At 38.9% G+C, this 144,179-nt stretch overlaps 1 protein-coding gene across 14 annotated transcripts; it reads right to left on the bottom strand.

Moving 5' to 3' along the window:
• Window positions 1–17,803: 17,803 nt before the first annotated feature.
• On the bottom strand, window positions 17,804–76,939 carry FMR1 (fragile X messenger ribonucleoprotein 1). Of its 14 annotated transcripts, none has more exons than XM_020974772.1 (17): window positions 76,479–76,939; window positions 55,352–55,404; window positions 50,304–50,397; window positions 46,876–46,947; window positions 46,427–46,575; window positions 43,561–43,654; window positions 43,358–43,474; window positions 41,395–41,565; window positions 41,222–41,300; window positions 36,982–37,091; window positions 36,202–36,336; window positions 35,540–35,602; window positions 28,089–28,175; window positions 25,189–25,384; window positions 22,840–22,944; window positions 21,624–21,706; window positions 17,804–19,716 (listed from the first exon to the last, which is right to left on the bottom strand). In XM_020974772.1, the coding sequence occupies exons 1-17, from the start codon at window positions 76,527–76,529 to the stop codon at window positions 19,606–19,608; spliced, it is 1,770 nt and encodes a 589-aa protein (XP_020830431.1). In that variant the 5' UTR covers window positions 76,530–76,939; the 3' UTR covers window positions 17,804–19,605. The 14 variants fall into 14 exon arrangements, with proteins under 14 accessions (XP_020830431.1, XP_020830428.1, XP_020830430.1 ...); XM_020974769.1 differs by having other exon boundaries at window positions 17,804–19,767; XM_020974771.1 differs by having other exon boundaries at window positions 22,840–22,983.
• Between the last annotated feature and the right edge of the window lie 67,240 nt (window positions 76,940–144,179).

The raw sequence follows: 144,179 nt of genomic DNA on the forward strand, positions 1-144,179 counted from the left end.
TCTTGTGTTTGAATGTCAAATTTTCTATTCAGCTCTGATCTGATAAAGGAATGTTTTATGAAATGTCTATTTTTTCCCCTGAAGGATTTTTGTTTGGTTGGATATGTAATCTAGCTCAGGGGTGGGGAACCTGGGGCCTGGAGGCCACATGTGGCCCTCTAGGTCCTCAAGTGCCACCCTTTGACTGAATTCAAACTTCACAGAACAAATCCCCTCAATAAAAGGATTTGTTCCATAAAACTTGGACTCAGTCAAAAAGCTGCACCCGAGGACCTAGAAGCCACATGTGGCCTGAGGTTGCAGGTTCCCCACCCCTGTCCTAGCTCCTTTGAATTCAGGAATTTCATATTCTAAGTTCTCTGCTTCTTTGCAGTAGCAGCTGCTAAACCTTGTGTGATCCTGACTATGGCACCATGATACCTGAATTCTTTCTGATTATTTACAGTACTTTCTCCGTGACCTGGGAGCTCTGAATTTTGGCTATAATATTTGTTAGAGTTTTCATCTGGGTATTCCTTTCAGAAGGTGACCAGTGAATCCTTTCAATTTCTACTTTGCCTTCTGGTTCCAAGATATTTAGGCAGTTTTCCTTCATAATTGCTTGAAATACGGTGTCTAAGGTTTTTTTTTTTAAATTCATAGCTTTCAAGTACTCCAATGCTTCAAAAAATTCTCTCTCCTTAGTCTATTTTCTAGGTCAATTGTTTTTCCTATTAGACATTTCACATTCTTCTGGTTTTTGTCCCAGTCTTTTGACTTTGGTTTGATTGTTTCTTGATGTTTCACGGAGTCATTAGCTTCCCCTTAGTCAATTTTAATTTTTAGGGAGTTATTTTCCTCAGTGAGGTTTTATACTTCTTTTATTATTTGGCTAATCTGATTTTTAAGGAATTATTTTTTTCAGTATTTTTGTACCTCCTTTACCAAGCTGTTAATTTTCTTTTCATAATTTCCTCACATAGTTCTTGTTTCTTTTCCCAACTTTCCTCTATCATTTGATTTTTAAAATATTTTTGGGCTTTTCTTTAACTCTTCTAGGAATTCTTGTTGGTCTTATATTTAATGTGCATTTTTCTTTGAGGCTTTGCTTATAGATGTTTTCAAGTCATTGTCTTCTTCTGTATTTGTGACTTGAGTTTCCCAGTTATCATAGTAGCTTTTTATGGTCAGGTTCTTATTCCTTGCTCCTTATATAGGTAAGGCCCCTGACTCTTGTGACCATGATTGCTTCTCTCTGCCCTGAAATTGTGAGCTGGAATTGAGCAATGGATGACAGAGCTGCCAGATGGCAACCATTCCTACTCTCAGTGATAGTACAGAAGTCTCCTGGAATCTTTTTCTAACTAGGTATTCAATCCCCTTACCATCTTTGGGCACTGGGTTGCTGCCTGTGACTGGTGCCACCACCACCATAACTCACTATAATTTCCACCTGTTGTGGCACCACTGTTGTATTGCGCTCCTGGCCAGTCTCCATCTCAGTCTCCATCTCAGTCCACAGACCTTTCTTTCTGTCTTCTTAAGCTGCCCTGGGCTAGAAAAATGACTGGACTGTGACTTTTTCTTGGTTTTCCTAATCAAAATTCAGTCTGGCACTCCTTCTAGATGACCATAAGGGAGGATATAAAGTAGCTAAGGTAAAAACTGCTAGCTCTCCCCCCTCCCCCACCTTGGTTCCACCTCAAGGATAGACTAGAATGAGGAAAGATTTATGGTAGGCAGACTAACAACAAACAAGCAGGTTATTCCAACAGTCAGGTGTGTGGTGAGAAAGGCCTGCACCATGGTGGTGGCAGTATCAGAGAGGAGAAGGGAGAATTGTTTCAAAGGTACAATTAATAGGCCCTGACAGCAGATTAGCTATGAGAGGTGAAAGAGAAGAATTGAGGATGATACCTAGGTTGCAAGCATACTTATTTGAAAAACTTCAGGCTCCAGAGGGGGGATATGTTGTGGAGAGGGTCTGGGTAACTATATACAAATTCTTTTTATTACACAAATAAGTATAATTCCAAGTATGTAGTGATAGAGAGGCAAAGAAAATATACAGACAAAAAATACAGGTAACTTGTTATGAATGTGCAGAGGAAAGGAAGGAAGTAATTATTAAGTGCCTACTATGTCAGGCATTTTACAAATGTTATTTTATTTGATCCTCACAGCAACCCTGGGAGGTAGGTACTATTTTCATCCCTATTTTACAATTGAAGAAACTGAAAGCAGACAGAGGTTAAATGACTTTGCTCATGGTCTGATGATGAATTTTAACTCAGGTATTCTTGACTTGAGCAGTTTGGTAAATATCTCAACAGGATGGTTTGGTGAGAACACACTATGTATGAAGGGGAGCAATGTGAAATATATAGAAAAGTAGACTGGAAACAGATTGTGACGGACCTTAAATGCTAGACTAAGAAGTTCATATTTTATCCTAAAAGCAACAGGGAACCACAGAAGGTTTTTGAGCAGGAGAGTGACATATATGGTCAGTCCTGTACCTTGGAAAGATTCTTTGCACAGCAATGTGAAAGGTAGCCTGGAGGCAAGGAAGCCAATTCAGAAGCTGATCACAACTGGCCTTGGTAAGAGGTAATGAAGGCTTCAACTAGAGTGGTGGGCCAATAAAGGAAAAGGGTTTGTGGTACAATCATAAATGACTGGATAATGAAAGTAAAGGTAAAGGAAAGAATCAAAGAAAATAGCAAGGTTTCAAACCTGGGTGAATGGTAGAACGGTGATGCCCTCAAAAAAAAAATCACAGAAAGAGGTCTGAGAGGGCATCTAGTCTAATCCCCTTATTCTGTAGCTAAGGAAACTAAAGGCTAACTTTCACGACTTATTTGAACCCTGGTCCTACACCTCCAAGGCCAATGCATTGGATTTGCATTGGATTCCTATGCAATTATACTGCTCTTTAGAGAAGTCTGGAGGAAAGACAGGTTTTGGAGAAAAGATAAAGGGCTCAGTTCTGGATATTTTATATTTGAGATGTTGATAAGACATCCAGGAGATGTCTAGCAGAGAGCCGGAAACATGAGACTGGAGTTAGAAAGAGGAAAATATAGGTCTGATATCAGGAAAAAAAACCCTAGCAATTAGTACTGTCATTGTAATGGGGTGCTTGGAAGAGCTTCCCCCTTCTGGGTGGTCTTAAAACATAAGCTAGTAAGTATGTTATATGAGGAGTTACTTTCAGATATGGTCTGGACTAAATGGCCTCTGGGATCCTTTCTGACAATGGAATTTGGTGATTCTGAATTCAAGAAAATAAATGGAGCTGAAAATGGAGATTTGGGAGTCAATTATCTGCAGAGGGATGATAATCAAACCCATGGGAATTGATGAGATCACCAAGTGACAAAGGGTAAAGAGCAAGGACAAGAAGGACTAAGCCAGAACCCTGGGGAACACCCTTGCTCAAGAGAGAAGAGACAGATGATCTTCCAGAAAAAGAATGTGTAGTTTGGAAGGTATCACCTCATTTTCTTTTTCTTTCATATTAGCCAATCTGATAGGTGTGAGGTGGTACCTGAGAGTTGTTTTATTTTGCATCTCTCTAATCAATAGTGATTGAGAGCATTTTTTCATATGACTATAGATGGCTTTAATTTCTTCATCTGACAACTGCCTGCTCATATCCTTTGACCATTTATCAATTGGGGAATGACTTGTACTGTCTCTCTCTCTCTCTCTCTCTTTTTTTTTTTTTGGCTAGGCAATGGGGTTAAGTGACTTGCCCAGGGTCACACAGCTAATGTTATGTGTCTGATATGATCAAATACTTCCTGGTTCTCCTCCCAGTTTTCCCAGCAGTTTTTGTCAAATAGGTTTTGTCCCAAAAACTTGGATCTTTCATTACTGTGTATCATGTACCTAATCCATTCCACGGATCCACTATTCTATTTCTTAGACAGCACCAGATTTGGCCCTGGATTCAGGAGGACCCGAGCTCAAGTTGTGTTCATATAGTTCTTGGGTTTGTCTTGGCAGGTAGACTTCCAAGTGTTTCATATTGTCTACCCTTGTTTTAAATGGAATTTCTCTTTCTGTCTCTTAGGTACACGATACACAGTAATAAATGACCATAATAACCTAGTGTTCAATAAACCCAAAGATCCAAGCTTTTGGGACAAAACCTATTCGACAAAAACTGCTGGGAAAACTGGGAAACAGTTTGGCAGAAACTAAGTATAAGACCAACAAAATAAGGTCAAAATAGGTTCATGATTTAGACATAAAGGATGACACCCTGAGCAAAATTAGTAGAGTATAAGAATTTATGACCAAACAAGAGACAGAAAGCAATACAAGATGTGAAATGGCTAATTTTCATCATCTTAAAGTAAAAAATTTTTGCCCAAACAAAATTAATGTAGCCAAGATTAGAAGGACTACAGAAAGCTCGGGGAAAATGTTACAGCAAGTGTCTTTGATAAAGGCCTCATTTCTCAAATATGAGAACTGAGTCAAATTTATAAGACTACAAGTCATTCCCCAATTGATTAATGGTCAAAGGATATGAACAGGCAGTTTTCAGATGAAGAAATCAAAGCTATCTATAGTCATATGAAAAAATGCTCTCAATCACTATTGATTAGAGAAATGCAAACTAAAACAACTCTCAGGTACCACCTCACACCTATCAGATTGGCTAATATGAAAGAAAAAGAAAACGATAAATGTTGGAGAGGATGTGGGAAAATTGAGACATTAATGCACCATTGGTGGAGTAGTGAACTGATTCAACCATTCTAAATCACTAGTGATTCAAGAAATGCAAATTAAAACACTTCTCAGGTATCACCTCATACTTATCAGATTGGCTAATATGACAGAAAAGGAAAATGATAAATATTGGAGGGCATGTAGGAAAACTGAAACATTAATGCATTATTGGTGGAGTTGTAAACTGATCTAACCATTCTGGAGAGCAATTTGGAACTATGCCCAAAGGGCTATAAAACTATGCATACCCTTTGATCTAGTAACACAGCTATTAAGTCTATATCCCAAAGAGATTTTTTAAGAGGAAGGGAATGAACCTATTTTTACAAAAAAATATTTATAACAGGTCCTTTTGTGGTGGCTAAGAATTGGAAATTGAAGGGATGTCCATCAATTGAGGAATTAATGAACAAGTTATGGAATATGATTGTAATGGAATATGATTGTGCCATGACAATGACACAGATTTCAGAAAAAAATTTACATAAATTGATGCTGAATGAAATGAGCAGAACCAGGAGAATATTGTACATAGCAACAGCAATATTATATAATAATTAACTATGAATGACTCAGCTATTCTCAGGAATACAATAACCCAAGATAATTCCAAAGGACTCATGATGAAAAATGCTGTCTACCCCCAGAGAAAGGACTGATTGAGTCTGAATGTATATCATAGCATACTATTTTTCATTTTTTTGTGTGTGTTTTTTCACAACATGACTAATATGGAAATATGTTTTGCATGATTGTACATATATAACCTATATCAACTTGCTTACCATCTCAGGAGGGGAAAAGAGAGGAGAGAGAGAAAGAGAATGTGGAACTCAAAATTTTTAAAAATGAATGCTAAAAAATGTTTTTAACATGCAACTGGGAAAAATAAAATTTAAAAATGCTTTAAAAGCATTGGTATAAACATCAAAATATTAATATGAGCACTTTTCTGAGGTAGCAAAGAAGTGAAAATAAAGTAGCTGCCTACTGACTGGGAAATGGCTATACAAACTATGGTACATGAATATAATGAAATATTACTGCACTGTAAGAAATAATGCATATGAAGAAGTCAGAGAGCATGGGAAGACATGAACTGATGCAGAATGACTTAAGCAGAATCAGAAAAATATCGACTATAACAATGTAAATGGGAAGAACAAAAAAAAGAGGAAACTGAATGCTGTGTAATAATTGACCAAGCTTAGTTCTAGTGATGAAAGCATGTACCTCTTTCTCTTCTTGGAAGAGGTCAGGGATTAAGGGCATGAAATGTTGCTTATACTGTCAGATTCAGTTGATATGTGGGTTAATTTTGCTGAATTCCTTTTTTTTCCTCTTGTTCATTTTTTATTTGTTCCAAGGGATGGCTTGCTAGGTAAGAAAGGGAGGAAGGATATGTTAAGAAATGAAGGTGACACAAAACCAAAATATAATAATAAATTTTATTTTATTTTAAGAGAATATTGGCAACCTTAGAGAGACAACTTTCGGTAGAGTGTCAGGTTCAGAATCCAAATTAGAAAGGGTTGAAAAGTGGGAGTAGGGAAGTGAAAAGGAGATAACTTTTTCTAAGAGTTTAACCACGAGAGAGAGAAGAAATAAAGGATGACAGCTAGACAGCTAGAGAAGATAGCAGGACTATTTTTGATGGGATAGAGAGACCTGGACATTTTGCAAGCAGTGGAAAAAGAGCCTGCAGACAGGAAGAGTATGAAGATGCCAAAAAGGGAATGATCAAAGTGGCATACTTATGGAGGGAGTGGGGGAAGGGATCATAAGATCATAGATCCAGAGCTGCAAGTGACCTCAGAAATCATCTAGCCACAAACATTTATAAATGAGGAAACCCAGACTCAGAAAGATTAAGTGACAGACACAGCCAGGATTCTAACTCAAGTCCCATGACTCCAAGGTCAGTGCTTCAAATTCAGCACTATTGCATCTCAAAGGGAAGGCGAGCCAGTGAGATCATTCAAGGTGCTAGCCTTGACAAGCAGGAGGGCTACCTGTTCTTCAGAGACTGGAACAAAAGGAGAGAATGTGAAACTGTGTTAGAGAGGTTTTAGGGTATGCAAATAGGAGAGAAGCGGGAGCACATGGTGCATTAATTTCAATTCTCTCACTAGAATAAGATCCAAGGCCCTCTGCAGAAGAAGGGTGGATGGTGGAGGAGCATTAGGCCACAGGAGGTTTGGAACATCCACTATGGGGAATGTAACAGTCAATCAGGGAACAATAAAAAAAACTGTCACGCAGCAATAAGGGTCTAGTTAAGATTAAATGACTTGTATTTCTAGCAGACTTGGGCAGCACAATTCTTCGACTTCCGCTCAGTCAAGAAGCATTTATTAAGTGACTATTCCATGCCAAGCACTATGCTAAGTAAGGGCTTCCACCACTGGCATTAAGCAGCAGAAGGAGTACTGGGGAAGACAGAGAGATGGCAGGCCAGGTTTAAGAGCTGGTAATGTGGGAATGATGATAGGATAAGTAGACAAGAAATTCAACAGTAGAGGGCAGTGTATCCTCATTGAGTCCATCAATCATAGGACCTGCACTATGAAAGGAAGAAAGGGAGGCCAAAGCAAGAATCGATGGACTGAGAGAAAAGGGAGGAGTTGAGGGCCTGGAGTTAATGGTGAAGATCAAGACTAGGCTTAGGACAGGGCTCTTAACCTTTTTTTGTACCACAGACCCCTGTGCCTGTCTGGACCCCTTTTCAAGGATTATGTTTTTAAATGCACAAGATAAAATACGTATGTTTATGTATATATATTAATAACAAGTTCATGGACCCCACGTTAAGAATCTCTGGTTTAGAAAGAATGAGACAGAGGAAGAAATGGAAGGCTAAAAGATTTTGATCAGAAAGGAATTTCAGAATTCAGGATCATAGAGGCAGTACGGTTATGAGTAATAAATGATATCAGTGGTATCAAACTCAAATAGAATATCCAGGCCGGATACTGACTTAGAAAACCACAAATTAACATTATCAATGTTGCACTGTATTTTTATTTATTTTGTTAAATATTTCCCGATGGCATTTTAATCTGGTTCAGCCTCACCTTTCAGTTTTCATCTCTGATCTGAAGTATGGACTTTTCTGCAAGTCGCTGAAGTGAAAGGAAGCACCAATAAGATAGCTCGGGTGAGAGAGACTGATAAAGCAAACCTCAAATGAAGAGAGGTTGCTAAGAGATGGTGACAGAGGAGTACAAGAACATTGTACTCTTCCTCCTGGACCAGTCCATATGCAAGCAGCAAGGGTGCTAATAGAGAAGAATGAGAAAAGCCTTGGGCAAGCATTCAAGTGTGGCAAAGAATAACAATTGATCAAATTTATAAAGCACTTTAAGGTTTTCAAAGAGCTTTACATACATTTCCTCATTTGATTTTCACACTCTTGTGAGATGGTGGCAAAGTAGATAGAGTCAGGAAGACCTCAATGCAAGTCTTACTTCAGACACTTCCTAGTTATGTGATCCTATGCAAATCACATAAACCGCTCTTAGCCTCTTTCCTCTTCTGAAAAAATGGAGCTAATAATTGCATCTACTTTACAGTGTTGTTTTGAGGGTCAAATGAGATTCTGTATGAAAAGTGCAAACCCTAAAAGTGCTATATAAATGTTAGCTATTATGATTCTTCCCATTTCATAGAGAACTAAGGCTCAGGATAAGTCACAACTATCCAAAGCAGAATTCAAACTCAGATCTTCCTGACTCCAAGTCTAGTATTCTATGTGCCTGGCACATATTAAATGCTTAATAAGTGATCTACCCATTTTACCACAGAGCCTCTGAGATGTGCTCAGAAGAAAGTCAAGTTTCCCAGAGTTCACCATTTTCATCAGAAGAACAACAGAATATGGCGATGACCACAACAGCATAACGAAAAAACAAACACTAGGAAGACAGGAACTCTAATCAAGGCAATGAGCAATGTTTATTCCAGAGGATGGACAAGGAAACATAAACAGTGGACCACAGGTGCAAAATGAGACATATATTGTCAGGCATCACCAGTGTGTTGGCTTGTTTTGTTTAACTGTTATTTTGTTACAAGGGAGGCTTCTATTGGAAGAGTAGTATTGGAAGAAAAAAGCATTAGGGTGGAAAAACAACAATAAAATAGTTTTTTAAAAGTATGAGATGAAGAGGTCTTGGATAAAGGGACATTCGTTAAGAAAAGAACAAGGGGATTTCCAGAGGGCACAGTAGAAGGGCAGGGTAGAGGCTAAAGTCTGGAGTGGGCAGAGGAGGCTGGGAAAAGAATGCCTAACTAGATAGCGATGAAAATTTAGGGAGGGCCTAGGAGAAAGGAATTTTCTCAGCAGTGACTGAATGAATTCAATTCAGTAAAATATTTATTAAGTTGCCTATTTTTTGTGAGAAATAGTTAGACACTAGGGAAACCAAGGCAAAAAATTATGAGTTAGGGGAGCTGGAGGTAGGATTTTGCTAACTACCAGACAGGTACTCTTTGATTAGATCAGAGGAAGGTCCATGGCCATGGAGACTAGAAAGGTCCCATGGTGAAGTAAGGTAACATCAGGGATTTGAGGCTTGGGCAGCCATTTTACTCTTCCATCCTTCTTTCTCATAAGAATCCTTTTGGTGCGGGGGCCCAAAGGGTTGATGGTCATGGTCCCTTGAGGGGCCTATGAAGCAGGCCTCTAGTCCCTGGGAGCAACCTCTTTAATCTTCCATCCCTCATGAGGACTGCGCCAAGCCAAAGTGGTGATGACAGAAGTGTCATAGGAGAGAAAATACTTCCTCTCTCCTGGACATTTGCCTGGGTCCATATGATGACAGAGGGCAGAAAAGGAGCCATTATGCTGTCATAAGAAGGCCTTTCATTTCTATGAATGACATTGCATGTTTCAGTAAGCCCTTCAAATACTCAGAAGCAAGCTATTTTAGGATCTTAGAATACAGAATTGTGGATTGGTCCAATCCCTTCATTTGATAAACAAGGCAACAGGGGCCCAGAAGGGTTAAGTGTCTTGCCTGGGGTCACACCCAAGTCCTCCGGATAGCAACTTCAGTGCTCTTTCCACAGCACCACTCTGCTTTCATAGTCACTCCCTAAGGCTTCTCTTCTCCACACTAATGGACTTCCTGTTTCCTATCCAGACAGGGATGAAATTCTTAATCTAGAGAGATGGCTAGACTGGAAGTTATGAAGATTACCTCAGACACTTCCTAGCTGTGTGACCCTGGACAAGTCACTTTACCTTTCTCAGCCTCACTTTCCTCATCTGTAACATGGGGATCATAATAGCACCTACCTCCCAGGGTTGTTCTGAGGATAAGATGGGATGATAATATGTAAAGTGCTTTCCAAATCTAAAAGTACTCTATAAATGTTAGCTATTACTAGCTATCCTTATGCAAATGGAGGGCCTCTTTTTCCTTGATTGAAATAAATGTTCTGCAGACATCTTGACAATCATTTCCCAAGTACCAATTGTGTTGCCTTTAGCATGCCTCCCTCTATATGTATTCTATCAGGTCCAGCGGCTTTTCCCAGAATCACTGTGAATACAGACCACTTAAGACAAAGTGCCATTTTTCACTTTCACATATAACCCATTGAATAAGGAGCCCAAATTTGGTGGTTTCACTGTCATCTAGACGAGTGGTGTTAAAATCAAATAGAAATGGAGGCATGAGGATCTCTCCAGAGGGCACATTGATTTAAAAACCACATATTAACATTATCTATGTCCTATTGCACTTTTGTTCATTCTTTCCCAATTACAACTTAATTTGGCCCACAACAGCCACATGTATGACATCTTGGATCCAGATCCTCTTAGAAAGGGGAAGTTCTGTTCTGTCTCATTTCTATTTGTTGTCATCCTAGCTTCATCTATGAAAAAAAAATGCTCTTGAATTAAATTAAATTTAATTAAATCTGGCTGAGCCCAAGCTTTCTATAGGATTATTTTCTCTTCCATCGCTGTTTGTCGATCTTGTGAAATGATAAAGTTTATAATATTCCAATATCCTCCTACATAACCTCTGAAAATGAACTTGTACTCTAAACTAACTGTTCGGTGCCTTGGCTGACAAGATTTTTTTCTGACTGAGGAATGCCTAATTTTCACTGATATCTCATCATGGTGACCACTTGAAGGCTATGCCAGCAAAAGACAGGCTTTAGCAGGTCCTCCCAAGAAGGAATGACTTTAAATAACAATAGCCAGCTCTTCCATAGTGCTTTAAGGGATTATATATGTGTGTATATATACATAAACTCATTTGATCCAATCAAATAAAATCTCAGAAACAAATTGAGTCTACTTTCCAAAGACCAGCCTAAGAATTGAGAGGCCCATGGCCAGCAGACTAGCTTCTAGGTTATGAATTATTCTACCATGACAACATAATAAATACAGACGATGCTCTTTTTTTTCTTCAAAGTTTTTAATATCTACACTACACCTAAACCCAAGCCTAAATGCAATAATGCCCACCCTCAAAGGCCTTGGGGGCAGCAGAAACAAGGAGATTTGCTGCTCTGAGAAACTGGGGGTTTCAGTTTTGTAAATGGTCATAGTTTTACCCCTCACCCCCCACCCCCACTGACTTGTTTCTGGCCAAGCTCAGCTTGAATTGGTTTGGGGTATGGAGCCAGACTAAGTGGACCCTTGGGGAGAGAGAAATTCTGATATTCACTTGTACCAGGAAGACTGCTAGGAGAAGGGAAAGCAAAATAATGAAGGTCTTGGAGTCTATGGTTGTCCTCTTTAATTATGCAGAGGGTTGAGGGAAGCACTTCCTTTTGGCCAGGGGCCTATCGGTGTTGCTCGTGTGCACCCGCACTCCCAAGAAGGCTGGCTACGTTCTCTGTTTACTTTGCTACCATTTTTAACCATTTACCCTTCTCAGACCTCAGTTTTCCTCCTCTCTTAAATAAGGGTACAGGACTAGATAATTTCTCAAGCCTTCCGGCTCTGAAGCGCTACAGGATTCTAAAAGCCGACCGTGGTAATCAGAATCAGAGAAATTACATACTACCGGCTGACATACATAATACAGACTGCTCCAAGGCCTTAAAGCTTTCTTCCCGGGGAAACCTTCGTAAGCTTGAGGGCGAATGGAAGGAGGATGATCGGTACAAAGGTGACACCGTGGGCCCTAGGGCCAAAAGCCTGACCCCCGTCTATCTGTTTCGGCATCACCCACGGGCGATTTACGAGCAGGGCAGGAGAGGGGTGCCCTCAAGCCACGGGAAGCCGGCCATCGAGGCAAACCCTCTGCTTTTGTCTGGACCCAGGGCACTCACCTAGAATAAAGCCGGAGCAGACCATCCATATGGCACAACTGCCTATGGCAATGATGAGGAGACGCCTCTGGAAGGACACATGGCAGCACCTGCCCACGCAGCACAACATCCCCGAGCAGACACGCACCAGCCTTTCGCCCTCACGAAGCCCGCCACGAAAAGCAGTGCGACAGTTACGCCACTCCATGCACGAGCCGACCCGATCTCGGTCCGCACTGACAAACCCGGTTGCTTGGAAGCCGTAAAGCTCCACAGCCGTCATGGTTCCACCTCTTTATGACACCTTCGAGTGAATTTCCTCTCCTTCTACTCCCCATCCCCCTCCTTCAGCAGCAAAACCGTTAATGTGCATAGACCTTCCGGGGGACGGGACGGCATTACGCGTTTACGCCTTAAACGCCGACTCTGATCCATGCTCTAAAAACAAAAACTTGATTCCTCCGCAGCGGAGGCTTAGGACAGTTAGTTATGAGTGTGCCAGTTCCTTTAGGGGAGATACATGTGGTTACTTAAGGATCCAATGGTTGACGTGTAAGAAAAAAGTTCCACCAAGAGATAGATATTGCCCAGTCCTCTGAATTCCCATTTTGGATGGATTAAAGGTTTTGATCTCGAATCCACAAATTTTCCAATGTGTGTATACACACACACACACACACACACACGTATGAATACACATGTGAATGAAATCTATTACATATTTTTACACATTTAAAAATGTGATTCTGAGAAGGGGTCCATAGGCATCACCAGACTGCCTAATGGGTCCAGAACCCAACAAAGGTTAAGAACCTCTGGCCTGTAAATAGAGTACTGGGTTCAAATTTTGCCCCTGCCACTTAGTAGCTCTATGATGCCATGGTCTATTTTCTTCCTTTTTAACAATAGTTATAATGGGGTGGTGGCTTGAAGGACTAAATGAGATAATGCATGTCAAGCAAGCACACTTGTTTGAATGTAAGCTTCCTGAGACTATACCCTTTGTACCTGTATACTCAGTACCTGGCAATGCCTGGCATATGGCTGGCACTGGCTGTTACCATGGGAACTGACATTAGCCCAAGCCAAACAACATCATAAAGACAGATCTGTTCTGCATATGTAAGAAATGCACATGAAAATGCACACTGTGGTCAGCTGGAATGTGTTTGGTAGAAAAGAGCATTGGCTTTGGAGTCCAAAGTACTGACTTTGAACCCAACTCTGCTGTGGAGTTTCTTTTCTCCAAGATCTCTTTCATCATTAAGTCCTATGAATTCAAGCACAAAACAAATAAACCTACCTTTTAAAAAACTATCTAGAATTCAGTTGCCTGTCTCTAAGATAAAGGAGTTTGGGGAAACATTTGCAGGAGCTAGGGGAATGATCTCAAAATCCAAACTCTTAGGGAGTTAAGGAACAACTTTTTGTTACCCAAGTTTTACTAACTGGAGAGTAATTAACATGGAGGTTCTTTCAGAGAAATGGAGAAGGTTGCTAATAGTAAGGAATATTTCTCCTGGTCCTAGCTGCCACTGGGCAGAAAACATCTCTGATGGTCCAACTTGAAACTTAGAAAACTGGGGTTTAAGAGTAGTGGGTTTAATCCCAACCCCACCTTTCACTACCTTTGTAATATCAACTAAGTCCCTACCTCTTGGCCTGTTTCCCTCTACTGTAAATGAGAGGGCTGAATTAGATCAATCATTAGTGCCTCAAATCAAGTAATGACTACATAAGAAAAAATGAGGAATACAAGGGAGAGGGATGAGGAGAGGAGGAAAACATTTCAGTATCCCATAGATGATCAAAGTGGGCCACAAATCAAAGGCAGATTCTATTCTAAAGGACAGCACAAAGTGTTACAGCTCTGCTCAGATGAAATCAATTTTATGATTGGTTTGCAACAGGGACGTTTAGTTGATATGCAAATAAGCATTCTGTGGAAATCAAAATATTTGTGGTGCACAGCAATAGACTGGAAAGAAATTACCATTACTAAACCATGTTTGCATGTATTCTAAGGGGAAAAATACATAGATCTGCCCCATCTAAGATCAGTACACTAACAGCCATACAGGATACAATGGAAAAGAAAACCATTACATCAGCACATTAATGGAAAGTTTACATAAAATGGATTCATAAATGAATCACAACCAGACCTAGTCCATTTTTAATTTCAAGGATGTATATGGTCTTATTCATACGTTCGTCTCTCCCTACACCTCGGGCACACAGAATTATGGAGTTGGCTAAACTCTCCAGAGAAGAAACTGAGCCAAGAAAGGTTAAATGACATGTAAAGTCACACCAGGCACTAGAGGGAAGATCTGATTAAATTCTGGGGCTTCAGAAGACTTTTGCACTGTACTACATTTGGTGCTCAAGAAAAGCAAATCGATTTTCACATTAAGCTAAGAAAATAAAGTAGGAAGGTAAATTTATCATAACAAAATTGCAACTTTAAAACCAAATGTAAAGGGTTTTTGGATAATCATGTTTTAGATTATCCACACATTTGTTTCACTCCATTATTATGGATTACTGGAAAATTGACTCAACTGTTTTATCAATAACATCAATGTTGATTATTTTCATCAGCTTACAATCACTCAGAAAGCTTCATGCATGAAAAATTAACTTGGAATATCACTAAAAATACAAATGAAAGACCAGGAGCAGTGTTTTAACGCACTTTTCATTAATTCACGGGGAACAAAAAAAAATATAACTAAACATAACTTAAAAAAATAAGTCAATACCACTCTTCAACAAGTCCTACTCTGAGATGCTTCAAGGTCTCAAGGTGACAGTTCTCAATGGTTTTATTAGAAGAATGCAAGCTCTGGGAGGGCCTAGGCCAAAAGGGCTTTGAGCTTGGCTTGACAGAAGGCTACATATCTGTCACCTGCCGCTTACCATGGTAAAGTGGATGAGAAGCATTTACTGCACATAAAAATATGCAGTAAGCAACCACTTATTCAGAAGGTTTAGGAATGAATTTAATTGAATACTGCTAAAACTTAATACATACACAATAAAAGGATTACTAATCCACTCGAGTCTTCTAACCATGCTGAAAATAATTTAACTTTGTTGATCTTACAACTGCCATACGGGAAAGACTATTTTTCTTGGACTCATAACCATACCGCGTGGTACAGTGCCCAACACACAAAAGGTGTGTTGAAAATATTTGTCTTGATTTGATCTTTTTGGCTGTTTTAACTTAGTGAAAAAATAGGACTCTTCCCTTTGTACAATTATAAACAGAGCTAGAGGGAACTTTAGAATCCAACCTCCTTATTTCACAGATGAAGAAACAAAGAGCAAAATGGGTGAAATGGCTTGCATGAGGTCACACAGTGACAGAGCCAAGCTCTTGTAGCTGCCAGAGCAATGGTTTTTCCAAGTCATCAGGACGCCTGTTTGGAGAATATTTTAAATCCCATACAGATTGTGAACTCCTTAAGTGCTAGGCTATTTCTTAATTGTCAAAATGCAATATACTGTCCCCAGGAGGCCCTCAGTATTAACAGCTAAGTCGTGGAAATTTGATTGTTTTTCGAATACATGGAAGCTATGAAATAAAACTTCCTCAGTTCATCAATCAAAAGGAAAATTATAAAATTGGGAATGATAGTCCTGTAATAAAGAATAGTGGGATTTAAGACTGACTCTAATCTAATGGAAAAATCAGCAACATGCCAGTTTTTATAACATGATTTTCAACCCTTAGATTAGAATTCCTGTTTTCCAGCACAAGTATATTCTTTTAAATATTAAAAAGTTATATTTATATAAATATATATAAGATGTACATAGATATATGTTCTAATATGCATATTGGAGATATTGCTTGGGGTTTCTCCCAGTTTTTTTGGACACTTACTTTCTTCCCTCCTTCTATACTAAGAGTAAAAAGTTGAAATCCTTAATAAAACTATACAGTATGCTATTTGGCAGCTTCCAGTTATCAAAGCTTAATAGTTTTAATCACCCAAGTAACAAAAATAGAATTTTAATACTACTCTCTTAACACTAAGATCCTAAAACTTTTTTCCTACCAAACATATCTCCCTTAGAATTTTTCACAGAAGTTGTACTGGAGATGTGCCTATAGGGCACCTAAAAAAAATTAGAGATACTTAGATCATACAAAGATATACATAACCATATTTAGACTTTTTCCTCCAGTTAAGTTGTGGTAGGTATTTTCATGACCTCCACTCTTTCACTAAAGATCCATGGTCTCCAATGACATAGTTCTCGAGAGATGACTGTTGGAGTAGGAGATGTGTAGGCTATGACCATGAGACTGAAATCAGACTAAGGTTGAAAGCTAATATATACTATTATACCATACTCTATTGAACTGACCCAGACACATCATTAAATAAGAGAAAAAAGAAGTTTTGCAGTGAGCGAAGTATGTTTGTATTGGTTACATTTTAATGGCAAATAATCCTAACTGCAGTAAACAAGGTGGAGGAAGACTATTTGCCTGTTTAGTGAAAATGCTGCTTATCAGTTACTTGGGATAACACCCAGCTAAGTAATTTTAAATGGATGGGAATCAGGCCAAACTGTGATAGTACCAAACCATCTTTTTTGACTACTGAGCATGCCTTACTCCCCTCCGAAGCATTTTAATCAGATATCTGAGGAGGTAGGTAGATTCTATGGTGTATAACCTAAACAAGTTCCAAACAAGTAAACACCAGAAAGCAAAACATACAAAGGACTGGTGTTTCTTGGTCCAACATCTATGCAAACTGGATTTCTACTAAATTTTTCGTTCCTTTTAGGTTCAAATAACGAGCTGCAGGACCAGATGCTGTGCCCATCTTCTTTGCACAAAGACTTCACTTTTCAGGACTGAGATGTATAGGACAGAACTGATCTGAAATTCTTGCCAACAGACCAAGACAGCAACTGGTCTCATTACAAAGCCACTAATGGCAACGTCAACAAAATTCTTATTTTCTTTTTGCCTTGTAAACAAGTATCATGATAGACCAGTTGCTCTTGATGTAGACATGTCCACAGTGATGCTTACAGTCATAACACCTCGACAACATACTGAAACTTTTTCATTGCAAGAATTAGTGTAAAAAAATGAAATCACTTTTGCCCTTTAAGGACATGCAAAGACACTATCCCACACACAAATAATTTTCTAATAATTCTCCCACCAAAATTGAGAATTTGAACATATGCTCAAAATTAAGATTTAAAACCAAGAATCAAGCATCTGTCAGACTTATTTTTGCTTTGTTCTAAACAAGATTTTTTTAATAAAATTTTTAAGATTTACAATTCCCATATTTTTAAAATTATTAAATAAGCCTTAAAAAAGTCAGGATTTTGAACCAAAAGACAAACATTTAACTTTTGCACACAAGTACTGTGAAAATTAGTCTTGGCCCCAACTCCATCTGAAAACAATGATATGGGATAAACCAAATCACATTTTAGTAATCAGTCCTTTACATTTAAGCTAGTTAGTCCCTTGCTAAACTATTGGCCTCTGAATATAAAAAGTATACACGTAGTGCATGTTTTAACACCACAATGTGTCTTGCACCATTTTGTCAGTGATTTCTCATGTTCCTGAACACAATGCCAAATTCCTAAAATTGGTAGATTAAGGTGATGGCTTCCTATGACCTGTGAAATAAGCAATGGTTAAGAGGTTAAGTGTTGTGACAGAATATACTTTTTAATAGGTTTCTTTTCCTTTTAGTTGAACTTGTTTCAAAGCAATCATTTGTAAGGATTGCATCAACATCAGTTAGCAGAGGAAGACCAAACTTTATTGAAACTGCTTGCATACAAAATATATTGCACTATAACCAAACAAATGTTAACATAAAATCCAATCTGTTGCAGCTATTATGTACAGAGAATATTGCCCAAGAGCAGTTACATCACAAGGTCAGTCTACCTTGGTTAATTATCTACAGTATTTTAACCAAACAGCTTACAGATGATGTGTGCAAGGTACCAGTTTTTTTTTTTCTCAAATGCTATACATTCCCAAAATAAATAACTAAAAATCAACAATAATGTTTGGCAAGATTTTAAAGACATTTTAATATTTGTTAAACCATGTGCAGTTTCTTGCGATTTTTATATGCTTACTTGTATGCAAGGAAAAGTAACAGTGAAAAGAAAAGCAAAGATAAATGAAACTCACAAAATACATCAGAGGCAGGTTTGGTTTGTACAGTTCTGTACGTAATCAGTGGCACCCCTACTGGAGGAATTTTTTAAGAAAAATAGAAAATTTTTAAATGAAGTTCCTTAACACAGTTTTTCCCAGTAAACTTCATTCATGATCCCACAGGGGAAAAAAAAAAGCAAAAATTCACCTGCCCACCCCCCACCCCATTTCCTAATTGTCTATTACTTGTTATCAAATTCTAGAATGCCTTCTGATTCTTCTTTCAAACCAGGCCTTGAACTTTGAATTTAACAATTTAACCTGCCTCCAATGTTACAAAGTTGGATACCTGTGCTTCACATATCAATCACAAAGGACATCACCTTCCTACCTCCCCTGAGATAAGCTTGAAATTAAAATTATGAAAAACAATTCTATAATTTGTGGGAAGATGAAATTATGACTATTTACTCAATACAGTTATCTGGCCAAATGGGCATGTTCTGGTAGTTTGTAACCAGGAAGATTTGTTCCCAAGGAAATTTTTCTCTTTCAAAATGGAAAGAAAAATTACACTTCTCTCAACACTATGTTAATCTTCAGTGCAAAAAACAAAAATAAAATAAAAACAAAACAAAAACCCCTATTCTTTATACTGCCTAACCTGATGCTTAAGTAAGGAAAAAAAGTATGGAAAGCATGCATTCTTCTATAAAGTACTAAATGTCTGGACAGGGTTTGCTACATATATTTTACATTTAGTGTTTCCAACTTCTCTTCCCTGATTTCTGCTTCCAAATAAAATATTCCTACCTGCCAAGATATAAAAAAGGCACAGATCATACAACTTTTTTTTTTTTGCTAATGAAAATGACAATTGTTACATCACACATTTCAAGGTCCACTAAGATACTGAAAAAGTGGACCAAAACGTGAACTGACACAGGACATGAAACGACAGAGCATTTATAAGGACTTTGAAGTTTGATTGAAAACAGAAGCCTAATTTGATTATCACAAACACTATTTATTCAGAAAAAAGAATAAATTTAGCAGTGATTGACCCAATGCAATAAAAGTCCAAACGAACAGAAAGTATACTAGTGCACAGCTCAATATTTTTAGAACAAAACAAAAAAAAACTTTTTGAAGTACACAGTATGTACTTGAAAGCATATTTTAGAAGTCCAAGATATTCTTAAGTAAATGTTTGTATAACTTCTTATCCTGAAAACAGTTGCTTACAGCCAATATTAAAAAAAAAAAACCAACCAACCAACCAACCAAAAAAGGCTAACAGAACTTTTGTCTTCATTTCACGCCCTGCGCCATCTTGCCTACTATTTTGTCTTTGGCCTAACAAAGTTTCTCTAATGTGGAATAAGAATTACTGAAACAGTATAGGAAATATGACTCGAGAACTATGCAGTTTAGGGTACTCCATTCACCAGCGGTTGCTGCCCATCCACGCTGTCTGATTTTTCTTTCTTCTGATTACGCTCTTTACCCGTGCGCAGCCGACTACCTTCGCTTGACGTATTCTGTAATGTTTTAGTGTGGACACTTCTTTCATTATTGTAGTCAATTCTGATCTAAAACGAGTCACATTTGTTATGTAATGCATATCCCAACATAATTCCCAATTTGCCTGCCAAGGAGTCTAAGCCTGAAACGTAAATAAAGGAAAGTGATAATGGAAACAAAAGAAATAAATTATAATTGGGACTCTGGTTCCTAAAATGCAGTCACTTTAGACTTTGAGTAGCACTAAACCCCAAGGGTTTGTTTGACCAATCTTGGGTAGATATTTTCATTTGTAAGCTTAAGGACCAGATTCTGGTGACCCCACTACGGCACTCTACCCCCTAACCATGAGATCCAAATGAAACATCCATCTGCTTTTACTCTCATATTACAAAACAAATTCTACTAGATTTTCAACACTCAAACTTTTCATATCATTTACTTGTGGAGGTTTAAGTTGTTAACCAAAATCCCTCTTCCAGCTATTTTCTTTTCATATGAGAACAGTAGCCAGTGCCCAAGTGAAACACGCTGGTAGAACTAATTCTGACAAGGTTGAATGAATGCTGTGGAAGAATAGCAGAGTGAAGAACATCAGTGGTGTCATCGCTCAGTTCTTAGAGAGAGAAAAGAAGAGGAAACAAGAAATGGCAGTCCCACTCTTGGGCTCCAGAGTGCCTTTTCAGGCCTGGAGCTAAAGAGGTCTCTAAAGACAGGAAGCTAGCACCCAGCTCAGTGACAGGCTATGTAGCTAGAAACCATGGGAGGCTGAGGAATATAAAACAATGTGATTTCTCTGTCATGGTGAAAGTGGCTACTGGTAGAAAAAAATAATCTCTCTCCCTGCTTTTCATTTCCTAAGTTTCTTTTTCCTTTCTTTCCCTTCTTCTGATTAGTGAGCACCTACAACTTTGCCCTCTACTTACTTAACTAAGCACTAGTAAAACCTGTTAGAGCTTCCCTGAGAATAGAGCTTGTCACATCCCAAAGAGAGGCAAACACAAAAACATCAAATACGCTCCAGAAAAGGCGTGCTTGTGGAGCATACTAATTCTCAACTGATAAGGTAAATTATGCCAGTGGAAGAGCCACTCTGTTGCATTTTTAATTCACATCTTTTTGTCTCAGTTGTGCAAAAATATATGAAACTTTTGTAGGACAAGACAAGCACTAGACCACGATTAAGTATTACAAGGGAATATGAAATAACAAATCATTTCAGTCAGTGGCAGTCAATTATGAAACCATGTAGTGCCTTACAACTAATATGCCTGTTTTCATTCCTACTGCTATATCTTCCTCCTCTAAATGAAAGTGAAATAAATATGATCACTATTCTTTTAAACAAACTTTTTGGCTTCAATGTCTTTGATCTCTACAGCTCTACAATATTAACAATGATCAAGAGGAGCAGGGATTGGAATGACTTTTGAAAAGGATGAAAAATCTAATTCAGTAGAAGAAATTTCATTTATCATCTATTTTTGCTATATCAGTAAAAAAAAATAATTAGATTTAAAGGTAATGCTAAACAATTACTGAAGCCCATTTGGAAATTTGAGTATTTGAAGAACAAGAAGGAAATTCTAATAATGAAGATTTGCAAAGGGCTGATTGTTACATATTTGGTTATCAAGAGTCTATTTCTTTATTATTAAGCTACAGAAGTACTGTGGGCTGTCAAGTCTTTATCTAAGTATCTGTAATTTCTCTGCAAAAATTCTCACATTTTTCTATCCTTGTCAAGAAGGAATAAAAATGCAATTATAGTGTTGAAAAAGAATTATACTAGCTCAGGTGTGAACTAAAATTTATGCTCTTTGGATGTATTTATCATGTAATGTGAGATAGGTACAATTTTATAAAATCTCTTACAACTTAATGTAAAAATTAAGTATAAATAAAAATAAGCTACACCAATTACCTGAAGTGATCCATCTGCTGTTCTTCCTTTAGCATCTCGTGTGTTCCGCTGACGATTATCTGTTCGAGACTGATCATCATTTCCTACGAGGAATTTTTTAAGTTTCAGCAGTGAAGCTGGTTCAGAAATGAATATTCAAAGTTTTTTTAAAAAATCACTCCCACTTTGTAATTTAAAGTTAAATTAATATCTGCACATCCCATTACATTATAATTGCTAAAAAAAAAAAAAAACAAACTTAAAGTAAAAGAACAACTTATCGGGCTACCAAGAGACTCTGTGCCAGGTGCAAGAGGTAGGTTTAAGAGATGAACTATGAAATATTAGTAATCGGCAGTTCAAATCCCTTTTTACCTCACCTTAAGCTAAGTAGGAGAATAAACAGGTACAGGACTACCCCACAACTTTCCTCCCAACCCTTCAAGGTATAGGAAAAAATGTAGTTTACTTTTAAATAGCAACTTTTAGAGGTTCCCCAACAGTGTAAACTACTTCTCACAGACACCCTTTACATCTAAACAAAAATCTGTGCTCATACTTAAGCACTGTTTATGACTGTACCCAAGAGCAGAAGGGATGAAGAAACCATGGGCAGTAGGTGAAGGAACAAAGCTACACTCCGAACTGGTTAATACAAAACGCATCTCATTCTGATTTTATTTTAATTGATAAAATGTATACAGCACTTACTTTGTGCCAGGCACTGTGCTACGTGCTTCATAAAGATTATCTCATTTGATACTCACAACAACCCTAGGAGATAGGTGCTGTTATTATTATCCCCATTTTACAGATGAGGAAACTGAAGCAAACAGAGGTGAAGTTACTTGCCCATGGTCACAAAGCTAGTAAGTGTCTGAAGCGGACTTGAACTCAGTTCTTCCTTACTCCAGGCCTGGCGCCACCTAGCTCTCTCATTTCACCTTAATTACACTTAGTACCTTGGAAAAGAGTAAAAATAACCTCAAAAGAAAAAGCATTATCAATTCCTGCCATAATTCTATAGGAGTCAGTACAGAAAGCTAGTAACTACAACATAACCATGATACAAACGAATGGCTGATGATTTTTTTCTACGTTTCACAGTAGCCAATAACCAGAATAAATGGCATTTAGATAATATCTTACATTTCATTAAGAGTTTTTCTCTCCAGCATTAAAAACAAAATAAAACATTACCTTTTAAACCGCCACGACCTCTTAGTAACATCATTACCTTTAAAACCGCCACGACCTCTTCCTCCTTGTCCTCGGGCGCCACCTCCGCGTCTTCGTCCGTCTCCTCTACGTAAGTAGTTGTCCCTTTCTTCCTCTGCTGGGGCTAAAGACCAATCACTGAGTTCATCTCGGTGGTCAGATTCTGTTTCAGAAGCATTTGATGCTTCAGAATTAGTTCCTATCAAGAGTTAAAAGCCATATACAATCGTTCATTTTTAAAAAACACGGATCAAATTAACAACTTTGGAGAAAAATTCCAAATAACAATTGCATGCCTTTCTCCTCTTGATAAGTCAGTTACAGAGTAGACAGAATCTCTTTTCTGTTTACTTTGTACTAATTTTTTTCAACTGAGTATTACTCAGGAAACATAAGGGTTTGGGTTTATGGACAGTGTTAGTACTTATTCTTATAAAAAACAATTGATCAATCCTCTTCAACTATTTCCTTTGTGATGCAAAGCACGGTAACATTTTCAAACCGGAGGGGTTCTACATTCAACCACCTGAGCTCATTGTAGGGAAAAAAATGGTCTTTAACAGCTAAACAAACAATACCTTGAATAATAACTACCTTGGGAACAAAACTCCTTTTAACAAAAGGGGATTAGGTAAAATACCAATCACCTTAACACTAGATCAGGGAATGAAGAGGAAGTAATGGTGTCACCTCAAGGTTTTTGGCGGTGATACCAGGGTCTGGTCCCATCTAAGTTGTGAAGATTGTTTACCTGCAGTTCATTCCACTTTGTCATATTCTGTGTGGGCACACTTTAAGCATAATTTTTTTTCTACTTACCTTTTACACAAATTTTTTCATCCCTTTTTACTCTGAAGCATAGTCATAGGCAATACCTTGGAATTATCAAGGAGTGGGGAAGTTCACAAGAGACCTTTTCATTCCTGAGCAGAAGACTGTCTTGAGAGAGGTGAGAGCATACTCCAGAGGCGAAAGGGCCCGGAAGCCACAACCTTCCTCACTTGAGGGCCTTGGTAAAGTATGTTAGAGAGGGAATGCAAGTCCTACAATGGCTATCTACATTACTTCTACACCTTAGTAGCACTTTTCGACAAAAAAGTATGCCATTAGAAGCCATCTTTTTCATTAATATGGTTCCACAATAACAAATGCAACCTGCCTGGATCACCTTTGCAGAGAGGAGGAAGGAAGGAGCCAACCATAGTGAGCAAGCTGTGTTGAAACACATTAAAAAAAGCCAGCTGAGTCAATCTGCTAGCAGCAATGCGTAGTAATGCTCTTAGGCCCCCAGAAGAAGAGGCAGTCAGGAAGAGGAAAGGATGCCTCACCTCCCCTCTCACCCCCAGCATACTCCCACCTGTCTATAGCTCCAGCTATCATACCCAGTGACAACCTTCAAACTCAATGCCCGCTATTCCACCATTACAGCTTCAATCCTTTGGGACTTAAAAGGCTTTTCCATCTTCAAGAGTGCCCTTTTAAAATGTCAGTTATTATTAAATGCAAATAAGTAAATATGAAGGGTTAAATTTTAAGCAGTTATTAGCTAACAGCAAAGCTATCAGTTAATACCTTAGCAGGGATTACTCTACAAGCAAAGGAGAGTGATAAGAGGAGCATGAAATGGGCATAGCTCAGGTGAGCCAAGAAAGAATAAAGAGGCTAAGTTAGGAGAATAAGAAAGGCATAAAAGCAAAATATGACTTACTTACTTTGGCTTAGGGACAACCACATTGAATCTACCTTGCTAGAACCTGTAGCACATAGCTTATAGGCTGCTGACTCACTAAAGGAAACATTAAGTGTGGATGTGTGATCTGTCCTATGACCACGTACAACTAGCACGTACTTGCCAAAACAAGATCCTTGGTAACCAAAGTGCAAATTCTATTTAGATGATACATAAAAATGAGAGGTGATACAGACATAAAAATGGCCTTGGGGTCAAGAAAACTGGAGGTCAAATCCTGCCCCAGAAACATACAACTGCATGACAATGACAGAATAACTGACCCAGGCAACTCTCTAAAGTTGTAAGTTACAGACAAGGCTTCCATAGGCGCTGATGGAGGGACTCTTCACACCAATGAAATAATAGGTCAAGATAAAAACAAAAATCCCCCCGAATAAGAGAATCTGTTACAAGTTCATAGACATCTGAGAGCTTTAAAATACGCATTCCTTATACTCACTCTATGGGCTAAATGTGTTCTATCAGACTTGTAATAGTTATGTTTTGTGGGATATGGTTATCCAAAATCATGTAATCATGGGGAACGAGAGAGAGAATACCCACTACCTGTCAATAACGGGCAGCTCTAAGACTACTAGGAGAAATGGTTACTCAGCAATATTCTTCATCTTGTACCTGAAGCATATCCAGGACCACGTCTACCATGTCCTCTATTTCTGTAAGGCCTACTACCTCGGCCAAGTCCTGGGCCATCTTCGGTCATATAGCTTTTATCCTTATCTGCACGATTCGGGGGTGGTCTGGAACTCGCTCCAATCTGTCGCAACTGCTCATCAATTTGCAGCCTCTCCAAACGCAGCTGGTCTACCTCCTGTATAAAATACACAAAATAATAGTTAAAAAATAACCACTATATTTAGCATTTTTTTCTTTTCTTCTGATTAAAAGGTATACTAGAAAAGTTCTCATTTTGGCTCCAAATTTACTATCAATATTATTATAAAGCAGAGTTAGGATAAAGGATATTCTGATTGACAAACAACTTACAACCACAAGGATTATCAATTTTTGCAGAATCAGAACACAACAAAACCAATTTTGATACCAGAATGCTACATATTCTTTTCTCGTCATTTAGACTCTTTATTATTCTCAACTAGCTTAGGATCATCATGATGTTTATGAAATCATTATACTGATCAGGCAAGTCAGGGCACAATTTTAACTAATTTTTAACCTTTGCTCTCCCAATCTCAACATCTCACTTATCAAAAAATAGCAGGGCCAGATCCAGTCACAAACAGAGGCGAATGCCTGGAATGAATTATGTCTCTATCATCTGAGGACTATGTTCAAAGAAGATTCGTTACCCAGAGGGTTAGCTCTCAGATGAGGATTTTTTTGGTTTGGGTTTTTGTTTTGTTTAAAAAGAAACACAACAACTCATCAAACCACCTACTAAGGCAGGAACAAAATATATTTTCTATCAGTAAAGGGTATAATGCACACACATGAAATCCTTAAACTACTGAAATATGTGGAAGGTTCACAGCATCCAGTACTCTAATACACTTGCTGTACGGGTCAGCAATGAACACTGTCTCTATCATCTAAAAAATAGTGCTGCTAATTATTGACATGTATTGGATATTCTCTCCCTTAAACCCCATAATTACGTGATTTTGGATAATCATATCCCACAAAACATAACTATTTAGAGTAAAAGACTGATAAAACCATGTAACCCATGAAGTAAGTTTAAAGAATGGGTATTTAAAATCTCAATATTTACTTCTCAATACTGTATAAAACACATGACCTTCTTGGAAATATTTTATCTTTTTCCCTGTTCTGTAAGCAGGAATTTTTAATAATTAAAAATAAAGTCAACTTTTAATAAGATAGCTCAATAAATGCTACAGTAGAAAAAATTATACTACTTTTTAATGAAAAATCTTATTTACTACAAATGATGATTTAATTATAATTTTCACATGCACATGACCTGCAGAGCAGCTAAGTTAAAAATGTCATGTGAAATGATTAATTTGCTATTTATGTGTTTTACAGTGTCAAAATGACCCTAGTTTCTTGAAGGCTAATCCACTGAAGTATTATCTACCGAGATGAAAAATATAAGACTTGAGCTTGCTCAATTCCTTCATTGTACAATTAAGACAAAAAGAAGCACCACTTCCCCCCAAAGAAAAATGACTTGCCTGAGATTATACAGTAGAAAAGTTAGGGTTTGAACCCAGGTTCATTTAGGGCAAATCTAGAGTTTATGTAACATGCTGTAATTACTATAATATGCTGTAACCTGCAGTATGGGCCAGCAATGGACTATGTCTATCATCTCAGGAATATGTTCAGAGCAGATTCATCAACCAGAGGGTGAACCCCTCAGATGAGGTGGTTGTTTTGGTTTTGTTTAAAACACACACACACACACACACACACACACTCATCAAAACCCGAAGGTAGGAACAAAATGGAATTTCTATCAGTAAAGAGTATAATGCATACACATAAAGTCCTTGAAGTAGTGAAGTTAGTGGAAAGTTTGCAAACTCATCTCTAAATGGCAATTTATTCAAATGCCACAATTTCACAGAACTACAAAATATTTGGGCCATAAAAGATCTCCCAGATCAGCTGACCAACCTTTCATTATAAAGATGAGAAGACTGAGAGGCCCCAAAATAAAATCACTTCTCTAGTCAAATAGCCAAGAGCTGGGAGAAGACCCCACAATTCCAGACTTGCAGTACTCTAACATCAAGCTACCATCAAATCCCTGCAGTCGAGGTTCCAATTCTGAAGAGTCAACATTGATACAAATTAGTCATCCACAGAGCAAGGGTCTATGATTTTGTCTCTGTGAAACTCCCTCTACCAAGGCAGACTGAACCGTAACAAAGTTTTAGACAATAATGCAAATTAGATTAACAATAAAAACACTAAGAATAACTTAAAATATTTACCTATGTAAAGTACAAGTGTCTTCTATTTCGTGTAAGAGAAAGTGTGGAGATTACACTAAAATGTACATGCTTTAAAAACAAGGGCTTTAGCTGTTCACCTATCAGGTGGGGGTATTGTGGACGTGGAACACTGAATGCACAGTCACTGTGTCAGGTCGCGCTTTACTGTCTTTCTCTATAATAAAGGAGGGATCTTTTGGTAGTTGGGAGGGTGTGTCTGGGAGTAAGGGTGAAAATACACCAAAAAACTTTTAAAAGGTTGTTATTAAATAAATTACATTGAGGTTGCTTTGAACAATAGAAACACTGATGTTGGAGGCCAAGGTATTACAAAACCATAAGATTTAGCCTTGAAAAACCACAAAGGCAAAAAAAGAGCCCCTCTCCCTCCACAAAAAAGAATGGTACATTGAGGTTTGCCTAAATCAAATAGAAGAGGGGGTCATCAAGATAGTCAAAATCCAGCAGAGTTCTCAGGAGAAATACGATGGGATACAAGTGGACATTGTCTAATCCCCAGAACTCCTGAATAAGAAATTTCCACATTTAAGCAAGAAAGGTTCCCAATTTTAAAACTGTTCCTGTGCTTACCTTTAAATAATTAAGATGATAATCCAGAAGAACTGTTGCGTTGGTGATGCTGTCCTTGGTCCCAACAAAGACAAATGGCACCATTCCCTGGAAAACAAATTGCAGTAATACAAGCATCTGTAAAGCTACAAGCTTCAAACCTGATTGGTCCAATCCACACAAATGACGACTACACATCCATAATCAAACAACGTTCCTTCTAATTTATATAGTGAGGTGAATTATGATAAATCAAAACAAGTACCCAGAACTCATGACGTTATAAGCCTGTACTTTTAAAAAACTACCAAACTGAATAAGGTTTGTATACTGGTTTAAAACATACACATAAACTACAAAAGATATGCTATACAAACTAAAATTAGACACGCATTAAGTGGATTTTCATTAATGAACATTTGAAAAGAACTTGAAAACTACAACAGATTCCTCATCTAGCTCATTTTCACTTTTGATACTAACAATAAATTTAGTTCAAATTTAGAGACTGTTTGAGACCTCACCTGATCAATCCTCTCAATCTTCTCCCCAGCACCTAGTGTCACTCATGCACCCCCCACAATTACTTTGTATCTATTTTGTATTTACCTGGATGCACACGTGTTAGGCACCTTGTGGGCAGAGGCTATTTCATTTTTGCCCTTGTCTTTGTGTTCCCATTTCTTAGCACATTGCCTGGCACATAGGGTGCTTAATAAATGAAGTCCTCAGTAATGGGATAGCCATTTTGACAGAGAATACAAAACACAGTGCTCACAAAGATTATATTTCTGTTTTTAAGGTACAAACAGATGAAATACCAAAGAAAGTTTAATTGTATAATGTCAGACCCTTCATATAAAGATAGATCCTGAAAAATCAGCTCTTTAAAAAATATTTCTGGTCAATCCGCAGAAATCGGTAAAAAAAAAAAAATCACAAAACACCTTCCTATTTTATCACTGACATCTTTTTCTCTTAAACTTGAAGTTTAAAAAGATCTAATGAAGAGAGACAGAATGGCAATTATATAAAATAGCTGGCAAATGTATAGCACCATGCAAGTTACGTAGTTCTTAATACAGAAATCCAAAAGACTACTGATAATGACGAGGAATGGAAAGATGGGAGGGTATTGTTAACACTGATGTCAATCCTGTCACACAATAGAGAAAAAAAAGGGTGCTGTGAACGGAGGTCAAACTCCCTCATCTGTTGTGGTCCCCTGGTCCCATCCTAGTGACAGTGACAGCAAAGCCACGTACCCGCAGCTAATCTCACCTGCTGTCCTCAAGATTACTGGAAAGACTAGCACGAAGAACCTAGAGACTTTTAAATTTCTGTTGCCCATGACAGGTAACTCCAAAGCAGGAAATTAGGAAGCATTTCTGCCTCACTGTCTGATATTCATGGCTGAAACTATTACTAGAAAACCCAGGGGCACCTATAAGTACAGGAGCCACACAATGAACTGTCAGAGAAAAGCAGTCAGGAAAATCAGTACTTTTTTCAGTTCTACAGAACTAATATTCCTCTTCTTTATCAGCATCATTTCTGTCCATATTCAACACAACTGTAAAAAAATAGACTTTTACAGTATTTCCAAAATGCCATCTAAAAAATGTAATAACATTCTCTGGGCCAAGAGATAACAATTGTAACTAAAACTGTAGTCTACAAATATAGTTTATGGCCTGGATCAAAGAACTGAAAAGCACTAAGCAAAGAAGTGTAAAGGCTGAATTAAGGCTCCCAAAGTGAGATACAGTGAAGGCAGCAAACATCATTGTCATCATCAAATACTTTCCCCTCCTCTTTGATCGCAGAAGAAGCTACATTCCTCAATTTGACCCCATTGTGTCCATGCCCTCTCACAACCTCCAGGTGCTAGGTTTAGACCTCAGTATTCTTATCTATAAAATGAATGGGTAGACTAAATGATTTGAGGTCCCTTCCAGCTTTAAACCCCTTATTAATAAAGTTTCATAATTTTGAAGTGCTTTTCAGTTGAAAGCACTTTCCCTCAGTAACTTGGCCTAGGTGAATTATATCCTAATGTTCTGAAAGAACTTGCAATGTGATTGCTAATCATTGTCTATGATCTCTGAGGAGTTGAAGTGAATGGGAAAAGTGCCACTGAATCAGAAACAAGTAAATGTTGGCCCAATCTTCCAAAAAGGAAAGGAGTTGGCTATTTCAAACTATAGGCTAATGAGTTTGATAGCGATTCCTGATAAAAGCTACCCTATTAAAAAAGGAATGGTTTATGAACACTTGAAAAGGGTCACTAAGAACCAGCATGATCCATGAAGAAAAAGTAATGGCAGACTAAGTTCATTTCCTTTAGGATAAGGCAGAATGCCATGAACCCAGAAGAAGAAAGCGTTTGCCAAAATCTCTCATAACATCTTCATGAATAGGATGGAGAAATTTGGACCGCACAGTAATACAGTCAGATTGACTCAGAAATAAATAATAAGTGTCAACTTGAAGCAGTGTCTCCAAAGCCATACTATAAGTCTCTGTTCTGGGTCCTGTTAAGGTCAACATTTTTATCAATGCTTTGGGTAAGATCACATTTTCAGTTGACACAAAACTGAGACAGCTAGCAAGTTGTCCAAAAGAAATAGCTACAAAAAGTCTGAAAAGTTTGTAAGATGAAAAGCTAACAAAATAAAATTTCTGAGGAATAAAAATGACAAGTCTTTGCACTGGATCAATAAACTCAAATTGCATAAGCACAGAATATAGGAGACGTGGTAAGGAAGATCATCTGAAAAAAGACCAAGGAGCCCAGAGTGGTGATGTGCTCTCGTAGTCCTTCCTGTTAGAAAAGCTGGTAGGGGCAGCTAGGTGGGGCAGTGGATAGAGCACCAGCCCTAAAGTCAGGAGGACCTGCGCTCAAGTACAGCCTCAGACCAAACACTTGACACTTACTAGCTGTGTGACCCTGGGCAAGTCACTTAACCCCAACTGCCTTTAAAAACAAAAAAAAGGCTGGTGGATTGGTCAAGTTCAGTAGTTCTGAGCTGCAGCAAGGATAAAGCTCATCAGGTGTCCATCCATGTCCATACCAATGTGCTGAGGCCCTGAGAGCAGAAGTCAAGCAGGTTATGTATGAAAAACAGAGCAGGTTTAAGCTTCCATACCGACTAACATTAGATCCAGGCCCATGAGTATCTGCTGTACTTTCAGCCTCAGTGAGAGAGGAAAATCCAATCTCCCCCTCCCAAAAAAACGATGACAACAAAAAACAAAACTCCAGGGATTATGGCTGACCTCAAGCTTAACGTAAATGAGAAGTGTAATGACTGCTAAAAGAGCCAATGAGACTTGGAATTACTAGATAGTGCTCAGAGCAAATGACGTGTTAACGTCCCTGCGCTCTGACTCGGTGTGGACCAAGTCAGACCAAGTGTGGAGCACTGACTCTACCTCTGGGTGCCATAGAAACTGGACTGGATCTAGAAGAGGATGACCACAATGATGATTGGTTGAAAGAATGGAGGATGTTCAACCTCAAGAAAAGATGACTTAGGGGAGGAAGGAGAGTCTTCAAATATCTGCAGGATTATCCATTAGACCTCTTGTGCTTGGCACTGAAAGACCAGAGTAGGACCAATGGGTAGTGATGACAAAGACAAAATTTCAAGCTCATGAAAAATTTCCTCGATAATTATTTATCCCAAAATGTTATGTGCTGCCTCAAAGAGTAAAGTTTTCCCCAAAGAGGAGGTTTTTCAAGCAGAAACTGGACAACCACTTATAAGAAATGTTGTAGAAGGAATTTAATATTGGGTAAGAGCTGGATTGGACTCTGAGACCCTTTGAAATCCAAATACGCTATGATTCTAAAAAAGGAATATTTTCTAGAAATTACCTACCCTACAAGGATGACATTTAGCTCATGATTTAAGATTTATAAAGTACTTTATTTATCTGATTTTATCCTCACAACATCCCTGTGAAACTAGTACTACATGTATTATCCGTATTTCACAGATAAGGAAACTGAGGTTTAATGCATCATAGACTCTCACAGTTCCTTTAAAACTCAGCTACAACACTATCTCCTACATGAAGTCTTTCTTGTTCATCAGCAGCCTCTACCCCCCCAACTATCAGCACCCTCCTTAACCACCTTGTATTTGTTTTTATTATACTTATATGTGTACAAGTTGTATCTGTTAGAATACAAGCCCTCTGAGAGCAGAGACTGTTTCTTCTTTGTCTTTCTCCCCAGCTGCTAGCACAGCAGCAGGCATGTAGGAGCTACTGCAGAAGGGTATGGTCACATAGCTAGTGACAGAAGCCAGATTCAAGTGCAGGGTTCTCCAGTCTCCAGGCTCATTCCATCGCACCTCGCTGATTAACTTACTAATGACATTAAGGGGCTTCCCAACGTATTATCAAAAGTCAAGAAGCAGAACGTGTATATAAATAAAAAACCCTCATATAAATTTGGTAACTGGGCCATCTTAGGAAAGTATGCTTAAAGGAAGGTAACAATATGATGACAAATTAACATAGAATGATGGTGGATTGTCTACAAGTCTAGAAGAGAGAAGCAGCATAGTGTGGTGAACAGAGCCCTGAACCTGGAGTTACAGAAAATCTAGGTTAGAATCCTGCCTCTGACACTCACTATCTATGAAGCCCATTTTCTCATTTCTATAATGGGAATAATAATAATAATACCACATCTCACAAGGGTGTGGTAAAAACCATCTGAGATATGTGTAAAGTGTTTTGCAAACATTAAAGCTAGCTATTATTTTTATTATTCCTTAAATGAGAAGAAAATGGGCATGAAAACGTCCTTGTTAGTTATATTTCTCATTCTAAATGAATAAATCAGCATTCCAGCTTATATATCAATCACTTGTAAGTTTTGGTTAGTGTAAATCAATTCTCTGGGCTCAATCAGCCCCAGATGAAAAAGCTAGACTTCAGAGAATGTTAGAGCTGGGACAGTCACCGGGTCCAATCTACTTAACTGAGAAAAAATGAGGAAAACGAATTGCAGAGAGGCTAAATATTGTGTCCAAGAGAGCAAATATCAGTGACTCTCCATTATGATACTGGTTTTCATCCACATGACCAATGAAAGCCTTTCAAGTAAAAAAGTCTACAGATGGTGTTTTCCCAAGTTATAAATGATCAAAGTGCTTCTCTCCCAACAAGGATAGGTCTTCCTCTTTGAAACAGCAATAATCACTATCTTACTACTACCATCATTCCAGTCCTAAGGATATGAGAGCCAAAATAAGCCTTTCTCAAATCTACAATAGGAACCTTCTATAACAGGAACCTTTTTCCTTCCTGTAAAGATCTTCAATATTCACAAAGCAATAAACAGCTAATGTCAGAGAAAGGAATCTCTCTTTTTATCAGTCAGTTCCTCTGACAATCACAGTATTTTAAGGAATACCAAACATCCCCTCTACTTGTTAGGGTATGTACTTTTGGTACCTTTCCCCTCAAGGCTCACCAAATAATTGAACAAGTAAATAATGAAACTTCTCAAAAGGTTTCTAGCTCTGTACAGTTTCCGGTTAAAACATATTCCTCTCTTGAGCACACACAAATTTATTTACCATCCTCTCTCTTGGGAGCTGCAAAGGATGATGACAATTACCATTTATACAATAAACATATAATTTATATTACATAATGTGTGTGTTGTTTATACAGCATATTATATCTATTATCTCACTGGAGCCTAAGGTAGACAACATTAGTATTATCTATATTTTACAAGCAGGGAACAGGCAAGCATAAAGTCTTCTTTCTACCACTTCTTGACAAATTTTTTTCCCCAAAAAGTACAGTCCTATGCTTTCAACCCCTCAAGCACATATACTAATTGTACTCCCTTTCCAAATGCACTCAATTTTTAGCTTGTTTTTTATTTAATTTTAACTTCATTTAACCAAAAAAAAAAATCTGTTCTCTCTCTACCATCTTCCTACCTTTTTTCCTACTGAAAAAGAAAAACGAAAAACAAATCCTTTCAACAAATATACGCAGAGTTAAGCAAAACAAATTGAGGCTTTTTTTTTTTAACTTGACCAATCTGCACCCTGAGTTTATTCTCTCTCTGCCAGGTAGCAGAAGTGGGTTAGCAGGTTTTATCATTAATCCTTTGGATCAGTGCACTGATCAGAGTTCTTAAGTATTTCAAAGTTGTCTTTAAAATGCTGTTATTGCATAAATTGTTCCCTATTTTTTTAAAGACAATTTTTCTGGAATTCTCCTCTTTGTAGTTACTCAACCATCCACATACATTCAATTAGAGAACTACCCTTACCAGTGGCACTCTCCTGATTTAGGCTCTCCCCACAAATACCAGTCCTCTCTCCAATCAATGGGAATCAACCCCTTCACTGAAGGATTCCCTCCTGTGATACATACACATATTTCATGTTCATGCGGGCAACAATCAAAGGGATTTCTTTCCTTAGACATTATCTTTGATGGTATGCCTCACCAAAAACACCCCTACCTACTCTCATTCTCTACTGCACCCCAGCTCCAAACACTATCTATACTAAGGAGGTTTATGCTCTTAGTCATTACTCACAACCTCCCTTGAAGCCCCAGAACAGGTGACTAAAAAGGCAGGAAAACTGACTCTTCCTAACACCACTGTTTCCTTCCTCAGTGCCCACACTGAAATCCATCATCTGTCCCTGCATGTTTATTCATTCATTATTGGTCTCATTCAGTATTATACTGCACTTTTTTTTAATTGACTTTTTAAATAATAAAGATGAAGCAACAGAAAGGACAAAAGAAAGGCTGCAAAGAAGAAAGGAAGCAAGGAGGAAAAATATATTTTAAAAATAATCTGGCTTCTATATCCAAGGTAATTCAAATTTAAACCTGTATTAGCAAATCTTTATTAAATAAAGTCAACACTAGAAATAAATGAAAAAGATCCTAATATGTTAGAGCAGAGATCAGGAATCAATCTAGAATTAAGAAAATTCTCTTAGATGATTCCAACAAACCATCTCAAAGTCTTCAAAAGATATTTAATCATATGTTTTATGATTTACCCTAAAATGTGACTGCCTAAAGAATAAAAGTATTACAAAAGTCTAAATTCAAAGAAAAAAATTAGTTTCCCATGCTAACTTCTAATGGAATGTTTCCAAGAATAAAATTATAGATATCTCACAGTAAGTACCCCAAGGGAATAAAAGTTAAAGCTTCAAATGTTTTAATTCTTCTTAAGAACAATAGCCAAAAATAAAGAGCCATATCTATTGTGAGAATCACAATAAAATATGTCCTCCCCAGCTTGTGGTTGTCCTTCATAAACCCTTGTGGTCCAGCGCATACACAACATACACATATGGTATATGCACACACACACACACACTTGCATTCGGACCAAAAAAGGGAAACAACAACAACAACAAAAAAAATGTTAAATGTAGTTTCAACAAGGGTGATTGATTTCCTACCTGCCAAGACTTGATTTCAGGTTTCTGCGATTCCCCTGCTACAATTGATGAAACCACTAACACCTAAAGCAGTGTAAGGAATGCAAGTGTTAGTGATATCATTAACTATAACAAATGACACACAGAATCCTGAACTCAAGACTTTTTATTTTATTTTCATTTCCAGTTGTTTTTTGAAATATACACGGTTGAATTTTTTTTAAAAAGCAGCCCAAGTATTTAAAAGTCTAAACGAGTTTGTAAACTGTGGTGAGAAGGTGCTTACTGGCACACCTAAAATTCCCAGCTTGTCTGGAGATCAATAAAAAACATGTTTTATGTTACTATGGTTGCAAAATATTAAGCGGGAATTATGACAATTTGTCCTCAAAAGAAAAACTTGCCCATTAAGCTCAACCCAGCAGCCTGTGTTCGCAGCATAAGATTTGTCACTGTGAATCAACTGTGAAGTAGCTATTATTTTCTAGTTTGTGAAACTTCATAAGCTGGTGATCAGATGGGAAACATATGACATGAAGAACAGGAGAGCCCACCAGACAGGACTGTAAGCCTCTTTTCATCAAAGTTCATCTAACTGAAATAATAATTGTGAATTGTAACTTAAATGGAAGGGATTTTTTTCCTTCTTTAAAGTTTAATTCAAAGTGACAAATATTTCTTACCCTTTGGACTTTTGTACTGCTGGACTGAGAAAAATGAGTGTAGTTTTCCTTTAAATCTAAGTATTTCTTTTCTTCTGAGGAATTAGATCCAACCCTTGAATTATTGGAAGGTAGGGGATTTTGTGGCATAATTTCCTTGGCAAAGAAAATAAAAAAATAAGAGAGAGAAAAAGCACCAACATTTAAGACCTTATGGAAATCTAATATCACAACAATGGCTTAGTTTTTTTAAATGAACAACAGTTTTTAGCATGCATCATTATAAATTAATGTGAAAGCAGAAAATGATTTAGCTATATAAATCGTAAACATTATTTTAACAATCAAGATGAAATATCATAACTAATTTTACCTCAAAATATTTTTTTTCACAATAAAACATAGTTTCAATACTTAAGAAGTTAGGTGCTTGTTAGTTCCTTAAGTAAAAACACTGTTAACACATACTAATCCAAAGAAAACCAACATACTTTTGAGTAAGAAAACATGCTTGCAAAATGTTAAGTGAAAATGAAATTAAGGGCTGTAAAATGTAACTTAAGGAGCTACAGAAAAGAAGCTAATATGCCAAATGTAAATTTAAAGCACAAGATACTATTAAAAATACTAAGCAAAATATGGTAGAAGTCAGAAAAAGTAATAAATTTCACATATTTTTTTTTCTTTGCAGTCAAGAAAATAATTTTAATCAGGAACACTAAATGCTCATTAGGTCTATGTAACTTCACAGTGGCCTTATAAGATAACTATAAAAACTAAAATATGTAAGCAAAACATTACCTCTTCTTGTGGAATATTTTTATCATTTTCAGCCTCAATTCTCACTCTTACAACACCTGACTTGTCCACAATCTCTTGAATCAGTTTTCCATTTTTTCCTATTACTTTGCCTATGGGTAAAATAAAGAATGAATAATAATGAGTTAAGAAACATTCTGCATTCAATTATTTAGTTATGTCCATAGCTTATTTGTTGTATTAACTGCAAAAGAATCCTAACTCAATAAAGTAATTTTACATGAAAAAGAGTGAGCCTTATTCATTCCTTGGGCCTGAACCAGTTGCTCAGCTCAATCGACACTTGCTGAATAGTCTATTAAGATTCACAAAAATGGGAAAATTCGTTTCAGAATGAGTACTTGCTGTGCTGTGTGTCGTTGTGTAACATTCCTTCTGCGTAAGTAATTCTACAAAAGGAAAAGTACTAAAAGGGGCCACTGGATAATAAATTCAAATTTTGATTTCCGAATATTGTTTGCTATGTAAATTTAAATTATTTGCCTGTGGTAAATTTTTAAAATTTATACTATAAATTTTAAAATAAAAAGAGTCAAACACTTAAATAATGGCTTGAAGAATTTGCCACAGAACTCAGTTATAAAGGACCTGACAGGCCAAGTGGTCTAGCCTGTACTTGCAAGAACTTGTTCTTTACCATCCCCAACAAGGAGCCATCCAGCCGGGGCTTCACTTGAGAAGAATCCCACTTCTCCACAAGGAAGCCCATTCAACTTTCTTACTCTGGTTGGTTGGAAGCTTTCTCTTATATCAAGCATTCCAATGTTGACCCATTACCTCTATTCCTGCATACAGAGTTAAATCTACATTAATTGGTTATCACCACAAATCTGTGATTTCACAAGATGTGGGAACTCCCTCCACCAATATTACAAAGCAAGCAGCACTGAGAGTTTCTGTGACTTGACCTGAATCATACAGCTTAAGTGTCAGAGGTGGTGTGAGAACTTAGGTCTTTCTTCATTCCAAGTCCAACACTCAATGCATGATGGCAATTTGTCCTTCTATGGTTACTTCCAAGTTGTTATGTCAACATCTTAAAGATAACACAGTAGTTTACAGGTATAGGTATTAGACCTGTGATTTCATTGATGATGACGATGATGGTGGTGGTGGTGGTGGTGGTGGTGGTGGTGGTAACAATAATAAACAGCACTTATAAAGTATCTATTATATACTAAGTGCTTAACAAATATTATCACATTAGATCCTCATAACAGCACCTTGGGAGGTAAGTGCTGTTATTATCCCCATTTTACAGATGAGGAAACTGAGGCTAAGAGAAGTTAGTGACGTGCCCAGGTTGCACAGCTAGTAAGTGTCTCAGGCTGGATCTGAACTCAGGTCTTCTTCACACCAAGCCCAGTGCTCCATCCATTAATCTATCCAGCACTCTATATACTCTCGATCCCTACTGGCAAAAGTAACTAACTCCAGGTGTGGAAGTTCCCTCTAACTATTCTATTTCAGCACCTTCTCAGCAACTTGTAATCTTAGAGGGCTACCTAGAACAATGACAGGGTAAGTGACTTGCCCAGGGTCACACAGTTAGTGTATGTCAGAGGCAGGCCTCAAAGCCAGTTCTCTGCTCTATCCACTACACCAGAGTAGTGTTGAACATATTAAATATGTCGCCCAGAACACTCTTCAGTGTGGCCCAAACCACATTAAAACATCATTGGGAAATAAATTGGCAAAATAAATAAAAATGCAATAAAACAGAGATAACATTACATTTTGAAACTAAGTCATCCTGTAGCCCACAGAGATCCTTATGTATGGATAAGTGGCCCCTATTTGTATTTGACCCAGACACCACTGCACTAACCTATGCTATCTCTCAGCAGAACCATGCAGTGGAAAGAACACTGAATTTGGAGTCGGAAGACCCAGGTTCACATCCTGACTATGCCAATTAGGTGACTGTCATCTTGGGAAAATAGTTTATAAACAAATAGAAATTTACTGTGAAATCCTCAAGTAAGCATATAGCCCATGAAAATGGTACTGAAATGTATTATTCACTAATATTTGTTTATGTGCCAAAGCTATATTTGAGCAATTATCAGATTACAGATTAACATTTTATTCTTCCTCCTTTTCATTAACAGTTCATCATATATTTACTTGAGAAATTAGTATTTTCATTGTTGCCACTGTGGATCAGCTTCATGGTGTATAATGAAGGAACTACTCTTTTTGAAAAATTGTTAGCAATATTATCCAAGTTTAAAAGTTTTCACAGATCACTTATGGGTAACATCACAATCCTGAATGCATTCAATAGCTCCCCCAAACCCTAAATGCTCCCTAAACAGTAGGGATTATGAAAACCTCCACACCCAAGGGGCTAAAGGTGGCCATATTATCCACCCTACAGGGTGAGAACAATTTCAACCCGGAAGATATATTCTGTTTCTCCTATTCTAATTAAGAGTCTCTAAAAATAGACAATCACCTTCTTGCTCTGTGAATCAGCCCCAGGTCAGGTATCCTTCCCTTTCATATAACACACTCCACACTGGCACTACTCCCTCAGCATGATTCCAACCCTCCTTCCCTTCAAATATCCAACTCCTCCCTAGACTTACAAGGGTGTGGTTTTTTTCTTAATCTACAAACACTTAACCTTTTCTCACAGTTTGCTCCCCATTAATGTCACTGGTAGCTTCTAAAGTTATTTAGATTTACAATTAAATTTTAAAATGTATTAACAATTTCAGTAAAAAGAAGAAAGGGGCAACTTTGGTAATGTTTTCTATTAAAATCTTGGGTTATTTGTGAACACCAAGTAGCATGTGATATTAACTAAAGCTAATGAAAGAAATCAATTGTTCAAGAGTATAAATGGGGACACACCCCCTGCCCTGAAGCATGAGTCAAATTTCAAGAAACATATAAGATATTTATTAAATTTTCTGTAAGATATTTGATCGCTTAATCATAAATCATCCTGTCAGGCTTAGAAAGAAAACTGGCCACATCACAATCCCCCTCCCATCCCGATTTGTCTGCCAACTGTAACATAAAGAATACTTTATAATGATTGCTAACATTCACAAAGCAAACCAAAGCTTTTAACAAAGAACCATTGTACTTGAAAACTGAAAGCTATCGAGTTGATTTTACTCAGCAGGTGTCTCCAGATAAACTATTCATCTCTATTCTCCTTATAAGAACACAGGGAAAACTTCTAGTTAAGGAAGATCATGGGTACCAGTTTTAGGCATGAGATTATTTCTATATCCCTATAATGATACTACTTTGCTGATGGGGATACAAGTTTTTTGAATGTGAATCATGTATAAAGGAAGCATATATAACATCGACCAGTTAATCTCTTAAAAATATGTCACTCTTTTCACCCAATAAGTTCTATAATACAATGTTTTCGTATTTCTTTCTTTTTTTAAAAAGATGTGATCCTAACAGCTGGTTGGGAACTACATCATGACAGGACCCTAGTCCTTCAGGATGAAGAATCACTTTGAACTGAAAGAGGTTCCTTTATGGAACTATTCAAAATCCTGGGAATGATTGTTTTACTTTATTATCAGTTTAGATCTGGTACTGAATCTAGCCTCTGTTAAAGCTAAATGACACTTTTTTTTAACCCTATGAAAGATAAAATAAAGCCCCACGATAGCAACACATTTTAAAAATCTTATCTTATAAAACTCTGTATGCCACCAAGAAGGTGCCAATTGGCCTTGAAGAGGGAGTTTCTTCACCCAGGAGTTCCCTCTGCCAATGAAATCACAGGGCCAGCCTTCTCCTGGTCCTCTCTTACTCTGACTACACACTGACATCAAACAGAGCTCTGGCAGAAAGGCTAATTAGTATTTGCTCTTCAAGACATCTTCTGCAAATCATCTCCCAATTTGTACTTGCTTGTAAACATACCTAACATTTACTTGACATAAATATTATAAACATATACATTTAGTTGACACAAATATTATGCATCTTGGACTGTTTCTAAGCTGTAAAATAGTGTAGTAATTTAACAAGAGTGATAGAAAATGAATTCTTATCTCCTTTTAAGCTCATTAAAACACAACTCTACCCATATAATCCAATACTCAAATGGACCTCTGATATCCATTCCATGGAGGACATACAGATCTCAAAGAATCCATACCTGCCAACAGTTGATTTGAGTAAATCTTGCATGGTACTTACTGGCATAATACTTAATAATGGTCATACTACTAGGACATACCTACTAGGTTCCTTGGAACTTGAATTACATCTTCTGCAAACTCAAGATAACCTCTGGCTTTTTTCACTGCATCCTGATCCTAAGATATAGAAGTAAACAAAGTTTCAAGACATTAAACAGATAAATGCAGATTTTCATTTTAAAAATAAAAAACTAGACTACTGTTTATTTACCTCTCCGTAAATATGAAATGTGCAAGTATCTTCATCTAAATCAATAGCAGTGACTCCAGGTACTTTTCTAGCTTGCTGAATATTAGCACCATGAGTGCCAATTGCTAGGCCCATCAAATCCTCACGGACAATAAACTGCTCATGAAATCTTGAGGCAAGCTGTCTTGAACTCTGAAAAGAAATGCAAGGGCAATTAATCTAGTTTTAAAATTTTAAAATATCTTGTATTTATACCAGCCCTAATTTAGACAAGTATGCAAAATCTAAAGCACCATTTTGCTTGAAAAGGAATCCAATTTGTGATTAAGAATTTTTATCAAAATGAACAATATTACTCATAGCACTAATATGTGTTTAGGTTACTAAATGATCTTTTCTATTAGATGCATTACTATAAGCAGGGAAAGAAAATTGACAAATTTAAAGGCTGTCTTTTTTAAACTTTATCTGACAACTCTGCCATAATTAACAATAAAATTAAGGTTAAAGTCTTTCAAAGATCAATAAGAAAATTAAGTCAAGCTGGAAAGCCAACTCATAGGAAATAGTGGGCCTCTTTAACTACAATTAATTACAAAAATTTATCACAATTCTAGCATATCACTAAAGGAAAATTAAGCATATCTGGTATATATATATATTTTTTTTAATGTGAACTATCTGAAAGCTTATAAACTCTCTTAGAGAAGGAAAACAGACTCATGTCCACTTAAAACTGCTGGACACAAAAGATAAAAAGCAGCAAACGAAATAATCACTTGAGCACAAATTAACAATTAAAGTATCCATTTTTCATTATACCAGAAGATATTTAATTTCTACAGGTATCAAAGAAGCTCAAATTACACAAAAATATCTTAACATCCCACAACTTCTTCAAGTGGGAAGAGCCTCAAAAAAGAAACAAGTAAAAAATGAATAAGAAACTTGCTGAAGGTCAGTAATGGAGCCCAGACAATACCCCAGGGTTCTTACTCCCAAGTTCAGTGTTCTTTCTGCCAACAAAGGGTAGAATTGGAAACATGTCATTTCAGAAGATGTTTACATTTTTAAACTCACAGAAACATGGTATAGTTTTCCTCCATTACACAAACTATAACTACTCTGACCTAAATGTTATGTGACATTTTTTTAAACCCATAAAATTAGTCAAACAAGGAAATCAGGTTGAAATAGGATCAAAACCAACTAGCTAAAAAGTTTCCACAGGGTTAAAAAAAAAATAACAAAACTATATGTACATGTTGACCGAGATAATCAACTACTCTTCTGTTTCTTTTTCTGCAATTCTCAATCAGGACACAAAAGGTTAAGAAAGAGTCTTGGAAGGAATCAGCCTTCTTGTTCAATGGGGTCTCACCTCACAATGCCTCACCTGTCTTTTCCACTGGTTTTTCATTTGCACGGGATTCCCCCAACCACCATCAAATGAAATGATTAATAATCAGAAATCCAAAAAATCAATAGTGATTGATTTCACCTGACATAAAAGCCTATACAAGTTCACTCAGAATCTATAAAAATGTAGATGGCAGTACTATCATTGAAAATACAGTAATACATGTCAATACAAATTACTGATGGAACAATTAAATAAAATTTACTTTTAACAAATGAAACAGTAAATTAGGAAAATATTCTATGGCAAAAGTCTAAAGACAGATGTTAAAAAGTGACAACTGACTAACAGGTTTAAATAGAAATAAAAAACAAATAATCACAGGAATATACTGAGATACACAGCCCATTCAATTGGTATAAAAAGCCTAACCTGATATCTCAAAAGACATGCAAACTCCAACCTATTTATCTTTTTAACACTGCTTTAATTTTCCTAGGCAAAAACACTTGATGTAAATAAATCAAAGTATTCATATTAAAGATCAACATCTAATTCTCTCTACATATATCTTCAGCATTTTTAGGACTAGTCACTCAAATGACAGAAGAAAAAGCAACTTACCTCCAGTTGTTTACTAGCTTCTTCGTTTCTCAGTATCAGAGACAACTTAGTTCGAAGACTTCGAAAGTGCATATCAATCAGCATATTTGCCCTCTTTGTTGTTACGTCGCTGATGGACTAAGATTAAAATCCATAAAATCGTTACTCAAATAAATGCACTGAATTAAAAGAAACCAAAAATGGAAAAAGGTAAACCCACTTACCAAGATGATAAGTTGATAATTTTCAGAATCATATGTTACAGAAAAAGCTCCAACTGCTTTTTTGAAGTCCTTATGTGACGATTCTTTGGCACACCTAATAATAAAAATACCACTTATTATACTGTTAAGTTGATTTCTAGAGGTAGCAACCACTGGTATACACTATAAACACATTAATGTATGGATTTCTGATACTTGCCTTGAACTAAATATCAAGACTGAAGGTTGCAATTACATTTCTATTTAAAACTCAGTGTTCTTCACAAGAGCCCAGAATCCTGAGCTAGAAGTGACTTCAGAGGCCAATTAGACCAGTCCATCCCTAAATAATGATCCCCTCCGTAACATCAGCAAGCCTCTCCTCTAATCTTTACTTCAAGGCCTCTAAATGTGCTTTCTCCTCTAAGGTTACTTAGATCTCTTCTGTAAATATTTTCTACAGACCCATTTTTAATCAAGTTGTCTCCCACATTAGAATGTAATCTTCTTCAGGGCAGGGGCTGTTTCTATTTTTCTTTTTGTTTCCTCAGCAATTAGAACAGTACCTGGCACAAAGGGAATGCTTTAAAATGCCTATTGATCTACCACCAGTTCAGCTCATTCTACTTCTGGAAAGCTCTCAACTGTCAACAAATTTTGTCTCACATTCAACCAAAAATCTGCTTCTATACTCCCAGCCACTGCTCCTAGTTGTGAGGCCAAGCACGAGTCTTATCCTCTATATATGACAGCCCTTCAAATACTTGAAAATGGATAACAAGTCCATGACCATTTATTCTCTTGGCTAGGCAGAGCATCCCCAGTTCCTTCAGCTAATCTTGATCTGGCATGACCTTGCGGTCCTTTACAACCCAGCTGCCCTTCTCTAGACACTTCAGCTTATCAATGGCCTTCTGAAAACATTAACACTCAGATCCTCCACATATTGCCTGAGCGAGACAAAATAGAGTAAGAATATTTAATCCTCAAAAGGAGTTTTCACTTGCCAAGGTAGTTTCTATGGGGTGGGAGAAGGGGGAAGAGAAAACAACCATACCTAATAAGATCTGCCTAGTTGGTTCCACTGCAACCAATCTAGTTCATCTAAGTGGATGTAATGCAGCTACATTAATCATGCAGCTCTATGGCTAGAATAACTGGTTTTGTTATAACCTTTGCTGTTTCACTGCTATTGACAACAGTCATTTTTTGCATTAATGAGACCAAAATCAGGAGCCTATTCAGGATGGAGTAAGCAGGAAAGGAAAAAAAATTACTCAAGTTATTTCATATTATACAGGCAAAAAAAACCCCGGTTCTTTGAATTTTCCCATCAGTTTATTTTTTTTTTTTTAGATAAAATTCAAATTTCTCAGTGAGATTCCCTTAGGTGAAATTTTGAGAGACATTTGGATGCTCACTTCTCCATTTTAAATCAGTTCAGAAATTCTTAATTTGGAGGTATTTGCTTGGTCTTAAGGTGGTTCTACGCCAACAACAGGCAGAACCAAGCTCTAGCCATCTGTGAAATCTCTTAAGATAAGGCAACAGATACTGAACCACAGAATGTGCAAATTGTTTTGCCTTAAGCTACTCTATAGGGGGGAAAAACCCACTAGCATTAGGGAGTACCTTTCACTTTCCTCGATTATGTTTCTTGATACTAGGAAACATCATTAGGTGACTGCCTTCCTTGAAAGTCTTAGTCTTTTTGTTTAAATGCAGGAAAGAAATGGAAAATTCACACTCTGACTTATTTCTTGTGGGAGGAAGGGGGGAATATGAAGAAAATAAATACACGAAATGCTACTTCCCTGCACAAAGGCTATTTACAGCCTGTCACAGTGACTTACACAGAACAGGTACTCAAATACATGTGCTCAATAAATCTTAGTTCAGAAATTACACATGAAAATTTTCTTCAATAGTAATTTATTTCTAGGTTTTCAATTTCCCACTACACTGACTGAGATATTCTCTAGCCAATATAGTGATTCAACCTTATCTAGTGAATGTCTCTCTACCCTGTAATGCCACCACTGAGTACTAATTCTGAAATATGACAATTCTTGAAAGACACAAGCTTTTAGTTCATTAGAAAAAAGGAACACATTTTCATTCCCTATTACTGACCACATATTCTGTGATTAATTTTAAAAACGAATTGCACTTTAATTCCTAGTCTCATACTGACAAATTATTTTCCCATCCATTAAAATAGTTCAAGATTTACTTATTTATGAGAACATCAAAAGCTAAAGAATAAAATAACCAGTTTATTTACTATTAAAATAGTATAAAAGGTTGACTTTTCAGGGGATCAGAGGATTAATAGCTGGCATGGACCTTAGAGATGTCAAACCAATACTCCCATTGAACTGGTAAAGAAAATGACTCAAAGAGACTAGGCCACTTGCACTATGTTCCACTTCTACAGTTTTCTTTAATTTTGTAGTGCTCAAGGTTGATTTTAATACTGCTAATAATTTATTCAAACAACAGCATTATAAAGTAATATTCCAAATTTCAAATTCAGTAGCTTCAGATATTTATATGATAGAAACAAACAATATATGGAAGAATAACATTTCCTTCTAGATGTCATCATAATCAAATCTGATGGCAAATCATTCAATTCAATTTTCCAATTTTCTGACAATATTACCAGGTGATATCAAATGAGTTCATAAACTATATTTGTGATCTTTTTTGCAAAGAAGTAGAAAATTCTTGCTGAATCCCACTGAATTTAGAAACTGTTTCAAGTAATTTTACGTGTTTTTTACTTATCATTTGAACCAAATTTATATATACATATGTCTGTGTGTATAAAATATACATAGTATGTATGTATGGCATTTTCTGGACTTGATAGCTTCACACTTACATTTGCCGTAAGTCCTCTGGCACTTCCAGTTTGATCTTATGGAAAGTGTCTTTTGTTGCAGGTTTGTTGGGATTCACAGATCTCAAACGCTCAATTGTGACAATTTCATTGTAAGTGGCATCACAGGCTGCATATTCTATTACATAAAACTGAAAAAAAAAAAGTAACAACAATCATCCCTAGTCATCATTTTAAAAATAGGAGACATTTGTTATGCCTATTCAGATCAAGATGAAAGCACTGAAAAGAAAGTCTCTGAGTGAGAAAAAAAATCATATTGAGTTTAAATTATTTTTAAAACAAACCAAGCATTTAAAACACTAAAAACACCTAAATCAAAAACACGTTGCAATTAGTTAGTTCTGTGGGAATCAAGAAATAAATATACACCAAAGCTGATACCAAAGAACAACAGAAAAATGCATTTTGCCAACCTAAGATCTCCCTACCTCGCCCTTGATCATGCGTACTTTAGCCAACCACCAGCAGCACGGCTCTTTTTCATTGGCCCTGGAGTAAACCTACACGTAAAGATAAACAGAAGACATTCTCATTAATATCACTTTGAAATCTAAATAAAGACTTCAAAAATCAAAGAAAACATGAGTGAGCACTCAATGTTTCAAATTTATTAGATTAATAGCCAACACGGTAGTATGCACAGTATAAATCTTAAATAAATATTTCTTTGATTAAATGTAAGCTCCCTCAAGGAAGGGGCTGTCTCCTCTAATTCTTTGTATCCTTCTAAGGCGCTCCAGAACATACTAAGAACTTCCTAAATGCTCAATAAACATTAGCCACGTAAAAATCTGTATATAAGTGAGGATGTTTTGCTTGACATGCTAACACAAATATTTTTAAAATATAAACAACAATCCACAATGTCTTATATTATTAATCGACGTAGATCTGAAACCCAACTATTAGCATATACCTACACTCGGGCTGATGGCCAGAAGCAAAGATATCCCAACAGCATGACCTGCCTGCTGGCTGTCAATTACACATCCCTTGGATGCCACAGTTGCTCTTATAGACTAAGACAATACTGTCAAATGTTTTGTTTTCTGAACCAGTCATTCAGCAGGCCAACGTGATACCAACTAGGACTAATGGCTCACGTGGGAGTGAAGCCTACTGACTTTGGAAAAGGAAAAAAAATATTCTAGACATACTCTAAACTCCAAGCAAAACATCTTGTAGATAGAGTGGGTAAAAATTGAAATTAGGCCAGGATGTGTCTCGGCTACAGATTGACTGGCACTGGGAATAAAAAATCCATCACTGTTTGTTAGAACACAAATTTATGGGCTACTGAGAATAAGTCAACAGCAGCATTTTCCTATGGAAGAGGAAGCAGACTGTCACATACACTAAAAAGTAAAATCACCAAAGTTATCCACTTCCAATTCCCCTATCCTCCAAAATTCAGATACCAAGATGAAGTGACTTGCCCGCGGTCACATAGTGAATGAGTGACAGAAAAAGGACTGTAATCCAAGTCTCCGGACAACCAGTTCAGTTCTTTTTCTATCACAACACACCTTAAGAGTTGTGGAAGTGTAACTAAGGCACCAGTGATGTCTAGATCATGATATATTTTAAGTTCTATGAGAATACACAGGAAACGGGAATTTTTTCAAGAGCCAAACAAAAGCATGCCTTACGAGAGAAAATACAAACATGCTCCAGTTGAGGGTTTTAAATGCAAAACCAGTACTAAAATCTTTTGATTATCCTCTTTGAATATACATTAGGTCACACATAATTAAATCATCTCACACATCTAAAGCCCCAGGCACTTACCCACCCATCCATTCTACTTCTCCTCCCCAACTGAAAAGGGTTTAGGTAGCAGGGTAGGCAGAACCACACCAGTAACATCACCTACCTCTCTAAGCAGAAGCCATAAGGATACTTAGTTGAAAAAGAGGATAAATACCTAATACCAATTTGCCTCAAATGTGCACATGCCTTCCAACTACATTCACTCATCTAACATTTACTATGGTTCAGGATCATGCGATGGGCAGCAATGAAGGTGCCACAAAAATGAGTAAGAAAGGATCCTTTCTCCCAGAGGGCTTAAAGAATCTCAGAATGCCAGAGCTGGAAGAGACTGCATCTAGATGAGCCCACATCTGAAAAACAATCCCTTCTCCAGCATTCCTAGCCAGAGGCTATCGGGGGCTCTTGCCTGAAAACCTACCTCTGGTAAAAAAGAATCAACTGACCAAGACAGCCATTTCACTTTCAGATAGCTGTAAGTATTGCAAAGGGTTTTTCTTCCCCCTGACATCAAGCTAAATTTTCCTCTTTACAATTTCCACCCACTCTAAGCCAAAAAACACAAGGGTAATCCCTCTTCCACATGGCATCCCTCCAAAAACTTGGAGGACAGCTATCCCCACATGGCATAACTTTGAAACCCGTCACCATCTTGGTAGCCCTCCTCCAGAGGCTCTCTAGGTTATGGCTATACATCTTAAAATGTAGCACTCATAATTAAATTATTATATCTTCTGTGGATGAGCACTTTGGAAGCAAAGGTATTTTCAAAATGTAATAAAGTGAATGTCTCATGGCATTTCATGTGGACTTTTCTCTTGGCCCTGAAAAATCTGCCTTGCATTATGCCTTCCTTCAGACATGATCTGACCAGGGCAGACTACCACCCCCACTGTTCTACAGGCTGCACTTCTCTTAAACCAGGCCAAAACAGCACTACATTTCTTACCTATCATTTCCCCCTGAAGTCACAGTCAGTGTAGTTTGGAGGGTGAGGGAAAGGACAAATAAACTCCTAACTTTAACATAAGCTAGAACTTAAAGGCCAAGAAGGCCAAGAAGAAAGTACCAAATAGATAGAAATTTCAAGGGGGAGATCAACCGATCAACAAGTATTTATTAAGTACCTACTCTGTGTTAGGCATTGTGAACACAATTATATGATCACAAATATGACCAGTTTAGCGATTTATTGTAGTTGATTTTTTCCCCAAGAGTTCGAGGCACTGAAACAGGTATTTCAGAGCACAGGTTGTGCTTTGGAAATAATGGGGCTTTCGGGGCAGCTGGATGGCACAGTGGATAGAGCACCAGCCCTGGAGTCAGGAGGACCTGAGTTCAAATTTGACCTCAGACACTTCATACATACTAGCTGTGTGACCTTGGGCAAGTCACTTAACCCCACTGCCTAGCCAAAAACCAAAGAAAAAAAAATAACGGGGCTTTCTCAACACTGCATATGTCTCACTTTTGTAAACTGAATAATTTCAAATGCACTAATGGAGCTTACTATTTAAAGAATCCTAGAGTAATTTATGTTTAGTCCAGAATCTTTGTGTAAAATTTACATATTGTTTTGTAGAACTGATATTCATATACCAAATTTGCTTAAAATGGTAATAGAAAGGTAAAATAAGCTATCATTTTAACAAAATGATTCTTTTCACTACATACAAAAAGCCACAAGAGACCAAGGTAAGTTTGCTCAAGTGCTACCATTTCCCAGGGATATCTGGAGGAAGCTTTCAAAGCCTAATGGCTTTTGTAGCTTCAGAACTAGCTCATGACTCAGGTCTTCTAACCCACGTACTGCTAGAGGTTGAGAAAAGCAGAAAACAGAGCTTCCTGGGGCAGGGCCAGGGAGCCAAAAGTAACAGAAGACTGGGCATTCCTGACAGTGCTCACATACAAAATTTTAGAGATTGGTACTTTTCTCTAAAATGTCACCATGAACTGAGAAAAAATACATAACCATCGAAGTATACCGTTTAAAGAGAATTTAAAGAAAAGACATCAAAATTCAATAAGTCACAGATCTCAAAAACATTCCACTCCTCTCATACTTAAGTGAGAGCAGGGAACTTACCTCAACCTCATCACTTTCATTGATATCTTTATTATAACCTGTAGGAGGTGGGAATCTCACATCATGGAATGGAATCTGTCTCTCTGGCTGCCAACTGCAAAAAAGAAAAAAAAATCCATTCATTCAAATGTTTTTCTTGTTTAAATCAAATAGTGAGCATTTCCCACTGTGCTTGTAATTTTCTAATAAAAATAAGCAATATTTGGTTAAAGGTAACCCTCTAATCGTTTTCTAGTATGAAAGAAAGCAAGTGTTTTTAAGATGATCAATTTTATGCTACAAGGGCAATAGAAAGACACTCCAATGAAGAAGGCATGCAGCACAGTAGCCTTTTAGTTCCAACTACGGTGTTTTCCTAATCACAACAAAGCAGCATGGCAATTTTTTAAAAATAATTTTTTCAATGATTTCATCCCCTCAAAGTTCTAAACTAAGGACAAAGCATGAATTTCCTCCAAAATTTGAATTAAAGAAGTTAGTAAATATCAGTACAAGTGTTAGTAATAGCAGACACACTTCTGACCTTCCAAAGAACCTTAACCACATTCCAACAAGGACAGAAACAAGTGCTAAATGCCCTAACCAAGCAAATGGGGGCAGTTGGCACATTAGCAACTTAAAACTCACTTTTCCCCCTTAATTTTTAGGTCCCACGAGGTCAAGCCTTGCCATGGATTCCTAGCTGCTGCTCAGTACAACGTTCTAGCATGCACTGTGCTGGTGAGGTCGTATCAGTCACAGAAATCCGATGAAGAGAGCCTATAGGAGTTAGGTAAGTGGCGTGTTTTTGGTTTTTGGTTTGTTTTTTAAAACAATGAGTGATTTTGCAAAGTTTATAATTTTTTTAATCCCAAAAAGTATAAAGCATTAAAAAATAAACTTTGCAAAAACAACATACGGATTCCACTGGGAAAGCTGCCAAATCTAAGTTTGGGTGTTGATGCTAAGCAATGCTAGTATTTTTCCCCTCAAGTAGAGATATTATAATGAATTAGGGATCAGTGAGCCAACAGATAATTTGCAATAAAACCCCATTAACTCAGAACTTATCGTAACTTGGTCACGGCCACAGCTAAAGAAAAGCTTACCTTTACACCATCTATGAAGAAGTGACTATATGTGTCTGAAGGCTAACCCACTAATTTTTGCAACTAGGATTAGCATTTATTCTAAATTAATGAGGTTTTACTGCAAATTCAACATGTTAATCCTTTGCATCTTTTGTAACTGTGTTGCTTCCAAAAGGATAAAACACTGATGTTTAAAACTGATGAGGTTACGTGGATACGATTGACATGAAATTTGCTAGGACGGAAGGTAAAGCTAGGACTATATCTAAAGAAAACATTACTAGACATCTAAAACACACTAGTATTAGGCTATTTCTTCAGGCTAGAGAGGTAAAAATAGAACATGATAGAGCCTAAAAATCAAATTTATTTTTATAAAACTAGTTTTTATAGAAAAGGTGTGTTAAAGATAAGGAAGAGAACACTTCAGCAGAAACCTACTCAATGATGACAGCATGGTGAAGCTCTACACAAGAAATCACAACCATGTCAAGGACCCCAATTTAAAGTACAAAAAACTGGATGTCATTTCAAGTTACTAGGATGATCGCTTGAAGACAAAAATACTACTCTCTGCGGACATAGTAGCTGAAGAAGATAATGAGCTTGATGACTTGAGCTAAAGGTGGTATAATTTTAACAGTATGTAGTGGTGACTGGGAAAAAGGGAAAAGAATTGACATAACCCATTGCAATGATGACATTAACCAGAGAAACATTTTTGAATTAACAATAATAAATGAGTTTTTGGTCTGTATTTAATAATGATTATTTTAGACTGAGTGACTGAGAATAAGAGAAGAAAATTCAAGAGTAGTCAGTTAAAAAAAAAAAAGGCCCCACGTATGGCAAATACAAGTAGGATTTTGTTTAGTAGGGGGGACAAACAAGTAAGACCAATCTAAAAAAAATTACTCACCAAGGGATCTAAGACCCCTTCATGAAGGGTTAAAATGTAATATGCAGAAGTTTTCTCATCTATTACCAATATTACTAGAAACAGAATCAAGTTCCAAAGCTTTTCATACAATCTACATTAAGCAGACTTGATGGAGACACCATTAGGCTAACACTAGACTATGCAACTTCTGATATGCACACCACTGAGGAGCAATCCAACTGCCTGCTGCAGCTGTAGTTCCCTCTTGCCATCCATACTTCCTTTCTCAAGTTCTCCCGAGGAAATGCCACAGGCCTGCCAGAAGCACCTAAAGATGCTTTTTTCCTGCTTGTGGCACAAAGAGCTAACAGTGTGCCAACTCCTGGTCTGGTACAGTAGTTTTCCAGATGCAAGATCAGATTCAATGTGCTATTTTTTCACTCCATTTATATAAACTATAACATATCCTCACTGTTCAAAGATTCAGTAGGTAACACAATTCATAATGAAATACTTTTCCTGAGATTTAAATATGCTAATGGCTGTCATAAAAACATACTTTACTATTAAAACAAAAATCAAACTTAGATTTTTTTCCCTTTAACTTCCCAACTTCAACACTGATATCTTAAAACAATCACAGCTTATGAGACTACAGATGGGAGTATTTCCCCGTCTAATAGTAGAAAGTAGTCACTAACACTTACTATGATATAATTATCAATCCAAGAATAAAAGCACATCTTAGCTAATCTAAAACTGTGAATTCACTGGCATAGGGAATAAACTCCTAATGAATTAAATAATAAATAAACTACCTCTGCCAATGTAGACCCCCAAATGCTCTGCATCTTATGGTCTTCTGAGAGCTTCCAGGCTCACAGGGACATTAAATGACTTGTCCAGGGCCATAAAAACAGTATATGTCACAGGTCAGACTTGAACCTGGCTATTCCTAACTCCATGGCAGACTCTCTAGAAATCTACTAAGAGATGCCTCCATTCAAGTATTTATAAGACAACCAAACACTTCGTTTCGGGTTTAGGCTGCCAAATTTTACAAGTATTTACCTTTCTTCTCTTTCTTTATTCTTTTCTTAACAATTACTCTAAAAATTCTCTTCCAGATGCTCAATGGAACATAGTATCAATTTAAATGTTTCTTAGATATTTGATTTTTTTAAAGTTCCCAGAATTTTTATAATCCCTTCTGGATATATCTATTTAGTCAAACCCCCTCATCTCATATTTTGAGAAAAATCAATCAACAAGTATTTATTAAGCAGGTATTATGTGTCAGGAACTGGGCTAGGTATTGGGGAATACAAATGCAATTAAACAATCCTTGCTCACAAGAAACTTACATTCCTATGGGAGAGACAATAAGCATGTACACATAAATAAAATCATATAAAATGAATAGATAAAAAATAATTAAATATATGGTAATTTGAGAGAAGGTATTAATACAAGAGTGGATGAGGAAAGATATCATGTAGGAGGAGCTTGAGCTTGAAGGAAGAGAAGGCTTCCATGAGGCAGAGGTGAGGAAGGACTGAATTCCAGGCATGAGGAACAACCAACAAAAGGCACGGAGAACACGAATGGAATGTGAGAAAATTGACAACAGACAAGTAAGATGATGTGTTCCAGGTCATACAGGCAGTCAGAAGTAGGACTGGAACTTGAGATTTCCCAAAAGTCCGGTGTCTACCCTCTATCCAGCATGTCAGAGATCTCTGCCTCCTTATGTTGCTCTAAAGCTACAAGTCCTGGACTAAGGTGTCTAATAAGAAGCATGCTCACTTTGTTGTACAGAAAGTAACATACAGCATTGAAATATCCACATCAATTCATCAACAACCATTAATACCTGTGCTTCCTTTGTACGTGGCACTGAGCTAAATGTTAGGGAAAACAAGACAGAAGTGAAACTACCTATCCTCAAAGGGCTTACATTCTGATGGGGGGGTTTTACAACATATGCATAGATAAATAAATGTAGGATATTTACAAAGTGATTTGGGGGGGGAGGACTGTGGCAAACAACTAACAATTAGAGGAATCAGGAAAAAAAAACCTCTGATCCTCGAAATAAATAAGGGTTCTGAGAAGTGGAAGTGAGGTAGAACATTCTAGACTTGGAAAACAGCCTGCAGAAGGCATGAAAGTGAGAGGTAGGCTTCCTGGAAAGGAAAAGTAAATGGAATGGGCCAAAGTGAACAGAACATGGAGTATATGATGGAAAGGCACGTATAATCAAGCCTGGAGGTAATGCTTCAGCCAAACTGCCAAGGGCTTTATATTTAAAAGATTTTATCCTAGAGACAAGAGTGAGCAACGGAAGTTTCTTAAGAATTTTCTTATGTGAAAAATGGAGGTATTAAGGGGCCAAATCATTCCAAGGGGCTGAATAGTTAAATGTGCTCATGCAACTTTTGGCCAATATCATAAATGGATATTCCTAAAAAGGCATACAAATTAGCTTTTTTGTTTTTAAGAAACGAATATATTTGTAATAGATGGAAAATCAATTTACCTTATTGTTGTTAGGCACAACACCAAAAAAACCCCAAGAACGTTAAAGACAACACATTTAAATCTCAAAGTTCCTAGAATGTACAAAATGTAGTTTAGGAAACTGTTATTAAACCTGATTCCAATTATTATACTTCTAAAACTTAAAATATATAAGAACCTTTGGAAATGTACTAAAAAAATAATTCTGTGAGTTCAAAACTTCAGCACTGAAAAATATCATTCTATTTTCTTTTTCATAAACTGCTAATTCTTAGCCAGGTCAAAAAACTCATGAAAACCTTTTCTGACTCATATTGCAGTATCCCATAGTGATATGCTTGGTATATAACAACTTTTCTTTTTGAAATTAAAAAAATAATCATTAACATAAGCAACACATTTTTAAGCAGTCAAAAATTACTGTATGACCATTTAAAGAAAGCTTTACACAACCTTGGTCTTATATTAAATTACACAAACTTTTAAAATATTTCAAATTTTCATGAGCAATATTTCAAGTATAATCAAGATCTGACTCTTTAAAAACTTGATTGTAAACCACACCTCCAAGGACTTACTTGTTTTCAAATGCAACCGTTATTGAATCTTCATGTACATCTTTTACAAATGCCTGTTTAAAAAGAAAAGAAAAACACAATAATTAACTCAAAGTCCAACTAAGTTCTACTCCTATGTTTCCTCATGATATGAAAATAACATTGGATTGTAATACAGTGGTAAAGGGAGCACTGAAACAACTTAAATTATGGATTTATGTAAAGTAATTTTAACTTAGTTCCTAAATTTATAGGTCACACCGATTTTTTATAATCTTTAAAATTATGTCAAAGAATATTTAAAACATTTTGGCTTCAAACTAAAATTTGTCATTCTAAAAGCTGAAAACTTGTAAGACTAGACATAACAAAAAGCAGTCAATTTCATCTAGGCTAGTATGAATTTATATTAATAGTTCAGATCTGCTACAGCCTATTGCATGCTCCTTATCTCTCAAATAAGCAAGAAGTTGATCAAATACAGTTTCAAAACTCTAAATACTAAAATGCATTATGTGATTTTAATAAAGTATTTGCCTTAGTGATCACACAGTAAGTTATATTCTAATATAACAAACTGGGTTTAATTTCCTAATCTCATCAGCCCTTTGGGAGGGCTGGGGGGGGGGGTGAATTGTGATGGCTTCGGTTCAAAGTATATAAGCCTAAAGAAGTAACTCTTCAAACTTTCAAAAATGATAATACAAACAAAAAGCATTTAATAAATTATCACCACCATCAGTGTGTTAATCACTATGCTGTCTATAATTTTGGTAAGATACAAAATTGAATTTTACTTCATCAGCTACTTAAAAGGAGAATTTACAAAAATGCCAGGAGGGGACAGTATAGCAAGAAAATGGGTTTGGACCCACACTTTACTCTATAACACCACAACACACTCTATCTAAATATTTTAAAAGCAAGTTATAAAAGAGAAAAAGAATCGGATGAAAACAGGAATATATTTGCCTTATCTGTGGAGAGGGATATTTTTATCATTCAAATAAAAAGAAATCATTAGACAAAAATTCATTTAATAAGATTGGATAAAATGATTTTGTACAACAAAAAGCATCATTTTTAAAAATTAAAACAAAGCCAATTAAAAAGAATATCAAATAAAAGTCTGAAATACAGAATCTTAAATATGAATAAATTATAAAATTCAATGCTGTAGGGTTGTGGGGAATCAGGAGCTCTAAAAGACATTGTTGGCAAGATTCACTCCTGACCAACAATGATCTAAGCAAGAGTTTTTCTTCACTCTTTTCCTGTCCTGGACTCCTTTGGCAGCCTGGTGAAGCCTAGGGACCCCCTCCTCAGAACAGTGTTTTTAAATACATAAAATAAGATACACAAGATTACAAAGGAAATAAATTCCACTGAAATCCATTCATGAAAATATTGTAAAAACAAGTTCACAAACCCCAGGTTAAGAATGCCTGGTTATGGACAACTTGAAAAGGAAAATGCAAATTTAACAGCAAGCTAAAAAGATGCTTAAACTGCATAACAATCAGAGAAATGAAATTACACCAACCTCTAGACACCTTACTTTTCATCCAGCAGAGTGGAAATTTAATTTGACAAGCACTTATTAAGTACCTACTAAGGATAAATGTACTTAAGTCCTGAGGATGTAAAAAAGAGAATGTAAGAATTGGAAGGGACCTTGACAGTAACCTCTAGGTACATAAAAAGGATCCCCACTGTAATAAACCCTGACAAGTGGCCATCTCAGCCTACTTCCTAAACTGCAAATCTGATCATGTCTCTCACACACACACACACACTCTCTCTCTCTCTCTCTCTCTCTCTCTCTCTCTCTCTCTCTCTCAAGAAACTCCAGGGGCTTCCCAAGACCTCCAGGATTAAATATTAAAATCCTTTGTTTGGCATTCAAAGCCCTTCATAACTTAGCCCCACCCACCCAGCCCTACCTTTCCAGTCTCCTATTACTGCCCAACAGTGCTCTTTGATCCAGGGACTCCACGCTCCAGGCTGTTCCAGGAAGGAATAAGACACTCTACCCCTCGGTTCCCAGCATTTTCTCTAGCTGCCTTTCATTCCTGGAATGCTATCTATCCCCTCCTCCTATCCAACTACAGACCTTCTAGGCTTTCTTCAAGTCCTAACTAAAATCCCACCTTCTTACAGAAGTCTTTCCCAATTTGCTCCAAAACCTCTTAATTGTAGAGTCCTCCCTCCCTTAATGACTTCCTGTTTAGCTGGTATATAACTTGTTAGTACATACTTGTTTGTTTACTGTCTCTCCCATTAGATTGTGAGCTCCTTAAGGGCAGGCACCATCTTTTGCCCTTTTTATATCCCCAGCTCTTAGCACAGTGCCTGTCACATAGTAGCCACTTAATAAATGTTTATGAACTGACTGCTTTACAACCAACAATGTGAACCTACCACCTCCAGAAGCAGCCCGTTCCACTTTTGAACAGCTGTAATTATTAGGAAGTTCTTCCTGCCATCAAACCAAATGTGCCTTTCCAACTTCCACCCACTGCTCTGTTCTGAGGCCAAATAGAATACCTCCTCCACAAAACAGCCCTTCAAGTACTGGAAGGTTTCTATCAGGTTCCCTCGGAGCCTTCCCTTCTCCAAGATAAACAATTCAAACAAACTGTCCCTACACTCAAGGAGTTTGTATTTTGAGGAGATACAACATGTGCACAAGTGAGAAACATAAAAATGTACAACGTGTAGTTGGGGGGGGGGAAGCTTAAAAACACTGTTGGGGAAATGCTTCAATGTAAGTAGCAGCACTTGAACTAATCCCTGAAGAGTTAGGAATTCCAAGAAATGGAAGTAAATAAAGAGCACATTCTAGGCATGAAGGGCAGCCTGTGCAACAGTCCTGACATAGGCAATGGATGGAATGCCATTTACAGGGAATAACAAGTAGGCCAGTTTGGCTGAAAGAGAATGTATATTCTGGGAGTAATATAAAATTAAGTCTGGAAAGATAGACTGGAGCCAGATTGGGATGTGCTTTAAAAACCAAACAGAAACCTGCATTTTCTCTTAGAAGAAATAGGGAGCCACCGAAGCTTTTCTTGAGCAGCAAAACGAAGTGGTCAGACCTGTGCTCTGGCACCTGTTTGCCTGCTAATGTCTACACCGAAGCCTTTCCTCAACATCGGTTAAGCCTCTTCTCCCACAAACTACGTGGCACATTTTAATATTTCTTACTTGTGTGCACAATGTATGTTTCCAACCTTAGGAATACCAATTTCTGTGCTAGGAATATCAATTTCTGTGCTATGTCAAAAAATCAACAGGAGAGAAGAAAGCCTGAAAGCAGGGAGACTGATTAGAAAACTATAGCAATGTGGAAGATGAGGACTTGAATCAGGCTTGTGGTCATCAGAGTGGAGAGAGAGATGTTAGGGGGTAGAATGAACAAGGCTGGGTAATGGATTGGATGGGGGGGGGAGTTCAGTATGACTCTAAGGTTGCAAGCTGAGAGAACTAGAAAGATGATAATTAAGAATGAGCAAGAATAAACCTAGGTTAACTTCCCAGCAAATAGTTTAAGATTATATTTCAGAACTTTGACAGGAATGCTTATTAGCAAACAGAATAAAATCAAAAAGCCAAAATAGCTTTTTTAAAAGAACTCTCAAAAGGACTTGCAAAAAATATTTTTTAAAAATTTGATTAAAATAAACTCTGGATTATTCAAAGTAGTTGTAAAAAAATGTGCCACAAATTACTGAAAACCATGTACAAAAAAATGGGCAAAAGAAATTATACATTTGTACAGAAAGGTCTTTAAACCATGTAATCAAACAAAAGATAAAGGAACAAATAAAACCTTAAAATAATCTGGTGAGCCATTTAAGATCGTGCTCCTTCTTACTTGAAATGTTTTTAGTTATTTTTTTTCACCTTTGGAGAATAATGTGGGAAAAAGACAATCCAGTAACATGGATGAGGAAAACTGAATAGTCCATCTCTGAATAAGAGAGTTGGTCATATAATGAGATTCAGAACATATTTGAATTCAAGTTTAATAAGCAAAACCTATCTTGCCCCTTCTACTATATTTCTCCCCAAAATGTTAAGAAGTATACAAATAAGGAGACACTTCTGTGTCAAATAAAGAGGGCTTGATTATTTCTACAACACCAATCATGGGTGCTGATAACAGATGATGGGCATTTAAAGGTATGCCAGGCTTCCACCTCGAAGTTCAATACTAGTTCAACAACCTACAATGAACTATTAATCACTTTTGAGCTGAGGTCAATGGCAAAGTGAAAAAGAGCACTGCTCCAGCTAAAATCCCTACAGTCTCCTTCACAACAACACTAGACACCACTGAAGTAAAAAATTGTAAAGAAAAGAGTTCCTGGAAAGAAGCCTCCTTGCCATTATAATTTAGATATACGATATAAGTGTGTACACTTGAAACAATCTAATTGCAGAGTACATTGCAGATAACTTCTGTCTGAGCTCATCATTTCTCTGATATGAATGAACAGACATTCTTCAAACCCATGTAAAAGTTGAGCATGTACAGAAAACACCTCCTTGCCTTCTGTGCAGAAGTGGAGGACCTGCAAATGTCAGACTTTTTGGATGCATAGGTTAGTTTTCCCACACTGTGTTTTTCCTTCTCTATTTTATTCTTTGTTTTAAGGGATGGAAGGACACATTAGGGAAATGAAACATATAAAAACAACAAAAAAGCACCAATGAAAATTATTCTAAAAAATAGAAACCATGTGTAATATATAGTCCAATTTAGGAGAATATAATAGTAAGATAAGTCTTTTCTATGACCCTCTTGGGGACATGTACAACATTTACCTCAGTTCAAGATTGAGTGATGTAAACTTGGCACTGGTAAGGGCAAATTCAACCCTGTACAGCTTAATTTTAACTCCACCTCCATGGATAGTCATGGGGAATTTAAAATTGCTTTAGCTAAAGAGAACAGATGGAAGATACCATGCACTTCTATTCACTCTGCACTCCCTTGCAGTATAACTTCATTTGCTTCAACAGCAAAAGCTTGCAGTGGCTTCAAAGCCCAATTGAGTACCTACTAGAAAAAGGCATGTTGGTTTTCCATTTGGTAGGCACTCATGTTACTCAGACTATCATGAAGAGGAAGACAACAGTAAAAACAACAATTTTGAAAGTAATGGGATATTTACAAACTGATCTCTCCCCAACCTAATTTTTTTATATTGTTCGTTGAAGAAAGAACTTGAAATCAAGATCTGGATTTAAATACTGCCTCACACATACTCTGTGATCCATAAGTCAGTGTTCTGAAAAACTCTCCAGGACTAAAAGGTCACAGAGGACTTGTCAATCTACATTAGTGGAAGGAATTTCCACACCATAAAATTCCCAAATAGATGAAATCATGGTCTGGGAAAATAATGATAACAATAATGGAGATAGAGAGTGGCTTGAACAAAGCAGGGAACATGCACTGTGTAAAATTATTTAGAGTGGATATGAACTCCCTTCTGGTCACTCACTAGTCTAACTTCTGCCAACGTATCCTTCCACCATAACCCAGTGCCAGCTAGCTCACTTCCTCAGCAAGTGACTTTTTATACTTGGTATGAAGCTTTTTAGTTGAAATATCATTCTATATTTAAAATCTAAAAATCTATCCAAGTAAATCTAGCATTTCTAAAGGCAGTATCAAAGGCTATGTACGATTCCTAGGAAAAAGAAATAGAAAGCTTTTTCCAAGTAGAGAAACTTCTTAAACAATGAGAAAAATCTCCAGAAGATTGAACTTACAAGTCAATCAGGAGGAAAAAAGGAGAATTCAAAAGGTACATGGTATCTAAGTAAAGGTCAGGAAAATAAAACAAAATTCTAGGTTAGCTCTTAACACTTTTTTATCACTATTACAAGCAAATTTCAAATGATAACTCAATTTCTACAAAGTTTGTTCTTATAATCAAATTAGCCTAACAAACCTCAACATGAAATCATGGAACTTTTTTTTTAAAGCAACAGTTTGACAGAGTCAAAACCATTATCAACTATTATCATTACCAACAAATACTGAAACAATGGCAATTCTACTATGGAAAAAATTCCATCATTAATCAGTGTGATTTACTTATGATGAATGACAATGACAATTTAGCAACAGAAGTCTACCAGAGCTGACCCACATGGAAGCATTCTTTTAAAAATGAATTTAAAATGGAGACTTAAAAATGACATCCTCAACGAAAACAACTACAGAGACAATAACTTTGTGGAAGACAACGATAATGATGAGACAACATACCAAAAGTTCTAGGACACAGCCTAAACAGTCCTCAGAGGACAAATTATATCCCTGAGAACATACACGAACAAAACAGACAAAGAGGATTAATGAACTAAATATGCAATAAATAATTAGAAAGCCAACAAATAAACCCAAGATAAGTACATAAGAGTAAATCTCAAAAACTAGAGAAAAGTATAAATTGGAAAACAAAGACTACAAAACTAATAAAACTAAATGCTGATTCTCTGAAGATTAAGGAAATTGTTAAACCTTTGGCCAAACTGCTTAAAAACAGAGGTAGGAAAGTCAAACAAAATTAAAAATGAACAAAGTGAAGCTTAAAGAAATTAAAAGAATTGTAAGAACCTACCATACAGTTGTAGGTTAGCAGAATCAAAAACTTAAAAGAAAAACAGGGCTACCAACAAGAATATAAAATATTCAAGAGAACTTAAATAATCCTATTTCAGAAAAGGAAACTGAACTAATTATTAAAGAATGCCCAAGAGAAGGGAACCTTGGTCCAAATTTACAGAAGTCCGTTTTCTCAAAATTGATAAAGTACTCCAAATTCCTTTCCCCAGACAAATATAGTGTTATTAACTAAACCAGGGAAGGATAAGGCCAAGAAAAAGAACTACAGATCAATAGCATTAATGAGCATCAATTCAAAAATTTCTAATAAAATCCTGACAAAAATTATTCACTATGATCAGGTGGAATTAACATCAAGGATGCAAGAATAAACATTAAGAAAACAAGCAACATAATGAATCATGCTTTAAAAAAAAAACCATCTTTCCAAGATGACCTTTTATTAATATTCAATCTATGCTCAAAGAAATTCTGAAAACTATTATTCAATTCATAAATCTAAATGTAATTCTCCAGAGCAAAAAGGAGTTGTAAGTATCACAGTAACGGGAGCTAAGATTTTAATTAAAAAAAAAGAAAGAAAAACATACTACACGAAGACATTCGGTCAAGTTTTTGGTTTTTGTTTTCTTAACTTGCTCATGGCCAATATATGAGAGTATATGTCCTGTATAGCAAATAGCAGTGTAAGAGCTGATTGTTCTACCTCAGCATTGTTAAAAGAAAGCATTTTACAAATCTTAAAGTACTTTAGAAATGTGAATTATTCCATACTAATAATTTTTTAAAGCAAGGAAGACAGTTATTTAACAAAAAAAGGTATTAGAAATATAAATACACTATAAACAGGAACCAGGGGTAGCATGGCATAGTAGAGATAGAGAACCAGCCAGCCTCAGAATCGGGGAAGACCTGGGTTCAAGTTTCATCTCTGACATATACTGCCTGTGTGACCTTGAGCAACTAAATTTCACCTCTCAGTGTCCCCCAGCAACTCCCTAAGACCATGAGGTTCATAAAGATGGTGAAGATGTTCCTCCTTACACCACTGAAATGAGAGGTAAATTTAAAAAAAGGACACAGGAACCTAAGAGATGATCGTGTATAAGGAGAAGGGGAGAGCAGGCATGAGTGGAAAATGTTGAGGACTGGTCTGGTTAAGTATAAGGATATTAGCATTAGAATAAAGGCCTGTTTCTAAGGGATAGCACCAACGGGAAGATGGTCTGAAATGACAACAGCACTGTTCAACGTTTTGTGTTTTTATCCTCAGCACCTAGCACACAGTGCCTGGCCCATCAGCAGGTATTTAATATTTACTGATTAGCTGCACTGGATAGACAAATGTAAAATAGCCATAATATGACAGCAAAGGGCTAATGATTTATTAAAGTCTTAAAGTCAAGTGGAGTCATAATTATGTTCCCAACATGTTTGTTCACTTCTTAAAATGTCAAAACATTTTCAAAGACCAGTAGTAATATTCAGCATAATAAATCAATCAGCTTCAGAAATTTGGGTGCATTTTAGGTCCCACCGGTTACCATCAAGAAATACTAGCCACTGTGCCTGGCATATAGTAGGTGCTTTAAGAATGTTTATTGATAGTGGAAAGACAAGGGGGAAAAAGGCAAACTCTGGATAAGCAACACTTTCTACCTCAGAATTTATATGGTAAACGCCCTCAAAAAATAGAATATGGTTCCAGCACACCATGGCCAGTATGTAAATACGTAATAACTAACATGCAAGATGCAGAACTATCCTAACAAATTAAAGTAAAAAGAAAATACAGTTGGTAGGACATGAAAGACGGTTTGGATTTTACATTGCCATTTATTTATGAACTTGAGATAATCAATTGGTGATAGCATCTCCACCTATATATACTTAGTGACAGAGGCAAAAATAGCAACCCTAAACATGCTCTAAAAATGATGTCAAATTAAATTTAGTTTATTGAAAAAGCCATTGAGATCAAAAAGTCAACTGCTTTAAAATTCTAAAATACAACCTTTAAAGGCTCTCCTCCATCAAGATATCTTTCATTAGTGTTAAGTCATACAAGATTCCCAATAAATAATTATTACATAATCATTAACTCTAATTATCAACTTCGAACTAAGAATAAAACATGTACATGCATGCTTACAAAAGGTGTTTGTCGATATCATAAAAAATACCTTTCTAAGGTCAAATCAGAAGAGGGATTCTCTAGAAATTGTAAAGCAAGGGCTTTTCTTCATCAATATCAAGCCCTGATACACTGCAGTGACTCCTTAAAGAGATGTACATTATATGCCAAAGACATTGACCTAACAATCCATACAGGAAAAACAAAATGTCTGGAAAGCACCTATTGTTCAGATGACATATAGTTGGATGGCAGGTCAATAAAGTGAGTATATATACTTTAGGTAGATGCTGCAAAGGGACAACCAGCTGGGCCCAGAAGTGAACAGGAGAAAAAGAACTAGATAGATCCCATTAGAGAAATCAGTCATTTTAATGATCCTAGGCTGTTAAGCAAAGCAAAAACTAATCCTTTCCGCACATATGCTCTACCAGCAATGGGTACATCTTTGGAAACACCACAATTTCTGAGTTTACTTTTCGGCTCACTCAAATGGCAATAAAAAGGTACATGGTGGACCCCCAAAGCTGTAAGACACAGGGGCAAACCCACAACCAGCAGGCTGCAATCTCCTCAGTATATAGCCTGCCCTAGATTAAAAAGCAATTGGAAAATATTCAACAAAAATAAATAAAAATCCAATAGAGCATACATAATGTTAATATGTGGTATTCTAAGTCAACATGTAGCTGCATGGATTCTTCTGTATGTCACTATGGTGACATACCAATGAATGGCATATCACCAATGAAATACAGGACTAGTAAATGAGGGTATTTGACACAAATAGACAGTCTGAGTGCTCCACTGGCACCCTTAAAAAGCAAGAATACTGAGAGCAGGGGTTCTTTACCTTTCTAGAGTCTTGGATAACCCCAGCCCTCATCATCCTTATCAGTTTGATAAACCCTAGGGACCTCTTCTCAGAATATTTTTTATTCACAAAACAAACTACATAGACTACAAAGGAAGCCAATTACGTTGAAATACAATTATCAAAAAATATTTTTTAAACAAGTTCATAGACCCCAGGTTAAGAACCCCTGAAGAAAAGGATAGTTACACAAAGGGTAGTTCTAATGGGGAAGAATAGGGAGAAAAATACTTCAATAGGTAATGATCTGCTCTAATTGAGCGAAAGCCAGCAATTATGAGATCACAAGTCCATGAAAGTATTGAACTCACGCAACTGAGGCTAACCTCTTTGTTATCTTATATAATGTAGGCTATCCCAGTAGAGCTGATTATCTAAAAAAACATTAGAGATCACATGCATTTTTTAAGTAAACATCTCTTTAGCAAGTTCATTTTTTATGTATTTAAATTTGCGAGTATAATTATGCTTTGGGGTCACATTTTTTTCCCCAGGGAAATACATCTCTAATAATAATTGTTAATAGAAGAGGACTTGATCAAATATACAAAAGTAACCTAATAAGCAGTACATACCAATAGATTGCCTTCTATTTCAAAAAAAGTTGGTATTATGGTTATTTGCATATTAATTTTAAAATAGCACACTAAATTGTGTCACCAAATCCTAAACTGTACTCTAACAGTAAGCCCAATGGAGATCAGTGGTCATCAATAAAGTACAATTAGGAGAATTGGACTTTTTTATTTCAAGGTAGAGAATTTTACCATCTTTCTTTCCCTCTGTCCAGCCTGTGAAAAAGGTACTTACTAGTGAGCAATGAAATAATCAAAAGAGAAGTACCAAGGAAGATGCCAAAATGCCAAATCCATTGAAAATAAGATCCTACAGTATTCAGTAGTTCACTGTTTCACAGCCCACCAACCTATCACAAAAACTCAATGAGTCACATCAAGTTAGGTTTCCTCATTCATAGCTCTAGCTCCTTCCCTAATGAGCCTACAGCACTAATTCATACTCTCCTTTGCTCTTCCCCTGTGTATTTTCCTTTCTCCCTAGATATCAGAATCCTAAGTGAACAAAAGGCAATCTGTGACACCTTAGATTTACTTGTAGTAATCACTGCTACACATATAATACTGGCTTCAGAAATGACACATTTTCCTGGTTCTCTCTCCTAAATTATCTTTCTTTTCTTTATTGTCCAAGTTACCTGCACTCTCTCTGAACTTTCTAATAATACTTTGATCTCGACATCACTTACATTCTATTTATCTGTGTATAGGTTGTTTCCCCCTAGAAGAACACAAGCTCCTTGAGGGTAGGAACTTTTATTTACTTACGTATGCATCTCTAACATATGGCATAAGGACTTGCATTTTGTCGAATTGCTATCTAATCTTTCTCTTTCACATTTAAGATGGCTCGAATTTATGATTTGAAACTAACAACCATTTACCATTAAACCACATTTGGACATAGAAAGAGAAGAACTCAATAATTTCCCCCAAAATGTTTGGCTTTGATGCATACACATAAGTCTCCAGGTCCATTTCAGCTTCTCAACAGCAACGCCACACCTTAAACTTTATCACCACTCAGAACTACTACTCTACCTCTTAAAATCTGTAGCTCTGGAATTTCCCCTTTTTCATCACAAATTTATGCTCTTCTACCTATCTCAACTTTACAGGCTCTGCAAACAAAAGGCACTAATTAAAAGCCCGCTGATTGATTACTTGCTACAAATAAAGAAAACAAGTTAGAAGTTTATTTTGTCACTAGGCTGACTGGCTGGAGAAAGTCTTTAATCCTACATAGAAAAATTCTACAGATCCTTCTGAAGAATGGGGATGGGCAGACACCTTCCCCAATAAACTACTTATAGTGAATAGAAACTCAGCATTTGGGTCAGGAAGATCTGGGTTCAAATCCCACCTCAGATACACACCAGCTATGTGATCCTGGACATAAGTCATTTAACCTCTCAGTGCTCTAGGCAACTCTTTAAGACTTTAAGTTGCAGAGAAGGTACCAACCTGAATTAGTTTTTTCACTTCTGAGTCCCCTATACCAATAAAATCACGGGTACAGTCTCTATCCTTATCCCTACACTGATTATGCACCATGCTTTGTAATTCCTTCTCAACAGTAACACACTGTCTTCCTGTCCTTGTCATGCGGCTCCCTCCATAATAGCTCTACCCCCACCCACTCACTGGATAAAAAGTCTCTGCTTCCAGTAGACCCCCACAAGTAAGTAGTAGCAAAAACTGTGGAGAGGAAGGAATTGGTTAAGAATTCCAGGGAGATTTCAAAAGGAGGGAAACTGATCTGAGCCTTAAAATAAGGAGAAGCATGGTGCCACATACACAGAAGATGAATAATAAAATGTTTCAATTGAATTGAATGGAATCCTAAAGTGCAAAGATAAGGACAAAGGGTGTTCCATGCATAAAGGAAGACTTGTGCTAATGCATAGGTCAGATTGGAGGAACACCAAGTAGCTCAGTTTTGCAAAGTTAGAAAGAGCTAGAAAGGGTAGGCGAGGTTAGCACCAGCTTGCAGAGGGTCTTATATATCAAGCTACCAAGTTTGTATTTTACCCTAGGCTTTTAAGGAGAGGGTGGTAATAGGGTCGGATGCATGCTTGAGGAAGATTATTTCAACTGCTATGTGGAGGATCTAGTGTTGCAGGGACAGCCTATGGACAGGAAAACCAATTGAGAAGCTATCAAGACAGGGTGGACATCAACTAGTAGCCAAGGGATGACATTATTAGAACTTAATTCTGAAAGTAGCAAATTTATTTAAAGGCATTTTTTGTCAAGGAACATCCCTTTAGATGATGCTAGCTACCGCTACCATCTTGGCTGCTTTGGGCAAATAGGGACTAACGTATTTGGAAGACAGTATTTTTCCTAGTCAAGGCAAATACTGCATGATAACAGGGAATGAGGAATTACCCCTTAGTACATTAAAAACAACCCATTAGTTATAGCTTGGGAAAGTAGGAAGGAACTAGATTTTTAGTCTAGTAAATACATAGATAATTGTGTTCAAGTATATAGAAAGGCTATCATGCAAAAGAGGTGCCAGATTTGTACTTTTTAGGGTTTAGAGGACAGTTAAATCAAGGGTCTGAAGTTGCAGAAAGATGGATTAAGACTTGATATAAAGGGAAAACATTCCTAACATTTAGGGCTATCTAAAAGCAAATGAGGTTATTCTGGGAGGTACAAGTTTCCTCTCACTAGGACCTTTTTGTTGTTGTTGTTCTTTTTTTTTTTTTTAGGCAATTGGGGTGAAGTGACTTGCTCAGGGCCACACAGCTAGTAAGTGTCAAGTGTTTGGTCTGAGGCTGGATTTGAACTCAGGTCCTCCTGACTTCAGGGCTGGTGCTCTATCCACTGCATCCACCTAGCTGCCCCTCACTAGGATCTTTAAACAAAGACTGGATGCCCACTTCTTTAGATAAGTTACAGACATGATTGTTAAGAGTCTGGGCTAAAGTAGATAGATGGTCTCTGAGTTGCCTGCCATAAAAATTCTTTCTGTAACATGCTCTTCATCTATCTCCTTCCTACTTCTAGCAGAATAGCTCCCTCCAAACTGGCCATTTTTCAATTTAATTTGTTTCACTTGTACTCAGGTAATGATTTCCAAGCTATATCAAAGAGGAAAGAATTGGGGGAAAGAAAATCAACAACGGTATCAATATTCAAAAAAAGCAGCCAAGAGGTCATCAATTGCCACCAACCCAAGTATTTACTTTCTAATTTATATAAGATCCCTTGGTACATGCAGAGAACATCATTCAATGATCTTCTACTACTAAGTGAGACAGAAAACAGGGAATCAGACAAATAAAACAGAAAGACACACACTTGCTGAGAGTATTGCCACTGTCAGAGTATATCCTGTTCAAAATCCAGATTGAAAAGGCATTCCCTATAGATAATGAGGTGATTAAGACGCTTATTTGGAGATGATGTTGTGCTGATTGCATCAAGTCCCAAAACACTGCAGAGCCTCCTCAATGAGATCTGCAACCACTTGATAGGGATCAGCCTAGTAAGACCCACAGGAAAAGCCAAGTGGATGGAAATTTTATATAGCTGAGATTATAGCATATAGTTAGATGGCCAACTGAGTTAGTAAATGTATCTTCAACAGATACTACATATGGATAATGAGCAGCACTCATAACTGAAAATGAAGAAGAGAAACAGCTGCATTTCATTCTTGTAGTGATGGCATATAGCTCTAAATCATGAAACACTTCAATTTCTGAAAAATCAAAACTCCAGGTCAAACAGTAATAGAAATACACAGTGGGAAAACATACACTACAGCAAATTATCTATGATGACTTGCACACAAAAGTGTAAAAGTTGTATTATCTTTGAAATGTTATGTCCCGAAAGAGAGAGTCTGGTAAAGTAGCAAGTGATAGTAGAGCACTGCACTCAGACATGCGCTGGAGCCAGCTCAGATAGCCGATTGTTAAATTTTCTATGTGAGCATTTACACTCAGGAACAGGTAAATGCTACAAACCAGCACTTGATTTATTGTTTTGCTGACTGTCTAGACTTAAAGTGATGGAGAAAATGTTAATAATACAGATTAAACTCAAAAGTGTGCTGTGTGTTCATTTTTCCCCGAGCTGGTTGTTAAAACATTAACCAGCACACTGCTGGCTGCACTGGTGTCCATAAAATATTCAAAGATCCAGAGGAAGGAAGGCCTCTAGCATGTCTGAAGATTGATGGAAGAGTATGGACAAAAATCACTGAAGATAAGAAAGCATAGATGGACTATACTCTGTACTGGTTGAAGGAAAACCTGTATCAGCGAGATCACATTTTTATTTAAGTGTAGCAAGTTTTGCAAAAAGTAGTAAAAAAAAATCAATATTCCTTGTATGTGCAAACACTAATATCCACCCCCCAAAAAAGATATGAGGGTATAAAGTCCACTTCATTAAAAGATTATAGGTTATACTCTGAGTCGATCAATGATAAAAGGGCCCCATATACACCAAAATATATGCGGAACTTTTTTGTAGGCACAAAGAACTGGAGAATGGGTAAAGCAGATGCTGATCAACTGGGGAACAGGTAAACAAATTGTGGAATATTAATATAACAGACTATTACTACATTGTATGAAATGAACACGAAGAATACAGAAGCATAATGAAACATATATGAACAGAAGAAAACTGAAATAAAGAAAACTAGGAAAACAATATACACAACTAAAACAACAAATGAAACAGAATGCTTTGAAATTATAAATGACCATGGTTGGCCCCAAAAAGATATCAGAAAGCACCTCCCTTTCTTTATTTCAGAGGTAGGGGACCACAAGCATGAAACCCTCCCTGCATATAATGTCAGACTTGGGTCAGTGTGTTGGCTAATTTTGTTAAACTGCCTTTTTTTTCATTCTTTGCTATAAGGGAAGGCTCTCTGAGGGAGGAGAAGGATCTACTTGGAAATGACAGTAATATAAAAGCAAAAGATATCAATATAAACTTTAAAAGCATAAAGAGGTTATAGGTATTAAAAATAAAAAAGAGGATTGCTTCTGTATAAGATACTGAATCCTAAGATTCAGAATACTAATGAATCTGGACTAAGATGTAAAGAGAGAAATTTGAGAAGGATGATGATAAATTTCCATTACAAGGCAGAGACAGAATATGAAATCAAGAAAGAACTCATATTGTCATTGAGGAGAAAATATATCCAAGTATATATGCTATGTGATTCCCAGATAGATAGAGATATTCTTTTTGGATTTGAAATAAGGGGCAAAGAAGAGGAAAGGATGAAAATAGAAATGGATGTAATACTGAAGCTGATTAGCCCAAGGAGCTGAAGCACGATGTTAATGAAGTAAATGTGCCAAATGTGAACTGCCCTCTCCCCAGGGGAAAAAGCCTCTTTCATGGTTATACCACATACCCCTATTTCTAGTGAGCTGTCTCACACAGAGGAGGGGCTAGACACAAGAGAAACTTTGATCACCTTAATGCAAAAACCCATAGCCATGCGTGGAAAAAAAATTCAAAGAGCCATTATCATTAGGGCATCTTCATTTACTAAGAACAACATATTTAATGCTATAATTATTTATTCTAGAAAACACAGTATCATGTAATATCCTTGATAAGAGACTAATGGAACAGAACTGGAACGCCAGTATTACAAAAACTAAGCAGTTACAAAGGATGACCTTATTTTGATAATTGTATTTCAATATAAGTGGTTTTATTTGTAAATTTGTGTTTCATTTTATGGACTTAAATGTATTATTCTGAGAAAAGGTAGTTTTCACCATATAGTCAAAAGAAATCTTGTGCTATCAAAAAAAAATGAAGAACCCCAAGGTAAGAGGATAAGGACAGAGAATAAAAGTTCATAGTCTGATGATGCTCCCTAAGGAACATAAATTTTGGCTTTCTTTACAGCAACCCTTTGAGATAGGGTAATGTAAGTATTTTTATTAACCTCATTTTATAGATAAGGAAACGGAGGAGAGGTAAAGTAGCTTCTTGTATTCACATAGCTAATAGCAGAAACAGGTCTTACACCCACATCTCTAGACTACAAACTGAGTATTCTCTCTCTCTCTCTCTCATATGAAATCACTATAAGGTAAAGGCATTTCACAAGACACATAAAAACAAGCCTCACTGTTCTATATAGTCATACCTTGAACATGTATTAAAACACTCTAAGGGGAGAATGCAATAAATACAAGAGAATTTCTGACCACGGTTCATTCCCAGGCACATTCTTACTTAGCGTTTTGTTTTGTTTTGAAACGAACTCGGTTTTCCACTGCATATTCCAAGGCACACAAAGCAAACTCAACTCATCCCTGGACCACCCTCACCCCTACAGCCTCCTATGGAAAAATTATTATGAAAGATTTTTAAACTATCTAGTACCACCATCATTATGAATTTCTAATTTAACAATTGCATGCTACAGCAAATCTTGGCAGCACTGGTAGGGTGAAGATGTCTAGATATACTTTTTTTCCAAAGCCTAAAAAGATTATAGCAATAAGCCTTAAGATAAAAAATTAAAGGAATGTCAGTATGATGTTGAGTAGTGAGATAAGCAACGGACTGAGAATCAGTAAACATAGTCTTTCTTCCTACCTCTACCAAGAACAAATTGGATGACAATGTAGAAGTCATTTTCATCAATCTAACAGTCTGCGATTCTAAAAGAAAGCATCCAGGATAAAGTTCATATAGTTCAATTTCTATCTCCTAGGTAAGAAGTAGAAATGGTAAGCGGCACTAAACAACCAATTGCTTCATCAATACTTCCAAAGTGCCACAAAGCAAAAGATCCCCTAAACTAAATGCAATTATTCCCTCTGAGAAGCCAAGTAGGGTATGTTCACTGGAATTTAGTCAGTTGACACCTTATTAAGCTTGGGACAGTTATCTTAGTTCAATAGATGCTCCTGATGCCACGATAGTGGGCTCTATCATTTTCAGGGCAATTACATTCATAAAAGAAATATTACTTCAGAGATACAGTTTATATCTGTAACCCTGGTCTTACACACAAGGCAAGGCTGTAAGAGTAGGCTTGATTCGGTGTAACTCACTGGCACTACTGTAAAAAATGATTCAAGATGCAGGCCCTGATGTTGGTCAATAGAATTATCTTCATCATATGAAGGGCAGCATTATTTTAATTATGCTAATGAAGTCAAAGACGATGTCCTAAATTTTGTTAGAATTAGGTAATGTATTTTTTCTACTTAATGAAGAAAAGATCACCCTGTTAGACTTTTAGTAGAAAACATTATTAGTATGTTAAGTAGTTTTTGTTAGAATTCATCAGTAGTTTCTAATGTGATGTAGATTTTTTAAAATCCCATAAGTATCTTAACAAAAGTTTTTTTTCCTGAGAGTCTAAGTAACTTAGTAAATTTTCACTTATATTCACCAAACGAAAAGCCTCTCTTCTAATAATCTAAAAAAAAAATCTCCATTATCAAATACACAGTCCAGCACCACTGAACTTGACTATAATAGCCAAACAATTATCAACGTCAGATTTTTAGACATTCAAAGAATTCTACTCTTTATCCAAAGTACTCTGGGTGTATGTATCCCAAGTCACAGATTAGAGAGGCAGCATGGTATGGTATAAAGAATGCTAGACAGGGTCAGGAGAAACCTGTCACTTAATCTCTCTGCCCCTAAAGAATGGCTCATCAAATCCTCTTTGAACTCCCTATCTCGCAGAGGTGTTCTGAGGAAACTAGTCAAGAAGACCTAAAATGTTATCTATACATGAGTTGCTGTTATTATTAAACAAGGAACAGGAAAACTTAAGGTGATAAAAGTTTGATATGTGGATGAGATTTAATCCTTTCATGCTCTTTTCAACACCCTTTAAAAGAGTAGTTGTTAATCTGTGTCTGTGAACTTGTTTCTTTTCATTTTAATTGTTATTTTAATAGAATTGATTTTCCTTTATTTAAAAACATTATTCTGAAAATAATTTATAGATTTCAGCAGACTGCCAAAGGGGTCCAAAACACACAAAAAGTTAAGGACTCTGGTAGTTTGGATAGAAAGCACTTGGGGGGGGGCAGGGTAGCCCATTTCAGGGATTTTCTTAAGTACAGGGCAGAATATTTTTACACTATAAATAAGTTAGGATTAAATGGCATCAAACCCATGGGGTACTTTTTTCCTAGGGAAAAGAATACTCAAGTATAAAAGTGAAAATACCCAACTATAAAAGAGCTCTCATCACTACTAAATCTAACTTTTAACATGATTTAGAAGGAAGGGCAAAGAAAACCAAGGTGAACTTCTTATAGATTTTCTTGGTTCATAAAGTAAGCAGAGCTAGTCATTCAGAATCTCTAGCAATTCCTAGAGAAAGTATAAAATTGACTGTTACCTGTAAAAACTACATTTAGTTTTGAACTACAATCAGGTGTTCAATAGGTTTCAAAAATTTCCTTAGAAATATGGGGTGGTTTTGGTTATTACAATTTGAATTAAAACATCACACTGAAACATTGTCTCATTTGTTATTTTTCAAAGGAACTTTTCTTTCACATTTTCCTAAGATAGGGACTCTTATATAAACACATTTCCCAGGACTAGTTCATTTTAAAATTAGTTTTTTAATCTTCCTTTTTCTCATCCTTTCCCTTTTTTTTTCTCTCTCCCCCCCAAATAGTAGGAAAACAGTTCATCTACATTTTCTTCCTAATGAAACACAGCAATATTATGATTAATACAGACATTACAATTTTTCCCCCACCATTTGCCTACTTTTTTCCATTAACACCAATCATTTGAGGTTTAAAGTGAAACTCAAAAAAGGAACACAGAAATTTTTCTATTGCATATTGTTGTATATCTTCTTCCCTCTGAACTAGATAAGGCCTTCTTCCCTCCCTTAAAACTAACGCTGATTTTAAAAAATCTTTCACTAGATATTGTCCGATGCATTTATATTTCGATCATACATTTCAAAAGCAGGTGACGCATTTCTGAAAAAGTTCAACAGACTCTTTTTGATCGGGTTGTCAATACCTGTGATGTTCCCTACTACACTGCACTGACAGGCAAAGGGGAAACAGGGATACCCCTGATTCACTAGGATATGCACGCTTCTCATAAACTAAAATCCTACTATATACAGCTGTTCTATACAAAGGAGGAAAAGTTATAGAACACAGAAATGTATTACATACTATCGTTAGTCTTAATAAAATCAAATATAAAACCACCAGCAAGAGGGACTACTCACAAAAATAAATGCCAAATTGCTGTTTCCTAATATGTTTTGCCTTACTGGGAGTATTCAATACATTTTAGTTATCAAATATGTTTATCCTCAACATCTCTATAAGATCCATATTTTAAAAGTATAACTTGTCGAATTTTAAGGTAATTGCATCACTTTTGAATAACCAAATGTGTCTTCGTCCTGTACAGTTACGGAACTTGTTTGAAAATTAAAAGGATTGTTTTTTTCTGTGCTTGGGTGCTTACTTTCAGACTGTAAAATCAAAAAGTATAATTTGAACTAAAGATGGGATTTAAACTTTTCAGAATTAGTTCCAAAAAAGGATACAGCATTAAATTGGCAATGAGAATTCACAGAATACTAGGTCAAGTGGCAGTAAGCATCAGTGACTTTGTTTAAATGCATTACTGAAAAAAAATCAAAGGATTATTTTTAAACTTATATTTTGTTTTAAAATTTAAGTATCAGTCAACCTGTATCATGTTTTGGGTTTTTTGGGGGTTTTTTTACATTATAAAGGCAACAATGTTTATTTTAAAATCCCAGGGGAGAATTCTGAGTACCTTCATAAATAGCCATAGATTTTGCAATCCATAAACAAAGTATTTTGAAATATTTATGATCCAAGAAATTACTTAAGCTTATGTTCCATAAATTTAGGTCTTGGGGCAAAACAAAGAAGTAGAGTTGCTAATGTCTTCTGAAGATAAACCATGCATGTATTTTCCCGAGCATCCCAATACTTGAGGGAACGCAAGATCTTTTCTGAACAAACTAATGATTTTTAAAAGAAGGACCCAACCCAACGCAGTTCGAGCAGCATTTATTAAGTGCCTAAGGATACGCACATGGCACCGTAGCTACGAAGACTAAAAAAATTAACCACTTCTTTTTAAAATGTTCTGCCTAGATCTCTTTGTGGAACCTCACCGAGAATACGAGGTTCTGAAAAGCACAAAAGAGAGGGAGAAACAACAATAATAACGATTTCTTACTAGCAAGAGTGCTCACTCCAACTCTTCGCTCTTCCCATCCCCGTACCAGGAACCAGTGAAGCTACCTCCAGTTCCCACCTAGCGGGGCAAAGAGCAGCCACAAAAAGTGGCCGCCAGTCCCCTTTGCAGCGAGGCCCAGGCCGGGCCGACTCGCCGAGCCCCCTCAGCGCCCGCCGCCCGCCCGCTCCGCCACAGCCACGCACCACAAGCGCGGCTGCCCCGCCGGTGGGAACCCGTTGGTGCTGGGGAGGGGGGAGGTGGCATTTCAGAGAAACGGATCGGACCGACCGACGGACCGGCGGAGGAACATAGAAATAGAGGGGAGGGGAGAGGAAGAAGAGGAGGGAGCGGCGCTCTCGCCTCGGTCCCCGATCTCGGGGTCCCCCACCTTCCCGCCCGTCCTTGCCCGGGGCTCCCCCTCTAGCAGTGGGGAATGAATCGGCACGAGGGACAAAAACCCTCCGGGCCGTTCCCACGGATGCCCGGGGCCTCCGGGAGGCGCGGGGACCGCGCGGCGGCCAGGCCCCGGGCCCCTCCTCCCGCCCTCCCTCAGCCCGTCGATCCCTCCCCAAAGCATCGGGTAGCCCGCGCCGGGACCCCGGGAGCCCAGGACACCCAGGGAGGGAGCCCCGTGGCCCCGGAGGAAGTAGGGGCCGGAGACCGGGGCCTATCGCGAACACCAGTACCTTGTAGAAAGCGCCATTGGAGCCCCGGACTTCCACCACCAGTTCCTCCATCTTCCCGTCGCCCCTTCTAGGACTGGAGCCCGCCACCGGGAGCCGAAGGGGAGGGGAGGGGACAGGAGGAGGCGGGGGAGCGAGAAGGAAGGCCCCGCTGCCACAAGGGACTGCCGCTGGTGCCGCTGCCGCCTCACGGCCGGCCCAGCAGAACCCGCGCGCGCCGGGCAGCCGAGCAGCCAGGCCGGGAGGCAGCAGGCGGGCGGGCGGGCAGGCGGCGCCGTCACTGTGGGCGCCTCCCGGGCTTCGCTGAGGCTCCCCCTCCCCCTCGCGCTCGGTCGCTCGCTCTCCCTCTCGCGCTCTGCCTTCGCCTTCTCTCAGCTCCTCACCGGAAATGAAATGAAACCGAAAGGGACCCGAGCGGGCGAACAGAGCCGTGGGCTTGTCCCGCTCCGAATGTAAACACTGAAATCCCGTCACGTGACCCAGGCCGCGCCCTCACCGCCCTCCCTCCGCCCCCGCCCCCGCCCCCGCCCCCTTCTCCCGGCGGGGCCTCTCACTCGAGCTTTTCACACCCTTCGCTCTCTCTTTCCCTCCCTCCCTCTCTCTCTTTTTTCTTCTTTCTCCCCCTCTCTCCCTTGCTCTTGATTTCTCCCTACACGTATCGGGAGGCTGAGCTCAGACTAAAAGGCAACAGCAAACACGCGGCAGCCCAAGGGAAGGGAGGGAAAATGGAAAGAAGGGGCGTGCGCACCGGCCGCCGAGGGGCAACTAGGGGCTGAGGCTGCCTCTCGGCTCCACGCGGGCGGGGGCGCCGGGGCGGGGGGGGGGCGCGGAGGGCGGAGGGCTGGTCGGGGAGGTGGGAAAACCACTGCCGGGGAGGGGAGGAGGGCCGGGCCAAACCAATCAGCGGGGACCTTAAGCCTGCGACGTGGGCCTCCGGCTCGTTCTCTGGGCTCTATGTGTGTGTATGTATTTGGAGGGACTCCCAGTTGGGCTAAGGGAGCGGGCTGCCGGAATTTGAAAGGGGGAAAAGGGGGGGAAAAATGCTTGCACGGGTCCTTCTCTATTGGAGGAGTCTTTGACCGTTAGAGCCGTCTGGAGTAACGGACTTCCCCGGGGCCCGCTCCCTATCCAAGGTGGTGGTGGGGCGGGGCCGAGGCTCCAGGCCGGCTTCCTAGAGCCACAATCAATCTTGGCTGCTCTCCTGGGGGAGGAATTGCACATTTGTCTCTGGCTCTGTGTTCCTTCCTTCCAAGTCCTGGTGTGTGTGTGTGTGTGTGTGTGTGTGTGTGTGTGTGTGTGTGTGTGTGTGTGTGTGGTGTGTGTGTGTGTTTTCCACCCAGTGCTGAGTTAAGCACACTAACATATGTGACCTACTGAATAAATTACAGTTTAGGATAATAAAAATGTTTGGTGATTTCTCATCAAGTCGACCAGTATTTATTGAAGCCCCTTTCACTCAATGCTGACTTAGGCACACTAAGGGCCAGCTTCTACCGAATAAATTACAGTTCAGGATGCTTAAAAAATTTGCTTATTTCTCATCTATGGGAGTCAACCCGTATTTATTAAACACCTTTTCACCCAGTGCTGAGTTAAGCATACTAACTTACATGACTAAATAAATTACAGTTTAGTGTGTTTAAAATATTTAGTAATTTCTCATGGAGATGACCAGTATTTATCGACTGCCTTTTTACCCAGTGCTGAGTTAGGCAAACTAACTTACATATTCTACTGAATAACTCACAGTTCGGGATGCTTAAAATATTTGGCAATTTCTCATCCATTCAAGTCAACCAGTATTTATTGAGTGTCTACTGAGTGCCCTGCCCTGTACTGACTACTGGAGGGATGTAAGAGAACCGTAACACAGGACCCCTGTTCTTGAGTTTTCCATCCAGCGGAGGCAGCGAAGCTAACACACAAGAAACAATGAATACATTATTCGCTTGAACAAACATTTATCAAGAGCATACTATGTGCAAGACCCATATACATAGTGCAGAGCACAAAGTACTCTAGGAATTCAGGGTAGAGGGAGAACATGGGCTGCTGTCGTTGGGAAACACTACATAGAGGTCAGATGCCTGAATTTCAACTTGGAGGGAGTTGTAAAATATGGCATTCTGTCAACCCATCCAAATCTTTGCATCTTGTGTAATTCTTGTCCATATCTTTCTGTAAATGCTACACAAGAGATCTACCCCCAAACAATAGAGATCTTCCTCTGGTCCTTCAATGTTTCCTGGATGCTGCTCCAATGCTCAGGCTGTATATCTGTTTTTCTTCACTCTCACTACAGAATTGGCCCACATCCTTTTCTTATCCTGCTTGTCCTTCATCATGAGTTGTACACTGCTTTTTACACACAAATCCTCATTGGAAATATACTGCAGCCTACTTATACCCACCCACTGTGTGGTTTTCCTCATCTGTAAAGTGAGGCAATTGAAGGAGACAGCCTCTAGGGTCCTCTCCAGTTCTAAATCTATGAGGTTGTAGCTTTGGCCAAATAGCTTTGCCAGAAGAATGCTTCTGCAATACTTCAACAAACTGTGATTTCACAGATCACAACCCTTCTATGACTAAAGAGATGATCCGCAAGATTTCCTGTAACTGAAAACCTTATTACTCGAAAGCCAAACCAATACTGAGCCTCTCAGAGCTTAGCTAGGCTGATCAATGGTCAAGACGAAATAGACAGGAGTCCCTCGCCTGCCCATATTGAAAGCCTTTGGGGATTAGTAGGACCAGAGTGACCTTCCCCTGATTGACACACCACAGTGAGGCATGTGACTAGGACTTCAGTGTTGTATGCTGGGGTTTCAAAGATGGACTTTTTCAGAAGCAAGCCACCAAGAAGAATCCTTCAAAGTGCTTCCTGTCTAATTGCATATCACAATTCAGGCACTATGCAGTTTTAACCAATACTGAAAAGACAGCATGGTGGAGTCCAGCCGCCCTGGGTTTAAGTCTTGCCTTTCCACTTACCAGTTGTGCAACCATGGATAAAATAGCTTAACCTCTCACTCAGTGTCCCAGACAGCTCTCTAAGACTAGAGGTTACAGAGGAGTTGCAAATCTTCATTGGTTTGAGGGAGTTCTGAAAATTACCCTCCCTTTCCCCCTCAAATTAAAACCATGTCTGAAAGACATATCAATATAAAACAGCCCTCAGTCTTCTGAAATGGAGTCAACATGGAATATCATATTATAAATTAAATAATATAAAATAAATTAGGTTTATTTTATTAAGTAAACTGCCCAATAAGTTTATTTATTGTGTAAGTAAACTACCCTATAAGATGATATACGAATATGTAAATAGGACGTCTCAAGGAACCATCTTAAAGAAACAACTTATTTTAAGGAAAATCAACTATGATCTATTGAACCACTTATAACAATTAATAAAATATGGGTGAGTAACAAACTATAATGATTCAATTTATTCACATTCAAACAAACATTTATTAAGCACCAACTTAGTGTAAAATATCAGCCATTAAGAAAAATTTAGTGCTGTTGAGGCATAGGAGACATGGACAGCTAACTAGGAAAACTGATTTCGGGTTCCTCTCATCCCATCAGAGGTCTTTCAGCAAAGGATAGATGACCACTTTGCAGGTAGGCTGTAGAGACCAGATGACTACATAGCTACTCAAGTCCCTTTCTACTCTGACATTCTGTGAAAACAATGTCTTATAAGTATCGAGGGAGGAAATGTGGTGCTTTGGGGAAAAAACACTGAGCTTGGAGTGAGAAGGCCTATTATCTCTATTGCTTAATAGCTATATGACCTCAGGCAAGTCATTGACCATCACTGGGCCTCAAATTCCTCATCGGTATAATGACCTATAAATTTCCTTCTAGCTTTGACATTCTGTTACTCTGTGAAGCTCATTAAAGAGATGCCAAGCAAGGAATTTTATAAAATTAGAGGAAATGGTCATTATTGAGTAGGGAATGAGAAAAGGCCTCATTACTGAGGTGACAATAATAATAACAGATATTTCTATAACACTTTAAAGTTTGTCAAGCGCTTTACATATATTGTCTTACTTGATCCTCACAATGACCCTTTAAGGTAGGTGCTATTATTCTACTCATTTTGCCTTTGAGGAAACTGAAGCAGAGATAAAGTGACTTGCCCATGGTTAAAGAGCTAGTAAATGTCTGAGGCAGGTTTGGACCCTAGGCCTTCCCAATAAGAAGGCCGATATTATCGACCATACACCTGTGCCATGGTGCCTCTCAGTATTTCAATTGGTCTATAAAGGATGCATCATTCAAACTTATATCCTATGCCTTGGATGGAGGCAAAAATGGCATTCTTATCAAATTGGCAGATGACACCAAGGTAGGAAGGATGTCTGACATGTTGGCTGACAGCACCCAATAAAGACTTCAGGTAAAATGATAGATCAGGACTAATAAAATTCAACTGAACTGTTGATTACAATGAGTACAATATGGGCAAATAACAAACTATGATGAATCGATTAATTCTAATTCAAACAAACATTTACTTAGTGCAGAACACTAGGCATTAGGGAAGACTTAAAGCTCTCTCTGTTAGAGGTAACTGTAAAACCTTCCATTTAGCTTTTAAAAACATCACCTCCATGATAATGATTCATATTTAGGTAGAAATTTAAGGTTTTCAAAGCACCTTTCTAAAAATGCCCCCTGCTGAGGTGCAGCTAGAGCACCGTCCCTGAAGTCAAGAGGATCTGAGTTCAAATCTGGCCTCAGACCAAGCTTTTGACACTTACTAGCTGTGTGACCCTGGGCAAGTCACTTAACCCCAATTGCCTAAAAAAAAAATGCCCCCTATGAAACAGATAATGCAAATATTATTATGCTCATTTTATAAAGGAAGAAAATGAAGTTTCTTTAGGTTAAGTGGCATGCCCATTGCCACGTTGCTAGTAAATAATTCTACTGACTTCAGGCCCAGCATTCTTTAAACCATCTTACCTCTCCAAGTATAAGATGAGGTGAGGGGGGAGAGAGGGCAAGGCTAGACAACTGTTCATATGGAAAAGAGCTTGGGGGTTCAGTGGACTGAAAATTCATTATGAGTCATCAGGTAACATGGCAGCCAAAAAACTGATGCAATCTTCAGCTACGTTAAGAGACAGACATAATGTCCAGGAGAAGGAAGGGGATAGTCTTGCACTCGGCCCTGGTCAGATCACATCTGGATTATTGCATGCATTCTAGGCACCACATTTTAAGAAGGACAAAGATTGAAAAGCTGGAACATGTCCAGAGGAAGGTGACTAGGATGGGAAAGAGATTGGACACCTTGGAATAAGAGGATCTGTCTCAGAAAGTGAAAAAATTAGTCCACAGAAAAGTTTTTGGGGAAAAAAAACTTGGTCCTCTTTGGCCACAGAGGGAACAACATAACCAGACCAACTCCTCTGTAAAAGTTGCAGAGAGACAGATTTTTGGTTCCATCTAAAGATAAACTTTCTGACGATTGAAGTTATCAAGAAACGGAATGGATGCCCTCCAGGGCATTCCAGTCTTCTCCTCACTAGATGTTGGGAGAGCACTTTTTAGGGCTGTTGTTGAAGGGATGTGTAGATATGTATATGTGGCCCGTCGGGTGGCACTCTGAGCTCCTGCTGGGCATCCTCCATCTGGGGGCAGCTGCACCCCCAGAGAGGAGGCAGGCTTTTCTATTTTGTGCTGGCTCTTTGGGGCCACACCCTAGAAATCTGGGGAAAATCTCTAAGACAAAGCATGGTTAGGGCCGGTCTCTTAAGAAAAGCATTCTTTGTACAAAGTAAGTATAGGAAATAAGGTAGCTATTCTTCTATTTATCACAAAAGAATTGTTTAAAACACAAAAGATTTCTAAGTGCACATTAACAAATACTTAAAATATGAAACAATGTCCATCACTCCTAACAAATACTTAAAACAGGAAACAATATCCATCACTCCTGACAAATGCTTAAAACAAGAAGCAAAGTCCATCATTCCTATTATACTTTTTCGAGAGGCAATCAGGGTTAAGTGACTTGCCCAGGGTCACACAGGTAGTTAGTGTCAAGTGTTTGAGGCTGGATTTGAACTCAGATCTTCTATCCACTGCTCTGCCACCTAGTTGCCCCTATCTGTTCTGCTTTTCAAGGAGGTAAAGACAACTTGATATGACTGAACAAAAAGGTATTTCACCACCTCCAGATCTGTACTGTCCAAGCAACAGATAAGGTGAAGATCTCTTGGGCATCTGGGATGTGGATTGGGCTTCCTTAGTTCTTTTAGTTGTAGCATCCTTCAGGCTAATTGTCCCTTAAGAAACGGTATAGTTAGGGGCAGCTAGGTGGTGCAGTGGATAGAGCTCTGGCCCTGAAGTCAAGAGCACCTGAGTTCAAATCCAGCCTCAGACCAACCACTTGCCACTTACTAGCTGTGTGAGCCTGGGCAAGTCACTTAACCCCAACTGTCTAAGCAAAAAAAAAAAAAAAACAATGGTATAGTTACAAGAATCACTTCCCACTGGGTAGACAGCATCAACTCAGTAATTCTTCAACTCAGGAGGTAGCTGCCAAGTCTGGGAACATCTATCTGTCATTATTGCCATGGGATTAACTGGATTCAGTGAAAAAACAAAAAAGCAAAGCAAAAAAGGCAGCCAGGAACTTGAGGTCCAGTCTCAGGTTTTCCTAGGCAAGCACGCATTCTTAGAGGTAGGTAGGTTGTGTAAGATTTAGAATATGGGACTTGGAGTCAGGAAAACCTAAATTCAAATCCAACCTTATATTCTTAATGACACTGTGATCCTGAGCAGGTTATTTAATCACTTTTAGTGTTACTTTTCTCATCCGTAAAATGGGGATAATCATAGCCCCTATATCATAAGAATGTTGTGAGAATGAAATGAGATAACATCTGAAAAGTGCTTTGTAAACTTTAAAGTGTTATATCAATGTTAGTGAGGCAGCTAGGTTGCTTAAGTGGATAGGGAGTTGAGCCTGGAATCAGGAAGACCTGAGTACAAATTCGGCCTCAGATGCTCACTAGCTGTGTGACCCTGGGCAAGTCACTTAACCTCTGTTTGCCTTAATCCACTGGAGAAGGAAATAGCAAACTTCTCCAGTATCTTTGCCAAGAAAATACGGACAATATTGGCATGATATGTTTCGTGGGGTCACAAAGAATCAGATGCGACTGAAGGATTGAACAAAATCAATGTTTTTATTATTATTACCACCTCAGGCTACCTTTGCCACTCCCTGCTCTCTGGAGGTCTAAGGCAAGAGTCCCAAGTGACTCACTCAAAAGAGAGGAATAGATTTTGTGTTTCCTTTTGTAGCCTAGAGGGTGGGCAGCTCTTCCTGGTTCAGTAGCCAACCATCTTTGACAACAGTTATGGGGATCAGTCACAAGCCATTGGTCCTGCATTGGTCCCCCTTTAACAAGGACTCAGAGCTTATGTGCAGATCCATGGGAAATGTGCCAGTCCAATCCATCCTTGCTATCAATAAATTTTCTTTATTATTTTGAACTTAGCAAACACCAATAAATATAATCATTTCAGCATACAAAGAAGAACAAAAGGAGAATTTTATATGAAACCATGTAATTCCGTTACATAGTTTGGTTTTTAAGTGCATGATAAATATGGTAGCAATAAAACTACCCTTCTTGTCTGTGTCCCTTTCCGAACCTCCTTCTACTTTCTTCTGTGTATTTTTGTTGTTTCATTAAGTGCCTGTCATTTCTTTTCTTCTCCTTTTTTTTGTATCACTGTCACTATCCACAAACTTTTAGCATCCCTAATAGAAGCCCTGTTTTATAACAAATAGGCATGGTCAAGCAAAACAAATCAATACATTGGCTATGTCTGAAAATGTATACCTCACATCTAGTCCGTCATGTTTCTGCCAAGAGGGAGGAAGTATGATTCATCATCAGCCTTTTAAAGTCAGACTTCTAAAGACTTTTGATGTTGTTTTTCTTTATGTTATTGTGGTCTTTGTGTAAATTGTTCTGTGGCAATTAATAAAAATCTGCCCAGGTTTCTCTGAATCTGTCTCTTTTGTCATTTTCTATGGTGCTATTATATTCTAATTTATTAATGTATTAAAATATGGCCAGCCATTCCCCATTTTAAGGGTACCCGGTTGGTTTCCAACTCTTCTCTATTGAACATATAGGTCTTTTCCCTCTGTCTTTGACCTCTTTGAGGCATATGTGCCTAAGAGTGTTATAACTAGGTCAAAGGATACATACAATTTAGTGACTTTGGGGTTATAGTTTCTCAAGTCTTTATGGAATAGTTGGACAAATTCACAGTTCCACCAACTGTGCCTATCCTCCAAGCTCCTTCAAAAGTTTCCATTATTCTCTCTTTTGTCACCTTTGTCAATTTGTAGGCATGAGGTAGAGTTGCAGTTGTTTAAATCTGTGTTTTTTCTAAGTATTATTAATCTAGAAGAGTTTTTATATGGTTATTAATATAATTCATTTCTTCTTTTGAAAATCACTTATATATGTGTGTGTATATATATATATATATATAATTTAACCATTTTCTCTTGGGAAATGGCATTTATTCATATATTATATATATATATATATGTATATATGTATATATCAATTCCCTATATGTATTGATTAGTAGACCTTTAGAGAGATAGTGTGATATAGTGAATAGAGAACCAGCCTCAAAACCTAGGTTCAAGTCCCACATCTGACACACATTTGTTGTGTGACCCTTGGCAACCACCTTTACCCTTTTAGTGTTCTAGAGTATTCTTTAAGGCTATAAGTTTCAGAGAAGGTACCACTCGAGAAATTCTGTATAATAATGAAATTACAGGTCCAGCTTCTATCAAAACTTTTTATCAGAGATTTGCTACAAAAGTTAGTTTTTGTTTTTGTTTTGTTGTGGAGTTTGGTTTTTTTTTTTAATTCTGTTTTGGTTTGGTTTGTTTTTTTGCAGTTAACTATATTGAAAGTATCCCTTTCCAGATAAGTATTAGCCTTAATAACAACAAACAGTTATTTGAAAGAGTGAACAAAGCAAGCATTGCTATTGATAATGGAATAGCCACTGAGTGCATACAAAGATATGACTACTTGGATCTAAGTGCTATAAATGTGGGGAAACAGGTCATTCTTTGCTAATCCCTGTCCTAATTCTATTGTTGGAGAATGTAAATCACAAAAAAGAAAAGAAAAAGAAAGAAGATTATTGAACCGGAAGAAGAAATTGAAGACATAGAAGAAAGACCCATCTCCTGAGAGTCTCAGTCAAGCCAAGATTGAAGGCCAACAAAGACGAAAGCCAAGAGCTGGGTAGCCCTCAATATCAGATGATTCAAGCTACTCAAGAATAAAGAAAAGTACATATTTCAGCGATGAGGAAGAACCTAATTACTGAAACTGATTTATTATGTACATATCACTGAAACATAAACATCTTATGGCATAGTTTAATTGGGCTTGGGACTGCCATAGGACTTTTGAATATAAAGAAAATTTGACTCAACAGTTTTAAAACTCTGAAACTAAGATTACAAAGTTTATTTTCACAGAAAACCAAAAAATATTTTAGTAGTATCATGTTTCTCTATTTATTTTGAAAGAGTGATAAAAGTCCAAATTTACTACTAAAACTATTACTCCAGTAACCAGTTGCATTCAGTAATAGGAATAAGAAAAACCAAATTGCCAAATACTGTCATGCTGCTACTGCAGATATGCATGAAAGATCTAAAATTTTAGGAAGCTTCCAATATGCTAAAACTTTATTCATGTTTCACAGGTCAACATAAGCACTTCTTAAGTCTAATTTGTTTTTGAAACCAAAAGTTTCACAAACAGCTGTAAAAATTGAGTGACTCCATTGTGTTTAGAAATATGCTTTACTAAAGTTTCCAAGGGAACTTTGGGGAAAAAAAAAGAATAGCAGGATTTGGGTGGAAGGGATTTGCTATGTATTCTTTCTTAAATAATGCTCATTTAAAAAATTTTAAAAATGATTCCTACCTAAAGCCACTCTCCTCACCCTTAAAAGAAAACAGGGACCACCAATAGTGAAGGGCTATAATGTTGTAGGTAAGTATTCAGTAACTGAATCAAGCAACTGGTGAAGCAACCAACAAGCATTTATTAAGTGCTTGCTGTTTGCCAAACACTGTGCTAAAATGAAGTATTGCTACTTGCAAGGAGCTCACATTGTAATGGGGAAGACAAAACCATACTTGAGTATCTACAAAATAAATACAAATATATGCAGAATAAATAATTCAATACAATACAACAGAGTTTGAGAGGAAGGACCCTAGTAGCAGAGGAGATCAGGAAAGGCTCTATATGGAAGGTGGTATTTAAGCTTCATCTTGAAGAAGTGAGAGGGAGTGGATTTCAGACATGGAAGACAGCAACTGTAAATATACAGAAATGGGAGATGGGGTGTTACATGGGAGTGTTGTACCGAGAAATCAGCGAGTTGAGAAATCAGCGAGTTGAGATCCAGGCGTAATTTAAGATGTGGATTTATTAGCCCGCTGCTGCCAGGGGTATTTACATCCAAATCAAGCAGCCCCCATTAGGGGTCAAGCTAGGGTTTATATAGAAAAGAGCATGGGAAAGAAATGCGAGGAACACTGATGAGGTAATCCAAAGATGCAGGTGTCTTTGGGGCTATGGATGGGAAAGTACAGGGAGTATACAGGACAGGGAGGGGGATGGATCTTTGAAGTCTGGCAAGAGGAAGAGTTCTTGGGCTGGTCAAGGACACCCCTCTCCCTCTGTCTTGATGAGAGAATGCTCTGCAACAAGGGAAAGCTTTCTCACAACTAAGGAATTGGGAGGCTTCCAGAGACCTGATCCGAGGGCTGGGGCCTGAGCAGCCCAGCTCTGTGTAGCTGTACCAGGGAGAGAGATAAGGGTCAGGCTGAGGCCCATGCATGAATAACTGCTAGGCACAGTGTCCTTGGGCTGGGGAATGGTTGTCAGAGACAGTGTTTCTGAGACTAGGGAGAAATTGGGGCACAAGTACAAGCACAAGCACCCAAGCACCCCATTATTACGGATCAGAGATCACACAAACCAGACCAGGTGTCCTGGTCTCTGGTATCAACATAATTATCTAAAGACATTGTATTGCAATCTTTCTTATCCATTTGCATTGAAGGTATGGGCTATGCTGAGCTATGCAAGAGTACATTTCACTATTGTTTAGATTTAGGAGGAAAGAGGTCTGGGGCAAGATTAAGCACCAACTTTTGCTTTCCATGGCTTAAAGGGCCCTACTTCCTAAATGGCAAAATAATGTTCTGTATTACAGGAGAGACATAGAGAAGTAATTTACTGAGGTCAAGCAAGAACAGTAGAAATAAATCAATTCTCCCCCAAATGAGGTCTTACTCATTTTACTGATACCCCTTACTCATCTATATTCATATGTATATACATGCATAATGCACCTATACATATGTGTGTTACATAACTGTATAAATAATATATGTGCATGTCTCCCTGTATATATTGCATATACATATAATATGCTTAGTATAATATTGTATGACATGCTATGTTATAATGTATACATAATATTATAATATGTAAGTCTATAAGCTCCTTGAGGACAAGGACTATGTCATTTTTCTCTTTATATCTTTAGCACCAAGCACAGTACCTGGCACATAGGGGGTGCTAAATAATGTTTGTGTATTGATTGGCTGATATGATGGGAAAGCTCTGGGTGTCTTTGGGAGACAGAGTGTGGCTGAGTTTTGGGGGACTCTATAGTACATTGAAGGGAGTGGTATAAGATTGGGATAAAAAGGTATATAAAAAAGGCAAGGAATGGCACCAAACTCTAAAGAGTCTTTAATAGAAAGGAAGGAGCATGAACTTCAGGCAATAGGGACCTTCTGAAGATTTTTGAGCTGTCCTCTTTAAAAGACCTCTGCAATCTGGCTTCAACATATGTTATATGGCATAATGGGAAAGGGGCCATTGTTCAGTAGTTTGGAATAAGGAGATACTTGGGTTTGAATCTCACTTCTGACTTGTATTAACTATGCAACTTAATCTCTTATGGACTTGTTACTTAATCTGTCTGAGCCTTACTTTCCTCATCTATAAAATGAAAAAATTGTATCTGTAGTACTGACCTAATAGAGTTATCATGAGGATGAGATGAAATAATGTGTTTAAACTTTTTTGCTCTTTCCTACCTCTCCCCTCCCACACAAAGAACTTCTTAAGCCAGCTGTGGAAACCTTTTCACTCACCCTGCTGAAGCCAAAGTCCTGTTTTTCAACTTCAAGCAGTTAGGACAAATTGGTCCCACGTGTCTCACCCCCAACCCTTCTATGCAAGATGCTTCCTGCTTGGTCAGCATCTCTTACTGTGTACAGCTTAAAGCTTGGAGATGTTCTTCCCTCACTCCTTCTTCCCACTTATCTTCTCCTTTTCTATTTTCTTTGATGGCAGCTGAGCTAAGCCAAGCATATTATCCTGGGACCTCACTAGACCTTGAGGAAACCCTAAAACAGACCAGAGCTGGTGGCTACTCTTAGTAGTAGGTGCCTCTGACATATAAGGGCAGGGGGAGCAGGGGTCCCAGTCACCAAGCCAAAGATTTATGTTTATGCTATGTCCACTAGCATTGTTGCTGCTATTACTTTTCCAGGCTTAGTTCACACTGGGCAAGCTAGGTGGCACTGTGGACAGAGAATGGGCCTTGAAATCAGGAAGGCTCATCTTCAACGAGTTCACATCTGGTCTCAGACACTTACTAGCTATGTGATCCTGGGCAAGTCATTTCACCCTGTTTGCCTTGGTTTCTTCATCTATAAAATGAGCTTGATTTTAAATAAATAAACAAACAAACAAATAAATAAGCAGATAAATAAATAAACAAACAAACAAACAAACAAGTAGAAAAATAAATATATTAATAAATAAACAAACAAATAAATAAAATGAGCTGGAGAAGGAAATGGCAAAACTGCCTCAGTATCCTTGCCAAGAAACCCTAAAAGGGGTCATGGAGAGTTGGATATGACTGAAATGACTGAGCAACAATATCCCAACAGCTCACATTATTCCCTTATGTCTACTTTCCGTTCCAGGTGGAATGGTAAAAAGGACGACTGTTCCTCTTCTGTGTATTTTCAAAGGTTGTTGCCTCCACTTAAAAGGTCTATCTGTTTCATCTCCTCATACTGAAATCCTTATCTCCCATCAAGGTCCAGCTCAGGTACCACATCCTCTGTCAATCCTTCCTTGATCCCCTACGCTGAAAGTAGCCCTCCTCTAAGTTCCTAGAGTACTTCTTTGCCCTTATCATTTTCTTTTATGTGATACTTATGAGCAAGTTGGATCCTCCCAATAGACTATAAGCTCCCTGAGGATAGAGTCTATGTCATCTTTCGTTTTTGTATCCCCTGCACATAGTACAGTGTTATTAAGCACAATGTAGCTGCTTTACAAATGTTTATTTAATGGAATTAAGTTTCATTTCTAGCAACATGAAAAATGAATTGGAGGAATAGAGAATGGAAGAGGGAATAGCTGTGAGGCAACTGCTGAAGTAGTCCAGGCAGATGGTAATGAGTGCATGTACTAGCCTGACGTGATGGGCATAAAGTAAATGGAAGGCAACAAGATAAGAAATACGGCTGTGCAGAATGGATAGTGAGGAGGTAAAGGAGAGAATGAAGGTCAAAGGGAACACCAAGGCTGTGGACATAGAGACTGGGTGTATGACAGTGTCACAGATGGGAATGATAAATTCTGAAAGAATCTGCTTCGGGCCAAAGTAGCAAATGCACTTGCAGATATGTTAAATTTGAGATGTTAGTGAGACATTTGAGTGGAGTTGGTCTGTAGGCAATTGGAAATGTGAGTTTTGGGGCTCAGACGAGAGGTCGGGGTAGAGAGAGTGAGTTAGGAGTCATCTGGATGGAGATAGTAATTAAAGCTGTGGGACAAGATGAAATTGTGAAGGAAGAATACTCTCCACAGAGTGAAGATCATGGTTAGATCCTTGGGAAATACTCGCTCACATGAAATAGTTAGAAAGATGAGGAATCAACGAAGGAGTCAGACAGAAGGGGAACAGGGTGTCTTTGAAATGAAAGCTGTAGAGATTTTTAAATAAAAGAAGTGGAGAAGGTGGTTGAGGATGCTCCCTTTGGATGACCATCTTCTTTAAGTGGGGGGTTGGGCTATGGGAAGAGAAAAGAAGACAAGGTTTCTGAGAAGTTGAGATTGAGATAGGAAATGACTGAGTGGAGTAGAAGGAATGTCAAGCAACAATGGAGTGCAGGGGAGAGGATGCTCTGATCATAGCCAGCCCATGCTAGTTTTATTGGTTAGAAATCACCATAGATGGGGAAGCTAGGCCTCACAGTGAATAGAGCTCCAGCCTTGCAGTAAGGAGGACCTGGGTTCCAATTCAGCCTCAGATATTTGACACTTACTAGCTGTGTGACCCCGGGCAAGTCACTTACCCCCATTGCCTCACCAAAAAGCATTCAATTAATCATTCAACAAATAAATAGAAATCACCATATAATGGAGAAGGGAAATTTACAAAGCTCTCCTAATTTGATGGGAGAGTCTCTTAAGAATACCCACATCCAAGGCGCAGCTAGATGGCACAGTGGATAAAGCTCCAGCCTTGCAGTCAGGAGAACCTGAGTTTAAATCCAGCCTCAGATACTTGACACTTAACTAGCTGTGTGATCCTGGGCGAGTCACTTAACCCGATTGCCTCACAAAAAAACAAAAAAAAGAATACCCAAATCCCTTTGTTCAGATTCTATGCATATCACATTATGATTTGGTGTCCCAGGTAGACTTGTCAACCTGCAAGGAGTGCTCTGATTGGGTAATCCTGTAACTCATTATCAAGCCATATCTAGCTCCCATTTTCAATCCATTGACATTCTGGTACCAGCCACTTGGGAATCTGGCTAGTATAAATAGTTTTTGTGCAATCTGATCACCCCAGGGTGAACTAATAAAATTGAGTTCCTGAATCTTCAAATTAAGTACCAGACCCTAGACCCTTTGTGATGTCACAAGTGTTAAAATTCTTTGAGATACTACCTGAACAGTTGGCCAGCTTCCATCTTTCTTTTTAACACAGCTTTAAAAAAAAAAATTAAAGTTTCAATACCATGCTACGGGACAGATATGCATTCATTTGTGTGATGGAAAGGAACAGCTGTTGCCCTGCTCTGTAACTGCATTATTCCGGTGTTTTGGATCTCGTAGAAACCCAGTGTTACTGACTTCCCCAAACAGGTGTTGGCAAAGATATTTATGTGTCTACCTTGTTGAACAACTGCATGGTGTGTTTAGTTCTGGCCCTCGGGTAAGACAATGAGGCTGTGCTAGTGGGCGGGGAGAGAAAAGACTTGGGGCCAGCTTATTAGCAAGAATCCATTCAGCTAGAAGGCTGGACTGGAATCTTACCCAACAGGTAATCAACAAAAGCGATTGACTGAAGGGGCTTTTAATCTTCCTTTTGTGTCTTCTTTGGAAGTCTGGTGAAACCTACAGCCCCTTCTCAGAATAATATTTTAAAATTCACAAAATAAAATATATTTGATTACAGAGGAAACCAGTTGTATCAAAACAGTTATCAAAAACATTTTTGTTCCAAAAAAAAGCAAAATAAGGCTGGGAATGTAACAGCAACAACAATAATAATACTAGCCAAGGTAACAGAAACATGTATTTTTTTTAGTAGCCTCTTATTTTGTTTTCATATGCACAGATGCCCATACAACTTTTACTTACATAGTAATAATCGTATGATTAAGTATATATTGAAGACTGCAAATCTCTCACTGAAGTCAGGATGTTCAACTAGATAATATATATTCTTAAGTATGTTTTAAGTTCACAGGGTACAAAGTAAGTATGTCCTATAAATTACAGGACCATTACAGATGATGTTATAATGAAGAAAATATAATTGCTGAAACAATTGCTACATCCACAAACACATAAAACATGAAGTCTCCATGGAGTTTCTTTAAGCAGTTGATTTTACTTTTTACCGTACAGTGTGAATTTATAGGGGAAAAAATAATACACTAACCCTTGGGTCCCATACAGGCAAATTAAGATTGCATTCTTCAGGTTGTTTCAATAGCACTGGATTTGGCCATTCCCTGTTTAAAAAGATTGTAGTACTTGATAAGACTATTGGATATCACCATCTATGCTTTTTTTTTTTAATAACAAAGTATTTTGTGAAATGTGATCCTTCTTCATTTTGCCCTCTTGACAAATCAATGGATGAAAGACTCGTTATTTTTTTCTTCGAGTTAACTCTAGGTAAGGCGCCTTCTTTCTAAACTACAGAATCACAAGAATCATTTGAAAAATGTATTATATTGAAGCCTTGAAATGGCTGGTAAAGCCACTATAAAGTAATAACAATTAACTCTATTATAAAATATTTTGAAATGTTCTTCAGATCAAATTCAATTATGAAAACAAGGGAAACCCACCCTTTCAGAAAGAGAATCCATTCTTTATTCTACCTCAGACCATAGGCCACTGGAAAAATAATAGCTAAGGCAGCATGATCAGCTATAAAGTACACGTAATAAACAAAAAATTCTCCCCTAAGATGCTTAAGATAATGTAGCACTAACAATTAGATGAAAAAAAGTACTTTTACATAGTGAGATCATTTCTTTAAAGTCAGATACTTTGAAATTAGCTACAAATATTAGCACATTTAGAAACATACATTTTTGACACTATGGCAGGGGCCCCTTTTCCCCTTGTACTGGTATGACATAGTCACCAACTAAAAAACAAGTCAGACCCCAGGTTAAGAACCCCAGACCACTGGTCTAGAGGCAACCTGGTGAAACATGAATATGGGATGGTGGCTCTTGCTCCTTCAATCTGCTCGTCCTACAGACTCATCTGCCTACCTGTTTCTTCTTAGTACATGTATGTTCTATTTTCAGTCAGAGGGGCAGTGCCCCTCCCATATACCCTGCCAGAATCAGCAGGAGTAGTATGTAGTCTTCCTTCTCTCTGCCTTTGCCAAGCGATGCCCAAAACCTTGGACAGGTGTCCCCTTCAAGGCTACTGGAAACCTGAAGCTCTTTTGGGTATCCCAGCACCACTCTGGACAACATGGGGAAAGGCATCCCAACTACAGTAACACTGGGAATTCAGGAGTACAGACCCAGGTTATTCCAGATAGGTCGATTCAACAGAAGGGAAAGAGGTGAAACCGAGGTCATTGGATGAGAGGGCCAACGTATTCTGGGAAAAAGGTCTTCCTCTGTAACATGTAAACATTTAGCACTCATTAAACAAGAGTTAACTATGGGCCTGGTGCTGTGCTAGGTGCTGGGGATACAAAGACAGAAATGAAATAGTCCCTACCCTCTGATAGCTTCCATTTTATTGGGTGAGGGGAGTGGATCTGACAGATGCAAATAAAAAAATTAAAAGTATTTTTTTGTGGTGTGAGGAGAACACTAACAACTGGGAGAATTAGGAAAGGCCTCGTGTAGCATGCGGCACTTGCGCTGATCCTTGAAGGGAACTAGGGATTTCAAGAGGCGAAGGTTAAGAGGGAGAGCATTCCAGCTAGGGGGTTGGGGGGGGGTGGAGAGTGGAAGCCTGTGTAAAGGTACATGAGATGGGAGATGGAATGCCATGTTAAGGGTATAACCAGTAGGGCAGTTTGGTCAGAAGTTAGAATATGAGAGGGGAAGGGACATACAATTAGCCAGGAATGATAAGTTGAAACCAGATTGTGTGTAAATGTCAATCAGAAGAGTCTGTGTTTGCTTCTTAAGCAAAGCAACATGGTTAGACCTTTGCTTTAGAAATATCATCTTGGCAGTCGTGTGGAGGATGGATTGAAGAAGAGAGAGACCATCTCAGGGGTTCTTAACCTTTTGTGGGTTTCAGATTCCTTGGGCAGTCTGGTAAAGCCTATGGAGCCCTTCTAAGAATTGTGTTTTTAAATGCATAAAATAAAATACATAGAATGATGAAAGAAACTAAGGGTTAGTGAAAATAAAGATGCAATTTTTTCTTAAGTTCATAGAGCTCCCCAAGATCTAACTCCAGACCCCTTGGAAGTCTGTAGACTTCCAATTTAAGAAGATTAAGGGAAGGTTAAGGCAGGGAAACCAATGAGGAAGCTATGTAAGTAGTCCAGATGACAGATGATGAGGGCCTAAATTAGGGGGGGTCAAAGTTTTCAGGGAGAGACATGATAGCGACATAAGGGACAGACTTGGCAGCTGATTAAATATGGAGGCTAAGGGAAAGTGAAGAGTCAAGAATGACTTGAAGGTTGTAAACCTAGGTGACTGCAAGCAGGGCAGTGCCCTCAGCAGAAATAAGAAATTTAGGGAAAAGGGTAGCAGGAGTTGGGGGAGATAAGGAGTTCTGTTTTGGACACGTTGAGTTTGAAATGCTTATGGGACATTCAGATGGATATTTCCAGTAGGCCATAGGAGATACAAAACTGTACCTTAGTGGGAAGAGACAGAGACTGGGACAGAGACAGAGAGACAGAGACAGAGAGAGGATGGCTGAATGTGTAGATATGTAGATTAAGGAGCCATCTGATGAGATCATCAAGACAGTATGTAGAAAAAGAAGTGTGGGGAAATTTTTTTAAAATAAAATGTTATTGATAACTTTTGTTTTTACATTGCTTAAATTTCCCCCTCTATTTTTCTTTCTCCTCACTCCTGGAAAGCCGTCCTATTTAATAAAAAAAATTTTCTTTAAAAAAAAAGAAAAAGAAAAGGAGATAAAGCAATCAGCAAAAACAATACACTGAGAAAATATGAAAATACAGTGATCAACCCCTGTGGCCCTCTCACCTCTGTAAAAGAGTCTAGATGGGGTGGGGCGGGGAGGGAGAAGATGTCTTCTCATATCTTTTCTTTTGGGAGATGTTTGTCAGCAAAACTAAGAGAGAAGATAGTTTCTAGGACTAGGGAGTGGACAACAGCATCTAATGCTACAGAGAGGGCAAGAAGGATGAAGACTGAAAAGAGGCTATTGGATTTGACAATGAAGAGATCATTGGTGACCTTTGGTAAAAGCAGTTCAGTGATGAGGCCAGAAGCAAGATCTCAAGGGGTTGAGGAACGAGAAGAGAGGAAGTCCAGCTAACAAGCACAGACAGCTTTTTTCAAGAATTTGGCAGTGAATGAGAAGAAAGCTTTATAGTAAGTCTGAGGGAATTGCAGGGTCAAGTGAAGGATTTTTAAGGGTGGAGGAAATCTGGGCATGCTATAAGCAGTGGAGAAGAAGCCAGCAGATAAAGAGAGATTGAAGGTTATAATAAGAGAGGGGATGAATGATAGGGCAATTTTCTAGAGATGACTGAAGGAGATGAGGCCAAGACGATAAGTAAAGGGTTTGGCTTTGGCAAGAAGATAAACCATTTCTTCCTCAAAGACCAGAGCAAAAGAGGTAGTGGGAGATAACGTCAAGGCATTTGAGGTATAGAATTGGGGAGGAGACTGACTGGTGGCCTGCATTTTCTTAGGAAAATATGAGGCAAAGTCCTCTGCCAAAAGGGATGGGGTCAGAGATAATATAGATGGCTTGAGAAGAGAAGTTTTGCAATGTATATGGGAGGGGAAGGATGAATAAGGGAGTAAATCAGAGAATAGTAAAAAAAAAAATTGCTCTGCAGCAATGAGGACCTAACTGAGATTGGATAATGTGAATTTTTAGTGCTCCAGTCATCAGAGTTATGTGACTTTCTCTAGTGGTATTCAGCAGTTCCTGGGTAAGAGAAGAGAAGGTGGATGCTAGGAGCAATCTTGAGTTGAAATGGGGTAGGTGCAGTAGAATAAAGAGGTAGAGTATTCAAAGGTAGAGAAATGCATTAAATTAACTTGGTAGAGTACAGCACCATGATTTCAAAGGAGTGGAGTGACTGAAGGTTATGATGAGCGCAAATGAGTTTCAGAGTCAAATGTTACTGCAAGATGAAGGAGGAAAAGGAAAAGGACTGAAAATTAAGAGGTTACTATTAAATTTGGGGAAGGCAATATGATGGAGACAGAATCCAGATCACAAGGAGTTGAGTGAGAATGTGGTGAGGAAATGGTGGTACCAGATACAAACAACTTTTCCCAGAACTTTGACAGAGAAGGGGCAGAGAGAAATGCACTAATAATTTAGATAGAAGATTCCAGGGAAGACCTCCTCTTCCTCCTTTTCTTCCTCCTTCTCCTCTTCCTCCTCCTTCTTCATTGGGATAAACCTAAACTAATTTGTGTAGGGGATATGCAATGCAATTTTGTGGGCTCAACATCACACAGTGCTACAAAAGCATTATCCTCATAAAAGAGTATCTTCACATCAAGGAATGAAAGGTAAGAGAAACAGCACACTGATCTGTTTGAGGAAGTGTTCTAATGGGGAATAACAACAATTTTGAGATGTCAGTTACATCCTAAAGAAGAGGCAGACTTGGGGCAGCTAGGTGGCACAGTGGATAGAGCACTGGCCCTGAAGTCAGGAAGGCCTGAGTTCAAATCCCAGCCTCAGACCAAACACTTGACACTTACTAGCTGTGTGACCCTGGGCAAGTCACTTAACCCCAACTGCCTAAAAAAAAATTGAATTAAATGTTTAAAATGGAAAATTCTTCAGTGGGCCCTGCAATGACAAAAATAAAGAATTTCAGGTTGAGCTAATACTCAAGTTCACAAAATATCCCAAAACTAAATATATCTATGCATATGTGTATATATATGCATGTGCACACACATGTGTGCAAATAGGCATACACACAAAGATCTGTGTATGTATGTATGCATGTATATGCATATTCACAAGCACATACATATCTGTATATAAACACCTCTTTGTATGCATATAAATATATGTGTGCATATATGCATATATATACATGTGTATACATAAATATCTATATATGTATTATTATGTGTGTATATGTATATATAAATATATTAGCTGTAGACATACATATATACAAATATGTTTATATATACCTGTGTGTATATATATATGTATATATATAAATTTGTAAACATACAAAGAGATATGTATACATATAAGTGTATACACATATACATACAATGTACATCTATTTGGGTGTATATATGTATATACGTCCATATAAATATGTAGGTGCACAAACATACACTCATACTTATACATAGATTTACATATACATAGATATATTTCGTTTGGGGATTTTTTGTGACCATGAGCATTGGGTCAACTTAAAATTTTATCATTGCATGACCCACTGAAGTGTTTTCCATTTTAAAAGTTTTATACACACATGTTTTATGTATGTGAACACACATGTACATATACATGCATGCATACATACGTGTGTGTGTGTGTGTGTGTGTGTGTGTGTGTGTGTGTGTGTGTGTGTATCCTGGAACCAACTATGGTACAGTTGATAGAATGCTGTCTGGATTTGGAATCAGAGAATCTGCCTGACCTTCAGCAAGTCCCTTAATCTCTCTGAGCCTTGGCTTTGTCATGTATAAACTAAGGGGTTGGACTCAGTGACCTTTAAGGTCCCTTCCAGCTCTGGGTGTATTATCCTATGAAACAGGAATGTGTGTGCACACAGTCCCTCCCTAAGGAAACTGCCTTTTCTGTTGCAGCCTGGCTGCTAGATACTCTCACTTGCTCATTTGTCCCTCAGCTCCCAGGTGAAAGCTCACCCTCCTGTGGTTAGCGCAGCTGCCCTACGTGTCAATGGTCCTCTTTGAAAGTGAAGGGTGAACAACAGTAGCAGCAAAACAGCTGCCCAAGAAGAAATGAAGACATTTCTTAGGGTTTTTGGGTTTTTTTTTTGTGAACCTCCCATCTCGGTGGGATCAGGGGATATCCTGAGTCACACTCAACACATGGCTTGCTAGAATAAACGGCTCCCTTTGGGAGGGACTCCATGCATGCAAATGGAAAGGAGCCAGTGGGGAGGGACAGATTTAAGATGCCTGGAGTGGAGGCAGGGTTAATTGTTAGACCCTGGTCCTAAAGGAGGCTGGAAAGAATGGAATCAAGCGTGCAACTACAGGGATTAATGTCGGTTAGGAGCATGGAAACCTCTTCTTTTGTCACTCGAGAAGACAGTGGGGGATGGGGGCTAAGAAGTTTTGAGAAGCGCGGAAAGGGAGTTTCTGTCAGATGGCCTTAATCTTAGTGTAAAATGCACACTTCGGAGCCCGAGGACAGAGGAAAAAAATTTGGAACAGTTGTTGCAGGAATGAGATCAGGTCTAAAGAAGAGTAGGATTCTTGAGCGGCAGTGGGGGCGCAGCTGCAGTTATGCCCCATAAATTTGTTATGCTTGAAATCAGCCTGATTTTTGTGCCTTTCTCCAGCAGCGTGCAGAGGCCTGCGAAAAGGAGTAGGGAGCTCTGCTTGATGGGAGTCATCCAAGAGTAAAATGCAGTGGGGCAGGAATGCTGGAAGGTCAGGAGGACAAGGGAATGGTTCAGGATCACGGCTTGGGAAACAGTCAGGTGGCAAATCCATAGGGTGGGCAGGGGAGGAGGAGGGAGCAGACAAGTGACGCTGGAGTGGAAAAGAGGGATGGGTTGAGAGACTGGCTGTCATGCTAATAGCAGAGTGAGGATAATGCCAGTGAGAGAGTGGGAGAGGGGAATAAAGCAATCAGCAAACATTGATTGTGGCACCTGTGGGCCAGGGACTGCTGGAAGAGGCAAAGATCCGAAGACAAAAGTGAGAGAGCCTATGTTCTCCAGGATTTTCCATTCAGCTGAGGGATAGGACACAACATGTTCAGCAGTAAGTAAATAGAGGATTTTTTTAATACAAGTGATTTTGAGCAGAGAAATAAGATTAAGAGTCTCGATATAGAAGTAGTCCAAGAATGTAAATGAACAGTTTTAGAGGAAGTATAAACTCTCAACAACTACCCGAAAAAAAGACTCAGAAGCACTAATCAGAGCAACACAAACTAAAACAATCCCAGGATATCATGTAACATCCATCAAGCTAGCAAAGGTGCTAAAAGATGGGAAAATTGATGGCGTTGGGCTTAGAGTCAGAGGTCCTGGGTTCAAATACTGGCTCTGCCACTCTAGCTCTTGATTCAGTTCAATTCATCAAATATGTAATCTTTGTCTAATGTGTGTGTGTGTGTGGCACCAGGGAATATAAAAACAAAAATGAAACAATTCTTGGCTTCAAGAAACTTACATCCTATTGTTCGGGAGGGAGGGCACAGGGGTGAGGGTACAACACATACAAAGATAAAAACATAACTTGAAGGAAGGGAGAACACTAACAATCCAGAGGTAAGTGGTAACTGAGCTGAGCCTTGAATGAAGCTAAAGAGGTGGAGGTGAAGAGGAAGTGCATCCCAGACACAGGGGATAGCCTGGGCACAGGTGCAGAGATGGGAGATAGAATGCTACAGTTTGGCTGGAATGTAAAAACTGGGAAATGTCTGAAATGAAAGCTGGGGATAAGATTGTGCAGGGCTTTAAAAGCTAGGCTGAAGATTCTGTAAACTGTCTTAGTGGTTATAGGGAGTCACAGAAGACATTTGAGCAGGGGAGTGACATAATCAGAATAGTGGTTTAGGACTGTGACACATGGATTAGAGTGGCAAGAGACAGGAAACAGGGCTATTGTAATAATTCAGTTGAGATGTGATGAGGGCCTTAACTAAGGAGTTGGCCACGTGAGAAGAAGGAACAGATATGAGATGTCATGGACTTAAAATCAGCAAGACTTGGGAGGGAAGACGTAGGTTTTCGGGAAAAGATAACAAGTTTTGTTTTGAACATGTTGAGCTTGAGATGTTGATAGGACAGCCAAATGGACATGTCTAGCAGTTAATATCCCTTAGGGATGAGGGATTCAAGTTCAGCAAAGAGATTAGAGCTGAACATAGATTCTGGAGTGGTTTAGATTCAGGGGACAGCACTAGATATGAGAACAATGTGGCTGCTTAGACTAGTCACCATCTGGGAGCTTAACCAGTAGGGATGAATACCCCAGCCCCAGGTCCTACTCAGAGACTGAGTTTTGTGGCCTCCTCTTTGTGTGAACATATTGCTCTTCTCTATCCTGAGTCACTGACTTCATTACTACTGAGCACCCAGGCAGTTGGGAGCCTTCAGTAACACTCAGGCTACTGCCCCATTACCTGTTCCTTCACTGGAAACCCAAGAGGGTGGGGCTCCTATCCCAGACCCATTCAGGGACTGGGTTTAGAGTCTTCCTTGCTCTGGAATTTATTGTTCTGGACCTACTACCCTATTTTATTGGGCTTGATCAAAAGGTGCTATAATTTTAAAAGATCAAAACTATTACTGTATTCTTTTACAAAATAATTATATCGTAGCTTTAGATCTGGAAAGGACCCTAGAGGATATTGAGTCCAAAATCCTTTTTTTTTTAATGAAATTTTAATTTTTTTCAATTAACAAGCATTTATTTTTCTCCTCCCAACTTCCTGCCATAAAAAAGAAAAACAAAACCCTTGTAACAGATATGCAGAGTCAGACGAAACAGATTTCCATACTGTTCATGCTCAGAAATGTATGTCTCATTCTGCATATTTAATCTATCTTATCTCTGTCAAGAAGCAAGCAACATTGTCAATCACTGGTTCCCTAGAATCGTGGTTGATCATTGCATTGGTTGGAGTACTCAAAGTCTTTCAAACTTATTTATTTTTATATTATTGATATAATACTAAGTGTTCTCCTGGTCCTGCTCACTTTACTTTGCATCAATTCATACAAGTATTTCCAGGTTTTTCTGAAATCATCTCCTTTGTTGTTTTTTGGCCCAATAGTATACTATTACATTCATACATCGTAATTTGCTCATACATTTCTCATTTGAAGGGCACTTTCTTAGTTTCCATTTTTTGGTACCATATAAGAGCAAATATTGTTATATATGTAGGACCTTTTCCTCTTTCTTTGATCTCTTTATGGAATAGACCTAGTAAAAGTATCAATGAGCTGACCTCTTCACTTTACAAATGAGGAAACTAAGGCACAGAAAGATGAAGTGACTTGTCTACAATTACCCAGGTAGAAAGTGTTTAAGGTAGGATTCACATCCCTCACTCTAAGTCCTGCACCCTATCCATTATTTCATACTGCCTTGTGAAATATTCTCAACTTCCAAGACTGCTGAAATAGACTGGGACAGATGGTAGTAACTTCAACCTTACCATCATGCAGAACTGTTCTTATTACCTCATAGCTGTTTCATGATCTAGAACTCTGAAATCTCTCTCTCTGATCATGAACTTATATCCATTTTCTCGATCACAAAGCTTAGAGATATTTGCTTTCAATAGAGTAATTCTTCTACCTCTCCTCCCTATCACAACTTTAAAAAAATGATTAAGGGCAGCTAGGTAGTGCAGTGGATTAGAGCTCCAGCCTTGGAGTCAGAAGGACCTGAGTTCAAATCTGGCCTCAGACACATACCACTTACTAGCTGGGTGATGCTGGGCAAGTCACTTAACCCCATTGCCTACCCCCCCCTCCAAAAAAATTAAAGAAATAATAATTATACTGTATTTTAACATTTTTTAAAAACTTTGAATTCTCAATTCTCTCCCTCTCTCCAGTCCCTCCCCCATCCATTGAGAAAGCAAGCAATATGATATCAATTATACATATGAAGTCATATAAAACATTTCCATATTAGGCATGTTGCAAAAAAAATTCAAGAAAAATAAAGTAAATGAGAAAAGTATGCATCAATCTGTACTCAGAGTTCATCAGTTATCTCTGTATAGACAATATTTTTCTTTGTGAGTCCTTTGGAATTGTCTTGGATCATTGTGTTGATTAGAGCTAAGTCTTTGATCATCATTATAATACTGCTCTTACTGTGTATAATGTTCTCCTGGTTCTGCCCACTTCATTTCACATCAGTTCATATGAGTCTTCCTAGGTTTTTTTGAAACCATTCCCATGATCACTTCTTATAGTACAATAGTATTCTATTAAAATCACATACCACAACTTGTTCAGCCATTCTCCAATTGATGGACATTCCCTTGATTTCCAATTCTTTGCCACCACAAAAAGAGCTGCTATAAATATTTTTCTACATGTAGGTCCTTTTCCTTTTTCTTTGATCTCTTTGGGATACATACCTAGTAGTGATATTGCTGGGTCAAAGAGTATACATAGCTTTATAACCCTTTGGGCATAGATCCAAATTGTTCTCCAGAATGGTTAGACCAGTTCACAACTCCAACAACAGTACATTAGTATCACACCCTTTTAAATTAATTATGATAATTTATTACACCTTCACTCTGATACGTTGTATTCAGTACTTACAACCACCCTACAATTAGAAGGCATGGAAGATATTTTATAGATATAGATGCTGAAGGAGGTAATCTAAAGTCACACAGCCTGTAAATAGCAGAGCCAGGATTTAAATCTACATCTCCCAATTCCCAAACCATCATGCTTTTGTATGCTTTCTCACTGCCTTCGTGAAATGAGAAATTCACGTGAGTATTTCAGTAGGACTGATGAAAAAACCCTTAAAATTATGGAAATTTGTATTAAGATGGTAAATATTACTTTCAGAAACATGAATGTTTCTAATCAAAGTGGTCTACTATAGTCTCCATAACAAATCCACCTGGATATGCTCTACAGCCCTGTCCCCATGAATGGAAATAGGTAATATGGTACTTTTGAAATGAATAATTTCCTTTTTGTGGCCCTGGGGATTGTTAGATCTTGTTCTAAAATACTTTTCAATTCCATCTATAAATAAATTCACTTACTCTAGAAGTGATAGCCCACCTAAGTGAAACTCAAAACTCTCTCTGCATTCAGTATCAAACTCTAATCTGCCATTATTTTCAACACAAATACCTAAATTTTTAGGTCAAGGGGATGAACTTGGGAGTTGGAGAGTTGTCTGGTAAGTACTTCTTGTACTGCCAGATCATTGTAATGCTTTTTTTATAATTTAAGAGATTTTTAAATATAGCTGTTTTATTAGAAAGACAAGAAGCTATCTGTTGGGGCAGTTTAAAATTTTTGCCTCTAAAGTTGTGCCATTTACCCTATGAAAGCTAGATTCCTGTGGATGACGGATAACTCTTTATGAAGAGAAGAGACCATCATTAAGCCTGAATCATTTTGACATTTACCTGTCTCAAGTCAAGAGAGTGAGGTCAGCCATTAAAATTCTTTTCAAGCATAATTCTAGGACTCTAAGGAGTGGCTAGATTGCTGAACTTGGAATCAAAAAGATCTCAGTTCAAAGTCCATCTATAATTGGCTAGGTAGACAAAAACACACAATGATGAATGTTGAAGGGGCTATGGAGAAACCAGATACATTAAGACATCGTTCATGGAGCTGTGAATTGGCGTAGCCTTTCTGGAAAGCAATTTGTAACTTTGCCCCCAAAATAACTGAACTATGCATATCCTTTAACCCAACGATGCCACTATTAGGTAAGTCTATACCCCGAAGAGATCTAAGGAGAAAGAGGACACATATGTGCAAAGATATTTGTAACAGCTCCTTTTATGGTGGCAAAAAACTGGGAGCTAAGGGAGTCCCTATCAATTGGGGAATGACTGAACAAATTATGGTATATGAATGTAATGGAATTATGTCATGTGAAAGTAATTATTGAGCCACATGAAATGACAAAAAGGACAGTTTCAGAGAAATCTGGGAAGACTTATATGAAATGATGCAAAGGGAAGCAAGAACAAGGAGAACAATTCATACAATGACAACAACATTGTCAATAAAAGAACCACTTTCAAAAATTTTAAGATTTCTGAGCAATATGATAATCAACCATGGTAGCAGAGGGCTCATGATGAAACCCTCTACTCACCTTCTGACTGAGAAGGGATGGACAAAGGGTACAGATTGAATGAGACATAGTTTTTGGACCCAGTCAATCCAGAAATTAGTTTTGCTTGACTTTACAAATTTATTTTCTGTATTTTTTTTTTTTAGTGTGTGTGTGGGGAGGTGGGAGGAGAAAATAGATTTTTCTTCATTGAAAAAAATTATATCAAATCAAAAACGATTCTAGCTGACAATTAACTAGCTATATGAGCTTGAGAAGGTCATTTCTTCTTTCTGTTCATCAGTTTCCTCATCTGTAAAATGAGGGGGTTGAACTTGATGGCCTCTAAGGTTTCTTCTAACTCTAAGGTTATGATCCTATGAAATGATCTCTCTCTCTTTGCTTCGCTCTTTCTAAAACTATTCTTCATCATCAGTGCAACCTTCAATCTCTCCATTACTCCTTTGTAATCATCCCTGTTCCAGCCTATTTTTCCTCTTTTCACTATTTTAATGCTAACATTTTCTTACTGTACCCTCACATAACAGAATTACTATAGTGAATATGAAGGAGAGTATTGTGTAAAAGCATGAAAGGTAAGATAGGTCCAAGTTGTGAAAAGCCTTAGGTGCCAAAAAGAGGAGTTGGTGTGATTCTACATATAATAGGGGGCCCACTGGAGTTTGTTGAATAAGGCATTGACCGGGTAACACTTGGGCTTTAGTAAAAGGCATTTTGGCAATTCAGTGGATGTTGGATTGGAGTGGGGAAACCAACTTAGAAACTATTGTGATAGTCAAGGAAAGAGGGAGTGAAGGTCTGAACTAGGGTGGTAGCCAGGTAAATAGAGAGAAAGGAGATAGAATTGAGATATCAAGTGGAAGTAGTATCAACAAGACTATTTGGTGATTTGGGGTTTAGGTAAAGGGTTGAAAGCTTGGGGGGAAATGGAAAAATTCAGGGGGGAAAATACTCCATTCCAGGGTTTTTTGTGTGTCTATGTCTTTCTTCCAGAAAAAAGGGAAATAAACATGTTTATTGTGTTACCAGAATTCTCCTCTTTTTATTTTTATTTTTTCCCCTTTGTTATTGGTCTTCATAGTGGAAGGGGTTGGTTGAAGAGAAAGGAAAAAATAGTCATTCAAAAGGGCTGTGGTCTTGACAAGCTACTGAGGTAGTGCTTGAGGCTTTCAAATGAAGAAAGCTAGAGAATTTCCCAGTTTAGTTATGTTGTTGTTATTTAGGTTTTTTTTCAGTCATGTTCAACAATTCGTGACCCCATTTGAGGTTTTCTTGGCAGAGATACTGAAGTGGTTTGCCATTTCCTTCTCCAGTTCATTTTATTTATTTATTTTTATTAAGGCAATTGGGGTTAAGTCACTTGCCCAGGGCCACACAGCTAATAAGTGTCAAGTGTTTGGTCTGAGGCCGGATTTGAACTCAGGTCCTCCTGACTTCAGGGCTGGTACTTTATCCATTTCACCACCTAGCTGCCCCACCAGCTCATTTTACAGGTAAGGAAACTAAGGCAAACAGGGTGAAGTGACTTGCCCAAGGTCACACAGCTAGTAAGCATCTGAGGCTGGATTTGAACTCAGGAGGATGAATCTTCCTGATTCCTAGCCCAGTGTTCTATCCATTGGGCCAGCTAGTTGCCAAATAATACTAATAGTTAACATTTTTATAGGACTTTAAGATTTACAAAATGCTTAACCTATATTGGCATTTATATCTATATCCATCTTGCATTCAATCCTTACAACAACCCTGTGAGGTAGGTGTTATTATTATCCCTTTTTTATAGATGAGGAGACTAAGGTTCAGAGAGGTTATGTTATTTGCCTGGGAATACACAGCTAGTAAAACATATAGCAGGATTTAAACACAGATGTTTCTGACCACAAGCCCAATATACTATCCATTTTGCCATATTGTCTCCTCCCATTCAAGTCTTGCCAAACCCCAACCCTGAATTACCCTTAGTATCTACACTCTCTACCCCAATTCACATGCCTCCTGAACTGTACTGTGGGAAATCACACAACGCTGATGACTGTGTACACTTCAGATTCTTATTACTAAATCTTCACTGGCCCCTCACAGCCCTCTGCAAATCCTTTAACTTTTCCTCAGTTGACACTTACACATTCCAGGAAGCTACTCTTACAAACTTTTTCCTTTCTCCTTTTCCTCCTCCCACTTCTCTCAGCCAAAGGCCTTACCTCCTACTTTACAAAAAAATAAAAATTATTCATTATGAACTCCCTCTTTCTGACAGCATACCTCAAGACATCCTATGGTCTTTTCTCTGCACTGGTCTCTGAGGAAGAGGTGGCTTTCCTCCTTTCCAAGACCAACCTCTCTAACTTGTACCCTTAATTCCATTTCCTCTCATCTATTTCAAAAGCTTGGCTGTTTGATCAGACCTTTCTCTCATCTGCCATCTCTCCTTATCCACTGGCTTCTTCCTTGCTGCTTATAAACCTTCTGAAGTCTCCTCCATTTTAAAACAAAAACCCTTCGCTTGATCCTGCCATCTCTCTGGTAGTCATCCTATATATCCCCTCTCCATTTCACATCTGGATTCTTAAGTTGCCTCCACTTGTTGCCTCTGAGTTCTCACTTCTCAAATCCTTTCCATCTGGCTTCTGATCCCACTACTTGACTGAAACTGCCCTCTTTAAGGTTGTCAGTGACCTGTACAACAAAAGTGGTCCTATGGAGCTGGGCACGTGCTCTAGCTCTGTGAGAGATGGACATGAGCCCTTTCTGTGGGACACATACTCTTTCTGACTCCATGCTAAAGGACATGTGTGACCTAGCAACTCCTGAATGGCCCATTGGTTCTTATAATTTGGGTTTGATCAAAGATAATAGGCAATTGATACTCCTCCTGTCCTCCTCCTTCTTTGCATTGCTTTGTCCTTTTGCATCCTTGGCTTCATTCTTTTACTTTCGTGTTAGGAGAACAAACGCTACAAGATACAGCCCTGAGATCCCTGCTGTAGCTAGTGCCAACTCTGCCTCTGTTATAGTATTGTAAGGAAGCAAATTTCCCTCTCACCTTAATTGATGTGGTCACAGACGGCTCAGTATGTATTCACAAAGTGCAAAGTAGGTGTTAAGAAATTATCCTATAACCCAAGGACAATGTGTGCCTAAATCCTTAATCAATTGGAGAGGATAAGGCAACTGACACAATACAGTAAACATCTTGTGACTGGCTGAATAAGTCATGTCCTGTGGACCCATATAATAAAAACAGTAATTCATTTAACCCTGAAGAGTCAGGAGTACTTTTGGGGGAAATCTTTGCAAAGGAAGGAGGGGATTTTCTCTCCTCTCTCCACCCCCATCAGCCACATCGTAGGAGCTACTCAACTGGTAGGAGACAACTATACAGTTGTGAGCAGAAAGGCACACCCAAAAACAGATAAGAATACAGAGAAAGACAGTCATCTGAGGGAGGAAGAAGTTTTAGAAGAGTGAGATCTCATGTCAGAGAAGGGGGCTGGCATTGAGCTCAAGAAAAGAGTAGAGGCTGAAAGCCCAGCTGAGCAGCCCTCCCGTCGAGATGCTACGCCTAAGGAGGGCTTTGTGAGGACTCGAGAAAGAGGGAAAGGACTTTCAGGCCACGCAGTGTCAGGAGTTGTGAGTTACCCTTTGCCACATGGATATCCAACATCCGTGACTCACGGCCGTTACACCCTCCGTTTGGGTCCATTCTTCCCACGGACGCTATATATTTGTGAGACGATGAGTCTCAAGTTTATGGGGAGAATGTTTCGTATCAAATGTGCTTACTATACCATCTTAGTAAATAGCTTTGCTAAGAGCTAATTAAATCTACTAGCTGATTGTTAATGGGAAGCATACCTGTGGAGGCTTGTGATTTACAGTAGGAGGAGAAACTACCCACAAGGTTACCCTTAAAACCCAAAGTAGTAGCCACCCCTCAAGGTCAGTTCGACTGCAAATTAGGGGAAGTAGTCCAGAGGACCTACTTATACAATTAGCATTTGATCCCTACCCAAGAAGCTTTAGTAGCTTCCTGTTGCCTCTTCTCTTTGGTATTTAAATCCCCTCAAGGTCAGGTTCCAACCTGTCTTTTTAGATGGTTTTCATAGTACTCCCCCTCCTACCCTTTGTAGTCGTCACACTGGCCTACTTCCCCAATGCCTGTACATGACATTCTGTCTCTCACCTCAGTGCCTTTGCACGAGCTGTCTCACATGCTTAGAAGGCTTTCTCTCTTCACTTTTAGCCTCTTGCAATCTCTGACTCTTTTGGAAATTAACCATCACCTCCCACATAAAGTCTTTCCTGGCACTCTTCCCTCCCTCCACCCAGTTCCTTTGTATTTATTTTATATTTATTTGTCTTGGTACAAATTGCCTCTGCCTGATAGAAAATAAATACTTTTAAGGCAGAAACTGTTTCAATATTGTCTTTGGATACTCAGAGCCTAGCAGAGTGCCTGGCATATGGTAGATACTTAATAAATGCTTGCGGAATTGAATTAGGTTACTCAGTACCAGTTGGGTTCTGCAGTCAACAGGACAATAGTGGGCAGGTAGAGGGTGGTACCTCAGATTTCTATGGTGTTAAACCCATCCTAGAACTGCTGTATGCGCCCCCAGAAGACAGGGAGTGCCGATGGTCAAGTTGTGTTGGAGCAAGTAAGTGCTTAGTATTACATCCAGTAAGAAAAGCTTGAGTACCCCCCACCCCCGACCATGGAGGTTCACAGAGGTTTCATTTCTGCCAGGACTAAATCGTAGGGGATGGCTATCTATGGAGTCCAATGAGCAAAGACAGCATTGCTAACTGTTACCTATGCTCAAAGTGCAGGCTGTTCTCCCACCTAGGGGAGAAGGTAAAAGGGCTTCAAGATATCTTTCCTCTCTTTAGGTTCCTGGAAAGAAATGGATACGGCAGAGATAAAAAAGGATCTGAAAAGGGGAGTTCTGAACCTGTATTGGGAAGCTGGAGGGTAAAAGAATGTGATGAGGATAAGAAAAGAAAGGAGAAAGACCATGAAATACCTATAGCTAAGTAATAGCTATGAGATCCTTCCTAGCGTGAGAGGAGTAATGACTGGTAACTCTCCCGTGAGGAGTTTTGAGACTTTAACAAAAGAGAGATCTGCTCTCTACCCCGGGGCGTGCACTTGGGGCAGGAGAGAGAACCTCCCAAGACTTGTCACAATGGATCACATTGAACTACTTAACCTCTTCTGCTGGTTCATGTGAAGATAAAAGATGATGCCAGACGGTATCTAGAAAGCCTTGCTAAGAATTATGAGGTCCTGGGCAAGAAAAGTGAGTGAATCGAGGCACAGGTGATCCTTTGTTTTTGGAATGAAAAAGAAAATTTTAATTACTAATTTTGTTTCCCAAACAATAGTTATATGTAATATATGCTAATCTTTCAGTCAACAAACATTTATTAAGCTTTACTATATTCCAGGTACTATGCTAAACATTGAGGATACAAATATAAGCAAAAATAAAGACAGTCCCTACCCTCAAGGGGCTTACATTCTTTTTACTAATTAATTAATTAATTAATTTTTAGTTTTCAACATTCACTTTTATAAGATTTTGAGTTCTGAATTTTCCCCTTCCTCCCCTTTCCCCTCCCCAAGACGGCATGCAATTTGTTATAAGGCTATACATGTACAATCATATTAAACATATTTTCACATTAGTCATGTTGTGAAAGAAGAATCAGAACAAAAGGGAAAAACCATGAGAAAGAAAAAAAAGAGAAAGAAAATAGTATGCTTTGATCTGCATTCAGACTCCATAGTTCTTTTTCTGGGCGTGAACAGCATTTTCCATCATGAGTCTTTTGGAATTGTCTTAGATCGTTGCATTGCTGAGAAGAGCTAAGTCTATCAAAGTTGGTCACTGCACAACGTTGCTGTTACTATGTACAATGTTCTCCTTAGTTCTGCTCACTTTACTCAGCGTTGGTTCATGTAAGTTTTTTCAGGTTTTTCTGAAATCCACCGGCTCATCATTTCTTATGGAACAATAGTATTCCGTTACATCCATATACCACAACTTGTTCAGCCATTCCCCAATGGATGGGCATCCCCTCTATTGGTAATACTTAAATCAATGCTACCCATCAAAGGCAAAGACTTTGGATAGGAAGACTTAAAAAGTGAACAGGGATTTCAAGTAAAAAGGAAGGGAGAAGGAGAAAAGTGCCTACATACAATGACACCTTTCTGTGCTGTGGAAAATCTGGTAGAATCACAAAATCTCAAGGTTGGAAGGGACCACAGAGGCTGCCTAGTCCTACCCGTATTTGATCATACATTCCCTCTACAATATGCCCATGTGGTCATTGAACCTTTGCCTCTAGACCTCCAGTGAGGGTGGTGGTGGGGGGGACCCACCATCTCTCAGGGCAGCTAGTTGCACTTAGGGCTCTGACTATTAGAAATTTTTTCCTGACAGCAAGCCTAAATTGGCATCTTTGCAATTTTTATATTCTGGTCATGGGTTTCATTCCACAAAGTCTCAGTGATGGTCTTATTTGCCTCCTTGTACTGGAATCTCTAGTTCCTCTTGCTTGTTGCCTATGTTTTGTGCATTTATGTGGAAACCTGGAGGTCATGGGTTTTGTTGCTGGCTCCTTTCTATGGATTTCTGGGCATCTCTAACGCTATTCTTCTTGCAAGTACTCCCTATGGTATGTATGGACAGTTTTTACCTTCCCCCTTAGTGAGGTAAAGTGAAAAGGGTAGACTGTAAAAGTGGAAAGGAGGCACCTAAAAGGTGGAGGAGTGGGAGAATATTGGGAAATAAGAATTTCAAAATCCCTGAAGTTAAGCAAATAAATACAAAGTAAAGGTGGGGAGGGTGGAGAACTGATAACTGGGAGCTTCAGGAAAGGCCTCTTGTAGAAGGAGGTAGCCAGGAAAGGCCTCTTGCAGAAGGAGGTAGCCCTTGAACTAGGCCTTGAAGGAAGCCAGAGATTCCAAGAGGCAGATGCAAGGACAGAGAGCCTGCCAGGCATGGAGGGTGGGGGCGGAGAGCCTGTGGACAGTCCCAGAAGTGGGAAATAGAAAGTCAGATAGGGATGTCACTTAGGAGGAAGAGGAACGAGGCCAGTTTGGTTGGAACATAGAGTACAGGGAGAGGAGTATTATGAAGACCATTTGAAAAGATGACCTGAAGTCTGACTGGGAGGCACTTCAAATGACAAACAGAGGACTTTAGAGGTAATTCTTTCAGAAGGAGTGGAAATAAACCAATGCTTCTCAAGCATAGGAATGACATGGTCAGCCCTGGGCTTTAGGAATATCAATTGGGCAACTATGTAGAAGATGGATTGAAGAAGGGTAGTGATACATGCAGCAAGACCAAGAAGGATGCTGTTGCAATAGTCTGGGCAAGACTAGGGTTGTGGCTATTTGGGAGCAGTGAAGTGGAACCACCAAAGAATGAATGGTTGAATGGTGTTATCCTTCTCTCCAGTCACAAACAACTCAGTCATAACCACCCAACGTTCCCAAAAATAGAACCTCCTGCATATGAAACAGAACCAGAGAAATAATCCCAGGAGAGGCAAAGAATCTTAAATTAGATCCTTCTCCTACCAAGGCCCAGAGGTTGAAATAACTTACCCAAGGTCACTTACAGCTTGGTGTAATGGTTACACTGGATCTGGAGTCAGAAAGAACTGCATTTGGATCACATTCTCTCTCTCCCTCTCCCCTCCCCCCCAGCAGGCACCGACACTAGCTGTATGATTCTGGGCTTCTGGGTCACTTAAGCAGTCTTAATTTCCTCCTCTGTAAAATGGCGCCTATCTCACAGGGTTGGTGTGAAGACTGAATTGGAGATAGGGACCAGATCTAGTATTTCATTGGTATAGAGAAAGGGGAGGGGTGCTAAGGGGAGAAGAATACTTTCTAACAATGCACGTCAACACCTCAGCAACTCATAGTCCAATTACCTAGGACACTGATGGGGTAGGACTTAGAAGATCTCCAAGGTTCTTCCCAGCTCAAAATCTTTGACCTCGTGTAAAATGTTTTGCAAGCCTTAAAATGCAAAATAAATACTAGCTAGCAGTAGGCAGGGCTGGGATTTGAACACATATCCTTTGATTCCAAATGCCAACACTTCCCACTGAAGCATGTTGATGTTGTTGTGGTTGCTGTTGTTGTGTTGTTGACTGATGTCCAACCTCGTGATCCCATGGCCCGTAGCCCCCCAGGCCCTTCTATTCTGTACTATCTCTCCCAGTCTTTCCAAGTTCATGTTCATCGTTTCCATGACACTATCTAGCCATCTCATCCTCTGCTGTCCCCTTTCCTTTTTGGCTTCAATCTTTCCCAACATTAGGGTCTTTTCCAATGAGTCCCGTCTTATTATATGGCTTCAGCAATTGACCTTCCAGTGAAGAACCTGACTTTATTTCATTAAGTATTGACTAATTTGATCTCCTTACTGTCCAAGGGACTCTCAAAAGTCTTCTCCAGCACCACAAATCAAAAGTATTGATTCTGTGATGTTCAGCTTTCCTTATAATCTAACTCTCACAGCCATATTTGCTACTGGAAAAACCATAGTTTTTACTATATGGACCTTTGTTAGTGAGGTGGTGTCTCTGCTTTCTAGCATGCTTTCCAGATTTGCCATAGCTCTCCTTCCAAGGAGCAAGTGTCTTGTAATTTCATGGCTAGAGTCGCCATCTGAAGTGATCTTTGAGCTCAAGAATGTAAAATCTGACACTGCTTTCAGCATCTGCCATCTCTGATTACGCTGAAACTGATTTTGTGATTCAGTTGCCTAGGCAAGCTGGAAGAAGCCCATTTATCGAACAAACATACCTTAGCTCTAGAACTACCTCCCCTATCCCCCCCCCCAGCTAATGGTGATAAAGACCCTTTAGAGAGAGGGGTAAGCTATGGTGTAGAGCAGTGGTGTCAAACTCTAATAGAACGGATTCCTGACAGCAGCATATTGACTTCAAAGCCCACAAATTAACATTATCTATGTTACATTATATTTTTATTTCTTTTGTTAAGCATTTCCCAATTACATTTTAATCTGGTTAAGGCCAGATTCAGGAATTTTCTGGGGCCTGTGAGTTTGACGCTTCTGGTCTAGAGGGAAAAACTTCAGTTTTGGACATGTTGAGTTAGAAATGATCTTGGGAATTCTAGTTTGAAATGCCTAATAAGCCACTAGTGATGTGGAACTGAAGCTCAGAGGACAGGAAGGGCTGGATATATAGATTTGAGAGACATCTACACAGGTATAACAGTTAAGCCCGTGAGAGCCGATGCATTTGCCCTAATTTGCAGTTAGGGGGCATGATATGGATGAAGACCCAGTAAAGGGAATTGAGGAGAGGTCAGATAACAAGGAGGAGAGAACAATGTTTAGAAAACTCAGAGTGGAAAGTATATCCTGGAGGAGAGGTTGTGCTAAAGACTACAGAGAGCTCAAGAAGGATGGGGGCTGAGAAAAGACCATCTAATGTGGCCATTAAGAGATCATTGCTAACTTTGGAGAGTGCCATTTCAATTGAATGATGAGGTCTGAAGACAGATCATGGAAGGTTAAGGAATGAATGAAAGAAGAGGAAGTGGACATGGTAAGCGTAGACAGCTTTTTCAAGTTTAGCTGAGAAAGAGAGTAGAGATAGGGAATGTTTACTGAAGGTTTTTAAAAATATTATAAGTTTTTGCATGAAATAAGAATGCCCCACCAAAGCACTGCTCCCAGCTGGTGTGGGGCTATCTACCAGTCCATTATTTGCCTCGGGACCTCCATTTCTTCCTGCTGGCATTTTTCCACCAAAGAGATGGCCCTGAAGTATGGTTCAACACTGAAGAATGCTGAGATGTGAGGGTGGACTATGGGTGTAGAACATTACATATACTTTCAGATCTGGTTGATGTATTACTTAGTTTTGTTGAACCACTTCCTTTTCTTTCTCTTTTATTCTTTGTTATAAGAGATGACCATCTTGGGTGGGAGGGGGAGAATCTATTTGGAAATGAAGGAGAAGAAAAAAAATACAACAATAAAATATTTTAAAGTTCATTTAAAAAAGCCATGCTAGGGTGGCACACAGCCCAAATGGTGTATGACCTGCTATTCACGTTAACCAGAGCGTGTCAGGAAGGCTGTGTTCTATTTGTTCCCTTCATGGATACAAAATCGTAGGATCAGAGGGGGGACAGCCAGAACTGACGGATGCCCTCTCAGCCTCTGCTTGAACACCTCCAGTGCCCCAGAGCCCAGAACTTCCCAAGACAGCCCATCTCACTTGGCAACAGCTCATGTTACTAGTTTGTCCTGATATTTGCAGCAGCCTTTCTGTTATTGCTACCCACCATTCCTAGCTCTATTTCCACAAGCACTTACTTAGTACTTAACATGTGCTAGGAGTATATGACATCCCAGAGATGGGAAGTTGATGAAATAAATCTCTACTTTCACAGAACCTCCAGTTTACTAGGGGACACCAGAGTGCAAATTCTGACTGTGATGTTTACCACCTACTTACTTTGGGTAAGTCATCTAATCTCGGGTCTCAGTTTCTTCCCCTGCAAAATGAGGGGATTCTCCTAGAGGGCCTCTGAGATCACTTCCAGCTCTTAATGAGGCATGATATTTTTGCATACATACATGTTATATACATATAATTATTTTCATGCAATTAATTTATTTCTCCATGTGCACACAGGTATATGATATACACAGACATACATGTATATGCATACACGTGTATCACACATATAATGCACACACATACATACATGCATACATGCATATATATACACACACATATGCACACACACACATATATACATATATATACATATATATATATGTATATATATATGCACACATATATGTATACTTGGGGGGAGAGGGATCTGTTTTGTGGCCCATGACACAGGAAAAGTAAAGAACCTCTGGACTAGATGTTCTCATCTGCCCAGGTTGATAGCACTTTCCTTTGAATACATTGAGCAAAGGTCTTGTTCTTCTTGTATGTGCCTGTTGTCACTTGAGGCTAATAGAGCCTATTCCAGATTAGATCTAGAATTTTCTCTTGGTCTGAGTCTCCCAAATCACCATGGAGGGATTTCATAGCCATGGTCACATTGCCTTCTCACACCTCATTTGCCTTGGTCTGAACCAGTACTGCATGCTCAAGCTCCAATGTCTGTCACTACTGCAATGGTAGGTATGCATTAAGGGGAGCTAAGTATGGCTTCCTGAGGGTCCCAGACCCCAGCGTCAATACTTGAAACACTTCACCCTATAGCTGGTTGCACTGCTAACTGTTCATGTCCAATCTGTATAGGAAAGAAGGCTACGAAATTCACTTCCACCAATGAGACTTTCCCTAGAGAAGTGGGCCATGTCCTCTGGGATGTTTTCCAATTTAAGGGGCCCTGCTCCCTGCTCCCCTTCATTCAAGAGGTTTTTATTCAGTGCCTAATATATGCTAGAGTAGACCCTGGGAATCCAAAGACAGCCATAATAGTCCCTGCCCTTAAGGAGCTTCAATCTATTGAGGGGAAAAGAACACATTCACAACTAAGTAAATACAAACTATATAAAAAAGCAAGCACAAAATAATTTGATGCCATTGATAAACTTCATTGACTCCATAGCTTCTGATGTAGGAGGCCTATGGGACAGAGCATTTGGGAACACATTGGCTCTTCCTAGGCACTGCCTATCCCATATAGCACTTGCCAGGATATAGGTCAATAGATTGTAGTCTATCTGTACCTGAAATCAAGCTCCACACATAGTTTCAAGGTCAGGAACTCCAATTTATGGATAGTGTAAGGACTCTCTTTATTAGTGAGTCCCTTACTGGTGAGTGGGACTTTTAGGGTGCAGTGGATAGAGTGTTGGGCCTGGAGTCAGGAAGACCTAAATTCAAATTTGCCTCAGATACTTAGAAGGGTGACCACACATCTAAGTCATTTAACCTCTCTCAGCCTCAGTTTCCTGATCTGTCAATTTGGGATAATAACAGCATCTACCTCATAGAGTTGTGAAGACCAAACGCAATGACATATATAAAGCACTGCAAACCTTGAAGTACCATATAAAAGGCGTTATTATTATTATTGCAAATGAATTCTAGTAGCCATGGTAGTCCTTATACACGATGTCCCTCCCAGACCATCTGGGCTGGGGTCAGTGTGGAACATACATGGATCAAAAGCCAAAACTGTGTGTGGGGTTCCTTAACGAAGCCTTCAGGTCCTGTCATGCTTCTCATTCCAGTGATCCCTAAAAGGTACAGAAGAATCCAGTCCAGATTGTCCCTATCTCAATCTGCACTTTATCTGTCTTTCTGAATGTGCTTTCTTGTAGACATATATCCATGGGAGAAATTGAGAGACTTTGCATTATTGCATTTAGGGGTCCAAACTTATGATTCCATGCGTATAGGAAACTCACAGTGAGGAAACTTTGGCCCTACCAATATAAGACTGGCTCAACTCTTAAAGAGTTCCCTGGGGGAACTGCAAAGTTAAGGTGGCTCAGTGGATAGAACACTGGGCTTAGACTCAGGAAGACCCGAGTCCAAAAATGGCCTCAGATACTTATTAGCTGTGTGATCCTGGACATATCCTATTTGCCTCAGTTTCCTCATCTGTAAAATGAGCTGGTGAAAGAAATGGCAAATCACTCTAGTATATTTGCAAAAAAACCCCTCCAAAACAAAACTCAAATGGGGTCACAAAGAGTCAGACATAACTGAAAAATAACTGAAAACAATTGAAAAATGACCAAACAAATAACACGGCCAGTATGTGTCAGAGGTGGAACTTGAACCCTGCTCATTCTGACTCTAAGGTCAGTTCTTTAGTCACTACTCCACACTGCCCAATTCTTCAGAAATCTCCAAATAACACCCCTCTCCCCACCAAATGTCTTTGGTTCCTGATAATTCTTCAGACACAGTCAGGTGGCAAATGTCCATCTTTTCAGGGTCAGTAAACCTTGCTGAGACACTATATGGCCTACTTACTTGACAGAGGCCCAGCAGCACTGACACTTGTCAATAGACTGCTTTAGACCAGTAGCCTCCAGCAGACCTGCTGTTTGTAGGCTCTTTTCCTATTATTATTCTCAACTATAGAAAGATCATCTGGACCAACAAATACCTCTAAATCATTAATGTTACCTGTCATCTTTTCCAAGAGCTACTGAAAAGTGTTGGGGATCCCAGAAATCTCTTTAGAAGTAGACTCAGGTTGCTCAAATCCCATTGGACAGATGACAGTCATATTCTCCTTCCTCTGCAATGGGGAACTGATAATTCCCACTGTCCATGTCTGGTACTGAGAATCCCCAACTGCCCAACAGAATGCAGGGCTGCTTGAAGGGCACTGGTCTTACTCCTCTTATTCACTTCTTGACAGTCCCCACGCATCCTAATCTCTTTAGTCTTTTTTTTTCCATAGTACTACCATGTGTAAACAATGCAAACTATAGGATTCCATGATCATGCTGTTGATTAATATCTTTCAGCTGGTTCCTAAGGCCCTTAAGAATCTTGAGAAGGAATATCTGCATATCTTTTTGAATACTTAGTATGAGCAATGTTTATGGAATACAATAGTCATTTCTAAGTGCCTCAGATTCTGACATGTTATAATACAAGTAAAAGTCATATCAGTTGTGAGAGCCAAGAATTTATGTAACTTTGTTTGATACCTCTTTATTTTCCCCTTCTTTATCCCAATTTTCCTTTTTTCTCTTACATTCTATTTCCTATGCTTTCTGTCTCTGTTCTGTTCACTAAAGCCAGCTTTATTTAATGGCTTCTGTGAATGAATGAATGATTAGATTCTAAGCTCCTTGAAGTCAGGGGCTGTCTTTTGCCTCTTTTTATATCCCCAGCACTTAGCACAATGCCTGGTACATAGTAGGGGCTTAACAAATGTTTATTGATCGAATGACTTAATTAAGTATTTAATATGTGTCTAGCATTGAGGATTCAAATACAAAAGCAACGACTGTCCCTGACCTCAAGGAGCTTATATTCTAAAGGAGAACAAACACAGAAGCAAGTAAGGAGCACGGGGTCCAGAAAGTTACTAGGGAGATGAGTTGGATCACATGGGATCTTGTGTAACAAGAGTACAGTGGATTTGATCCTGGGTCATCACTGGAACTGGAGAGGAAGGCGACAAAGCAAAGTGTGCCCCAGCTGCAGCTGTATTAAGTGGAGGAGGTGACTGGAGAGGATGGAGTGAGATGATACACGTCCGGCTTTTTTGAAACAATGTTCCAGGTCATGGTCTCCAGTGTGGACAGGGAGGGTACCACTGTCTAACAGGCTGTGAAGGAGGTGGCCTTGGTTATAGCAGCTCATCCTGACATGGTGGGAAACTGAGGTGGGAAACCTCATAGTAACCCTTGGTGAACTGAAAGAGCAAGTCTTTGATTCAGTAAGCATTTATCATGGGTCAGGCGCTTAGGATACAAAGACCAACCTCAAGGAATTTATATGAACCAGGGGAAAGAACATGGACACTGATAAGTGAATATAATTTTTGATTTGCCCAGACCTGTGTAGGGAGCTGGTGGTGAGGAACCTCCCACTCCCAACAAGGAGAAGCAACTGTTCTGCGATTATCTTCTTGGAGAGTTACCTGGGTCACTTAATCTTAAGAGGCTTGTCCAGGATCACACACATAGCTGGCGAAACTTGAGTTCTGGTCTTCCTTGACACCCAGGCAAGCTTTGTCTTCAGCTTTGTTGACTCTTATATTTGACTAAATATAGGAGACATACAAAGTAATTGTGTGTGTGTGTGTGTGTGTGTGTGTGTGTGTGTGTGTGTGTGTCCCTCCCTAGGGTTTAGCACATAGCAGGCCCTTAATAACTGTTGATTGATTGACCCGAGTGGGGAGAGGATCAGGAAAAGTTTTGTGTAAATGTTGTACCATTGTGACAGCATTCAAAGAAGGAAGGAAGCAAGGTTAACTAAGTGCCTATTATGTGTCAAGGACTGTCCTAAGTGCTTTACAAATATTATCTCATTTGATTCTCCCTGTGAAGTAGGTGCAATAACATTTTACAGTTGAGGAAACTAAGGCAAACAGAAATTAAGTGACTTACTTGAGGTCATACAGCTGGTCCACGTCTGAGGTCACATTTGAACTGAGGTCTTCCTAACCTCCTGAATTTATCCACTGTGCCACCTAGCTGCATGGGCATCAGGGTATTTTAGAAAGAGCAAAAGCTGCTATTGGTTGCTAGCATATTAATCAGAGTGACTGACTTAGTCCATTGCTTAGGTGGTTTGGATCGTTTGCAAAACACATCTGAGACCTAGGGAATCCTCTGGGATGGAAAAAGGCATTGCTAGGTTTCCCAAGGAGAGGTTTTGCTGAGTGAGCTTGTCTCTGTATCTCCTGACTAGAGGGAAGGCAGCTGGAGTTGTTGGGTGGGTGGGGTCGGGTAGGGGAACCCTATGAGTTAACATTTCTCTTCCACAGTCATCACACGTCTGTTAACAGTGTTGGGTATCATAGCCATTGTCTTGGAGCCATTTTTCCTGTCAGGGCTGAGTTTCTGAGGAGAGTAGTTTCAGTGACAGGCCTAGCTGTATCTTTGATATGGGTTTTTTTCTGAGGCCATGCCCCATTACCCTAAGGGCACATCTGAGGGTTCAGATGTGACATCCCTTACCAATATGTATAAAGCCTTTCTCTCAGGATGACATGTAAAGCCTATAATGCAATCTCTTTGTCAGGGTGAGGTTGAAACCACTCCAACTTATTTTAGCTCTGATTCCTTAACTAGGTCTCAATCAGTCATAGGCTTTAGACTAAGTGCAAAAAGTCCTTCAAACTGGAGTGATGTTGCCCAGAAATCTGTTCAGATAGGCCAAGGAAACTCAGCCATGCCCCAGGGGTCATCTATAAGTTACCAAGCTAATGAGAACCAGATTCTTTGGAAAAATCGGATCATTCTTAGAGTTGGGCTAATCCCCCTGAGAAGGAACTACTTGGAGGGGAAGGAGAGAACTTGGCACTGACTTTGGCCTACTTCTCCCCCTCCCCAACCCCTATTTGGCTAGTGGAAGACGTTGTGAGCTTTGAAAGATCTGGGGGATTTTGGACTTCCTATCTTCCCATCTGTGTCTTAGTCCTATCCCTGGACTAGCTGACAGCAATGTCTGCATCGGGAGCCAAGGACAGATGGATGGAGATTCCCCTGTGTATAGGGGGAGTTCCTTGAGTATCTCATGAATGGAAGAAAAGGACTGTAAGCAATCAGGGGCTCAGAGTACCTCTTTGCTACATGTGTTCTCTTTAAACTTGAGCCTACTTACCCCTAGACTCTGTATGTCTTTGTGGGAGAGGGTATCACAGGGATATTCTGTACCAACTTTCTTATTGTACTACCCTAGTAAGGCCTACTTCGGGCTAGCAGACTAAGGCTTTGTGCTCGTTATAGTGCCTAGCACACAGTAGGTGTTTAATCGATTAAGTTGATTCTTAACCACTAATCTTGGAGGGAAGCACATTTATAGGGACTTGCACCCAGAACCTTGAGGGGGACGTATAGTTTGGATCTAGGAACTAAGACTGATCTATGAGAATGGGAAGGGGATAAGAATCCCTGGTCTTCCCAGTTCCACGTTAGGGGTTCAGAGGGAATTCTTGGCTAACTGAGAAGATTCTAAACCTACAGAAACATCTCTAGCTTATCCTGTCAGGTGTGGAGGCCTTGATCACTTTGGTGGCACGGAGGGAAAGTTTGGTCAGTCTTCTGGACAGACTTAACAGGACTTTGGAGGTCCTTCTTGGCCCAGGCCCGGCTGTATCTGAATCTGGGGTCCACAACCTTCCCTATATGACGAGTAAAGGTGAGCTTTTGAATAACGTAATGACTGAATGGGCCACAACCTAGATGCTTGAGAACTGCCCACTCACTATTTGTTCCCTAGGAGAATTTTCTTGTGAAACTCTAAGCAGGTATTTGAACATCCCGAGCAGAAGAAGGCCACCAATCAGAAGATTTGATGACTCTAGCAAGTCAGTGCTCCAATCATGGACTATGGAAACTCATTAAGACTAGAAGAGTACAAGATTGTCTTGGTGGGGGGCCAGTGCTGAGGTCCTCAGAAATCCTATCTGAAGTGATTTCTTCCAGATAGGTGTGGCCAAGACTTTGCGCAGCCTTATCTACCAGTGCCTCTGGTTTGAGGGACCATCAAACCAAAATACTTGTCACTTTGATCACCCATCGACTTTACTATCCTACAGTTGTGAGGGATGCTTAACTCAACTGTCCTTGAGCCTATGCAGGAAGGAGCAACCTAGCTCCATCTTAGTCTAGTGCAAAGAAAATGTCAAATGAAGGCAAATTTCTTTACTATGAATATGTAGAAAACTATGCCAGATGCTATTCTATTAAGTGACTGCCCCCACCTAAAGATGGAAATATGCTTGCCCCATTTATGGTGGGACCACCATAGATGGTCCTTTGAGAAGGCTTACATTCTCAAAATCCCACCTAGCTCATGACCTTGAATGCTAAGTCCTAGGGCTTCTTACCAAGCTCTCAGATTGCCTCTGAGTATCAGCTATGGTAGCTATAAGGACCCTAAGACATTATATTGACTAGGACATTGTATTGACCCAGTAAGGCCCAAAAGCTAGCATGGAATAGAGGATAAAGCATTAGACCTGATTTACTCAACTGCCAGATGAGGACAATAAATAATGTCTAACTCAGAGGGTTGGTTGTTCTGGGGATCTAATGAGCTTTCATATGAGAAGTTATTTGCCGACCTTAAATTTTAGCTTTCGTTATTATTCTCTTCCTGTTGAATGAAGCTCAGCTACAAATGGCTCTGGGATAAATCGTTATGCTGCTATTATTCTTTTATAATTAATGTTCTATGAAGTCTTCCACAGGTGGATAAAGCAACTACTTTTTGAAGTGAATAAATGTATTAGAATGTAAACTCATCTGTAGGTTTACTGAAATCATCCTTGGTACAACTCCAGTAGCAGAAAGGACAGAATCAATGTATACCTCATTATCTTCCCAAATGGTTTTGATTTCTTCTGCTAGGTCTCTGTATTTTGAAAACATTTTGTTCCACACAACTTTGAGATAATTAGTTTTTGGTATGGTGACATCTATTAAAAATATACTTACGTTTTTATAGAATAATTTTATGGCCAGGTGATTCAATTATTCAGTTAACAAGCATTTACTAAGTACCTACTGTGTGTTAGGCATTGTGCTAGGTACTGGGGATACAAAGAAAGGCAAAAAACCCCAACTGATGCCCTCAAGGAGCTCACAGTGTAAAGAGGGACACAACGTATGCACATACTGGACTCCAGGAATATTCTTTGGCTGTCCCACATGGCTGAAATTCTTTCTTTTCTCCCCCACCCCCCATTTCTTTTCTTTTTTTCTTTTCTTTTCTTTTTAGGCAATTGAGGTTAAGTGATTTTCCCAGGGTCACACAGCTAGTAAGTGTCAAGTGTTTGGTCCAAGGCCAGATTTGAACTCAGGTCCTCCTGACTTCAGGGCCAGTGCTCTATCCACTGCACCACCTAGCTGCCCCTTATTCCCCCTCCATTTCTTAACAATTTTTATGTATTTCTTTTTAACATTCATTTAAAATTTTTTGAGTTACAAAATTTCCCTTTTATTCCAGCCCCCTCCCCCAATTGAGAAGACAAGCAATATGATATCAATTACATACATTAAGCTGAATGCTATCCCTTCTCATCTCTGTCTCCTGGCTTAACTGGCTTCAAGTCTCAGCTAAAATCTCATCTTCTACAGGAAACCTTTCCCAGCCCATCTTAATTACAGTGCTTTCCCTCTGTTGATTATCTCCTACCTATGCCATATATAGCTTGCTTGTATTGCAGTTGCTTGCATGTTGTTTCCTCCATTAGAACCAAGATCCTTGAGGGCAGCAACAATTGTCTTTTGCCTTTCTTTGCCAGCACTGAGCACAGGGCCTGGCACATAGTAGGTGCTTAATAAGGGTTTATTGACTGACTGATTGACAAGATATATGCAGAGTAGATGGGGTTAATCAGAAAGAGGAAGGCGTTAATAGCTGGGGGCTGGGTGGAGGGAAACAAGGAAAGACCTCCAGTAGAGCCTTGAAGAAAGCCAGGGACCTTGAGGTAGACATGAGGAGGCAGAGCAGTCCAGGCACAGGGGGAAGAGCTAGTGCAAAGGTATGGAGAACAGGGCATGTTGTGTGTAGGCCAGTATAACTAAATTACAGAATGTGTGGAGAGGAGTAAGGTCTGAGGAGGCTAAAAAGTTAGAAAGGTGTGAGGTTATGAAGAGTTTTCACTACCAAGCAGAGGAGTTTATATTTGATCCTGGAGATAATGGGGAGCCATTTGAGCTCACTGAGCAGAAGTGGGGTGTGTGTGTGTGTGTGTGTGAGAGTGAGACATGGTCATACCAAAGCTTTAGAAAATTTGCCTTGGCAGCTACGTGGAAGAATGGATTGGAATGAGGAGATACTTGAGAAGGTGAGACAGGTCAAAAGGCCATTATAGTAGTCCAGGTGAGAGGACAAGGGTTGTGGCTAGATGAGGATGAGAAAAGGACATATATAAAAGATGATGTGAAGGCAGAAATGACAAGATTGGACAATGGACTGGTTATATGGGGTGAGAGTGAGTAGTCAAGGATGACAACACGGTTGTGTGTCTGGGGACTTGTCCTACAGAGTAACCCTATTACTAATATTGCATAGGATTTTGTTAGGATACTTTACAAATCTGTTAAAGGACATTTTTACAATTCTGAAAGTGTACATTAAGATGGGTATCATGCAGGTGTTAGTTTCCTCCTGTTCAGCTTTGATTTCAGGATGCCGGTAAGTCTTCTAATGTATTCAGCCAAAGCATTTTCTTCATGCCTCATGCTTCTTTCCTGGAGGGAGAGGAAGGTACTCATAGGTATTGCCTTCATCTGTTGGTTCAATGTGACCTCTGGATTCAATCTTAAACCCTTCAGCCTCTATCTTTCGTTAGTGTGCAGATATCAGTTTATCAAACAGTAATCTAAACTAACAACAGTTAAAAATGCCATTGGGTTTGTTGAAGGTTGTTTATCCCTAGTTGGAGTCTATGAAACTTCACAGATCCAAGAGTGAAATCAAAAGACCTCCCACAGGCAAAGAAACATGAAGAAAGTAGTCCAGCCAGCCAGAATATATCAGAAATTTTAGATGTTCCCAATCAGAAATTGAAAGTCAAAGTCAATTAAGGAAACACTGAGTCAAAGTAAAGCCATTTGACATCACTCAAATACTTGGATGAAAGTAGGGATTAGACAAAATAGCATTAATTCCATGACTCTGAGAAGATACTGAAGAAATAAAGAAATCATAGGTAAAAGAGAAGTCCTGAAGAAAGAGGATGTGGAAAATTCCTGGTTATCTATATACTCACAAGAATTCCGACACAATGAAATCACAGGTTGATTAAAATGAAAAAAAGAAAACTTATATTCGAGCTAAGGAATAGCATAACAGTTCTGTCAAGGGAGGTGATGGAAAGCCTAATGTCTATGCAAAAACCAGAAAGCTGAGGGGCCAGATAAGCTGAATAATCATGGGGTCTGACATTTTATAGAGTAGCCTGAATGACTGGCAAAGCACTTTACCGCCTTGCTCTCAGACACAAGCCTAATCCCAACACTCTTAATAGAACAAATCACCTGTCTATTACTTGTCTATTAAAAATTATCTATTTATGTCTAGTATCTAATTATCTATTATGTCTATTAGCACCTATCTATTCAAAGATAAGAAAACCAACAACCCTTCCAAATCTAGGCCAACTGTGTTTTCATGTAATCTATACAAAATATTCAGAGTTACTATCACTCAAAATATCTAAATACTTAAAAGAAACCACCATACTGACTGAGGAATAAAATGAGTATGCCCCAAAATGCCAGGGGTATAAATAGAAATGTATTGCCAATTCAATGAATTGTTGAACAAGCTACCTGAAAGTGTCATGCCATTTGGGGCAGCCAGCTGGCAGAAAGGATAAATAGCATTAAGCCTAGAATGAGGAAAACCAGCATTTAAATACAATCTCAGACACTTATTAGCTGTGTGAGTCTGGGCAAGTCCCTTGAACTCTGTGTGCCTCAGTTTCCTCATCTGTAAAATAATAGCACCTACCTTCCAGAGCTGCTGAGGTGATAATTGTCAAGCACTTAGTACAGTGCCTGGCACATAGTAGGTGCTACAATGTTAGCTATTATTTATACCACCTTCATTGACTGTAGCAAAACCTTTGATACAGTTTCACACTCATGGCTTGTCTGTGTGCTGAACATATATAAAACAGACCCAAGTCCAGTAAGAATGCTAGAATATTTGATTTCCATATGCAAAACTATTTTCTATTTAAAACATTCTACCAAAACTATAATGTTAAGAAAAATTCATATAAAAATGATATTTTTCAGGGACATAGTTTAAACCTATTATGCTGCATAGCATTAGAGCTATCGTTCTCTCTCCTAAATAGAACTACGGATAGTTTCCATATGAAAGGAGGAAACAAAATATCTTATTAACCACTCACTTGATGTACCTGGATGATATCTATATGGTTCCATCAAAAAATTACATCAAATAACTTCATCTTGTGGAATCCTTTTCCAATGATCTCAAAATGTCATTTAGACTGGTGATTGGATTTGACTAGAAATTCCCTTATGCATGTCAGCTGGGTCCAGCTCCCGGTTGCTTGGGGGCTTCGGCAGGAAATTGCTTATTGTCAAAGACATCTGAGTTAAGAGGCGTCATAGCCTAAGAGAAGACAGAAATGTTGATGTAAAGGCATGTAGCCTTCCTCAGGAGCCTTCAGGGACACAAACAGGCAGTTTGCCATTAGAAATGGCCCTAAGTTCTATGAACAAGAACCACAAAGAACTGAGGACTAAGGACCTTGCTGCTAGGAAGGAAAGAAGATTTAAAGTAATTCACAGAAAAAGTCCCATATTTGTCTTTGTTCGAGATCTTCTATATCTGATGCCCCTCTAGTAAAGTGGCACAGAGATCTGTCTCTGTTCCTGTGCAGTTTAACCTATTTATTGGTCCCTTGGATGAAGGCATGGATGGACAGCTTATCATATTTGCCGATGATAAGCAAAGCCTTGTTTGATTGCTTTTGAGATTGGAAAGATACTAATGGAATTTGAACACAAACTTTTAATCCCATTCTGTTTTCCCAGCATCCCAGAATGCTTCTGGGTCACCTTTCATCTTTTGGCGTGTATTTAGTGAACACAAACTAGTTTCAATATTAGCCTAAGGCAACTATAACTGGAAAGTTAAATTTGCTCCCAAACTAAAGAGAAATAATTTGGGGCATCCTTCTCCATTAGAGTGAAGATAATTGAAAGTCTTTTTTGTATATGAAGCACGTTGGATGATTACTACACATTCCTAAAAAATATCATGCAAATCAGTCTTGTTAGAATGTCTTTATAATAGTTTAAGATTAGAATATTATTGTACAGGGTTGTTCTTCCATTTCCTAGGTCTAATTACTTATGTAGAATTCCTGGAAGAGTATACTTCTCTGTCATAGAATCAACCATAATTTGTCCAGTCATAGTTAGAACATTGTTGTTCTATTTTTAAATAGGAATATTTTTTAGAAGTGGAAAATTGTGACATTTCATTTCTATATCTGCAAAAAGAAGAGCACCAAGAACTGGCCTCGTGTTCATCATTTTGTAGTCTGAAGGAAATTATAGGCTTGGGCTAAAAGGGATCTCAGAGCAAGGGCTGTGCAAATCCCAGGAGGAGCCATGACTAGGGTGGGTCAACCAAGGCTTTGTTTCGGGTCGCTAAAATTTAGAGTGGGCACTGACACCTCTTGAAGTCCTTCCACCAAATTGAGATAACTGAGTTCATCACCTACTTGGTAAGAAGAGCTAAATAGGAAGCTATCAGGCGACTGCTTCCTGTCTGCCAGGGGCTATATTCTAGCTGAGATCATCCCTGGCATGGCCTGTCCCAGCCCAGCCCAGCTTCATTCTGCCCCCTACCCCTCCTTGGTTCCACACCCCCCCCCATCAGCCTAGTGGTATCCTGGCTCTTCACCCCACCTCCAACTGAGCAAACTGAGGCCATATATACTGTTTGCCCCAGATGCAAAGATGGACAATTAGGGCTGTGATGCTGGGTGGTAGGTTCTCATGGATCAAGGGGTCATTGGTTTAGGGCTGGAAAGGACCTCAGAGGCCACCCCCTTCACTTTACACATAGTGAAACTGAGACTCAGAGAGAAGAAACTGCTTGCCCAAGGTCATACAACTTGTAAGCAACAAAGCTGGGGCTTGAATCTGTGTCCTTGGATTCCAATTGAGCCTAAATTAATTTTACTGTACCTAATGTTGGAGGCAGAGTTTTATTCCAGATCACAGAAATGTAGACTTCCTTCCTGTCCTGGGCCTTTTGCATTTTACTATCACAATAGCTTGGAAAGAAATCTGCAGCTTCAAACTATGCCACTTAATGTAGGCGGCAGTGGAAATCCCAGCTCAGACTTGGGCTCTAGTTCCTGTGAGCACTAGAAATTGCCACCTAAGGTTAAGGAACATTGAATTATGACAATATGTTGCCTTTTAAAATCTTTTCTTCAAAGTTGAAAAGTCCTCTGGGTTCCTAGGTCCAAAGCAAAACCGTGAAATTCTACTTTTGAGATACTCTAGTCCAACTTGGTCATTTTACAGATAAGGAAAATAAGATCAACAGAAGTTAAATGACTTAGCTAAGGTCACACAGATGACAGTGACAGAGCCAGGATAAGAACTGAGTCTTCTGAGCCATACTGCTACCAAAGAGGAAGCCATGAAATAATCCCAAGGGCACCATGGCTTGACTCCAAGGGGTGTGTGATGGAGCAAGCAAAGGGTGAAAACGATGCGTTGTCTTTTGGGGATCTTTAGATTTACAATAATTTTTGACCTGGCTCATGTTTTCTCTGGTTTTCTCCTCTCTCCAGCTTTATTTAGTTCCTAAACTGGGGCCTTGCACCAGGGCCAGGCTCTGCCTCCTGCTATACTTTTGCGTGGGGTGGTTGGCCCTAATTGATCTCACCCTGAATCTCCTAAATTCTTATTCTGACCTCTATGTCATAGGGTTAAGACGTTGTGGGTCTTTGAGGTTCAGAATGCTGGATTTTCAGGGCCCTCTCTGGTATCTTAGGAAAGAATGCTAGCTACCTCAGAACTCCATTACCTGAGGTGTCTCACTTTGAGCTCTGTGGGACCATGCGGGTCATGCCCTTCTGCCAATCCCCAGGACTTCCAAAATCTCTACCCTGAAGTTTTCTCAAGGGCGACCCTTATTTTTACTGACTCTGGTCACAGATTCTACCCCTGGTTGCACTGGGAGGCTATCCTGTGCTGGCAATGGCTTATGTCTATGGTTTCTGGCTAATTTTTTCTTTGCAGTTCGGATGTGGAAGAAATCACAGTAGTTTCTCACAGAAAATTATTTGGTCTTATAGGAACTTCATTGTTTTGTTAGAGTAATTCTATCAGAGCTAGGTAGTCTGCAGGCAGCCATCTTGGCAGGAAGTGACTCACATGATCACCACCCTAGTGTAGGTCCTCATCACCTCATGCCTGCACTATTGCGGTAGCCCCTGGGTTAGTCTCTCTCCCTTGTCTTTCTCCACTCAAATTCATCCTTTATAAAGCTGCTAACATGATTTTTCCAAAGCACACATCTGACCGTGCCCCTCCACTCCTCAGTAAACTCCAATGTCTTCCTATTAACTATAGGATCACATATTATTTCATCTTTATCTTATCCTTCTTAATTTCCATTTTTATGGAAGTTTTATGATGTTCACAATTATTGGTACACTAGTTCCGCATCCAATTTATTTTTAAAAAGTATTTATAGGGGGCAGCTAGGTGGCCCAGTGGATCGAGCACTGGCCCTGGAGTCAGGAGGACCTGAGTTCAAATCCTGCCTCAGACACTTAACACTTACTAGCTGTGTGACCCTGGGCAAGCCACTTAACCCCCATTGCCCACCAAAAAAAAAAGAGTATGGGGTTATTCAAAAGCTTTTTACTGATAAGAGTGCATAATCAGAAAAGTGTGGAGGCCACTGCATTTGTTCATGCTTTCTTGCTATGTAACCCTGCCTTTACTTGCTCAGCTAAAAAGCAAATAGAAATGATCATTTTGCATGTTAAAAAGCAAGTAGACTTATGAATATGGTTACACATTTGAGGAATGCTCATTCCTGTTGTAGCCTTAGGTCATAAATGAAAATCTAATTCAGGCTCCCCCTCCCACACTCCCCAATTTCTTTTATGTTAGTTTCATATTTTCTCAGTCCAGAGATAATGTCCAAAGATAAAACTTCTGTATTTCCTTCCGCAGCCAGAGTCCCAGGTAATAATCATTTTACTGGCATTTCTGTACCTCTCTTTTTGATCTTCTTAAATCAAGTGAAATGAGCCATGAGTTCCACTTAAGACATTTTCTCCATTTCATTCTTTTCCTTGTCCTTTTCTGTACAACTTGTCAAAGATATGGCCCATCTGAAACTAAAGACCTATTGTCTCCTATTAGTCTTCCCAGGAGGGAAGGAAGCCACAAAAAATGTAATTTAACATATGTTAAATTGGTATTGTCTTCCATGAAACTGTAAGCTCTTTAATCTGATACTATTTTTGGAATAATGAGTGATTCTCTGCTTTGTAAAAGTGACATCTTTGCTGTGGATTCTCTACAAATGATCCCACTTTATTTGAAATATTTACTGTGGCAAAAAGTAAAGAAATCTATATTAAATGGTGGGGCCTGAAATGTTTGATGCAATTGATAAATTACATCCAAATATTTACCTATTCAATGGATTTACTCAAAATGGCTAACCACAAAGTTAAAGAAATAAAAAAAATGTATCTGGATCATATTACAACTTATTTTTCATTGAATTCAATGATTTAGATAATGGATGAGTAAAATATTTACTAGAATTACATGCATTGCCCTTTAAATTTGCTAGTAATGGAACATTTTCCCATGCGTATTTCCAATAGTCCCAGTTTTAAAGTAAAAAATAAAATATACATAACTTTTTATCTAAGATGCTAAGAGAAAATGGTTAAAGACAACCACTACTGAAGATATTAAAAGCATTCTATGCTCTGTGTCTATATCTATATCTATATCTTTTTTTTTTTTTTGCATTTAGGCTTCCAAAGTGAATGAATAGCAATATTTAGCATTTATATACTATAGCTTCGAAAGGGTCTTCCCAATTCAGATGTGTTGAATTGGCTTGTAAGGACCATGGAGCATGCTCAGATTTACCCTTTCTGGTCTTGGTTGACTACATGGGAACTCTAGGGCCTTCTCTTGGATATGTGTGGCTCAGGGCTAAAGAGCTCTGAACTGATGGAAGAGCCCCCTTGTTGGCTGTGGAGCCAGAAGACCTGGTATTCAGTGAATGTTCAAAAAGGCATAATGCCACCGTTGGTGTGCTTTCACTTTCCATCTATGAATGGGGTTAGAACTATCTCAAGTTGCTTCTCAAGAGGGTAGGTGGGGAAAGGGGTGGCTCACCTTATCATCTACCCTGGCCACCATGCAGCTGGGGGAGCACATGACATTGAGAGCATGTGTCCTGCCTAGGCATGACTGCCCTTGAGTTTAGACTATCTTGTTTGTTCTTTCCTGATCTTAGGAGAATGAGTTCCTGTCAGAGATGAACTTGTCCAGGCTTGAAGGCAACCTTGGGAGTTGGACAGGTCTGGAGGTCCTGGGTCCTACTGGCTTGGCACTGAATGGTGGCAGGGGAGAAGTCCTAGTGTTCTTGGAGAGTATGGCCACTGGGAAGAGGACTGGCCCTAGCTTGGACTTTTAACCCGAAAAATCTGCCAGATGTTCAGATCTTATAGAGTCTTGGTGAAATGTAGAATGTCTAATTAGCAGTCTTATGAACTGCCTTATGTTTGATGAAGCTTAAGTACCAGCCTGTTAGCAGGTTGTAACAATAATTATAATTTGTTTCTGAATTCTGTTTTAAGAAACACTGTTAATGTGTGCTGTGTTCTATGTTTAGCATTTCTTTTGTGGCTTGAAATAAATGACCTGTCCCATACAAGACTCATACTGATTCATACTGAGTGCCTTGAGTTTTGAGGAAGCCTAAGACGTGATCCATAGCCTAAACTAAAAGTAAACTTGTCTCTGGGGCTCTGGATTTGGGGTCTGATGAACCAAAGAGTGTGAAAACAAAGTGAGCCTAATCCTTTTGATTAGAAGCAGGTTTCCTAGGACTTACCCTGTACTAAACAAGATGCCTGGGCATAGAACAGGGAATAAGGGCGATATCCCAGGCTTTGGACACCCAGCAGCTGTTCCTCACTGTTAGACCAGACACTACCTAATTTGAACCTCATGACAACCTAAAGACAAAGGTTCAGAGAAGTTAAATGAATTGTTGACCAAAGTCACATAGCCAGAAGGTGGAAGGAGTACCCAAACTCATCTCTTCCACTCTTCTTTCCACTACCTCAGACTAGTCAATTGAGATCAGAATTCTCATTTTCTTGAAATATTCAGGTAAAATGTCCTGGGGCCTTCAAATTGCCTCAGTTTACTTGTTTTGTGAGTGTGCGTGCATGTGTGTGTGTGTGTGTGTGTGTGTGTGTGTGTGTGTGTGTGTGTGACCTAGTCACAGAAGAGTTTCTAGAAAGGCATTGTGGCATAGCTGGAAAAGTGTTCAACTTGTAGTCAGGAAGACCTGGGGAAATACTAAATTTAAAGAAAGAGAGCTTGGTTCAAATTGAGGTTCTGCTATGTTTCATTTGTGTGACCTTGGGCAAATTGATTCCCCTCTCCGGGCCTTCATTTCCTCCTTTGTAAAATGAGGGAGTTTAACTAGATGTTGTTTAAAGCTCCAAATCAGTGACTCCCCCTCTGACCATTACTAGCTGTGGGACAATGAACAAATCACTTAGCACTCTGAGCCTCAGTTTCTTCATCTGTGAAAAAGAGTTTGTAAAATTTGCCTTACAGGTTTCTTGTGGACTCAAATGAGATCATATATGTAAGGATTTTTGTATGTTTTAATGCACTAAATACATATCTTATTCTATGGAGAGTTAGTAAACAGTGTGGTAGAAAGTGCACCATATTAGAAGTCAGTTGTCCAATCATTTTTAGTCATGTCCAACTCTCTGTGACCCTATTTGGGGTTTTCTTGGCAAAGATACTGGAGGGGTTTGCCATTTCCTTCTCCAGCTCATTTTACTGGTAAGGAAACTGAGGCAAACTGGGTGAAGTGACTTGCCCAGTATCATACAGCTAGTGAATGTCTGAGGCTGGATTTGAACTCAGGAAGATGAATCTTTCAGATTCCAAGGCTAGTACTTATTCACTGCAGTGCCACCTAGCTGCCCATAAGTCCAGAAGTCAAAAGACCTGGGTACCAGTCTGGGTTTTACCACTTATTAGTGTAAGAAGCTGAACCGGCCAGTGAAGGCCCGGTCCTTGGAGTATGCACAGATTTGTGCTTCCTGATGGATTGTACCATACAGAGCAGGCGTTATGTTTCCTGCTTGCTGCCAGTTCAGCCCATGGGGCTGCAGAAGCTGATTTTAGCCATGATGACTTGGGCCTGGCACAGTGTGAGGATGAAAACTCTTCTGGTTGGCTGAGAAGCCAGAGCTAGAACTGTGTGTGCATAGGGCAGTTCCTTTCCATTCTTCCCCTCCTACCCCCTTTCTGCCCAGCTGCTATGTTTCCCTAAGCACAGGGTGCCTGTTTCTTTGTGTTTATTCTTTCTGATCTTAGGTGAATAAATATTTGGAGACAGAATTGATCAGGTTATGACCTTGTGAGCTTTTCAGGGTTGGAAGAGCCATCAGAGATCCTTTCAGCAACCAGAGCCAGGTGATCTGCTTGAACCAGCCTAGCAATGAACTGGCCCATCGGCCAAGATACCGCATCCTGCTAGGAGTGATTATGCGTCACTGATGCCATACCCCAAAGAGAAATCAGTACCCCTGGAAAGGACAAAAAACAACAGAACCAGGAGGTGAGAGGTTCCACCTTGGCCCCAGAAGGCAGCTAGTGGTGCACTGGGTAGAGTGCAGGGCCTGGAGTCAGGAAGAACTAAGTTCAAATCCAGCCTCAGATACTTACTAGCTGTGTGACTCTGGACAAATGACTTAACATCTGTTTGCCTTGGTTTCCCAAAATGTAAAACAGAGACAATAATAACGTCTACCTGGCAGTGTTGTTGTGAGGATCAAATGAGATATTTGTAAAAAGTGTACAGCACGGTGCCAGGCACATAGTAGGTGTTATGAAAATGCTTATTCCCTTCTTCTTCTTTTGTAATTTTGTAATTTAAACTTCAGGGCCCTCCGCCCAGGGACTTTGTATGTGAGAAATTGGGGGGACAGAGCACACCCCAATCTGGTTTGTACCATAAGCTTGCTCACTCTCCCTAAAAACTGTGTGCAAAGGACAGTGTTTTTCCTGCTTGGGAGGATATTTTTTTATAATTTCTCTTTGTCATACTTTCTTAGTAAATAACCCTTTGTAAGAGAAGACTGATATCTGCTTTCTGGGGACCCAATCTTCTAGTTGGAGTGAGGCTTGGAAGAGTGTGCTGAGAGGGGCTGTTAACTAGCCTTGTTTCCTTGAGCAAATCACAACCTCTTCTCACTTTCTTCATCTTTAAAGTGGGGATGATAATGCACGCATTGCCTAATTCACAGAGTTATTGTGAAGCTCAAATGACCAGCTGTGTATGAAAATGCTTTCTAAACTACTAAGTGTAAGGTAGGATTCCAAACAATTTCAATAAACAGCACTCACCAGAAAGTATAGACTGATTTGAGATTCAACATCCATATGAGACAGGTGGGTAACTCGAGCTTGGAGCTGGGCACAGAGTTTAGGATGAGGTCACTGGATGGACAACTCCTCAGTTTCTTTGGGGTCTGATTTTCATGGTAAGACTTTGTTGTTTTAGGGGAAGTATCTGTGATCTTATTGCGATGTACTAATCTGGCCCAGTGGAGCCCAAGAAATACCTGGGAAAGGGCAATGAGGCTGATCAACACACTGACAGACCCCAGAATTATACTTGGAAGAGTGGAGTTAGAATCTCAGCTCTGCCGTTCACTAGGTGTGGCCCCTTGGGGGCCAGCTTGGTGTCAGAGGACCAGGGTTTGAATCCTAACACAGTTACTTAGTACCTGAGGGATTTGGGGTACGTCATCTTCCCATTCTGGACCCTAGGCCTCAGTTTCCTCATCTTTGGATTAGATGATCTGAAGGTCCCTTTTAGTTTCCTGTGGTTTCTCCTTCCCCATCAACGTTAACTTAAATCTTTCTGATTTCCAGGTAGTCTTTCAGAGTTGCTGTGATTGAAAAATCAATTCTCCTCTGAACAATTTGGTGATGAGCTTCTTCAAAAGTGGCAAAGTTGGTTCTGACTTTGATTTGACTTATACCGTGGATAATAATGATAACGCTTAGCGTTCGCAGGGTTCTTTAAGGCTTGCGAACTGTTTTACATACATTATCTCATTCAATCTTCACAATAAACCTCAGGAGGAAACCTTATCATTGATTTGATTTTTACAGCTGAAGAAACTGAGGTTAAGCAAATTTCCAAGGTCATGTAGCTAATGATGTTGGAGGCAGGCAGGATCCAGACCTAGATCTTTTTGACTCCTGTCCCATCCACAAGCATTTATTATTATGGACTTACTATGTGCCAGGTGCTATGTAAGTCCTGGGAATACAAAGAAAGGCAAAAGCACAGTCCTGGCTCTCAAGGAGTTCACAGTCTAATAGGAGAGATAACATATAAACAATTACGTGCAAACAAGATATATAGAGGGTAAACTGGAGATAGCCTCAGGGAGAAGGCTCTTGCATTAAGGGGAACCTGGAAAGTCTTCTTACAGAAGGTGGGTTTGAACTGAGCCAGGAGGTGGAGACTAGGATGGAGAGACTCTTAGGCTTGGGGGACAACCAGTCCAAGGTTGAAGTGATGATGCTCTACAAGACAGCAGTGGCAGTGTCAGAGGAGAGGAGGGGGCGTACATGAGAGATGCTGGGAAGGTAGAATCAACAGAACGTGGCAGCATGCTGCCCCTGTGAAAAATAAGGGGATAGAAAAGGGAATGGATATGAGAGCTGCTGAAATAAATGTGAAGATAGATTCCACAGAACATGGTAACTGATGAGATATGGGAGGTGAGGAAGAAAACAAATAGTCAGAAATACCCAAAGGCTACAAACATGGTTGATTGGATGAATAATGGAAAAATAGTAATAATAAAGCCAGAAGGAGAAATAAATTTGGGGGGAAAGATAATGAGTTCAGTTTTTGAGTTAGGATCCTACGAGTTAGCATTAGAAAGGATCTTAAAGATCATTTACTCCCTCACTTTACAGATGAGGAAACTGAGGCCCAGAGAGATGAGGTGATATGGCATGATCAGCAAGAGGAATATGTCATTTCATTAAGTCAATCAGTAAATAAATGTTTATAAAGCACCTACACCATGTGCCAGGCACTATGCTAAGTGCTGACAATTCAAAGAAAGACAGAAGGCAGCCTCTGCCCTTGTAAAACTCATGGTCTGATGGAGGAGACTAAGAAGTAAATGAATATGTGTAAACAAATTGTGGATAAGATAGATAGGAAATAAGCAGCCGAGGGAAGGTGCTAGAATGAAGGAGTTGGGAAAGGCTTCCTGAACAAGATGAGATTTTTGCTGGGACTTGAAGGAAACCAAGGCAGCCAGGAGGTGGAGATGAGGAGGGGAAAAGTCACAGGCATGACAGATAAGTCAGTAAAAATACATGGAGTCAGGAGAGGAGGTGTCTTGTTCAAGGAAGAAGGAGCCCAGTGCCCTGGATCACAGAGTACGTAGGGGACAGTAAAGTATAAGAAGACTGGAAATGTGGGTGTGGGAGTGGGGGGGGAGCAGGTTATGAAGGGCTTTGAATGCTAGAAGATTTTCTATTTGATCCTGGAGGTGAGAGGGAACCATTAGAGCAGGGGCGGGGAACCTGTGGCCTGGAGGCCAAATGTTCCTGGAAGCTTAGATTTAGTCAAAGGGCTGCACTTGAGGACCTAGAGGACCACATAAGACACTAGAGACAGTCCTCTGTCCCTGGGTAATAATGCCTCTTCCTTGAGGATGATGTCACTCTCAGGGCCTTTGTAATGTCATGGATTGTTGGGAAGTTTTTCGGTTGGTGAGAGTGTGCGGGAAATCAGACAGACTGAGAGGGAGGGAGTGGCAGCACATCCCCAGCCTTGGTTACTGAGAAGCCCCAGATCAAGGGCCTCAGCTTTTCTTCCACCAGCCAAGGGAATGATGCCCTACAGAGCCTGAAACCTACCATCGGTCTTACATATCTTGGACTGGGTCTATTTGTTCCAATCCCTTTGGGTGAAAAACTGACATGCTGCACTTCAACTTCTCTGAGACCACGGGAGACATGACTTCCCAGTACATCTCCATCTTGTCCATTGGCTTCTACTTGCTGTGTTGTCAAAGCCTGCAGGTCAGCAAGGGCGTGATCCTCATGCTGGTACAGAAGTTCTCTGGAGAGGTGCCACTCCGCATACACAGGGTCTCAGGTTTCCTTTGTGCCATGTTCAGCTGGATCTGGAATTCCATCAAGGGGGTGCTGAGATTCCCAAGATCTGAGCCAGACAGAAGCCTGTTCAACCAAATGGAGACCACTCACTACAGCCTCATTGTCTTCTACATCTACACATTTGTCCTACGGGTCCTTATTTGGCTCATTTTTCTCCTTAAGAATGATCAGCCATCCATGTGAATAAAGCCTGTCTGTCAAAAAGCACTTTAGTGTGTGAGGTTTTTTTAAAAATTTATTTCATTTAGTGGTAAACTGGTGTCATCCCCACTCTCCTCCCCGTGTGCCTCCCCCTCTCCCCAACTGTATTTTGCTTAATAGGATCTAGGAAGCCTAACTTAGAGGATAAACCTGGTTACCTGCCATCTGGTGTTTGTGCTGTTAATGATTTATTTAATCAGATTGCTTTAAAAAGTAGAAAAAGTTCCTATTCCTCATTTTATTTCCACCACTTTGTCTCCTGGTTCCAAACACATCCTTATACTTATCTGTGTGAACTTGGGCAAGTCACAAACTCCCTGGGCCTCAGTTTCTTCATCTGTAGGAGGGTTTGGACTAAGGGGCCTCTGAGGTTTTTTCCAGCTTTAGGTCTATGAGTTGTCCTAATGATGGTCCAGATATGTGTGTGCCTCCTATTTTCAGGGAGCAAGGCAGGAAGGGAGTGAATAGCAATCATTTATGGAGTCCCTACTTTGTACCAGACGTGGTACCTACCAACAAAGGATCATTTTTTTAAACCTCTAGTCCAATCTTTTGCTTTATTTTTTTTCTATTTTAAAAATTCTGAACATAAACACCCAAAAAGGAATATTTCTGTATATACAGCCAAACACAAAAAAGAAGATTGTACAAGAAATTGTGAATCTCCATTTCATATAATTTTCTTTTTAAAAAGATCATATTTAATAATTCCACATCTTACTTTCAAAACTGTCCTTCCTTCTGAACTTTTATCATTTCTTCTGTTCATTTAAAAAAGATTCAATGGTCCTCTTTTTGTGGCATGACTATTAACTTCCTTCTCACTTCCCAATTAAAAACTGAAAGGAAAAAAAAGTACTTTTGTGACAAATAGACATAGTCAAGCAAAATAAATACACACAGTGGTCATGTCCCCATATATATGCCTCTTTATGTCCCTTGTATCCATCCCCTCTCTGTCAAGAGGTAGGTAACATGCTTCATCATAGGGTCCTCTGGAGACATGGCTAATTATTGTATTAATCAGAGTACTTCAGTCTTTCAAAGCTGTTTTTCTTTACAGTATTGCTGTCCTCTTCATTCTGCTCAATTCATTCTGAGTCTGCTCATATTACCCAGGATTCTCTCAAATTGTCTCATGTCATGTCTTACAGAGCAATAACATTCCATTACACTCACGTACCGCAGTTTGTTTCAGCCACACTGATTGATGGGTACCCTCCTTATATTGGAATTGCTTTTTTTTTTCTCCTTTTAATCCCTCTTTAGGATCAGGAAGCTCAGTTTGTTCATGGCTATTCCCTTCAAGGTATTATCCTCCCTCTTAATTCCTCCCCTCCATATCGCTATTTGTTTCTCTGTTGAGTTTTTGAGGTATTTTTATACCAAATTGTGTGTATGAGAGATTTCTTGCCCATTTCAGATAAGAGTAAGCTTCATTTGATACCCACTATCTATACCTACCTCTTCCTCTATCTTGTATATTCTTCTCATATACACCAATTATGAAAAATAGAAAGTTACATCCTCTTCTCTTTCCTTTCTACACTAGCGTATTCCTTTTACTCTTCTCTTCAAACGCTCAAAACTGAACCACTCTCCCCTAGGACCACTTTTTTTTTTATTATTTAAATCTCAATACTTTTTAAGTATGTTTAAGTTCTGAAGAGATAGTTGTTTCATCTCTCCCTGTTATAATGCTAGCATTGCATTATCATACCTCCCCTTCTAATTTCTCAAATAAATTTACCTTCCTTGGTTTCTTGATCTTTTTGTATGTATTTTAAAGTTCCTACTTAGCTCTGGTCTTCATCAGAAATGCTCGAAAGTCCTCTCATTCATTAATGATCCATTTTCCCCTCTGTAGCTTTATATTCAGTTTTGCAAAGCAAATTATTCTTGCTTATAAGCCTATTCTAAGATCTCCTCTCATTCATAGTAGAAGCTGCCAGATAGTCTGTGATCATAATTGTTGTTCCTGGATATAAGAACTATTTCTTTAGAGATGCTTGCATGGTTTTTTTTTTCTCTGACATGGGAACTTTGGATTTTGACTGACATTCCTGGGAGTCTTTCTTTTTGAGGTTTGTTTCCAGAAGGGATTGGTGGATTCTCTTTGCTCTGTAGTTCTAATATATGTAGGCAGTTTTCACATCTAATTCTTTGAAATATAGTCTTCAGACTTTTTAAAAAATCTTTTTAATCATGATTTTCAAGGATTCTGATGACTCTTTAATTATCTCTCCTTGACCTGTTCAGGTCAGTTGTTTATGATATCTGATAGCTTAGATTTTCTTCAATTTTTTCAATCCTTTGTTTATGTTTTAATATTTCTTGCTAATTCTACCATATCATAGAATAATTGATTTCTGTTAATTCTAGTTTTCAAGGAGTTCATTTCTTGGGCAAGGTTCTCTTCACGGCTATTTCTTCTTCCAATTCTCTCTTTTACAAATTTTATTTCATTCTTTTTCCTCCCTTGCTTCAAATAGTCCTTGTGGAAAATACATTTTGCCTTTTGAGTCTCTGCCTGCAGTTGTTACAAAGTTACTCTTGCCTTTGGGAGACTCTTTAGATTTTCAATTATTGCTGATACTGACCAGTGATTTTCTTTGATATGCTTATCTCTCCAGTTTTTTCCTGCATTATGGCTTTGTGCCAGAGCTAGGCTCTACCTCCTGCTATGCTTTGGGATAGGGGCGTCATCCCAGGTAGGTCTCACCCTGCATCATCTGGGTTCCTGCACTGAAGAAGTCAGTCCCTCTTGATCTTTGAGTTTTAAAGCACTGGATTTTCACGGCCCTTTCTTGCATCTCAAGACAGAATGTTATGGACCCCAGAGCCTTTGGACCTGGGATGTTCCATTCTGAGCACCGCAGTACCTTGGTGGTTCTGAGGCTTCCAAAGTCTCCATCTTTGGGCTTTTTGACCTCTAAGGGTCAATTTTGGAATAACATTCTACTCTTGCTGCCTCAGGACATGCAGCCTTGTTGGAGGCCCCTTTCCTATTGTCTGTGAGCTTCTGGCTGATTTTTCATGCAGTTCACTAGTGAAAGAAGTCACTTACTCTAGGTTCTCATTGGATTTCTGGATCATTATTTAGTCATGCATGAATTTCAAGTATTTGCTGGAGTAAGTATATGAGAACTATGTGCTCTCTATCTGTTGAGGTAGCCATCTTGGCCAGAGCTCTAAGGCTCAGTCTTCACCTAAGAATTTCATGACAGAATTAGAAGGGGACATTGTGCTATAGTAGAAAGTACACTGGTCTTTTCTTTTCGCTACACAATTTAAGCAGTGAAAAAAATCTTTTGTAAGACCAGAGACTATGTAGAACTGCCTAAGTCTGCAAAATAAGCATTTTACCAAAAATGTGCCATGAATGCATTTCCCAGGCCTTTTCCATATTATTTTCCACCTCTATAAATTCCCCTTGGAAAATCCACTTTATTATGTGCTATCTAAGAAGATCACAACTGCAGTGATTGAATCATACCACAAGAGGACCTCCAAAGACAGTCTGTATTCCTATTGTGTCAATGATTATGTCATTAGACTGAAATGTAATGTGTGAAAGGTTTGGCTGTCATGTGCTACATTAAAAAAAGAACATTTTATTTGAATCTAGAATTAGCATACATATGAAGGGTAGTAATGGCATCTATGGGCTAGTCTTATACTAACCATTATCAATGCCAAACCAATAGCAACGTTTAGTAAAGATTGGTCTATAAAGAGCTTTCACACTTACTAGTTCTCCTTCTATGCCATTTCTTGGCTATTAAGTATTATATGCAAGCACTGGTTTAAGAACAAAACATTTTGCTATTACTTCTAAATAGCTAGTGATTGGAAGGCCAAAATAGATGTAATAAGGGTTAGTTAACATGTACTTATTAAGAGTTTAGCTGACTAACGGAATTCAAAGAAAGGCAAAATACCGGTTGTGTCTTCAAGGATCTTCTATTCGAATTGGGGAAACAACATACAAGTAACTATACATACAAGATACATGGTTAGTTGTTGTCCTTCAAGACAACAACTTGGGAAGAGAGAGGGAACCTGGGCCAGGCCTTCTGCAGAGGGCAGCATTTGAGCTGAGTCTTCAGGGAAGCCAGGAGGAGGAAGTGAGGAGGGAGAGCATTCCAGGCTGGGAGAAGAGCCAGTGAAAAGTCATGGAGCTGGAGGATGGAGTGTCCTGTGCAAGGAAAAAGAAGGTGCTGCTGGATCGTAAAGCAAACTTGGATGAGAGTAAAGTATAATAAATCTGTGAAAGTACGAAGGTTTGTGGTGGTGAAGGGCTTTAGAAACCAGAGGATTTTATATTTGGTCCTGGAGGTAGTAAGCAGCCACTAGAGTTGACTGAGTAGGGGCGTGAAACAGATCTGCTAGGAAAATAATTTTGATAGCTTAGGGGAGCATGCACTAGAGTGAGGAGAGATTGGTGCAGAGATAGCAACCAGCAGGGTATTGCAGCAGCCCAGGCACGAGGTGATAAAGGCCCATACCAGGGTGGCAGCTGTATGAATGGAGAGAAGAGACATATAGAAGAGATGTTGGGAAGGGACAGATGACAAGATTGGACAATCTATTGGATATATGGGGTAAACGAAGAGCAGAGAATAATGCTGAGATTGGGAACCTGAGTGACCTGAAGAATAGTGGTGCCCTCAACAGTAACAGGAAACTAAAGAGGTGTACACCTGGCTCTGTGACTTTCCAGTACCACACTGTGTGTTTTCTTTCCCCTTGAGAACGTAAGTTCTTAGACAGCAGGGACTAATTTTCTTGTTAGTCAGTCAATAAATATTATGTGCATACTATTTGCCAGGCACCATGCTAAGTGCTGAGGATACTGAGAACACTAAGAAAGGCAAAAGACAGCTCCTGCTGTCAAGGAGTCTAATGGAGGAAGCAACCTGTAAACAATTATTATGAGCAAACTATATACAAGATAAATTAGAAATAATCAACAGAGGGAAGGCACTAGAATGGTGAGGGGTGGTAGTGGTGGTGGTGAGGGGTAAGGAAAGGCTTTGTATAGAAAGTGGGATTTTAGCTGGGTCCTGAAGGAAGGCAAGTACTAATGAATAGATCATAGTGCAGGAACCAGGGGGCCACAGTGAGGATTATATTTGCAGTCAGGGCACTTGGATTTCAACCTGTGCTACCTTATTTGGTGGAAAAGTTGCCTTTATCTGCACTGGTGGAAGGAATTTTTATTCCTTTATTCCCACACTGAACTCACAGATTTGGACACCATCCCCCCTCCAAGATAAAAAAAGTACAAAGAAAGATAATTCTCTTCCTTAACCCTTTTCCAACTATTAGAACATGTTTCTGTATGTGTTTCAGACATAAGGTGAATGCTATTTGATGAGTGATATTGAAGTAGCTTGGAAACCTTTTAAAGCCACTAGGATTTCATCAGTTAGATTAGTGGCTTTTTAACTTACTTGGACTAACACTCATATCATTAAAAACAAAGTCCGTATGGATCACCTCCCGATCACTGTTTTCACTGTAGAGAAAATTCATTTGAAGAAGAGGGGTCTGTATTTTCATTTGTTTGATATCTGTTTTTAAAGTGCCCACTTGGTATTACATATAAAGGTTACATATATGTGTTACATATAAAAGAATGGTACCTGTCCTCATGGAACTTAGAATCTAGCAGTAGATGACAGGTCAGTGAGATGCCAAAATACAATGCATTTGTATTATATAATGATCTGATAACCATAATGCAGATTAGATTCTGATAGGGGAACACAGAGTAGGGCAAAATGCTCTGTGAAGTACAAGTAAGAGATCTAGGAAGGCTTCATAGAAGAGGCAACATTGGTAGAGAGGACATTCCAGTGCAAGCAAAGGTACGGAGGCTATGTACAAAGGAGCACAGTAAATTCCTTCTAGCTCAAAATCCTGTGATCCAAAATAGTTTGCTTTTCTTGGAGCCTACATAGCACACTTGGAAGGGAATGACAAGAAAGAAGCCTGGAGATGCCAGTTTGTGGAGAACTTTGAATGTTATGTTGAATTGCCTAGACTGGAATTGTTGGATAATAGCAAACATTGGCTCCTGAGCAGAGGAATGATCTAACTGGAACTAGGCATACGGAAGGGTTAATTTGGGAGTTGGGTAGATTGGAGGGGGAAAAGAATGAAGAAGGAGAGACCACTAAGGAGCCTGTTGCAATAGTGTAGGAGGGCGAAAATGAGAGCCAAAACCTTAGAGACACAAATGAGGTGATATCTTTTATTTATTATTAAAGGTCATAGTGTCAAAAATATTAATACTAATAATGTACTCGGAGTTTTTACGCTCGTCGGCCAGAAACAATATTATTAAATTTAACATTAATATGTATTCAAGCCCTCTAACATTACTCTGCCCCAAGAGGATTTTGGGTAACATTTATAGGAATTTTGAACACGGAAAAAATACAGTCTGGGTTATCATTCCATTTCATTCTTTCTAGATCACTCCCCTCTCCCTTTTCTAGGTTAACATTCCATGCCATTCTTCCTGGACCACTCTGTTCGAAGAATTAATGGGGCTCCACCTGGAGAATCATATTGAGAATCCAATGGAATAGGAGGCAGAGAGAGAGAGACAGAGAGACAGAGAGACAGAGAGAGAGAGAGAAAGAGACAGAGAGACACAAAGAAAGAGAGACACATATACACAGAGAAAAAGAGAGACAGAGACGGAGACAGAGGGACATACACAGAGAAAAAGAGAGAGACAGAGAGAGATACAGAGACAGAGAATAGAGAGACAGAGACAGAGAGAGACAGAGAGACAGAGAGAGAGAGAGGGAGAGAGAGACTCCCTTTCAATGGAAGAGGGCACTTTCCTGTCCCAAGAGGCCAGTCGCTTCCGGGGGTGGGAACAAAGGGGTACTCTTTATCAGATTTCTGGTTACCACC

The sequence above is a fragment of the Phascolarctos cinereus genome, unplaced genomic scaffold (genome assembly GCF_003287225.1).
Source record: "Phascolarctos cinereus isolate Bilbo 61053 unplaced genomic scaffold, phaCin_HiC Scaffold_8;HRSCAF=390, whole genome shotgun sequence".
NCBI classification, from domain to species: Eukaryota; Metazoa; Chordata; class Mammalia; order Diprotodontia; family Phascolarctidae; genus Phascolarctos; species Phascolarctos cinereus.

What these genes read in the sequence shown, in the direction of transcription:
- FMR1 (XM_020974765.1), bottom strand. Translation starts at nt 76,529, where the DNA reads ATGGAGGAACTGGTGGTGGAAGTCCGGGGCTCCAATGGCGCTTTCTAC. An exon ending in CCAGAGGACTTACGGCAAAT is followed by an intron (nt 43,655 to 46,426) that starts GTAAGTGTGAAG and finishes TTTTATTATTAG; the next exon opens with GTGTGCCAAAGAATCGTCAC. An exon ending in GCAGTACAAAAGTCCAAAGG is followed by an intron (nt 35,603 to 36,201) that starts GTAAGAAATATT and finishes ACACTGCTTTAG; the next exon opens with GTGTTAGTGGTTTCATCAAT.